Raw genomic sequence first — 116,226 nt, 5'->3', positions numbered from 1 at the left:
TTTCCTTTCCTTTCCTTTTTCCTTTCCTTTCCTTCTTTCCTTTCCTTTTTCCTTTCCTTTTTCCTTTCCTTTCCTTTCCTCTTTCTTTCCTCTTTCCTTTCGTCTCCCTCTCCCTCTATCTCCCTCTCCCTCCACTTCTCCCCTACCCTTCCCCTCTCCCTCACCCCTCTCCCTCCCCTCTCCCTCCCCCCTCCCCCTTTCCCCCTTTTTCTCCCCCTTCCCTCCCCCTCCCTCTCCCTCTCCTTCTCCTTCTCTCCCACTCTGCTTCCCTCCCTCTTTCTGCCTCTTTCTTGGTTTCTTTTCCTTTTTAGCTTTCTGCGACAGTTTCACTGTGCAGCCAGGCTGGTCTCAAACCTCCCATCCTTCCACCTCAGCCTCCAGAGTGCCAAGATTACAGGTACCACCACAGCAGCCTATGATGGATATTTTCCGTTCCACACATTTCATATAAATAGACAATACGATATATAGTCTTTAAAATCACTTAGCACAATGACTCCTCTCCCTGTCATAGTGTGTCTCTGCCCTTCCTGCTTTTTGGGTGTTGCGTAATACTCCATTCTAAGTCTGTGTCACAGTTTTCTGTCCTTTGTCAGTGGGAAGGCACATGAGTCAGGGCCCAGCAGCTCTCCATCTGTGACTGACTTTTAAACCCCAACCAGTTTTTTGTTTTGTTTTTGGTTTTTTGTTTTGTTTTTGTTTGTTTGTTTTTTTGAGGAGAGACTTAAAAGTGCTTTTCGAAGATTTTTTATTTATGTCTGCATGCCTGTGTGAATATGTTCCCTATGTGTGGGTGTCCAAGCAAGTCAGAAGAGGGCATTGGATCTTCTGGAATTGGAGTTACAGGCAGTTGTGAGTCACCCAACATGGATGCTAGCAACCTAACTCAGGTTTTTCCAAAGTGCAATCTATGCCCTTAACCACAGAGCAATCTTGTTAGACCCTAAAACTGTCATTTTTATAACAGTCCCTAATTACTTGTTGGCTAACTTACAAATATAGTCATCATCTCTCTGATCCAGTCATTAAAAAAAAAAAAAAGTTTGTGGGACTGGTCAGGTGAAGCAACAGTTTATCTGTTCCTTCTGTGTAATTACTTAGGCTTAACAAATTCACTCAATTTAGATGAGTCTTCAAAGTGGTTGCAAAGGGAAAAAAACCTTTTCAGCCAAACAGTATTACAAGCTATAAGTAAGATAGCATGTAATATATAGGATATAAACATAAGGACCCAGCAGTTTTAGCAGAGGAAGCTCCATAGTACACACTCCTTTATGACAGGAATGGCTTCGGGTCATGCAGGCTCTGGTCTCCCTTATTTAATCTTTTCCTGTGAGGAGTTGGTTTTCCTGGCACCATCTCTACCCAGACCTGGTGCTCTTTTCAGTAGAGACACTGCTCCCCAAAAGCAAGTGGAACCTTTTTGCTTCTTCCATTCCTCTGAAGATTTGCCAGCATGAGGGTGAGGTCAGCTAGAGTCACCATGGGACCAGAGTCATGGGATTTGGTGGGGTGAGTTGCAGCCCAGAACCCTAGCACACCTGGAGCCATGGGAGTGTTCAACCAGGTTCAGTCTGACTTGTTCCTTGGCACAGGCATCCCTGTGTGCTTTGCTGGACACGGTCTCTCGCTGGGGCTCATGTGGTGGGATTTTCCTACATGCCTCTTGTAAAATCCCACCCCAAGGAATGTCTTCTTGAAAATCTCAGTAACATGGCAACTAGGTTCTCACCTGCTGTAGTAATGGATAGAAAAAAAAAAATGTAGTACGGTAGCAGGCAAAAAACCTAACATGGTCATACTTAGAGCAAGCCATAAGCACCCAAGGAGGGTCAGAATTTACAGAGATCTCCCTATCAGGGGGCACTGTGCTTTCTTCCAGCCTGTGGGGAAGTGTGGAAAGGCTCTGGCTTTAGTTCCAGTAGATCTTGGCAGTCTGCGGCTATGGCTCCTGCTCTGTGCTTGTGTTGGCAGTGGAAGGATGCTACCCTCCTCCCTCCATGGGGGCTGCTGTGGGATTTATACACCAGATGGCTGGACTTGGAGGGCACTCAGTCCATAAAGTGCTTCTCCCTCAAAGGATTGATTTTACAAGGTTTAGGAGGAAGAGTTTGTAAGGAAACCTATAGGGTTCTTTCTCACAGAATAATGCTGGCTTTTTGAGCCAGAGGGAAGCCATCTTTTTCTCCCCAGAGTACTTAGGACTTTGAGTCAACCACAGGGCGAGACCTGCAGCAAGCATTTGCCAGACAGACATGGAACTGGGTAGGTTCTACAGGGACTACTCTTCCAGCTCAATTAGCCTTCCGCATAAAACCCACTCCCTCGTGGGCTGAGAAAACTTTTGCCTTCATAGTGATTTTCATTTTCCATTTATACCCTGATGCTGCTGGAGGGCCGAGCCCTTAACTGAAGAGCCAGGAGTAGACACCGGCAACTAAGAATATAAACCAAATGCCATAAATAGCCTAGCAGGCAATTTCTTTTTCTCCAGTGGCTTTCTTGCCAGAAATGGCTGCCTGACTGAAGAAGAAAACCTTGCGTTCCTGGGTAGCAGATGCTTCCCAGAAGAGGCTTTCCTGTTAGTATTTCATTGTATTCTCTCGGTTCCCAGAAGTGGGTAAGACAGTACCGTGTTAGGGTGAAGTAAATCCTACCTTGCCACTTCTTGCTTAACCCTGGCCATGTGAGACACTGCAGTACTGAAAGTTTATCTCCTAATTCTTAGACTTTTTGTTCTTTTCGCTTGTGTTCTGTGGCATGCACCCATGTGTGGGTGTACGTGGTGTATGGTTGCACACGTGTGCATGTGTATGTATAGCCACAAGACTGGCATCAGGTGTCTTCCTCAATCACTTTCCACTTTACTTCCTCAGACAGGAACCCTTGCTGAACCCAGAGCTCATGGATTCAGGATGATCTAGCTAGACATCCTAGACATCCTAGACTTGCCATCATCTAACTTGTCCTAGAGATACCCTTTCCCCCTTTCACATGAGTGCTCTTGATCCGAAGTTCGGGCCTCAAGCTTGCAATCGATTCACTAGGCCGTCTCCCCAGCTCTCTCTCCTAATTGCAAAACAAAAATGATAAAACCTGCTTGTAGGATTACTGTGCAAATTACATGCGCTAAGATCTGAATCATTCCAGCCATGCAGTAAGTGCTAGCTCAGTGGCAGTTTTTGCTATTACGAAATTATCACAGATAATAGATGAGAAAGTTGCCATAGGCTAGGGACCTCACTACTCCTCCTGGTCAAAACAGGACCAGAGTGTGAATGTGAGCCTTCAGTCTCTGACTTCATTCCTCCTAGGCACCCTGTGGGCGTCAGGAATATGGCGGTGCTTTGGTTGCCAACATTTGTCGCTCCAGTGCACCCTCCTTCCATGTCTCTGGCTCACCCGTTTGAAATGTCTGTTTTTGCATTCACAGAACATCATCAAGAAAGTGATTGGGCAGAAGTTTGTGTACAAGTTCGTCTCTTTCCCGGATATCCTAAAAATGGATCCTCATGCCGTAGAGATCAGCCGGGAAAGCCTCCTGCTGCAGGACAGTGACTGTAAGATGTCCCCAGAAGGCCGGGAGGTCCACAAGCATGGCTTGTCCTCCCTCAAAAGCGCGAGCCGCAACGAATACATCCACTCAGGCCTATACTCGTCCTTCACCATCAACTCCCTGCAGAACACTCCAGAGGCCTTCAAGGCCATCAAGACAGAGAAGCTGGAGGAGCCCTGTGATGACAGCCCCCCTGTGGAAGAAGTCAGGACTGTGATCAGGTTTGTGGCCAATAAAACCGACAAGCACATCACCAGGCCTGTGGTGTCCCTGCCTTCCACATCCGAGGCTGCGGCGGCATCCGCTTTCCTGGCCTCGTCTGTCTCAGCCAAGATCTCCTCTTTAATGTTGCCAAATGCTGCCAGCGTTTCATCTGCGTCACCCTCTTCATCTCGGTCCCCATCCCTGTCCCCCAATTCTCCCCTCCCTTCCGAACATAGAAGCCTCTTCCTGGAGGCAGCCTGCCATGACTCGGATTCTCTGGAGCCCCTAAATCTGTCATCGGGCTCCAAAACCAAGTCTCCATCTCTTCCCCCAAAAGGCAAAAAACCCAAAGGCTTGGAAATCTCTGCACCCCAACTGCTGCTCTCCGGCACCGACATCGGCTCCATCGCCCTCAACAGTCCAGCCCTCCCCTCAGGATCCCTCACGCCAGCCTTCTTCACAGCACAGGTAAACACTATTCCCGTGATCCTAGTCGGAAGTAGGAAGAACCACCCATTCCCCTTGAGAGGTATCCCTTGGCCAGTGTCCCAACATCACTATGTACACTGAGAGGCACCCACGAGAAAAGGCTTGGTATCCTGGTAACAAGAGGGACAGTTGTGTTTTGTGACCAGAACAACCAGGCTCTGAGGGTGGGGAGACCTCCAGGGGCATGGCACTTAAGGGGCATTTAGGCCTTAGGAGATTTTTAAGGCATTTATATATATATTGGAGGCACTCATAAGCCATGTGCTTCCTGATAAGAAAATTTATGTTCACGGATTGTCAGTGTGGAGCTGCGTGGGTCATGTTGACCTTTAATAAGAAACACAAGGGTGACATGCAGAAGGAAAGTCCCCACCAAAAGCAGGGTTGCTATGGGGAAGCTCAGGTCCCATGGGGGAAGAAGGGAAAACTCATGGTGCATTTAAGTCTTAGCTGCTATGAGCCCCTGGAAAAGGTGGCCTTTTCCCCTTCACAAGTGTCATAGTGGTGTCTGGTTCAGCCTCAGGGCAGACACGTTAGGTCCCAAATCAAAGCAGATGCAAGCTAGTGGTAGAAGTTAGCAGCGTTAGACTAGATTCTGCTCCTGCCTCCCTAGCCTCCTAGGTATGGGACAGTGAGCAGCTGCTTTCTGAGTGATGCTGTACAGTAACAATGCATTAGGATGGTGGACATCTACCCAGCCAGCTCCAACCAACTGGCAGGCATCATCATCCTGGGACAACTGTCACACATCACCCACCTTGCCACCGTTTCATAGCCCACCCTGGTGTGGATACTGTTGCCATTACAACTGCCTGGCTGAGGTGACTGGGGTTCAGAGGTGAAGTATCTTGACCCGGATCCAAAGCTGTAAAGTAGGAAAATGAGTTTGCATCCAGCATCCACTCTGAGGTAAAAAGGCTCTGCTATCCCTCAGGGAGAAGACCCGGCTGCTCTTATCCTAACAGTCCATGTGGGGCTGCAGACCAGCAACCAGCAACTCTTTGCTACTTTGCTTTGCAAGGCTTCCCAGGGGTCACATGACAGCTTATTTTTGTGAAGTGGCTGTAGGAACAGTGCTCATTACTGAGGAGAGAGGCCCAGGATTCCTGTGATAGGTTGGAATGGGCACAGGCGCTCCCAAATTAGCATTCCCTAACAAAGCAAGGCTGCCTGGCAACAGGCAAGAAATCTGCCTCTCAAGTAGCTCCTGCTGCAGCTCAGGCAAGTGAGAAGAGTTAAAGCCGCCAGGCTGAGAGTCTGGGCCTTAGTGTTTATGACTGTTAGGTTGAGAGTGGTCTAAAGTCAGGCCAAGGTCATCCCCAGTTTCAGCATCCCTGTTCTCTATTAGCCTGCATCTGCATCCTCTTCTCTGAGCAGAGTGGGGCTGACACCAACCCTGTCTAGCTCAAGGAAAATTGCTAGATACTGTGAACTCAGTGGGGGCTGGGGGTGGCAGGGCAGGGGATAGGAGGAGAGGGACCTTGACCTGAGGAGTAGAGGGATCCTAACATGTGGACAAAGAGTTAATTCCCAGAGATAGAACCTACCAGAAAGGCCTAAAACCTGGAGAGAATGCTTAGGAAGCCTAGCTTCTGGAACCGAGGCTTAAGCACACGGGGATCGAGCTGAGAGGATGCAACTTGCATTGAGTGATTATCAGGAAATACAAAAATGGGGCCCAGGCTTCCTGAGAGTGAGTGAGCGAGAAAAAAACAAGAAGGTGGGGGAGGGAGAGAGGGAGGAACAGAGAGACAAAGAGAGGCCAGAGACAGAAAGAGAGAACAAGAGAGTTTGGAAAGAGGTGTCTTACAGATAGTAAAAGAGGTTGCTTGGGGACATAGTGTAACTTCAGAGCCTAAATGCTACCAGAGACTGCATGCTCCTGAAATGTGCACCCTGCTCCTCCTGTGGCTGTCGATGGCCGACAGAGAGGGAGAGAAGGGCAGAGATCTGGTAAAATTCAGTCATACATGCCTCCTTTCAGTCATCAGTGGGTTAACTCGGACCAGACAGGCCACTTAGAGGTTAATCGTGACAAGCTTGGCTATGCTTGAAGTCAGTATAAGACTTAGCTCACTAGTAAAGTTCCCCCCAACAGGTTGATCCAGGGGTCCCCCAGAAGCTTACCCATCCACCCTAAGCTCTCCCACTCATCCTCAGTGCTCCCTCCTGAGAGGGTGAGGTTCAGAAACAGAATAAGCATCCCTGGTGAACGTGTCATAAGGCAGTGGTCACTTCCTGGCGCATGGAAAGAATCCTATCTCCTGTGGGGTATGCTTTGTGAAGTGGCACATAGCATTTGGTCTTCTGTGAGAACCCCTCTAAACCTTTCCGCCGAGCCGAGGGTGAGCGTCCTTTACAAGAGAGGAAGGATAAGCTCTACCAACCCAGGCCCCTCCCTATATATGAGGAGCCTTGATGTGTCACATGATCACTGTCCTTTCCCACATGTGTCATGGGGTCCACATTCAGATTTGAAAATTTCATCTTCAACTTGATGTGCAGAATAAAAAAACAAAAAACAACAACGACCAAAAACCTAGCATGAATGTGCTGCTCCTGCCTCCCATCAGGAACACCTGCGAAGCCGCTGGCAGGAGCTGTAAAGAGCCGAGGACATCACTTTTGGTGTTAAGTTTATAATAAATAGTGTCCAGGCAGGGACTTCTCCAACAAGGGGCTGGAAAACTCGAACAAAAGTCAACTAGGTGTATACAGAGAAATGATGTCAGAGCTTAGCCACAGAGGTCCCATCTGAATGTTGCTGAAAAGCAAGGCGCTTGCTGTCCCCGTTGGCACAAGCTACCGATGTAAGGCAGAGGGGGAAGGAGCTGGGGTGTGAAGCCCTCCTGGCCTCGAGCCAGGCACCTTGGCAGCCGAGGTGCTCGCTGAAACTTCTGACTCCTCTGCATGCTGGTTTCATCTGTCCCTCTTCCTGCCACGTTCCATCTGTGTTCTGTCGCTCCTGTCCCCCCAAGGTGAAGTTAATTCAGAATCCAAGGCATTGTGTTTCTCATTTCTGCCAAGACTCGTGTTCGTCTCACCTGTGCTGTGCAAGATGCTGAAATCTGAGATGTTTTAGCACCGGGCACCATCAGAGTCTGAGTATGCATGCCTCAGGGTGTTTGCTCAGCAGCAGCCTGGGATTAGTGGCTGAGTGGAGACAGCCTGCTCAGTTTGAAAGGCTGAAATGCTGAAGCCTACTTCCTTTATTATGGAGTGGTGAGACAGCTTTGAGGCCAAGGCAGAAAAGTGGGAGTCTGGAGCAGTGTAGGAGAACCAGAGTGTGGGTACCTTGTTCCGCACACCCCACTTCTGGGGTGGTTTCCATCTGTCTCTTGCCATTATCATCAGAAGAAAAACATTTTTCCCCCTTCTCCCTTCCCTCCAGGGTTGTTCAACTTCCTTCTTATTCTGTTGACATTTCCCCAGCCAAGCCTCCTGCTCTGTTCATAATGACCTTTCCTGTAGGCAGACAACTTCCTTGTAGGTCTTTGCAGTAGATGATATGATGGTTCTTGGCTCCCAAGTTGTGGGTTGCCCCAGATAAACAATTTAGGGAGTGCCTTCTCTCTTTGTGCCCTGGGGTCCCCTGCTGCCCCTCTCCTAGCTTCATTTAACTTCATCTGACTGCCCATGGTTCGTCCATCTCTTCTGGTCTGCATCCATCACTCTCAGTAGTTCTTCAGATGCATGAGATTCTCCTTACCTCAGTCTTTCAGACTGGAGCTAGACAAAACTCTTGGAGGATTCACTAAACTCTTCCTTTAGTGAAGTCTTTGAAATTGTGTTTGTATCGAATTAAGACAACTCTGTGGCTTTCTAGAGATTCTGTCATTTCTGAGATATGTATATATCTCATAGTATATATACACACATATATATTACACTCAATAATTTTGTGCATGATGGTGGCACATGTGGGCCATGGCACATCTGTGGAGGTTAGAGGACAACTTATAGGAGCTGGTTCTCTCCTTCTGCCATGAGAGTCCCAGAGATCAAACTCTGACTTGGTGGCAAATGCCTTTACCCCTGGCCCGCTGTTGAAAATAATGTTTAACTCTGGGGTGCCACTATTATGGAGTCTGTTGGCCTCTATGCCACTTTTAAGGTGTATGTGTTAGGGTTTCTCTTTTACTTTTCCTAAGTCTGAATGATTTCCTAGTGTCTCCAGCACCCACTCAAGACATCAGCAAAGACATTTACTCTTTGCCGGTGAGCAGGCCACCCCCATTGTCTTCTCTGCCTCCTTTCTAATCCAGTTCGCTTGGAGCTAGTCACTGAACACCCAGGCACTTCCTTGCTGCCCCAGGGATACCAAGATTAGTATATAGACATGTTTCTTGTTCTCATGAGCTTACAGCTGCTGCCCAGAAGGTAAAGAATAGGAGCCAACTATAATTTCTGGTCATGAAAACTGCCCGAGAAGTTGAGACATGGTTTGATAGGAAATTAACAACTTCTAGAGGCATAAGCCAAGTGGAACACGGACTCCTCGTAAGAGTTAATAAATGACCACTGTACACAGATTTTTATAAGACATAAAAAAGGACATGAGAAGTGACCTGTTTTATAACCTTAGGACCTGTCCCCGATGAAGTGCACACATGCATGCACACAAGACAGTTATGTCCTGTAGAGGAGACCGGAGCAGCACAAGCAAGTACAGTTGGCTCAGTTCCTGAAACTTGACAGGAGCACCCCTCCCCCCTCCCCTGTGTAAGCTGTTGTGGTTGGCGCTAGGGGTCCAAGCCTGGGTGGTAGAGTCCCTGGGAGCTAGGAGGCACAGATGGGATGTTAAGAAGAAGGGATGAACTTGTCCAGAGGAGTGAAATGTTGAGGGTAGCTATGGAAGGGGCAATCACAGTTGAGTGAGGAGCTGAGGAGCAGCAGAGATCTTTCTGGCAGACAGGATTGTAGTACCATGGCAAGGATGAGAAACAGCTCTAGAGGAAGAGATGGAGTTTAGTCAGATGGGAGGGGATCAAGGCAGGAGGAAACAGTGGAAGGGCATGTGGGACAGTATGAACTGTGTGGTAGAAAGTCACCCTGATAGGATGGATATAGAAGGGACCACTATCCAGTTAGGATACCTTGTAACACTTCAGCTAATCCGACAGGGAAGATGCCGGGCTGTAACAGACACAGCCAGAGGAGCTAGATCTGAGAGAAATTTAGAGACCATCAGCCATAGGGCATGGTGACTAACTTGAGGGTTGAGTGAGAACCAGGAGATGAACACGAGGATGATGGGAAGGTGCAGGAGAAAAAGGTATATGCTTGGAGAGTGGTAGATCAGGGAAGCCATGATACACTCAGCCACCAACATGGGGCATGAGGGAGGCTGAGTGTGGAAAGATTGAGGAGTTGTAAATCTATGAATCTCTATGTGATTAGCTCAGGTCACATAACGCCAAGCAGGAGGGTTGACAAGGAAGTGACAAGATGTGTAACAAGTTATAGGGGATTTAGCATTGTGGCTGAGGAGACCTCTCCCCCAACCCCCTGAAAATGAACGGATTTTTGAATGGAGTGTTTTAGAGTGACTATATACTGGATAGGGGATGTGAGGCAGGTGGATTTGTCCAGTGACTTGTAGAATGTCACTAGTGCCAAGCTGATTGGATCTAAATGCAGCCCAGAAGGAAGTGGAGAGATACATTGAAAATGAGTCCAAGGAAGGTACTATTTCTGTCTTGGTGCCTGGGATACTGTGTAGGTAGGGCCATGTGTGCAGAAATCGTGTCTTATTTTGTTCTTGTTTCTGCAAATATTTTCGGTCTCCATCAGTACATATGTTGAGATACACAGCTGACGGTACTTGCCGACAAAATTGGGAAGTCGTTGGAAGAGGTGGATATGAAAAACGAGTTCAGTTTTGGACATGGAGACATTTTCAGGAGAAGATGAATGAAAAAATAAAATAAGAGGAGGAGGACATGGTTACTCCTGATGGATGGAGAAGATTTTTATTGTAGCGGTAGAGAAAGCAGGCAGAAGGAAGAGTCTAGGCTGAACCGGCGGCAGACAGGACCATGAGAGGAGAGACGGGGAGGGGGAGCAACAAGCAGGATCAAGAAACCAGTGTAGCCAAACGACTGAGTTAGACTAAGAATCAGGGGCAGGGGGTAAAGGGGAGGGAAGAAGGGGAGTGAAGCCCAGCCCCTGGGAGGGAGGGGCTTAGGGTAGGGGGCGGAGCGAGAAGTGCTGGGAGGAGCCACAGGTACTGAGTGAGACTTGTCCTGGGTTTGAGTCCTAACAGAAGTCAGACCCCTGAGAGGGGAGATCATAGGGCTGAAACATTCTTCAGCTCATCAAGTACTGGGGGGCCGAGAACGACGAACAAATTCTCCAATGGCCATGAAAGAGGAATCAGAAGGATGTGCACAGTATGAGGCAGAGCATGTTTAATGTTAAGGGGAGAAAGGAGTTCCATAGTATTTTAAAGATTCAGCAAAATAAAAGAAATCTCATCAGCGTGATGGGAGGCCAGGCGTCTGCTTCCAGGAGGTGGCATTTCTGATGGGCAGAGAGAGACAGGAGTAGAAAAGGTTGCTGCAGACAAAGGGCCATGGGCCACAACACACAGCTGCCACACATCTGGATGAGGTCAGCTGTTCTTGTTAAAGGTCCCGTGTATAGGCTCTCTAGGAGACCCAGAATTAAGTGGAGTTGAATGGGGAGGAAGATAAAGGAAGTCCTAGTGGGAAAACCCTTCTCCTTGCAAACGGGGGCATGTCTTTCACTGACATCAGGAACAACTATGGCCATTTGTTAATTCCCAGGCTCCCCAACAGCCCCACAAAGTCTGCCCTTTGCAGGTGGTCCTCCCTCCAGGAGGTCAGGCAGAGGCACCTCGGAGGCTCTGCAGTGTCCTGAGATAACCCAGGCAAGGCTCTTTAGGAAGTTCCATTCGAAGTTCCCCAACAGTCCTTCCTTTAAGGCCTCAGGATCTCCGAGGAGCACAGCAATTGGAGGAAGAGTTAATGAAGTCATTTCACAATGTTTATTTGCATATATTCTAAAAGACATGTCAAATGCATTAACCATGAGAAACAGAAGGCCACTGCATTCTATGTACATCCGGTATTCCTCAGAAACAAATGCGCGTGCACCTCAAATCCAGAGGGGATGCAAATTGTAGAGTATGGAAACTGAAATCCTATGCTTTACGTATTGCCAGACATGTGAGTTTGTGGCCTTGGATGAGAAAAAGGTAGCTGTCCTTTATGGTTTAGAAGACCGTGCAGACTTTGAGAAGAACCTGAAAGCCCTGACACTGGTTATTAAATATTAATAACACTGTGGTTTGAACCTGGCTCTGCCGTATCTCAAATCACCCGAGTCTGTGGACTGGGGCCCAACCCACCAGACCTTTTTAGTACCTAGTTGAGAATTCTCCCCTGAATGGATAAAGTCCATTTAATGAGTATGTCAGGTACATTTTATATTTACTACTGATTTACAAATGACCAGAGTCGCTTAGACTTGACGTTTCTATGTATTGGTCATATATGTGTATGTGTGTATGTGTATATATATGTGTGTATATACATATATATTATAAAAAATACATATATAAAAATACATATATATTATAAAATATACATATATATTATAAAATATATAACATATATTAGTATTTATATACTACATATAGTATGTTATAATATATAAAAGATAAAAATATATAAAATAATGTGTATTATTATATTACTGTAATTAATATATAGTAATATATTAAGAATGTCACGTGAATTAGCTGTCTTCCCAGCAACCCTGCAATAATAGCATGCATTTTCATTCCCCCCATTTAACAGATTAAGATTGAGGCCCGAAAAGTTTGCTCATCCGAGGTTGTCTTAGCTAGTGAGTAGAGGTTCTGAACATGGGAACCCTGGCAGAACGCAAGCTTAGCCATTCATTTTTAACAGTGAGGCCAGCTGGCCTACCACACTTGTGAAATTGCCTCCAACTTTAACAACAACAACAACAAAAAAAAATGGAGCACTGACTCAAAACACGTATTTATCCTAGTAACCTTGTAGACCATTTTAATATGTAGAAGGAAATGCCGGGGAACCAAAGACTCAAAGAACTGGGTTTAAATTTGTTTACCATTCAGCACTTAGGTTGGAAGACCACTGGATGTTTGTCTCTCTCCCGCTGAACAGAGCAAACCTTTTAATTTAGGTTTAAGCTCAAATGCTCTTGATAATTACGGAGGCTGCCGGGGCCAGTTCTAGGAAAGAATAACACGGCAGCATCCAGCATGATGCAATCTTTAATGCTGGCGCCTTTGCTGTGTTCTTACACAAAGAGTCTTATTGAGGGGCTCCTTCTGGTCACCAGAGGTGCAGACACCCTGGGCCAGGGAGCTTGCCTCTGCTGAGCATAAAAGCTGTGCAGATTTACTGACTTGGGTGGGTTGTTTCTCCTGCCCTTTAGCTGGCTTGTGGGCCAGGCCTCCTGCCGAGTGTGGGCAAGCAAATGCCAGTCTCGTCACTTCTAAGAAACACTGAGTTCTGGCTCTACAACCCTGCTTTCCACTGCCAGGGTGATGAGTTCTTCCCAGCCCCATGTCCAGAGTGGAGTCCGCAAAATCAGCTCAGGGCTCCTGAACAAGCGGCTATAATCCATGCTAAAATAGAATTTCAGTTATTACCGGGCTGTTGGTAATATAGAGAGATGATCTTTTTACCAGTGTGTGCCCGTGGGGGGCTGTCCAATTTGGGTGTGATCGGTGTCCACCGTGGCCAAACAGTTTGATAAGAAATGAAGCCCCTTCCAGGGGTCCTGTTCAGTCTGCACATTTGTCTACTGGGAGCAAGGGGAAGGAACTGTTTGACAAGTTGCTGCAGACCTGACTTCTCCAACCAGAATGTTTAGGCAGGGTAGTTTGCCTAAGAATTGCACATTAAATTAGTACTGAGGAGAACTGAATGATTCCTACTCATGTACACAGACCTGAGGCTGCCCAGTTTTCCGGAGAAGACAAGGCTAGGGTCACTGTCTGTGGCCCACACACCTAACCACTCTGCTGCTTTTGGTCACGGCTGGTGTTAGGTGAACCCCTATCAAGACCTGCCTGTTGCCTTGTCTTCTAGACACCAAGTGGACTGCTTCTGACCCCGAGTCCCCTGCTCCCCAGCATACATTTCTGGAGCAGCCTTAGTCCGGTCGCCCCTCTGAGTCCTGCCAGGCTGCAAGGGCCAAACACACTTTTCCAGGTAAGTGTTTGCAGATGGGCTTTTAAACAAGAGTCAGCCAAAGGATGTCTTTTCTCTAAAATTCCACAACGGCTCTGACGGTACCTTCTGCCCCTGAGCTACTAAGTTAAAGTTTCGAAGGGGAATTGGGTTTGCACCGCCTTTTAGAGGCAGACATTTTCACTGAGGCAGAAAAGAGAGTACTTATATTAGGAATCCAAACATGAATTCTTTTAAGTGTTCCGGAGACTTCCACGTGACTAGGAAAACTGGAAATTGACTGCAGAGATGATTTAAAATTAAAATATGATTTTTTTTTATAAAAACCCAAGACTTTAAAATAGGAACCCAACTAGTCAATATATTCACATGAAAAACACTGAGAAATAAAAACAGTGGACAGTTTTTCCAATCTGGAGTAGAAATGTTACCTGCCTCAATCTATAGGTTATAATCAAGCTCGAATTCTGTGACAAAATACTGTGCAGCATACAGTTAAAGAATAATGAAGAACTCCGAGTTGGGTGAGCACACTCATTATGTATCCTTCTGGAGTCTTCCAGGAGCCTTACTCACTATCCCATGGAGATCAGTATTTCCTGAGTCTCAATGGTACTCACCAACTCAAGGTGTTACTGTCTTGAGGATGTGAACACAGGGAGGGCAGGAATGAAGCAAAGGTGGATACCTTGCCAGCTCCATGCTCCTCTCTGTCTAGCTTGGTCTTACCCAGCCTGCTTCCTCTGACCTAGGATAGCTCACCCCAAACTGGCTGTCGCTCCTTATTCCCTTAACATTTTATATTACAACTGCCCATTGATCTGGCCAACTCCACTAGAGAGTAGAACCCCAAAAGACAAGAATCATATCCTGTTCACTGTGCTATCTCCCACCTTCTAACACATCGATGGTCGCACAAATGTCAGTCGTTACTGATGGCTTAGTGACAAGACGCCAAAGCACACGTGTCAATAAAAGATGTTGTGAGCTTCAGTCTGTCCTCTAAGGTGGTCACTCTGCTTAGCAAGGTTAGTTATTGGCTGAGCACCTCTCTGCAGGAACACAATGTATACACAATAGGATTTAGGGTCTCATTGGAAGGATGGAGGAGCTTCAGAGGTTTAGATTGCTATCATGTGCTTCTGGTTTCCTGGGCAGGCTTGGAGTAGGGTGTCATGCTGTGACTACTCCCTGGAGTAATCAAGTTTCCTTTTCTCCCTGGCCCTAAGTCCCATCTCAGCTCAGTTCTGGTCAGGCACAGCGGACATGTTGGTTGTTACCATTTTAACCTGAAGTGGCACTGTCTAATAGAAGCACATCAGGAGGGGGTTGGTTGTATGAATGTATCAGCCCCTTGAGGGTAGGACCACACTACTATAGAGTCTAACGTGGAACTTCTGCAGAGCTCAGTGAATATCAGCTTCTTGTTTCTATGGTTTTTGGGAGAGTTCTGCTATCTGATTGGTACAAGATCTTCTAGGAAAGCCATAAGGAACCAATGGAAGTTTGTTTCTATTCCAGTATTCCCAACAGTAAAGATAGTTCATTCCAGAGTGAGTTGACTGCCAGGATCTCTGGGAGCTGGGAGATGTCTTTACCACATAGCCAGTGGTTCTGCAAAGTCAGCGTGCATCAGAGTCACATGGATAGTGTGTCAAGTAAAGATGCTAGGCCCACCCCAGGGCTTCTCATTCATCGGGTCTTGAGCATGGTCTGATAAAACGTTCACATTTCTTATAATTTCTGGTGTAGGAACTACATTCTGAGAAGGGCTGCAGACAAGGGGTTCCTAATACATTTAGAATTCTGCAGATTACTACATACAAAGGCCATCTGCAAAGAGATTCTATTTTAATTTCAATAAAATATCTGTTTTCAATCCAAGAGCCATTTAAAAAGCAGCCGGGGAGATTAGAAGGGGGCTACAACTTAGCCTGGATGGCTGACAGGTTGCATGGCCTAGAGTTCTCAAGTTATGGCTGGATCCATGTGCAAAGGGAAACAACTCCGCACCTTTTGAAATATGAAAACTCTTTTCATAAAAAAGAACAATGGGGCATGTAAAAGTGGGAGGGGGCAGTTTTAAAAATGGAAATCAACAAACATCCTAAGAGGAACGAGGCTAATGATGAAAAATATTAAGACATCGAAATGGATTTCTCAGAATGCAGATTACCATCGAGCCCTTTCACAATGAATAGAAACAATAAGCCGCGTTCACATACACTGGGTGTTGGTGAATGAAAGAGAACACATGACCTACATAGAATTTTGAGCAGTATGGGCACATTTCCTGTGTGAGTTTTGGCTCCTGGCACAAACTGAAATCCTTAGGGAGAGAATTGGTGGAGCTAAGGTGTTGCTGCACAGATTTCCTGAGACGTCTGTCTGTCTGTCTTAGAGGGAGAGTGATTGCCACAGAGTCATACACTGTAGATCTGGCTAGCTTGGAACTCACTTTGTAGCCCTGGCTGACCTTGAACTCACAGTAGTCCTCCTGCCTCAGCCTCCTGAATATTGGGATGACTGACGGGTGTGTACCAGCCTACTTAAGACCATGTTTATAGCAGATTAGAACAGATATGGCAGAATTTCAGCAAAGGAGAAAGAAGACAAGGCACTAACCCTTCTGGAAGAGGTATGCTTTCTATTTGCAAAATGTTTCAGTAAAGAGAGAGAGGTGCCAAAGATACTGGCCGAGCGTGAGCCTAGAGCCTTATCTACAGATACACTGGGATGTACCTCACAGGCAGGTACGTGTGCAAACAGGGTCGAGGAGACTCAGCTTCCAACTGAGAATGTGCTCTACAGAACTTTTTAGCTTGGCACACTTTTATAGCTGTGCTGAGAGAAAAGCCAATAAACATTCCGTGTATGGGGGGGGACCCAAGCTAATCAAGTATGGCAAATAAGTGCACTCGGACTGGGCAGCCATCTTAACACGTGGAAAAAGCTGATACTAAAGAAGAGTCTTTCATATCATAGGCACCAATAAAATGGAGGGGGGGGGAGAGAGAGAGAGAGAGAATGAATGAATGAGAATGAATGAATGCACAACCATTCTCAAACGAAAGCTCAAGCCCGGTTTTTCTGCAGTTCACCTGAAGTCACCTTAAGAGTGGGGACAAGGACAAGGGCCTTGGCTTAGAAAGGTTTCAGTGCATGCAGATAGATCTGGGAACTCAACAGAAACAAAGTCCCACAAAATGTGAAGATTCCAAAGAACCAGGAAAGACAAGAAACCCTTACATACACCAGTTACCACTAAACACATTAAAATAGGAGCTGGGCAGTTTAGTACAGCTGGAGCTAAAACGTGCTTTTGCTTAGGAGCTATGACCTTGAGCTCATCAGAACCTCTCCTGAGTTGCTTTTCTCACTTACAAAATGGTGATAACAAAGCCGACTTTATACTCCTAGTGACTCAACCAAACAGCGGCCCCTGAGAAGCCAAGGCGTTGAGTGTGTTACCGAAATAGTTTTAGGGGGAAAAAGTATTTGCTCATTCTACAAATATTTATTGTACTTCTAGCATGTGCCAGGCTCTGTCCGCAGTTTGATATTTAGTGCTCAGGTTTAATATTTAACTTTCCTGGACTAAACAGGGATTAAGCTACAAGAGTACCTGGGGGATCAACTGGCCACGTTGTGTCTTTGGCAGTGCAGAACAGGAGCTCTGAGTGGGCAGTCACATATTACAAGGATGCTTTTGCTCGCCGTTCTTCGTAGGGGATCACAGCTGAAGTATTTGTTCCAGTTATGAAGTCCAGGGCTTTCGTTCTGCTAGCTACCATCTTATTACCAACACAGAAATCTCACTGTTTGTACAAGGGTGACCTAATGCATTGATATGAGATCAGAGGAAAGTACTTTTCTCACCTCCAGGAAAGGTTAAGATCATCTTTCTTTTAGAAAAACGCACAGAGGCCAGGACAACAGATTTCCAGGAGCTGGGATAGTTTTGAGCCATGCGACATGGGTGCTGGAATTGGGCTCAGGTCCTCTGTCAACAGAGCAGTCAGCACTGCGAACTGCTGAGCGGTGTGTCTGGCTCCCTGGTCCTCGTTTTGAACGGGAACTGACAGACATCTCTGTTGTGCTATAGGAACCTGGCAGCAAATTTCAAAATTTGAGACTACTGACCCATATGTAAAGAATCTTGGTTTCCAGTTTCACCCCTCGATAGTTAAAGCAAATCAGCAAACTAGCTTAGAACCTTTAAAAAAAAAAATAGCAGTAGAATAAACTTTACCACCCCATGTGAAGGACAGGTTAGAGTCTTAGGCACACAGGACAGCGGCATTTTCTGGGCTTCTCTCTGTTGCTCTAGGTAACCTTTGTAAAGCAGCTCAGCAGCCAACTCCCATCACTGGGCTCAGAGAACAACTTGTATTGGTCTGTGTATACATTAGAGGGATGCATTCTCCTCAATGGCTTTGTCACAGTTACTAAATGCTTCTTGTTCCTTCCAGTTCCCCACACTGCTCAACGGTCACATGCCCGTGCCGCTCCCCAGTCTGGACAGAGCTCCATCCCCAGTACTGTTGTCCTCCGGCTCCCAGAAATCATGATGACGGCCGCCACCACTGTCAGCCACTAAGGACTCAGAACTGATTGACGCCAGTTTGTCCCCATGGACTAGTTTACCTGTGTCATGAGAAGGACATTGTGAAACCGGGTTAATGTGGTTTGCACTTTTCGTAACACGGATAATCTAGATGTATTTTAGCATTTAAAAAAAAGTTTTGGTTTTTTTATATATATATATTCAGCTCTCTATGAAAGTCTGTTTTGCATTAAGTGGATTTTAATGTTTGTGTTTTATCCTGTTAGCTCTGGAGTGTTGAACACTGACAGTGAAGAGCCTTTCTTAATGTTTTCAATGTAACTAATAAGGATGTGAAGCTTTTTATCGCTTTAATTCTACACATGCTGAACCCTGCTTGTATACATGATGTAACCAGCTGTGCCTTCCTTTGCATTTAGGTTTATGTACATGAATTTATGTATTTCTATTATTGAGAGGAAATGTTTGAAGGACACATTAGCATTGAACAGCTCTCTGTAGAGTGTTATTTTCTCATGTAGACACCATCAAAGTGTGCTTCCATCACAGGAAGAACTGCCTTAGGACCTCCTTTGAACTGAAATCCGGTAAATGTAATGTCCAAGTAATGTTTTTTTTTTTTTATAAGAATGAACGAAGCCATATTTAGACAATAAACATTCTTTAAAGAACATGTTCCAAAGTGCATTTTTTTAAAAAGAACTTTGAGAAGCCAGCTGCTTAGCCATTTACAGAAGCCTTTCTAATCCCGGCAGAAGTCTGGGATGCTAAGACTGTGTTCAGTTCACACCAGCCAAACTCTCAAGGGGACTTCCCAGGTTTGTGTTTAATTTTAAGAGACTAGCCCTGCTCTCCTCATTCCCCACAACCACAACCATCTAATATCTTCATCACTACTGGGAGTTAAGGTTTCTTTAGATTTCTGACAATTAACATTTAAAACCTAATGTTTTTAGGGCTGAGGACATAGCTCAGTAGAATGTGTGCCCTACATGGGTTAAGGCTGTGGATTCACTCCCCAGTAATCTGTCTCCCTGTCTCTCCCAAAAGGGGTGGTTGGGAAACAAACGAAGAATGTTTTGGAAGATACTTGCAGATGGTGAATTCGAACAGAGAAATGTTTATATAATACAGCTATGTATAGATATACTTCCTGTGTATAGATACAATTTTTGATGGATTAAACCAAATGCATTACTGAGAACTGGAGGAACTGAAGGCCTCGCTTCTAAAGATGAGCACCCAAGAGACACTGCTTTCTGTATTAAATAAAGAATAAAGGGAATCTGATAAAGGAGAACTCTTCAGGAATCTCACTCTGAAACGGATGCAGCAGCTCCTCGGATGCTCTGCAGGAAAGGCTTCAAGTGATGTGGGTTAGGGCTGTGAAGGCAGCATGTCTGTGATAAAGGGCAAGTCCTAAGACTATGGGGTCAAAGTACTTTCAACTCAAGATGGGGGAGCTGAAACACTACTCATCTACAAGTATTAAAAAAACAACTGTGCCTCAACAGACTAGATACTAAATAAAGGATTATAAGGGGGTCAAAAAAAATAAAGCTTGTGCAAAAAATTTTGAATTTTACACAATCTAAAATTATGTTTAGATACTTACTACCGAAATTGGCTGTCTTTCTAAGAGGCGTGTGTCTTTACTAAGGGGAGATACAGCCTTTGACTGTAAAGCCATGAAGATAGTTCCAAGCCCATAAATAAACACCCTGCCACTCCCTCACGGCAAAGAATAAATATGTGCTAAAATAAAAAAGGAGCTGGTTCAGGGGACTGTAATTACTGAACACAGTGTCAGAGCCAGGAGGGAGGGGCTTTGAGAGTGCTGGCTTCCAGCTGTTCTCTGGTCAAGATGGGCACCCAGGACCAGGTGGGAGAAGCTGGGAGCTGCCTGGGGCCACAGCCTTCACTGAGGGTAGAGCAGGAGTGTTTCAGAATTTAAGGAAACACAAGGCTGAGTGTTTAAAACTGCTGGATGAGGATGCTTTTGATATGCAAGATTCTTACAAAGAAACAAGCAATTAATGTGCAGGGATTTCAACAAAATGACCTCCTGCAGACTTTTAAACTATAAACGCTGGTTGGAAATGTTCACATGACTGTAAGTCTGCCTGTTGGTTCCTTTTCTTCCAGCTACTGTGAATTATCCTGTATTCTAGGTTAGAAATGGAAAAACACTGTATGTCATTCTTGGTGTGTCCAAATGCTGAAGTGAGAACTGAAGAATGGAGAACGACAGCTTCACCGTCTTCTGTGTTAACAGGATTAATTCATCCAGAAAATGGGCACCAAAGAGCATGCCGGCTCTTTCCTATGCTTGTTTCATCAGTGCCTAACCCCTGTGGCTGAGGCTGGAGCTCTAGAACCTCGCTGTGAGAGCTGAACTCCGTCTCTGCATAGCTTTCCTTCGGCTGCAGAGCCTCCTTCCCTGCCACACGAAAGTCATTTTTACTGTAATATTGTTTCGCTGAATAAATACTTTGTAATAAAAAAGTGTTTAAGAGGCAAGTGGGTTTGTTCACTTCCATTTACTTACAAGGACTCAAATATCGCTTTTTCTGTGTCAACACGTTGGATAAATACAGTTTCCTATCTCTATATATGGCACATCGAATGCTTTACATATACATAAGGATTACAGTGCAGAAGTGTACTTGCCTAGCATATGTGAAACTCGAAAGCCCAGTACAGCGGAAGCACATGCACACACACACACTGCCACACAAGTTCTGTCAGTTGCTTTGTACAGAGGTGGGAACATGAGGAGAAGGAAACTAATTTTCCTTTTAATCATTTTGCTGTAATATTTGTCTTACATCAACAAATATTACTATTTCTTTATTTAGTTCACAGGGACATATGAACTAAAGACTTGTTGGCAAAGGTTATTCTTCTTTGTTTTACTTCCAATGAGCTCAGTGCAGTCACCAGGTGGGTTGGTTCACAAGATTGGGGTGCGTGTGTGCGTGTGTGCATGCGTGTGTGTGCATGCGTGTGTGTGCATGCGTGTGTGTGCATGCGTGTGCGTGTGTGTGTGAAGGAAGAGATAGGAGATAAGCAGAGACCCAGACTGATGTTCAGTGTCACTACAGTTTCAAAAGAGACACAAATTGACAGCTATATAGGATATAAAATATTTGTAGGTATGGTGTGATATTATTCACTTAGTAAAGAAACATCTGAAAGCCAACTGTGCTCCAGGAAGCACTGCAGAAACACTGTTTCTACCCAAGAAGATGTGATGGCCGTGCCCTTTGTTTTAATATTCAGGCATGGCATCTCTGCATCCAGACTCCTTTGTTTGGCCCCATTGCAATATAGGGCTGACACTTAGTTCTGGTACCCTCTCCCAGATGACTCTGAAACCTAGCTCCATTTTCATTTCATTGTGTCACATGACAGGTTTAGTTACTGATGGGAAGCATTTCTAAACCACGTCACATATGCTCAGCACCGCTCAAAGTTCCAAGTCCAGAGCACTCACACCGCCCTACGAGGGAAGCACTCTTCATAATTTTACAAGTAAGGAAACTGAGACCTACTGTAGTTAAATAACTGACTCAAAGAAACAGCTGGAGTCCAGAGCTCCAAGTCCAAGCACACAGCCCTCTGAGGGAAGTACTATTATATATAATTTTACAAGGGAACTGAGACCAACTCTAGTTAAATAACTGACTCCAAGAAACCGCTAATCAGCTTTCAAAATTATACTTTGATTTCAGAGGCCATGATGCTGATCAATATGCTTAAAATATAAGTCTTTTAAGTCTAAGAACTAGTAATCTATGTCCTTACACTGTACCGGGCACACATCATTGTTGTCCAGGCGAGTCCCAGTAATTAGAGTGTGTCCTGCCTGGGCTTCTCCCATACTGACGTTATTCCTAGTCCTGTATAAGATCTCTCGATGTCTCCTCCTGTGTGTGGGGTGGGGGGTGGGGTAGAGGTAGAACAACTTGATTATGAGTTAGTTCTTAGGTTTCTAACATAATTCACTGCTGCGCTTAGCTTCAGTTCAAAGAGAAGAGACAAGGCCAGGTTAATTAAGTGGTGAGTTTTCCTTACAAACAAGGATTTCCTCACTCTGTGTCTTAATCAACAAATACTACTATTTCTTTATCTAGTCCAAGACATAGTAATCCTTTCCTTCACAGGGCTTATTGAGTGACGGTTAAAAAATGATTAAGTATTATTATATTCTGAAGTACAGAGACAATAGCTAGGAGGGCAGTAAAACCAGAGGACTCAAAAGCCAGTCTGTAGTGGGGTGGGGTACAGAGAAGGACTTCTAGAAGAAAGCGCTGAGACTCAAACGTAGGCAAGAGAAAAGAAAACATTTCGGTAACTCGGGATCAAAGACTAAATCGTGGTATAAGACAGCAATGTGGAATAATTAGTAGCAATAAAGCATAAGTTTAAAAAGAAGTGTGTGTGTGGGGGGGGTGCGGTTCCAGGTAGCTAAGAAGTCGGGAAAGAATGGCTGGCGGGGTCTGGATGAGCCAAATGGCTGGAATGCTCCCAAGGCAATCTTTCTAATGAGTTCCAGTGTTTCCAGAAAAAAAACAAAACAAAAACAAAAGACACATGAACAGCACTCCACAATGACAGACAATGTCCCACGTATCCCAGGCAACCCTGCATCTACACCGCGCTAGGGACAGCACCACAGTTGCTAAGAAAGACTTGTCTGTCTGTACAATGTCTCCTGTAGCCGACACCGGCACCATTTCACTGAGTCATTACGTAATAGCCCAGGGGAAACTGAAAGATACTGCAGTAAGTAAGACCTGTCACTACAGCTGTGGAAGGGGCTGGAGAATTTCTAACTCATCACGAGCACTGTTCTAGGGATTCAGTCTTGCGGGAGTCAAGTCTGTGCTAAGATTCCATGTCCCTCTCACAGCCCAGCAGAGCGTCTTTCAGCTGCTGAGCTTTCTTCAGAGGTACGAGGAGCAGGCGCTCAGCAGCTCTGTCTTCCCACAGGCTCCCACGTATCCCAGGCAACCCTGGATCTACACCGTGTTAGGGACAGCACCACAGTTGCTAAGAAAGACTTGTCTGTCTGTCTTTGTCACAAATGTACATACATTTTAGTCTGTCAAGTGGTAGCTTTGAAAGAATGTTAGTTTACCAATAAATTTCTCTTAGGGAGGAGCCAGGAATGAAAAAGACCTTCCAATCATCACAGGTCAAGATCTTACATTCTATTCACATCCAAGTTATTATAATCGGTAATTTACTCTTCCCGTTTTGGATGGACAGATGTCATCAGTTGTTTCCTTTTTTTTTTTTTTTTTTTGGTTTTTCGAGACAGGGTTTCTCTGTGTAGCCCTGGCTGTCCTGGAACTCACTCTGTAGACCAGGCTGGCCTCGAACTCAGAAATCCGCCTGCCTCTGCCTCCCAAGTGCTGGGATTAAAGGCGTGCGCCACCACTGCCCAGCCAGTTGTTTCCTTAGGTTAGAAGTGGAAATTCTTGATGAGGAATGATGGTAACAAACTTCCTGAGATGCAAGTCCAGGGCCTGAACTTAGCTTTAGAAAACATTCCAGAAGGAAAACATGCATAAAAAAAGATGCTTAAATTTTAATTCATCTTTCCAGAAACGCAGCGCTGATGTAACATACAAAAAACAATCAAGGTAATGAACAAAGAAAACAGCATGATCATCACAAATGACAGCAAAAAAGTTTTAGAAAATAAAGCCAACAAACCAGTAACACCCCACCCCCCCAAAAACACACACTAAACTATGAATGGAGCAAGCTAGCTCCTTAAACGTAAGGGTTGTACACACGCCCACTGCTAGTTACACAGGGTGGAGTAGGGTGTGTGTGAACGGCTGAAAGCTTCCCCCCCCCCAAGACCAGCAACACAAGTTACTGGTCTTCATTCACTACTCAGTAATACTGGAGGTCTAAAGACCAATTATGAAAGGAAAAAAAAAAGTCAAGGACAGAGAAAGAGAAGAAAGAAAAGGTATCCAAATTATAAATGAAAAAGCCAAACTATTTCTTCCTGCAGATGATGTAATTTTGTACGTAGAAGATCCTACAGAATGGACAAAAAGAACTTTAAAAAGGCAACAGATTCAACAAAGTTGGAGGTTACAAAATCAAAACAAAAAAAAAATCACCCGCACTTCCAAGCACAGCAATGAATAAATAAAAATCAAACAGAAATTAAGAAAGCTATCCCACTTGCACCAACAGCAATAAATCCTTAGGAGTAAATTCAAGCCATGGAGGAGGACTACTTCGATGTTAAAAGCTATTAAATAAACAGAACACCTCGAACTCATGGGCCAGGAAGAATGTTAAAGAGAGCAGTACCCACCTGTGGGGGACAGGACTTAAGCTCAGTGCAGTCCTCTTCGTGACCCATGTGGGCTTACTGTTTGTCTTTTGTGAAACTAGGAAATCTTATGCTAAAACTCACAGGGAGAAGTTAAAAATGCTGGATACCCTCAAGGTCTAGACACACCCAACTTTCAGCCCACAAGCTGCATGGGACCAGGCATGGGACCAGGAATAGCTATGAATATAGCCCAATACAGAATCATGAGCAACTTAAAACCTTGTAAGAATGTTTGTGATTCATTTTATGTAACTTGGTAACAAAACACAAGAAAACAAAACCCAACCCAACAAAAGACACTGGGCATAGGTAATCATTAGTAAATGTCAACACAGCCTACAATGATGAACTACTTCTTCATGCCTATGAGAAAAAACATGAAAATGGTACTGACAATACCAGGTACTGAAGGATGAAGAATTCTTATGCATCACTAGGAATTTAATGGTGCAGCTGCTGTGGAAAATAGTTCAGAAAGTGAAATACAGAATGAGGTCTGACCAGCATGTTTACTTCTAGGGTATCCACTCCAAAGAGATAGAGATGGGAACTCAAGCAAGTGTGTATACATGTGTAATGTTCACTGAAGCAGTATTTACAAACTGGTCAGTCACAATGGAACATCAGTCAGCCATGAAGAGAAAAGTTGAAAATATTATGTTGGAAGAAATAATCAAAACATAAAATATAAATCTGGTAATGATTACAAGGACGGAAAGTATCTAGAATAGGAAAATTCATAGATACAGAGAGTAAATTAATAGTTCTGAGAAGGTTGGCAGGAGAAATGGAGTATTTTAACTAATGAGTTCAATTTCTGAAATAGGAAGACAATTCTGGAAAGAAATCAAGATAATTGTTATGTTATGAATGGAGTTCATATCATAAAGAGGTAAAAAAAAATATGAATGGTCCCGAGTCTGAAAGATAGATTATAACATGGTATTACATATTATTTCAAATTAAGCTGATAAAATGCCCTAGTGAAGGACCTGGATGTGCTGAGTGATACAGCACCTCTTACCTTCAGAATTCTTGTTAGTTTAAGGGGCTTGTGAGAGTTCCAGGTTCAAGTCTTTCCAAGTATTAAGTCTCTTCTCTGCAGTTTCCAAGATCAGGATGAGGCTGAAATGTCAACAAACAAAAGCAACCTACACACGCCTATTTGTTTGCTAAATATTTTAACAGAAAGTCCCTAGACCCCCTAGAAAGAATTTTAAATAATGCCTGCATGTTTCTCTTTACTTTTTTTTTTTTTTTTGGTTTTTCAAGACAAGGTCTCTCTGTGTAGCCCTGGCTGCCCTGGAACTCACTCTGTAGACCAGGCAGGCCTCGAACTCAGAAATCCTCCTGTCTCTGCCTCCCAAGTGCTGGGATTAAAGGCGTGCGCCACCACCGCCCAGCTCTCTTTACTTTTTATATGCAAGAATCAAACTTACTGTTAACTAAGGCCAATTTGCAAATCAAATTTACAAATCTGATACTTCATAAGAAAAATATCTCAGGAGATCACATAAGACACTAACCAAACGGTCGCACAGACATAAAGCTGTGGTCACTTTCAGCACAGTGACATCTTGTTACTTGATGATACCACAAAAGGAAGACGACCCCAAGTGTGCACAGCTTTTTTTCCCCCAATAAAGAACAGTGACTCCACAAAAATCACATTTTATATAACACAGAGATTTAGTTATTATAAATTTCAAAACAAATGAAGGAATTTTCACATAATATTTATAACCTTCAAAGTACAATATTAATACATGTCTGTCAGTTAGAAATAACAGCAGTTAGGCTACAGGGCTTAACATAAAACCAGCTGACAATTGTGAAAAGCAGCAGTGGTCCGATATTCACCGTTACACATGAATCTGTTTCTTCCAGAACTTTCTTTTTTTAAAAAAAAATTAAAATTTCAGTATTGTGAAATATTAAAATAACATCCCCAAACATGCCACAATCACTATTCACAAATAAAGTTAAAATGAAATATACAAAAATTCACTTAATACTGTTAAATAACAAACAATAAACTACAGGATTTCCTGAACAGAAATGAGAGGACCCTGAATGTTTACAGTGAATGACAGGACAAAAAATTAAGTTATAACTATTTTCATGATATAAGGCAAAAACTTACATGACCATTTCCGAATATACCAATTAGGATTTATAGTTGTAAGATGCATTAGCCGATAGTCCTTAACAATGAACGCAAGTGCCTACAACACTGTTACCAACACCAAGTGCCTGTGATGTTCAAGGAGATGCATAATTCAAGTTACACTGTTAGTGTCTCTGATGAGCAGATAATACCCACAGATGCTAAAGCAGTCCTCTGGGTTCTTCTTTCTCATTTCTAATTCATCACGGCTCCATTTAAGGAGAGAGTACAGCTTTCAGCTGATTCCAAGTGAATGCTACTGAAACACACACAGCCCCCAAATCAAAGAAATGGCTCCTCAAGATGACGTATCATCTAATAAAACAAATGTGCTTAAGACAAAAAGCAGCAAGGCTTTTCCTGTTTGAATGACTTATGTGGTTAAATTTTAACTAAAAGCACAGTGTAAAAGAGTTAATCACGTGTAGGAGCATACAGATATGCAGTAGACATTTCTAAGAGGAGGAATAGGTAAAAATAAATAACTCGGTGTTTTAGTTTATTGGTGTCTGATATGGGAACCCAAAATGTCTGCTATCCATTTGTCCGAATCAACCCCCGCATTACATGCTTCCAAAACACACTGTGCAGTCCGCCTCTCAGCTACGCTATTGGCCAATGCTCCTAAGAAATTATATGTAGCACGAACTTCGAGTGTTCACGATGGCTCACTTATTTTACTGCTAAGCAAAGCTAAATATACATTCCAGGAAACACTGCAGTTTAATTTTTTAAAAAAACAAACAAACAAACAAACAACAAAAAAAATGCAGCAGTCAAACAATTTGTGAGGAGAACCAGATGCGTTCACATATAATAAAGCCACTGCAGCTTCTTTAGGCGTTCAACTGTTGTGTTAAATAAACAGACAGTAGTTATTTAGCAGCACTGATTCCGTAATAAATAATGCACTGTGTTTCTCAGTCCTGCACAAATCTGCAGCTACAGTTACATTGAGAGCTGTAACCTACTGGCTCTACTGGCAGAGAAGACCTTAAAACCAACTGTACAAAAAAAAAAAAAAAAAGATTGTCACACTGTGACAACAAATATAAAAACAATCTGTAGGTCTGAAATAAAAAGACTCCACTGGGAAGAGGACAGTGCAGACACACGGAGATCCCAAGTCCAGCACAAGAAATGACCGCCTTCAGCTCTGAGTCCATGGCTGATAAGAAAGGCTGGGGCTGGGCTTGAGACCAAGTTACCAGACTTAAAAGAGCATGCTCTGTCTTCTGTTCTTCCCATGTCCTAAAATATAAAGTCATCTTATGAGGCAGTTCAAGGTTCAGTTTTTTATCCCACATACAGTATTTGGTGACTCTAGGAAACTAACGTTCCCACCAGCACACGCTAACATTCCACGGTAAGAGTGACCAGCACTGTCTTAAGTGACCTTTGTGTTGATGGGGTCAGTCTACAGCTTCTAGGCTTCCAAGTGATGAAGCTGACGACTAGGCAAGCACAAGAGGTGTCTTCTGCCTCGGGCACCAGGGGTGGCGTGTGCAGAGGTCAAGCCAGGTCACTTGTCAAAGGTCTCTGTGCCATCTGCAGCTTTCAGGATCCCTGACTTGACTGAATCACATTTCTCTGTGAAGATTTACTGAGCTGCCCACATCATACAGAACAGCAAGTATGTGCAATTCTAAACACACAGAGTTGTGGGGTGCACTGTACAGTTTTGTTTTTACATCAATAATTTTACTGATCAACTTATAAACCCAAACCTTGGTTCCACGCAAAAAATTCATGATCGACATGTGAAATGGTTTATGACAAACACACCTGTCTCTGGATAGGAAGAATTTCGAAAACCCGGGTCCTTTTGCAACTGAATCTCTTTCAAACTGAATATTGATATGCCTAAAATGAACAGACGGAAATCATCAGATATTAATGACATATCTAAATCAACTGTAATTATCCAAAAAGTGCATAATAAATCAATGGCAAACATCCATACGGTGCCCCCAAAGTTATAGCCCTATAGAAAGATTTCCCATCAGTCCCGACGTTCTAAACAGAAAACCAAATTTTATGTGAGAAGTCTTGTGGATTTTCTGATGCGTTTTGCTACTGACTGTTCCGTGAGCCACAGTTAATAAGTCTTAGCTAGTTAAAGGGAATGGGGAGACAGTAATAGCCTGCATAGCTGAGATCCCAAACACTGCCCCCCCAGTCCACTTTAAACTACCTAGTTAAAGGGAATGGGGAGACAGTAATAGCCTTCATAGCTGAGATCCCAAACACTGCCTCCCCAGTCCACTTTAAACACTGGACTAATTTAAGACAGCAGGGACAAAATTAAAGAGTTACCTCAGGCCTGGGAAATTTTCTACTCTGGTGATTTTGATAATAGACTCACTAATTTCTTAGGGCTAGGACAGCTACAGCAACCACAAGGAAGGGAAACCTTCTTTGTATCTTCTCAGGAAGGATATCACTTTCACAAGGAAACCATCTTGTTACTCTGTTCACTAATCTTTACAGAAAGCTGTGTGTGTGTGTGTGTGTACTCACTATTCTGACTAGGCTGGCCAGTGAGCTCTCGGGATCCCCACCCTGCCAAGTCCTGTGATTACAGTTGTGCAGGTCAGTGCTTTTACAGGAAGCCTGGGGACCTGAACTCAGGTCAGCAGGCTGCGCGGCAGACACTTGGCTCATGGCGCCACCTATCCAATCTAGAGAACCTCTTTTACCAGGGGAATTGAGCCACATTAGGGCTGAGGATGCTGCTGCCAGCATATTCTAATTTAAATTAAGGACGATTAATGATTCACACTCAAATATGACTGATTTCTTAGTGAGTAGAGACAATGTACTCAATGCTACAAGACATGAACAAGAAAAACAAGCGAGAAAAACAAGCGAGAAAAACTTCTTGGAAAAATTACAATCCGATTACAAAAAAGGACTAAAATCTTAGGTTCAATAACCAACTCTTTTTAAACTCATAACCCTCCTGATACTCAATCCTAGACAAATGAATAGAAGGAACAAACACAAGGGCTTCTTACTTTCTGGTAAAGCATGTATTCTTGGTCCTAGACTGCGGAAGTACACATGTTTCATGGCCTCTTCTGCTGGAACCCTTTTCTTAGATTCATACTGTGAAAAAGCAAAAAGCACCTCATTAACCTTCTGTCTAATTACTGCAAAAAGGTGGAGAAGGATAAACTAGTATTTAGAACTATTTTAAAAAAATTCCTGATAACTTAATTTGACAATTTTCTAACATTACTTTAGAGGACTCCCAATATGCAAAGTATGAGAATAATCCTACCTCAATTCCGAATTTCCTAACTCAGCCTCCTAGTAAAAAACTAGATCCCTTGTATTTTTCTGAAGTGATGAAAAATTAAAATATTCAATCTTTAATGCTTCTTTTCTTTGTGAACTGCAATGTATTGACAGAAGCATGGCCAGTGTCTTTAAACCCATCACTCTCAACAGATTAACCCCACTGCTCATCTCCTAAATGATACAACACAGATTTGCTCAAGATGGCCATGCTTCCAACTCCAACAGACAAATTACGAATCATGGCTCTTCTAGGTTGAGGCTAATTCCCCAATTCCCAGACTCTCTTTGTGTTGTTCTGTTTCTACAATGAATGCTGTGTCCAGTGGGACTTGGGAAAAGCCTATGCTTTCGAGACGTAAGAGAGTTAATACAGCCACCGTCACCCCGCCATTTCTTCATCCTGCTCTGGAGAAAACCGAAGAGTGCTATTTGAAAATGCAGCAGCACTGGACTGCAAAAAACACTCTGAGCTGGCTGAAGCACTCTAGAAAGATCATAATCATCTCATTGTTGCTAACAGGATTTGAGGGGTTACTATTGACTCGATTTTTCCTATGAGGAAAGAGACACTTAATGATCTATTTAGCTTTATAAAATAAGATGTGACTTACCTGAAGAAATTTTGTTATCAATTCAATTCCTTCAGAATCTAACCTAGAAACAAAAACAATAAACCAAACCAAAACAAGTGTCCATTTATTCTTTTATGATAGAAACTTTTCAGATAAAATTATTTTCCAAATGCTTCCATTTGCCAAATTTGAGTGCCCTAAAATAACTATCTTTACTGCTTTTAAAGACCCAAATCTGTTTATCCCTAAAAAGCGCATCTTGTCATTTGCTTGAGAACAAATCACGAGTGGGCTGCCATTCACAATTTCAATATTCAAGAAAAATTCTTAACACTATAGACATTTTGAAGTTAGTACTCTATCCCCAAAGTGACCTCTATTATAAGGAAAGTTTAAATAGGGTACAAATATTCACTGTGCCAACGAAGGCAGGCACACCAAAATATCACTGATGTAGCATATAGGCAAAAACATTGAGACAGTGACCCCAAAATATATCAATGGGGTTCAAAAATAGAGACAAGCCATCAAGAAAATTATATAAGACAATCTGCTAAGCAATGGGTACTATAAAGTATTAAGTTCAAAAAAACTTCAGTAATAGTGCTATAAGACCAATGACATAGCCAATGTAATTCCCAGGCAGGAGTGCTGTCTTGCTTGACCTTTGTGGATCTAGCTACATATGCTCTGGAATTCTAATATATGCATTCTATATTAACTTTACAGTTCAATTCTGTTTACATGCTTTGGTAACTCTTGGCTATTGATTTACAAAATTATGATGTCAAAGAAAGGGATACATTGAATAAACTCGGACATCAAAGGAGGTCACTGAATCACAAGAGTCTGGCCCGCCCTTCCCACATACGAAACAAATACCTGGGTGCATGATTAATTAGGGGCTGTGGCTTGTATTTTGGGAAGTTGTAGTTCTTGAATTCATCGTTTGAAGAAACACCTGGCCAAGTTTCCTGAGACGGAGTTCCTGAATTAAAAGAATAAATCCATGATAAGCATTTAAATTATATGTGTGCAACTTATCAACAGGCATAGTAAGAACTAGTCTTAAGAACATTATGCTTTTATTAAATGATTTAACATTTTCAATTGAAATTAAAATAATATTGTTTGTGTATGTGTGTGTGTGTGTGTATGTGTGTACATTTAAGGATACTACATACATATATGCGGATTGGGGCCCATGCAAGTGTGCCCTAACTATGATAAAATCCCCTTTCTATCTGTATGACATCACCTACATTAGGAATAGTTCTTAATAACATGTGTAAGGTCAGCTCTCCTCTCATGAAAGCTTGGTGAAATGAAGCTGAATGAGTTAGCTTGGAGACCCCCCCTGTAACAACCAACCCAGCTGCAGTTCTTAGCAGAAGAGCTATGGAGACGTACATACGTGCGCTATACAGATGCAGTCCTAATTTAACTAGTCAACTGCAGGTGTGAATCATGGGAAAAAGACTTCTTACCTAGTAGTCGGAATATTAAGTGCAGTTCATCTTCCACAGTCGACCCTGGAAACAGTGGTCTTCCAGAAGCCATTTCAAAGAAAATACAGCCAACTCCCCTTTAAAATGCATTATTTAAAAAAAGAGAAAAAAATCAATCCATTTACACATTGGTTAGCACAAAATATTTTTTCTCAAGATTGCCTTTCTGGAGAATTTTAGATCAGGCTCCCAGAAAACTTTCTGTGCAGATACTCTTGAATTCAACGCATCCAAATTTATTAAATTTACAATCTCGACTTACATGCCTCTAATCCTTTTCCCCACTTAAAACCTCTAGCTTTCTTTTATGTAAGACTCTCAAGGAATAAAAACAACACTTAGTAGTGATGGAGTGCTGACTATCGCTATGGTAATCTGGGAGTTCAGAGATAAGTGAATGAATGATTCGCATAGAGATGTGAATGAGTGATTCACTCAGAAGTGAATGAGTGATTCTCTCAGAGAGAAGTGAGTGATTCATGACTGATGCAGGAAGCAGTGACTATGGCAGAGTGCTAAGGGCGGGAAGAGGAAGACAAGGCTCAGAGATCAGGCATTATCATTTAGGAACAATATGGTACATGCAAGGTTATGATGCAGTACTTCCACAAGAGCTCACAGTCAGGAAAACTGCACAGAACTGAAAACAGTACCCAGGAAATAAAATGGCACGTTGTTATAAGAAGCAATACGGCGGGCGGTCCCTCAAACATGTTAAAATACAATTGCTATGACCAGCAATCTCACTTTTGGGTAAATGAGCAAGAAAGCCCAACACAGCGTCTTGAAATACTTATGTACGTCCTTGTCAAAGTAGCATCACTTACAGCGGTGAGAGACGAAGAGACTCAAGCGCCTACCACTGAACAAGTAAACAGAGTGTGGTGTGCACACACAAGGACCTAAGGAGACAAACTACAGCCAGTGTTGATGGGTGGTGAAGACACCATGGTAACCGAGAAGAGCTGAGTCAGTCAGTAACAGACGGACGACTACGGCAGGATCTCAGTTGCATGAGGTACTTGTGACAGGTAAATTCAGAAACAAGAAGTAGTGTGCTGGTTACTAGGGACCAAATAAAAATGGTAGAATGGTTTGTCTAACAAGTAAAATTCCAGACTTTTAAAAAAAATTTAAAAGAGTCTATGGATGCCCTCAGAGGTTCTGGGAATACCCAAGTTTGATTCCCAGTACCCACGTTAGGTGGCTCAAAAAAAAAATTTTTTTTTTGTTTTAAAGAGTTAAAAAGTTTCAAAGTTCTAAAGATGGATGGTGGAGATAGTTGTACAACAATGTAAGGAAGTTAGTATCTCACAACTATACAATTAGGCTAGTTAAAAGTATAAATTTTATCTTATACATATCAGAACTTAAAACAGTCCTACCAATGAGATTCTATGCAACTGCTCAAGACAGTGACAGAAACAAGCATTAACATAAGGAGTACATAATAAACACAGCCATGATTCAGAAAGGAGCTGCCTCTGCCGGCCAGGGCCCGCTCAGGAAAGGACTGATGACAAATCCTTGGGAATTACTAAGCGAGAGCCTACTGGGTGAAAAGAGCGTGCCAACGGGCAGACTGTGATGAACCCTCAACAGAGAGATGGAAGAGTCAGGCTTGCTTGAAGAACAGCAAGTAGAGCAATTTTGCTAAAGGTAAGATCTGTATTAAGAAATAGGCCGGGTTAAGTTGGAAAGGGACGTTTACAGACATCTATGAAACTCTGTAACTGCTGGATCAAGGAAATGAAATTTATCCTATAGGCAGAGATGACGTTAGCCAAGCACAAGGGCATCTCGGTATCTGTTGGCTGGGAGTTGGCTCAGTGCCTACAGTGCTCATGAGAAGCTAAGTCAAGATCCTCTCCACCTATGCACACAAGTGCTACAGGCCCGAGACAGGTAGAGCCCAGGTCTTGCTGGCCAGTTAGCCTATCCCGGGTCAGTGAAAGACTGCCTCAAATAAACAAATAGATATATAAAAGGTTTTTTTTTTTTTAAGTAAAAAGTGGTATCTGAGCATACTTCTCGTTGACCTCTGGCCTCCATTTGTGTATGCATGTACAGGTGAGTGCACCTGAACACACATACACACAGGCACACACATGTATATACATCTATAACACATATACACATACATAATAATCATGCATAAGATTTGAAACTCTATTATTTTTAGAGCAACTTAAGGTACGTATATTTTCCATATTAAAGCAACTCTTGTTGGAACTGCTATGTGTCACATACTGTTTTAGAAAGTGTTTTTCGCACATTAGCTCATTTCGTCTTAGCATCATCTACAGGAATTTATCATTACCATCTCCTCCTTAAATGAGGAGATGAAGGCACAGGCTACAGCGGTAGACTTGAGATTTAAATTTAAATAGTTTTATTTCCACGCCTCAATTCTGAATCACTGCTCAAAGGCATATTAACTCTTTGAAACAACTCTTTAAAAATAAATATTTGTCTGTATGTCCTGTTAACAGTTATACTCTCTCGAAAACTACAAATGGCAACGGCGTCTGTATTTACCACATGTCGATCTGGGTTGAGTACTCTGAGGAACCAAGAAGCACGTCAGGTGGTCGATACCACAGCGTGACAACTTCATTTGAGTAGGTCTTTGTGGGGACTGACTTGGCTCTGGCTAGTCCTTTGCGGAGAAAAGAAAACAAAAGAATTAAATTCACTGAGCTCCATTAATATGCTGAAGGTCTTAGCCCCTATTGTCACCCTGACCCATTCAAAGAGATGCCAACTCTATAGCATCCTGCAACTTTGAAAAAGTAGTTTTACACTTTTTGTTGAGTGTATGTAGTCCTGGGCCAAGTCAATATTATATAACTAAACTGAACACAGTAATCATACGAGAGAGTAAGCTGGTGCAGGGTCTGTCTGAGTTCATCTAAACTTAAGATATTTTCTGTTGATGAGTCATGAGGCCAGAATTATTTCCGAATGGAATTAACCCAAAATAGTTCAATGACACTGAGGCACAGTTTCCTTGCTACAGTTATGAGCTATCTATCACCTTTTAACTCAAATCACACATTTATTTGCTATACTGTTTTTTAAAAATTAAAACCTCAAAATCATTGGTATAGGACCATTTGGATTTTACTAGTAATTTCCTTGAACCTATTTGGAGACTTCCCTGGAATAAAATTCAGCAGTCTTTGTCCTTTTTTAATGATGTAAGCAAAATGAATAACTTCAGAATAAGAGGCCTTGATACTTTGGGATAATACCAACTGCTGTAAACAAAAGCATGCCTGGACAACCTTGTGTGGACTCCACTGTGTCCAGACAGACAGATCGACTCACAGACTCATAGCCTTCTTGCTTTGCCACTGGTGGAGAGTTAGCTCCCCGTAGCCTCTAGATTGTGGTCACTGAGTTTACATCTGATGAAACATATCCTTATTTTTACCACGCATTTTGTTTCAAGTAACGAGGGTACTTAGGCTAAGATTTCTGTTATATATAAGACTTTATGTATCTTATTAAAAATACTGAAGAAAAATGTCATAATCAGTATTTCAACACTTCATTAAATTGGTGTAATGCAGACATTGTATTAATTACAAATTGCTACCCTAGCATTCCAGCTTGATATAGTCATGGCCAACAAATTATTTTTCCACACATTGTAGTAATTAGCAAAATGTAGGGCAGCTCTCTGATTCTTCTTCCCTGGTTTTTTGAGTCACTATACCATGGTGACCTTGGTTTTTTTTTTGTGAATTCCACTGACTATAATACTAGAAGTTTCAAAGGAATCAAGAGTAAGTCGAAAAGGCAGAGATGTAGTTTGGAGACAGTGCTTGCCCATCTTACTCAAGGCTCGGACTTTGATCCCCAGCACCAACAAGGGGGAACGGGAAGAATCAACCAACAGTGGAAATACTCAAAATTAAACAACACTCATTACTGGAAGCCATATATGTATTTGCTGTGCAACAACAACAACAACAACATGCCAAGGACCAGAAATATGATGACTGTGTTGTGTGATTTGCTTTGTGAAGGCTAAAAGTGAAATTTTAAAGTATTAGATTCAAAGTATTCTCAGATAAAATTTTTTTGTGGTCTTTGACACACTCTTTGCATGATTCCATAAGAGCTGCATGAAAAGCAGCTTGGCAAAGAGAGGGATGGAGACCAGGGGCCATAATCAGGGAAATAACATACACGATGCTCAAGAAGTAGTTAAGTAATGTATATAACCATACAAAGCTAACCTGTAGCGTCTGCTTCGATCTCGGGTAGCCAACAGCAAATCCCTTTCAAACAAACGACAAAGTACTAACAACAAACAAATGTCCATGAATAGCCAGGGCAAATCCAATATTCAGTAAGAATGAGTTTTTAACTTGTTACTAACAGAACACTTGAAAAAAATCTCATATTTGTGAAATGTATCAGACAATCCTAATGCAAAGCTAACATAACTTATTAAAATAATTCAAATTCTAAGTATACAACCCAAAACTCAAAGCTACTCTAAAAATGCTCTTTCAATATAAAAAAGTTTACTTCCTAAAAGCGAAAAGCATGTTACTGTTCTTTATTTTCAAGTCCCATAAAGTCAAGATTAGCCAAAGGGAAATACAGTTGCTAGTTAAGTCTCCAAGCAGATAATAAAGCAGTCAAATGGTGGCTGGCATATGGGGTGTGGGGGAGGTCACCTTTCAGAGGCAGCTTCTAGGTCTCAGGATCTGGCATAAGCATTTCAAAATTAAGAACCCCAAGTGCTTTTATTTACATGGATCACTGATATTTACCATATCTGTACGCTAAAACTGAGAAAACTTAAAGGTATTTATTTACAGATTAAAAACAAGACACAATCAGGTGCAGCAACCCTGTCCTATAATCGTGTAATTCAAGAGACTGCGGCAGGACACTCATGGGTTTGAGGACAACGTAGGTACACAGTGAGACCCTGACTCAAAAACAGAAACAATCCTGACCTCCAGTGCTCACCAATCACAATAGGCTGTCTGCAATAGTATTTTATAAAAAGTTATTTTCCAAAGCAAAAAAAAATCTTATATTCCTATTAGTTATTTTAAGTTTCATGTTAATAAAGGACAACCGGATACCATTTTCTTTGATATACATGGTATATACAGGACATCACATCAAATTTGTAATCGCTCACATACATATGACAAGAATAAATCCCACAGAGACAGAGAAAGGAGGACTCTGCACGTGCCCCCCCCCACGCCACCTGATCCATCTACAACACAACTCCTGCACCTAAAGTTCAGGGAACATCTCCACAGAGGAGTCAGAAAGACTGAAAGAGCTGGAAGGACAGGAAATCTGCTGAAAGGACACCTCCCAGAAATGTCAGGGAAGCTACACCCATGAAATATCAACAAACAGCTGCCTAACTCAGGCCCAAAGGACAACAATTCATTTTTAAGAAAACCAAATGTCAAATACTTAGTCTATTGGTGGCTAAAAAAACCGGTGATTTTTTTTTTAAGGACCCTCTAATAATCTTTCTCTTTAGATTACGTTGTTTCTGTGTGAGGTCAATGTGTTTTATGTATGTTCTTCATTTTATCCCAAGAAATAGTGTAATGACTTATACTCTAGGCTGAAGACTTAGGAAAGTAAACTTTACTGCAGTATCAAGTATCTCAAGAATAACTGACGCTTTTCCCCTAAAGATGCTAGCAGTGAAGGCTACACTGCTAGCCCTGCCCTGAATACCGAGAACACACCAAGCAACCAGCGATGCTCCTTCTTGCTGGTATTGAGTCCGCGGTGCAAAGAGTGACCCAGGAAACAGCAAGGAGCAACAGTGTGGTTCTGAGTGTGAATTCATCTTTAGAGACCCTGCAAAGTCTTGGAATCTCTAGTAGTCTAAGCATGCTAGGAACACATGCATGATAAGAGTTCACCACTAATAAACCATTCACCTACATTCTACCTCGCATCTCTGAGCTACAGAGCACGTCAGAGCCCACAGAAAATTGACGACACTCTGTGACAACAGTGGTTTTCTCGCTTAGCCACCTGGACGTATTTATGAATATCTTATCTCTCCATACCAAAGTCAGCCAGCTTCAGCTCTCCTCTCTCATTAATGAGGAGGTTCTGGGGTTTCAGGTCCCGGTGCAATACTTTTCTTCTATGGCAATATGCCAAACCACGGAGAATTTGGTACAGGAACAGCTACAGAAACAAATGAAAAGCAGTCTTAAAGATGATGTAATGGGTCTTGCTGTAAAGAAAAATCAAGTAATTAAAGCCAGTGAAAGTGACATCTTTTCCTTGTACAGCTATTTTCTGAATTTGAATGCTCATTGTTCAATTTAAAACATCAACTAGTTTTTAACCTAGTGAGAATCAGGAAAATAAATACTACAAATAAAACTTTGAATAACAGCAGTTCATTGGTTGGAAACCTATAGTTTGATTATAGAACTCTGTTGTAACAACCAACCAAACCCTGGCACTGATTTTCTCTTTCCAACATGCACGCACGCATACGCATATGCAATCGCGTGCACACACACACGCACACTTCCCTGATCTGGGGCAGCATCAACTTAAAAGGGCAACATATTTGATGGTTTTTCTGAAGAGACAAGCTATCAGAAGAGAAAGGTGCTGTGTAGCTCTGGCAAGCCATTTGCTATAGAAATAAGCAGCTCCTCACCCACCTCCTGGGTACTTGACTTTGAGCGCCTCCTACTCACCCTTCAAACTCCACTGTGACTCAGAAAGGGGCCCTGGCACTACTGTACACTGAATGATGAGAAAAGGGACTCCTGCAAGGTTAATGACCAAGAGCTTTTGTGTATTTTAGAAGGAAAGCGTTTTCAGTTTTTGTGGTTAGAAAAAAAAAAAAAAGAGGCTGCATACAGAAGATGCAGAGTGTCTTTAGGTCACTGCAAAGGATGTGGAGAGGCCTGAATGAATTCTCAGAAGCGGTTTCCAGAGCTGGTATTGCTATGTTCTGAAACCTCCAGAATCATTATCTCAGTATCTGTCACACTCTATCCTTGGGAAACGGTAACTCTAATTTTAGCAGACAGACAAGAGAATGCTTTCCACCTCACAGCCACCATACGGACCTAACTTAAAAAGCACAGACTTTGCAAACCTTTACCAAATTATGACAGCTAAACTCTATTCTCTTGCTATAAGTAGAGAAAACAAAATTAGCAGAACAAAAATATACAAATGTTATTCATAACATATTATAAAATATGATGACATATTTAAAAAAAAAACCCTCACAGAACGCATGGAAATCCATTCAAAGCCCTGATGTTAGCGTTGTATTAGCCTGTTTGCAGAGCACTCTGTTAGTAACAAACTGGCTTTCCTCTATTTCCACCAAATTACTATTTAAAGAAAAAAAGTTAAATTTACTATCTACAGAATTAGAAATGTCTCAACCACACATGACACACTGCCTTCTTCCAAAATAGGTTTTCAGGAACTGTTAATTTTGCATAAACATTCTCTTTGATAAATTTAGGGTATGCTAGTCAGGTCAGAGACATCTACTGTGAAAATTCAGCCATGTTAAACGCTTTTATTTAAGTCACGTTTGAGTTTCATCCGATACTGTCTTTCTTAGGAAACTTCTCCAGCATTACTTGAATTCTTAGACAGCTAATGCTAAGAAAATGTACTGGTATTCTTTGGATTCTTGGTCCTGGGGTTTATTTCTAGCACAGCTATGAAGAGACCTGTAACTGTCTGACCTTGTCCAACTGATTATCTTAAACACTACTTTAAATATACTAGTGAAGTTTATCCTCACCAGGGTCTTTCACAGCATGTACCCATCATTTGTATTTATTTTAAGGGCTTTTTATCCAGAATAGACTTGGATATCCATCCTACATATAAAGGAATGAGCTGTTGTCAAAGAAAATGCCAAAAATGTAAAAGACCTTTAAAGCAAAGCAGCACTCCAAATGGTCTGGTTTTTAACAGTTCTGGTACAGTCAACAGGCACTGACTAAATATGCTTGGGCAACAGTAGCCTAAAAGCGACAATGGGAAATTACATATGGGGCCAGTCTGCTTGCTTGGGCAATACAGTCTGGCTGTGCTTTACATGAGGCTTAGAAGTACACGGAAAACAAACCTTGACATTGTGCATGCTCATGATGTTCCCACAGTCATCCATGTACTGCTTCAGGTCTTTGTCCTGAAAAGATACGGCATTTTACCACATGACACGATTCTGAAAAGGCATGGCTGGTTAACTGCAGAGATTTTTTTTTTTTTTTTTTAGTATTTGTTATATGTTGGAGGTGCACACATATGTGCCATGGACAACTTCATGGAGTTGACTCTATTCTATGTAAGTTCCAGGTATGGAACACAAGTCATCAGTCATGGTGGTCAACACCTTTATCCATGGGGCCATCTGCCCAGCCCAGTGGTGTTTAATTTTTAAAACTAAGTTGCTTTTCAAGGAAACATACAGAATTCATTACACCACATTTAAACACCAATAGTTAAACAATAATGTCCTTGAGGCTGTTAGAAGGTCCAACTTTCTATTATATTAAAGCAAAACAGAATGATAATTTGTATTAAATGCTTACCAAGTACTCAAAGACCAAAGTCAAAGATTTGTCTGTGTGAACAATGTCATGCAACGTTACTATATTTGCATGTTTTAAATCCTTTAACAGTGAAACTGAAAAACAAAAAAGAAAGAGAATTTTTAGTCTATGGTAGCCAGTCTGTAAGAACCCAAAGTTTTAAACCAAAGTTGACTGTGTTTAAGATAAAGCCCAAAGTTTAAAGCAGGCCTGATAGTGGAGGCAGCAAGGTTCTGATTCCTTCTTTGGTTGTGTGGTGTGGGTCTGAGACTGTACTTCCTGAAACCATCCCCGAAAGTACAACCCAGCATCTCCTAACTTCATGCCCACTTTTGAAGCGCTGACACTTACTGTGATACAGAGCACATGGTGCCTTTTATTCCATGATTTTTGTGCTTTTTTGTTTTGCTCTTTTTTCCTTTCCTGTTTGTTTTTAATTTATTTTATTATTTTTTATATGTCTACTGGTATTTTAATTACAGAAAACCACAGTGTAGAAGAAGTGGGGAGGGGCTTGGGAACGATGGGGAGTAGGGGCCATAATCAGAATATATTTTATGTGCTGTGTATATTTTCAATTAAAAATCTGATTGTTAAAAACAAAATGGTCATGTTTATATGCTATTTGTTTCTTATATTTAGTAAAATTTATTGATGTAGCTAATTCATAGTCGCCATGGTCTGTTCATAACAATACAGAAATTTTTCCAAGGTCAATATTTATCTGCCAGAGATTTTTAACAGCTTTGTAAGTTTTTCACTATAAGTTACACAATAATACAATAGACTAATTTCTGTTAAGTATTTTGGTTTTAAAAACTAACATTTGCAAGATCCAAAAAAAAAATGACTTCCAGTCACTGATTGCGTCTATGCCCAAACACATCTCACAAACAGTGCTCTGGAGATGATCTGGAGCTAAGCTCTATGTAAGCACTGTACCTTCTCTTATAGCTGTACAGGGTGCACCTTCCTCGTGTTCCAAGCGGATCTCCTTTAATGCCACCAAATTCTCTGTCAATTTACTTCTTCCTTTATACACTGTTGCGTATGTGCCCTATAAAATATATGTTGAAGAACATTTTTAAGATAGCTGCCATCATGGTACTACATGCCTTTCTTCAAGCACTTTGGGGACAGAGAGACTCGGAAGCCAACCTAGACAACATAGTGAGTTACAGGGCAGCTGGGGATACATGGTGAGGGTCTGCTCAAAAAAGTATAAAGAGCCTTAACCTCAATTTCTAACTTCCAAGCATATTAAAGTCTGTCTTATTAAAAAAAAAATCATTGTATTTGGTTTTTCTTACAGCAGTGACATAGTCCCATGCACACAATATCCATACCCTACCATACTATGATGGTTGCAAAATAGAAAAATACATTTCCTATATATAGTCTTCTGTTATTTAAGATTAACAACTGGATCAATGGATTTACTATCAAAGGCACTTAGGTAAAGACATAAAAACCACAGGGCACTGAGCACTTTCAATGAAAATGTAATGATAATGTTCTATCACAAAAACCCGACCCACACCTTCACGCTCCTCAAAATCTGTGCACCTTAGCTCTCCTTTAGAAATCTCCCTGAAGGCTTGGCTGTTTTTTCCTGCCCTTGCTTACTGTGGATCACAGGCCATTTCTAAATTAACAGCAGTACAGGCCAAAGATGAAAGAAAGCTCAGGGAAGCCAGAGCCTTGAGAATTTTCACACCTTTGGTGAAGCACCTCCATCTCTATAGCTAGCGCTCTGAACTCATACAGTCCAAGCTGCCAGAGACTCCGTGAGTAGACGGAGACGCCTATCCCATTACTCACAGAGCACACAGCATTTGTGCTTCCTTAAAAGATTACACGTCGCCGGGCAGTGGTGGCGCACGCCTTTAATCCCAGCACTTGGGAGGCAGAGGCAGGTGGATTTCTGAGTTCGAGGCCAGCCTGGTCTACAGAGTGAGCTCCAGGACAGCCCGGGCTATAAAGAGAAACCCTGTCTCAAAAAACCAAAAAAACAAAAAACAAAAAAAAAAAAAAAAAAAAAAAAAAAGATTACACGTCTACTAAAAATATTAATTCCATCTTACCTGATGGAAGGTTTCACGGACCAAGACAATTTATTCCATCTCATTGTGTGGTCATTTCAGAGTCAGGTACATAGTCTTTTAGGTAATAGCGGTCATTTCAGAATTTGGTATATAATCTTTTAGGTAATAGCGGTCATTTCAGAATCAGGTATATAATATTTTAGGTAATAGTGGTCATTTCAAAATCTGGTATGTTATCTTTTAAGTAACAGTGGTCATTTAGAATCAAGTATATATTCTTTTAGGTAATAGTGGTCACTTCAGAATTTGGTATATAATATTTTAGGAAATAGCGGTCATTTCAGAATTTGGTATATAATATTTTAGGTAATAGCAGTCATTTCAGAGTTCAGTACATAATCATTAGGTAATAGTGGTCATTTCAGAATTTGGTATATAATCATTTAGGTAACAGCGGACATTCAGAATCAGGTATACAATATTTTAGGTAATAGCGGCCATTTCAAGATTTGGTATATACTCTGCTAGGTAATAGCAATCATTTCAGAATCAGGTATATAATCTTTTAGGTAATAGCGGTCATTTCAGGATTTCGTATGTAATCTTTTAGGTAATAGCGGTCATTTCAGAGTTCAGTATATAATATTTTAGGTAAAAGCGGACATTTCCGAGTTTTGTAATATAATCTTTTAGGTAATAGCGGTCATTTCAGAATCAGGTATGTAATATTTTAGGTAATAGCGGTCATTTCCGAGTTAGGTATATAGTCTTTTAAGTAATAGTGGTCATTTCACAATCAGTTATATACTCTGCTAGGTAATAGCGGTCATTTTAGAATTTGGTATATAATCATTTAGGTAATAGTGGTCATTTCAGAATCAGGTATATAATAGTTTAGGTAATAGTGGTCATTTCAGAATTTGGTATATAATCTTTTAGGTAATGTCTACAGCCTTAATTTTCTAAGTTGGCAAGAATTATGGCCTAATTTAGTTCAGATAATAAGAAAATGTCTTACTTTTTAAATAAGAGTATACTTACCTCTCCAAGCTTTTCCAATTTGATGTAGGTTTCCATTTTCCCAAACCCAATTTCTGACTGAAAGCAAACAATTAGGAATTTAGCATCTCTTCTTAAAACTTTACTTCTTCTTTATCTTCTAAGTCTATCTAACAAGTATGAAATTGTTGAACAGTTGTCAAGTTTAAAATACAAAACATTTGATGTTAAAACATCAAAGTTTACAATTAAAATAGTCTATACACGAACCGGCTGATTTTCTGTTAATGAACATTTAAACCTCTAAGACTTTTAAGTATCACAGGCATTTAAACCCTGATGAGTCTACAGAAGTCTCTACAAGAACTATTCTCAATTTCGTTATAACTATGATACACAGATGTCACGCTATAAAACAGATTACAACACTAATTTAGGTTTAGCAAACCAAAATTTTTAGTCACAGGTGGTATTACTGATGATTTAGTGGGGTTTTATTTCACTCTTAATGTTTTTTGTATGTATATGGTATTTTTACGGAAAAAAAATTTAGAAAACTCAAGTTTTAGAATCACTCTATCTACCTTATGTATGACTCAGTGTTAATGATGATGGAAAAGTTGGGTAAAATTACACCAGAAATACGTTCCAAATACAAGGGAAGCTTTAAATTTCAATTTAGAAAATGCAATAAACATCTAAGGATTATATAAGGTACTATAACTATAGAAGGTATCTGACCTGTGACAGCTAGATTTTGGACTTTTTTTACGTAAAAAGTTTAAGTAAAAAGCTAATTACCAAGGTCACAGAAACGATATGAAAGTGTTTTATACATGGTATCTTAGAACTCAGATATTTTCATTTAAATGGCAGTGAATTTTTCTTGTTCCTTTTTACAGAGAGAACAACACTATATTGAGAATAAATTCAAAGTAGAATGAACATAACAGTATAAACATCACTGAAATATTTTAAAATACCATCACCAACAATGGAAGGCACGTGGGAAAATGTAAGTGTAAGCTAAACTTTTTCCTCTCAGGAATAGTGACTTCTTTTTTCACTCATCTTGTTATAGTGAATGAAATGCTACCATACCATCTGGAAACATTCCATACATTTGGTCCAGTAGTGATTATGACAAAAATATTCAAGTCTGCTGGAAGGATTGTATAAGGTACTGTCAACAAAATGAGGGCTAAAGAAAATGTTTTGGGGATTACTATAATACCAAGTACATATGGAATAAAATGTAACAGATGTATCAAAAGTTTGATATTAGAGTTGCTCTTTTGGGAATGAAATATAGGGACATTATTAGTATATACCACACACATGAATACATGTTAATGTACACAAGCTCATAACTACACGTGCACATTTAAATACATTTATACACACAAAATAACTATAGTCAACAATAATTGTATATGTCAAGACAGCTAATATAATTATTCCTCACAAAGAAATAGAGTTGGTGATAAATACACTGCTTACTTTAATCAAAGCACACTGTACCCAAGCATTGAAATGACACACTGTACCCTATAAATATGCAGATTCTGCTAATTAAAAATAAACATATATCTAGAAGAGAAAGTGAATAGTAAATTGTAATTACTAAAGTTACATTTGAATAAGAAGTTAGTCTATAAAAATAAACAGCATTACTGAGTTCTATTCACGAGGCTAGCGAGGAAACTCAGACAGAAGGACTTACACCAGCCAAGTGGCTGTCAGATCCTGATTCAGAGAATCAGACACACAAGTCTAAGCCCCTCACAGGATTTTCAACTTAGTGGACTCAATTTTAAATGTAATTTTTAGAAAAATGTGCTTGCATTTGCATCTGTTGAACATGACAGATTAACCACAGTCAGGAGCTTGTTGACACTCTCCTACAGAAGTCATTCAGAGGACAGAAGACAAACCTCATTTATTCCGCATTTGGCAAGGACAATGCCAGGTGCTGAGCACACAGAGAAGACAGACTCCATTCCTGCTTTCCTGAGTTAACAATGTGCACCCAGTCTACCCTGGATTATTTTAGGAAATAAAAAACTAACAGGCACCATAGAGACTATTAGAAATGGCTCTAAAGCCTTACATTTTAAAACAGTATCAAGACTCCATAATTTGGTCATTACACAAATATTTTTATGGTAATTCAATCCAAGAGAATAATTTAGTTTGTGACTTCATTACTTCAAGAAATAACTTTTCAGCTAATCAAATCTCTATTTAGATGACCCTTACAACAAAGGCATACAAATATTAAAATATTATACATAAAATAAATAAATTAAAACTTATAATAAGCCAACCTCTAATAGCGTAACTTATAAGTTAGTAGCAAGCACTATGGGAGATTTGTAGCTTACTTTGGCTCTAGTAACATGATCAAAACCCATACAGGAATGGTGACAGAAGCCAACATGACAGAGCCTAAGACCAAGCTTAGAAACCATGGACACGAGGATGATAAAGTGCACCACTCAGGAAGGACAGTCAGGCATTCAACTGCGCACCATACAATGAGAAGAGACAGACAATGACTACATATGACGAAACGGATGGGCTCAGACTTAACACTGAACAACACGAGACAACTACAGAAGCACACTTACATACGTACATACATGCTGTGATTTTATAACACTGGGACAGCAGCTTTACATGACATACAAACTTCTTGCATATTGGTATAAGCGCATTTTATATCATATATTCACAACTACATGAAGTTCAAAGATTAAGGGACAGTATGTAAAACTACCTTTGTCATCAGAGAGGAGGAACTAGAGGTGAGCTGAGGAATGAGGAGTAGTAAGTAAAGAGAAAAGGGGAAGGGAAGTGTGTAAAGCTTTCATTTATTCATCTGGGGACTGTCCACACAGTACGACAACACCACAAACACACCGAGCTGCAAAACTAGAGTCTGGGTACTCTGCTGAGCACCTAGCATTATCACCCAGCTGAGCATTTAGCACACACGCTGTACGCATACCCAGCAGGTACATTCAAAAGTAAGACGTAACTCAAGTTCTGTTCCAGCACACCCTTTAAGTATGAACAATGATGGAATGTAGACAATAATGTGGTAAAACTGAGTGACTTAAAATTCACATATAAAAATAAATCTCAGGGCTGGGGTACAACCAAATGGCAGGGTACTTGCCTGCCGCATGCAAACCCCTGGGTTTAAAAAGTTATGAAAGGGCAAAAAGGAGCGGGAGAAAGAAAGGAAAGGGAGGGAAGGAGGGAGAGATGAAAGGAAGAGACTAAAGAACAAGGAGGAGAAAGGAGTTACAGTCCAGAACAGCCAGGGTCAGAAACTTACTAAGGACGCTCTGCGGGACCGGCGGCTCATGGGCTGGTCGAAGGGGGGGCTGCTGATCTGCAGCTTCTCCAGGTAGCCATCGGGTATCCTGATGTCTGCAGGCAGCGACAGCCGCTTATTCAAGTCCTATGCAGACAAGGGAGCGGGGCATTAGACTGGGGAAGACCTGGGCCCAGCCACATTATTCTTTAGTGACAAACCACTGACGCTGGCTTGCAGTTACACAGTTACTTAAGGCAAAAGTACTTATTATAATCAAAGGCAGATAATATGGCTTGATATAAATAGGTTTAAAAAGACTCAGTTTCTTTAGCAAATTTAAGTGGAACTTTACTTTGAAACTATTCTACATGCAGCAATAAGCAGTCTGCCACAGAATGTGATCTCTTACATAACTGGAAACAATCTGCAGGAGTCGGTTCTCTCCTTCCACCTCCTGGGCTCCAGAGACTGAACCCAGGCTGCCAGGCTTGCTGGCAAGTGCTGTTACCTGCTGAACATCGCTTTAGTTCCCGAAAATTTTAAAGCATGTTCAGAATCTTTGCAGAAAGCTTTTAACATAGAAGATACACTGAAATAATAACAATCGTAACAAAACTTCTGCCCAGAAAACTATAACATACATCTTTAAAGAAATGAATTATTTGGGTTGTTTTTCGTATTTCTTTATGTGCATGATTTTTTTGTCAGCATGTATATGTATGAACCATCTCTGTCCAGCACCCTCAGAGGCCAGAAGGGAGTATTGGGTCCCCTGGAATCACTGAGAACTGAACCTGGGTTCTTCTGCGAGAGCAGCAATGCTCTGAACTGCTGCGCCATCTCTCCAGTCCCCAGCTCTTCCTTTACATTTATGATGAATGTATCCTAAGGGTATGTAGATATAATGTACCAGAAAGGAGCAACTTAACCAAGTAAGAAAACAAGCTGGTTCTACTTTATTTATAACTCTTATAGCATACACATAGGATGCTGGAGAGATGGCTCAGCGGTTAAGAGTACTGGCTGCTTGCTCTTCCAGAGGTCCTGAGTTCAATTCCCAGCAACCACATGGTGGCTCACAACCATCTATAATGAGATCTGAGGCCCTCTTGTGTCTGAAGACAGCTACAGTATACTCATATAAATGAAATAAATAAACCTAGGAGGGGAAAAGCATGCATACATACATACACACACACATATATATATGTACTAAAAAAGTATGATTAAGAAAATGTTTTCTGCAGAATGTGAACTTCAATTAATGTATAGTTGCCTTGGGATAGTAATTTAGAAAAAATAAACATTCAGACCACAGCTTACTAAGGCAAAGAAACAGCTCTTGTGTGAGTTCCATCTGTCTTCATGAATTTTCAAACACGCATTCCATGTTCCTTTACCAACACAAATATGCATACAATGGTTGTGTTTCCATTTTCTTAAATGGTTACCTCCATTGAGATCCGTCTATGTATACGATTTCTGAGGCAAACACCTGTAGGTGACTGGACTTCATCAGATGATGTCCCAGAAGCTTGGTCACTCTCACCATCTGATCCCATTTTCAGATTTTCATGAACGATATCTATATCAGAAAAGGAGGCATTGTTTACCTTTAAAGGATAAATCTTATTCTACAGTACATTTCACTATCATTACAAGTAAAATATAGACGGTCAACAAACAGAAATCACAATATTGAAAGTCATCTATGTTCTGGATACATAGGCATACAAGCAGTTAACAGATTAAAAAAACATAAATGTCTTACAAGAGAAATAAGAAATCTCAGGCCAGGTGTGCTGGTTGGTTTTTAATCAACTTGATACAAGCTAGAGCCAACTGGGAAGAAGGAAATGTCAACTAAGAGAACATTACCATCAGACTGCCCTACAGGCAAGCTTGTGAGAATTTTCTTGATTAATGATTGCTGTGAGAGAACCCAGTCACTATGGGTCCTTTTGTGTATAAGAAAGAAGGTAGAACGAGCCAGTAAGTAAGGTTCCTCTCCATGGTCTCTGCCTCAGTTCCTGGCTCCAGGTTCCTGCCCTGCTTGAGTTCCTGTTCAGGCTTCCCTCAGAGATGTACTGTGACACAGATGTGTAAGCTAAATAACCCCTTTGTCCCCAAGGTGATTATGGTGTTTCTTACAGCAGTACATGTTTTGGGGAAAGGTTGAAGCAATGCTTGAAACTTCTGAGCTGGAAACACCACTGGTGCTGGAAGCTTACTGATGCTCAGTGGAGGCTGGAAGGTAAGATGTTGGGAGCAACACAAGATGGTGGAGGCCTGGCTTGTGCAGTTTCAGAGGGAAGCAGACACTCTACCAGGCTTTTCTTATATCCTGAACTGAGTCTGTGGCTTCCGTCAGCTGAGAGTGAAAAGCAGCTGTGATCATGAAGAGACCTGAGCATCATGGAGGTGAAATCTTCTCGCAAGTATTTCCTCAGGGTCACCACAATAAGCTGTGGTCCAGAGGGAGCTGAAGTTTCATCTCCAGCGGGCACCCAGTCTTGCTGACGTGTAATAGTCTCCCACGTGGTACTGGTTTTGGCAGCATGAGAGCTGCAGGATTGAAGGTGTAGCTGAGGCTTAGCATTCTGAGAGGCCATGAGAGGCTATTGGTGGATGTGTAGTCTCAGCTGTTGTGTAAACGCTAGGATTGAGGGACTCCTGGAGAGAGGCCAAGGCTCAGCACCATGTGGAGAGTCCCTGAAGAGTGGCTAGCTGACGCCATGCTGAATGTATAGCCTAGTTACAATGGAGACTTGAAAATACCGGAGAATCCAGGACTGTGGGAAAACCACCAACAATACCAGGTGTAGAGCAACTTCAACCTGAGCCTGTGAGATTAGCTGCTTGTGCTGTGGACAGCACAACAGGAAAGGTGGGGGAGGTACCTAAGTGCACAGGAGCCCAAGGATTGAGGGTGAATGAGTCCCAGAGGCTGAGGACTTAGCTACGAGCTTTGATGTACACTGTTAGAGGTTGGATTTCCTCTGATCTTACTGGAACTGTGTTGTGCCTTTTCCCTCTTGGAACAAGAAGTATGTAACTTTTTTATTTTACAGAAGCTCAAATTGAGAGACCTTGGACTTTTAAGATACTTTAAAGACTGAGCTTTTTAAAAAGTGAATAGTTTTTTTTAAAAAAAAACAATGGAACTTTTAAAGATATATTATGTTTTAGAGTTATATAGTAGTTATATTAGTATGATATCTTGGGGGAAAACATGAAAGGAAAGATTAGGGTTTAATAGTGATGTGTCTGTCAAGGTGACAAGAGGTTAACTGAACTGATTAGTTTTTTGCCAACTTGACTCAAGTTAGAGTCACTTGTGAAAGTCAGTTAAGAAAATGCCTCTATCAGACTGCTCTGAAGGCAAAACATGTGGCGATTTTTTTTTCTTTTTGGTTAATAATTGATATATGAGGACCCAGTTGACTATGGATTCTAGGAGGCCCTCGGTTGTCTGAAGAAGCAAGCTGAACAAGCCATGTGTAGCAAGGAAGTAAGCAGTACCCCTCCACGGCCTCAGCTTCAATTGCTGTCTCCAGGTTCCTGCCCTGCTTGAGTTCCTCCCTTGGTTTCCCCCCTCAGTGATAAACTGTAACAGGAATGTTTAAGTCAAAAAAGAAATAGAAAAAGTCCTCTCTCTCCATATTGCTTTTATTCATAGTGTTTCTCACAGCACTACAGAGCAAACTATGGTATCAAGCATGGTGGCACAAACATTTAACCCCGGCACTAGGGAGACAGAGGTAAGAGAGGGAAATCTCAACATTTTCAAATTATGAAAATTTTTACAAGAAAACTAATTCAAGTTATTATCAAGAATTGAATAAAATTATACACTTGACACAGTTCTTGAGAATTACTGTAACTCTGCTCTTTTTCCAGATTCTAGGAGACTTAAAAAATAACCTACTTTTAGACCAGGTAGATTAGGCACACAGCTGGACTAGAAACCTGGTCTTTTGCTTCTTATGACTATTCTCTCATTAGATGTATCATTAGGTCAACAAGAAAATGGAGCTAACTCATAGAATAGTCTTTAAAATATTTAAAAAGCTGCTATCCACCAGTAGCAAGACGGATATGGTGGCACATGCCTGTAACTCTGGAACTAAGGCAGCAGGACAGAGCAGAAGCTGTCAGCTGAGGCTACAGCGAGATGCTGTCTTGAGCTGAATATCTACGACAAAACTAAGTTTGTGCTCTCTGAAGTATCAAAACTCTGCTGAGAGCGAGTGCACAAGTTCAAGACCTGCCTGGGCAAACTGTTGAGGCCAGAGCTCAGTGACTCAGCATTTCTGAAGCATGCCTTAATGAGGCAGCAGGTTCAGTTCCCCAGAACTAACAAGTAACCAACAAGCAAACAAAACCAACCAGCCTGTCCTACAAGGACTGCCAAGCAAAGTATCAATCTCAGATAGGAATAAGCACTAAGTACCATTTGACTCAGCCAGGAGACTAGTCAGTGTTTCTGTCTCCTTCAGGATACAAGTGAGGTGAGTGAGTGGAGAGCCATGTCAGAGCTTCACTAACTGTTAGTGGGTCAAGGACTTTGATGAAACACGAAGCATATCAAGAACTAGAGAATACTTCTCATTCAAGTTTTGTGCCACTTGCCACTTGTATAATACACTAATAAATTTGATCAACATTACTAACATTTTCAATGTTACTTTCTTAACTCAAGACCAAGAGTCTCAAGAACACATGCTTTTACATTGCTCCTGAACTAAAAATGTTTCTTACATTTTTAACAGCTTACTACACACAGAAAAAGAATATGCAACAGACTCCAGTCCATAAAACCTAAAACATAAACTAACTCCTGACTACACAGCCAACAAAATTACAAGCCAAGACCTGATTTCTTGAAGATAAATACTCCCTCATGACTGACTTCAAATTATTGGCACAGTATTACTGGACAGGTGACACGGTCCAGAAATATGCAATGGCACACCATTACACAGTGTTACCACTGTTGACACATGATGCAAAGAACATTATCTCAGAGAGTAGATGACCGTGACAGGAAACCAATTGGGGGTAAGGCCTCTGGAGTACTCATTACCTTTGGTTTTTAATTTAGCTTAACTCTGTACATGTACAATATAAACTATAACAGCAGCTATGTTTAACACCGGTAACACTCATCTCTCCTGAATCAGCTTAAGATGATTCTGGTGCATCATTCTCTGTGCTATGGTGGCAGGGATAAAGGCACGTTTCTCACAGATGAAGCCACACTGTAGAGAGGCTCATGGTCTTTTTTTTTTTTTTGATATTTGTAAATGGATTTACTTATTCCAGAATATGAACATATATCAAACATACCCCCATAAGCATATAAAATTACTGTCAAATACATAGGAAAAATAAAACAGCTTCTTATACTTTGCAATCAAAGATATGTTTTCCTTGAAATGCTTGGTGCATAAAGTTTCCATTCCAATACTCCAGTGCTTTTACATCGAGTCTTGGCTGTCAGTGGGCAACTCCTCACTGCTGCCAGCTTGTCTCTTGCTCATTCTTCTAGAACATGTTTTAGACTCATCTGTGTGAGCAACACCTACAGTTCTGTATGCAGGACAGCTGTTTATTCGATTGTTTGTGTGTGTGTGTGTGTGTGTGCGCGCGTGCGCACGCGCTCGTGCGTGCACACACACACAAGTCTGTACAGTATATGGAGGCAAGAGGTCAGTGCCAAGTGTGTTCCTCAGTCACTCTCACTGAGAAAAGGGTTCTCACTACCTGGAGCTTCACCTGCTCCTGTCTCCCCAGTGCTGGATTACTCGTATGCACGGGCACACCTGGGTATGTGAGGAGGATCTGAACGCAATCAAGGCTCATGGTCTTAAAATTAGGGAAAGGAACCAGGAAGTAAGCTACTGTGGCAAGAAATAAAGCAAAGAGTGGAGTAAGACATTCAGGAGCTGTAGTAAATTATCTAATGGGACAACAAAATTGCTATATTTAAAATGATTTCTAAAATCAAAACATAAAACAACACTATCAAAAAAAGACAAGAGATATAAGATACACAAATACTCGCAGTTATCCTTCCTGGATATTTCAAAAGCACATAAAGGCAAAAGAATGATCAGTCAGGTGAAAATCTACTTCTTGTACTGTCAATATGCATTAAGACCTGAAGAGCTGTTCAAGCAGTGTCCACTCTGCATGAACAGACATGCAAGCATCTTTCTCTGCGGTGTTCGCACCCCTCATCTTTCTGCTACCCTTCAGGTCCTCACCTGGTCTCTACATGACTAGAGGGAATCTGACAATGACAGTGGCTGGCTTTCTTCACACAATAACACTCAGTGTGCATGTCCTATGAGCAGATTGTTAAACACAACAGACAAATAAGCACGTTACCTAATCTGCTTCCATTCCTGGGCATTGCCATAAAGGAACCGAGGCTTCCGCCAATAACACTGTGGGGTCTCCGCAATGGGGGCTTCTTGAAGGAGCCTGTGTACTGATGAAGGAAGGAATGCATGCTGTGAGACGTTGGCGGCCTGCCATTCTTCACAATGGGCTCTGTGGTTCATGGCATCCAAGAATCATTCCACAGCCGTCCCAAGAGTCAGGATCACAAGAGAAGGGTTAAGAAAACAGAACAAAACACAAGGCTGTAACAGAGATCGTTTACATGTAAGCTCACTTCTTTGGCGATTCATTCAGAGTGCAATAGACAGAAGGAACTTCTATGAAAACACATTTACAGAAAATAACATTTCAGGTTGGTCCAATGACCCAAACTGGCTAATAGTTACTAATATGCCCCACCAGGTTTCCTATTATCAAATTACTCATATCTTAAAATTATTTGCAAACCAGCCCTCCATGTGCTGACTTATCATGACTACCATGTGTCGCACACAGGGTTAAATATGCTGTAGAATATAACACACGAAATTCTTACCAAAAGGCATCTAATCTATACCGCTATCAGTAGACATTCAGAAAGGTTATGTCAATTAGTGAATAAAACAGGAAAACTTAAGTGTACATCAGTATGGAAGCTTAGATTATTGCTTCAAATATGTTATTCTGTTATATAAAGAATCTTTAAACAAGCAAAGACCCATTACCAAGCAGAAACATCTTACAGTAGAATACTTCATAATCGGTTAGCTATTGATGAGGAAGAACCTTAGCAGTGTTCTGTTTGAACACCTACTTCAATCTTATTGAGTATAACCCTAAAAGTGAAGCCGCTGGTCCATATGGCAATTCTATGCTCGACTTTTAGAAACAAATAAATAGACTAAAGACTCGGGGCTGGGACTATGGCTCAGTGATACAGTGCTGGCCTAGCACATGTAAGCCCCCATGTCAAATTCTCATGCTACAAAACTAAATAAATAAATACAGAGAAAATAAAAACCTATAATTTTTTGAGTTATCTTTCATAGATGGTATTTTAGGAATACTTTCTTATTCTTCCATTTATAAATTTTCAATTTATATTTAAATAAGGCAGTTCTAAGGGGCCAGTGTGTATGTAAGGTGGCCAAGATTAACAATTTTAAGCTTATGTTTACATTCTGACTACCAATTCAGTTAGTAAAATTCAAGATTCTTCCTTTCTAGATTGGACCCACCAGTCAACATGCACATATCACAACTGCACGGTGTACTGTGAATTACAATCATGGCACAGTGCCTTCAAAGTGGGACACGGTTATTGAAATTACAAAGCTCTCTCAAATTCTAGTTGGGAGGAGTACTATAGATAACCAAAAGTATCATGTGCATTTAATTTTTCTAAGATATTTACAACTCCGCAAGTGTGTACTTCTCCATTTTGTTATAGTATACAATATACATGTCTATATATTACACATGCATAAGAGATCTCTTGACCATGCATGCAATCAAACTAGAGATAGGAGATCAAAAATTGGTCTGAGGCAGCTTACTCAGAGAAATAACTATTTCACTTATTTCTTAAGCTAGAATGTTCACTGTTTCAAACTAGACAAATCACCAATTGCGTTTGCTTTGTAAGCAGATTACGTTACATGTAAGACTTTTAAATAGTACACTCTCCATACATTCTTGCAGAGTACTTTGACACAGGCTCTATCTCTGTGTGCAACCTAGCTTGCGTAGTTCTTATGCTAAAAACAAAAGACTTAAAATTGCTGCAAAAATTACTGATGAAATCCACGTTACACAGTGAGACTAGGCAGCAACTGACTATGGTAGTTCAGGGTGGAAAGAGAGATCTGTCTATGTATGACTTCGGGTTGCTCTGATGACAGAGCTCTTAGTCTTTCTTTTTAAAGTCTGTCACAAAGCAACAACTCACACAATTTTCAAAATATTGGATATTTTTAACATCTTATCACTTGTTACAAACTAATCAGGTTTTAAGATAATTACCAAAATATTTCAAAAAACATTCAATTAGTCTAAATTATTAATTAGCTCTAAAATGTTAGTGTATCGTCCATGACTCAGTTTTAATAAAAACGTTTGTCTGGTAATCAAACACTCAGAGGAATGCACTCCAAAAGCCACCTACCATGATGTACACTGTGCCTCTTTTATCTCTGAACATCACTGGCAAACACACTGGCCAGAATTTCTAGCACAAGAAATAAGCAAGCTGGATTCAACCATTATTACCACCAAGGATTCAATGGGAATCTATGTGAATAGCAGGGTTCTGTTCCATGTATCTAGCAGATTCTCTTAGAAGAGGAATAAATATTACAAAATCATCTTCAAGATGTGAGACAAATGTAACTTTTGCCCCCTATATAGAATGATAACCAAATCATTGTCTTGAATTTCTTACTGAGCTCATTTTTCTCTGCTCTGGTCAAAAACCACCAAAGCAAACATTAGAAAACCAAGAGAGACCATGAGAACAGATGCAAGGTCGCCTCGGCTCTGCCAACAAGATGGACAGTGTTCAGCAAACAATGATTTGTCTGAGGAAGAAAGGCAAGGTCTGTGAAACCTGCGCAGGATAAACGGACTTCTCCACGTGGGTGAGGCAGTACTTCAGTGCGTACGTAGTGTATCCGCAGTCCCAGATCACGATGGCTAAGCTGCACAACATGCTGCACCTCTCACCCCACAAGCCGTGCCCTGCACTGAGGCAGGCAAGCAGGCTCTGACTGCAGACTGCCAGAGATCTCGGACCAGATTTGGAAGCTCAGGCAAGGGAGCTTCTCAGAAACCGAAAACCATGGCTCATTATTGGCTGTTTTTATCTCCTTCCTGATCACTAGGACATTCCTAGGTTTATTTTGGCTTTGAGTATATAACGGTGTTCTAAAACTTTCACCAAGTTTACATTTTAGTTTAATGTAATAAACTCTTTAAATTGTTACACTAAAATTTGTGCATTACTACTTTGTATTGTAAAAAGCACTGTCAGATGACATAATGATTTTGTTCTGTTATAGGAGTTCAATACTATGGACACACTGTGGTATGTAAAATAAGAAAATAGCAAATTTCCTCATCTGATGATCCTTGTAATCTATAAAGATAGTCAATATATATCTAGAAAGCTTTAAGATTATACAATAAAGCTATAAACAGGAATTTTACCACCTTACTATCTTGTATTTATAGTATATTTAATACAAATATTTAAATGATAATTTACCAATAGTTATTTAACAATTAGTATAATTTTATAGCATATGTAAGAACTTGAGAAGTACTAAAAACATAAAGGCCCTCCTAGGAGTAGGGGACCAGGTACGCTGCAGACTGGGAGGAGAGCCGGACGTGACTCTAGCCAAGCACATTCAGGTCAGTCTTCTGTTTCCAAGAAACCAAAGACTTAGATCAACAAAAATCCCATCTTCAATGTATCTGAAGATTTGAGTGTATTTATAACATGATTAAGTCTCTCCCCGCAGATGCTTACCGTTGTCTTTGCTACTGCTCTCCTCTATGGTCATCTGTTCAGCCAGTTCCGACAGCGATTCATCAATAGTCTGACTTCCCCTGAGCGTAAGGGACAGTCTCCTCTTAAACTTTTTCATCCTATCAGTTGGATGTGGCTTGAAAAATTCTGAAGGTAAAGAACAAATGAAAAAAATAGTTTTAAGTATTTTATTGCTGAAGAAAATGTCACCCTGGGCTTAGAATTTATCTTCAAAATAAGAATCTATTAAGGGATTCTCATTTCTAGCAAACATCATAGAATCTAAACTTTTTGTTTAAAAATAGAGTCTGATTTGTGCTCTGTTTAGTTGGTATCAACAGGGGGAAAACTTTTTATGAAACAGTGAGACCTTAAGAATGACGAGGTCAGAAGGGATAAAGTCCCTAGACCATGCCCTCTGCAAACTCCGAGGGTGACTGTTACTTTGATGCTTAGGTCCTGGCACAAGTCTCAGCTACCATCCAGAACCAATCAGATCCGTGGCCTATCCCATTTTCATGGTAGCGAAATGCTCAAAGACCTTCCCTGAGGAAACCATCAAATACCAAACAACAGAACTAAAGACTTAGAAGTGAGATTAATATTTACTTTTTCTTTCAGTTCAAACATTTCTGAAGTTAGGATGCATGTTACAATTTACAAGACATCAAATGTAACCAGCAGTATTTTTTCCTGTCTTATTAGTCAGTGGAGCCTTACTAAGTGGAGCCCCGCTAAGCAACTCAATCATTTACCTTAATGTCTTTTCTAATTGCTCTTTATAACCTACATGTAATAAGGATGCTTACCAGAGCACCTTGCAAGCTATCCTAAATATAAAACAATTTACATTCAGCCTTTACAATATCCTGATGTTAAAATAAATCCAGCTGTTTATGTTTTTCATCTGTGTTTTGCTCAATTTCTCATTCTAACGGTATACTCTAGGTTTGCTGAACGAGTGACTCACAGAAAGATTTTGTTGCTCAAAGTCTGGAGAACACAAATACAAATTTATAACTGATAACTTCATATTTGATCACTTCCCAATATGTATTTACTATAATTTAAAAAGAAATCACCATAATAAAACATGAAACAACACACATTAAAAGGCAAGTATTGCAACTATAATCTAATACAGTTTTTCTTCATCTCCAAGCTCCAATGTTAAAACATACTGTTTACGGAGTCTAAAACGCAACCCCAGCACAGCTTGGGTTAGTCCTGATACTGAAACGGACAAGCCTGTGCCGAGTGTCTAGTAACTTATCGTCCAGTTTACCGTTCATCCTTCTTCTCAGCTGTGTCTAGCCTGCAACTAAACCCATCTACTTGCTGTGCTGCTCATTTTTTCAGTTATAGAACCCCCATTTGATTCTTTTCTATAGATTCCAGTTCTCTGGTGAAATTCTCAGCTTCAGCATCTATTTTCATGAACATACTAATCACCGTATTTTAAAGTTCCCATCTATAACCCCATAGTCTCTGTAAGACGTTGATCTGTTTCTCCTGCTGACTTTTTTCTCTTTTTGCTCTGTGGGTAGCAGTATTTTACAGACTGTCAAGATACCACGTGAATGATGAGGTGAAAACTGGAGGAATGCAGAGGTTCCAGATGTGGCTATCTTCCTCCACAGAGGCTTTATTTATTTTCCCTAGCTGGATATCCAAGCAGAGGCAGGTCAGCAGTTGAACACAATCCAATGGAGGACAGAAACTGCTGGAGACTGAAGCTCAGACACTGAGACTTTGACCCACTTCCGCATTACTGGCCCTTCTATGGTAAGGTCCTTCAAGGGACTCCAACTATAAATCTAGGGCAGAATAACAGCAGCGGAGGCTGTTAAGTTAAAATATATAATAACTACATATATAAATATATAAAATATTACAAATAAAATATGCAAAAATAAATAAAGACAGAGTAGTGGAGGCTCTGTACTGTCCCTACTTGCTTTTTGCTCTTTTCTTATGCCCTGTTCAGCCTTTATCTTTCTACTGTGGACAGCTTAAAGGTTGTTAATTAACTCACAGACACCAGAAATATGGTGTCTCCCTCCCTGGCCTCCTGAATCGCTACTCAAGTTTGGACAGGCTTATATACTTTCAAATTGGTCTCATTCCCCTGCATTTCTAGTATTTTCGGCAGGACTTCAGTTCACTTAAAAGTTATTCCATCAAAGGCAAAATGAAGACTTTGGTGTGAATAAGTCAAGGTAATATAGAGATATCAATGGGAAGCAGCCCAGCATGCTAAACTTGATTCCAAAGAAACACGCTAACTGTAAGACATGGCCTAAATGTGCCAACTGTAGACATGCCCTAAACATGCCAACTGTAGGCACATCCTAAATGTCATCTCTCTGCTTCACTTCTGTAGCTGCACCTTTAGAACAGCTCTACCATGACAGAAACTAATTCAGGACATCTGTTTCTACATCTTAGATATTTAAGGTAAAGTACATTACTTTCAACTACCATTTTGTTTCTCTAAAACTGTATGCTAGGCTATGGCTCACACTATAGTCCTAGCACCTGGGAGGCTGGCTGATGTTAGCTCCAGCTCAGTACAGGCCTCACAGTGAATTCCCAGATAGACTGGAGCTACACAGTGTGACCTTCTCAGAAGTCAAATGACAGAAATAAGAACAACAAAAGAGCCAGCACTGCAGAAGCCTTTCTTTCTAAGCTTAAAGCAGTGCCAGGACCAGCAGAGGAGTAACTACACAGGCTTGGGAACTCAACCCTACATCATCTGAGGAAAACCTCATCTGTGAGAGAAAATCCATAAGCCCTTGGAATATTGCATTTGTGATGAGTGTCTCTATATACTGAGACTAAGTCACACCCAATAATTATTTTCAGTGCTGAGGATCAAACCCAGGACCTCGTGCATGCTAGGCACCATTCAAAGTCAGCCCTCAAACCAGACCAAAAGTCTATCAACATTTCAGCCACCACTGTCTCTAGCGTAGTCATAGGGTCCCTCGTGTCTATCCAACCATATAGTATCATTGCAGAACCCTGGCATGACATTTTTTCAAGTTTGCTGGCCACAGATCTTGCCTATTATTCTTGAATGACAAAGGCTAAAATGATAGTGCATAGCATAGATCAATTATATATAAGTGTTCTATTATAGTGTTGAGTTTGGCTATCCAAAATCTAGGCCGATGCGGCTAACGAGCACCTTCCTAATGAGAGTGCTTAGTCCAAATGGAATTATGCTGCAAATGCAAAATATAAGTTCGGCATGAAAATAAGGTTGTAAAAGTATCTTCCTAATGGTAGACAAAAATCATCAAACAAACAAACAAACAAACAAAAATCCCCAAAACAACAACAACTGGAATAAAAGTCCCAGGGGAAAGGATAGAAAGTGGGAAATATTAATAGATATAGAATTCCTGTTTTCCAAGAAAAAGAACTCTAGAGATAGAAAACAGGCTAGCACAGAACATTAAATAGATCTTGGTGGGTTTAAGTAGATCCAAGAGTGGATGCAAATAACTTCTTATTGTAGTGCATTTGAGTAACAGTACACAACAGGGAATGAGTCACTTATCCATAATCTACAGTAGTACAGTTTAATATTTATCTTGTCGAACAATGAAGAAAATTCTAGTAAATAAAATAAAAAGCTGAGCACAAGGGACATTTGAGACACTGTCACACAAGTACACACACGAATACCAGGATCCTGAAAGCTCTACAAGGACAGCAAAAATGGAGACAAATACATTTTTAAAAATAAATGTTGACCTCAAACTTCCCAACTCTGATGACAAAGACATGAATATACAAAGCCTAATAAAAATACAAAGAGATCCACACCGAGATACTTTATTAAAAATACAGAGGGGGCTGGAGAGATGGCTCAGCGGTTAAGAGCACTGACTGCTCTTCCAGAGGTCCTGAGTTCAAATCCCAGCAACCACATGGTGGCTCACAACCATCCATAATGAGATTGGATGCCCTCTTCTGGTGTGTCTGAAGACAGCTACAGTGTACTCATAAATAAAATAAATGAATAAATCTTTAAAAAAAAATACAGAAATCCCAAGGAAAGAAATCTTGAAGCAGCCAGAGTGAAGCTATTTAATCTAACACAAGGACTCCTCAACATGATTAAAGGCTGACGATATATTAGAAATTAAAAGGCCAGGAACAGTATACTTAAATAGTAGAAGGAAAAATAAAAAATTAACCAAAGATATTCTATTCCGCAAAATTATACTTTGGAAATGAAAGAGAAATTAAGGCATTTGTTCCCAATAGATCTGCCTAAAAAAAAAAAAAAAAAAAAAAGGAAAAGGAAAAGGAAGGCTTCTAGGGCAAAGTAAAAGGAAGATTATAATAAACTGAAAACGTCAACAGCTAACTTACAACAACAGAAAAGCACACAAAAAGAGACAGAACTTGAAAACACTGCACATTTAGTGGATAAGACCTGACAGACATATGCAAGATTCTTCACTTAACAATAGTGCACACTAACTCTTCAAGTGTGCACAGAACACACTGCAGACCAGACCACAAAACAAACTAAAAGCATGGTTTTCCTGTTTTAGTATTAGACCCAGGGACATGTGTATATATATGCTAGGCAGGGGCTCTTCTCCTGAGATATAGTCCTGGCACAAGTGTGTATATGTGTGCCTTTTTTCTTAATCTAATAAAATGAAACTAAGTATCAAACAAGAAAACTTTATAAATATGTGAAAACACAATAAAACAATCCTAATTAATACGCTACTGAAAAACTCACAACCACAGAATACATCTTGAGACACTAATTCAATACACCAAAACTTACAGTGTACAGCTAAGTGTCAAGAAAACTTCTAGCTGTACTGTCTACATCAAAAAGAAAGCCTCAAATTAGTATTCAAATGGTACATTTTATAGAATTAGAAAGCAAAGATCCAATTAAACCCAAAACTAACTAAAAGGAGGATACAATAAGAACCGACTGGAGACACACAAAACAGAATTCGGTTCTTTGAAAATGTTACACTGATTTAGAAAACACAGCCATGAGAGAGAAAGATGGCTCATGTCCGTAGGGGACCTGCTGCTGAACCAAGTGACTGATTCTACCCTCCAGACACACAGTGAAGGAAAGAAGAGACCCTCGGGGCTGTCCTTACCTCCACACACAAGCCATGGTATTTAAGTGCCACACACAAATAAATAAAATCCATTTTTAAAAAATGAGAATATTAGTACCAATGTAAGTAAATAAGAAGATAAGAAAATTCTATGAATTGTGGACCAGAAAGTGAGTAACCTAATAAAGTAAACAAATATTCCAGAAATATGCAAAATGCCCACTTACTCTTGAAAAAGTACAATTTAAGTAGATCTCTAACATTCAAGGAGAAAAAATTAATACAACAAAGAAAAAAGTTCAGACAAGATATATTTACTGGCGAGAGAAAATCTTTCTCAGCAAACAGGCTAGATGGCTCTTGAGGAACAAAGCCCAAGGTTGAACTCTGACCTCCACAACCATGCCCACACATGTGCACATACAGCATGTACATACACTCACACACACAAAGGAAACAGTTATAATAGTAATTTAAAAAGTATTAAAAAGATAAATCCTTAGGAGTTATCCAATGAGATAATAGACATATGCTAAAAGCTAAAAAATACTGTTGAATAAAGCTCAAACAGATGTATGTAAATGAAAATATAACCCCTTCTCATGAACTAGAAGATAAATCTATTAAAACTATTATTCAAGGGGGATCTACATATTCAATATGGCCCAATCAAAAGTCCAATTGTTTTATTTTTCAAAAAAAAAATAGAGAACATACCCTAAAATGTATATGGCATTCTGAATATAAGAAAATTAGAGGGCTCCTATTTTCCTTACTACAGTTTATTGAAACACTACAGTAATCAAACACTGTAATATTTGCATCAGAAGGAACACATACACCAAAGCAGTAGAACTAAGACCCTAAACCAACCATCAGGACAGTCTTTCCAACAACTGTGCTGGGAAATCAGTCACTCTAATGGAATTCAGTGAAGTTGAATTCTTATGCCATATGCAAGAGTTACCTCAAAATAGACAGAATAAAGTAGGTATAACTAAACATCAGCATTAAAACCATGTAACAAAAACCAAAAACTTCTTGGGGCTGGTGAGATGGTTCAGCTTGTAAGGGCACTTGACACCAAGCCAAGCCTGGTGACCTGAGTCAGCAGAGCTCATGTGATAGAAGGAAAGAACTACGTCCAGTGAGTTGTCCTTTGACCGTCACACAGGCACCAGGCCATGTGTCCCACCCCACCCCACCCCCAGGGCCCAAAGGTCTTCAAACATGACAAACTATTGCCAGTGGTTTTGGTTATCCTCCAAAAACGTGAGATAAGACCTTATTGCTGAAGACACCAACCATGTGGAGAACGCAAGCTGGTGCTGTCTGGGGAGCTTCATCTCTTCTGGCTAGCTTTCACAGTGCTGAAAGATGGTATGCATGCTCTCAGAGCTGAAAATTAATCATCAGTATTGCCCAGTGGACTCAACCGTGTGAATTACAATAACCAGTCTGGCAGGACATGTGCACTGATCCAATACTGGCATGAATATCATGGGAGTAACCAACCACTCTGTTTGGATTTAAGACCTGCTCTACAAGATGAAACTCATACCTGGCCAAGAATCTGCGACTAGACAGATCATAGACCCTGGGAGACAATCTCCTGCTACTCTTCTGCGAAGTGGACACAGTAGTAAACCAACTCCTAATGACCTGTCATTATACACATTGACTGAAACATCTCAACGTATCAGAGAAGCCTGTTTTCAGTAGATGTCCACAACCAGCCGGGTAAGTAGAGCAAGTTATAAGGAATAAGAGACTGCAGAATGTCCAGTCCTGAAGACTATGCATACTACCCTCCTGCCCTCACAGGCCAAGGGATCATTGTGGGAGAGGGCAGAAAGAGTGTAAGAGCCAGAAGAGGTAGATGACTAGAAGGAAAGTATCTTCTGGACACAGCAGAGTAGCTGCGCATCTGGTGCCGATGGTGGAGAACCACACATAAAACCTGTTCGAGCCTAAAGCAGACCAAGAGCCAGTGGGGAGAGGGAAGGCACGCAGGGCTAGCCCTAGTCAAGGCTAAGTCTTAGCTGGCAGGAAAAGGGTCGGTTTTCTCTAAAAGCATAGAGAAGTTAAGTTAAATAAATCACAACCCCAAATCCTTGGGATTTTAAAAGATAATGTTTTTAGTTCTACAAGAAGTTTATTATTTTCTTTAAGCAAATTTTCAAATATATTGTTTACTAGTCAATAGGTTTCTTGTTTGTTTGTTTGTTTTTGTTTTTTTTTTTGTTTTTTGAGACAGGGTTTCTCTGTATAGCCCTGGGTGTCCTGGAACTCACTCTGTAGACCAGGCTGGCCTCGAACTCAGAAATCCACCTGCCTCTGCCTCCCAAGTGCTGGGATTAAAGTCGTGCACCACCACTGTCCGGCAATAGGTTAAAATTTTAAATGTAATTAAAATCTGACTTTAAAATCTTCACAATGTAGATACTTTCTCATGATTAATTCATCATGATTAATCAGCTGACTGGCGGTGATGAGTCCCCACAAAGGGGATTCTGTTTTAAACACTGCTTCGTTTCAGTGATTTCAGAAAATAATCTACTAGAAAAGTCATCTGACGCTTTTGATAATCATAGTCTCATGTGCCAGAACCAAAAGAGTGACTGGAGCTATTTAAGGTGGTGTCCCACCCTGACACACAGCTAGAAACAAATGAAAAAAGCCCATTAAAGAGGAAGCACATGGACAGAAAACATCAGAACATCTTTATAAATGAGACAAATTTTCCAGTTAATTACGTACTCCAGCTACACCTATTTTGCCAAATCCTCTTTGACTTTAAAAAAAAAAAATGACTTTAGGAGCTAGAGAGGGGGCTCAATGGTTAGGAGCTCAGGCTACTCTTCCAGAGGACCTGGGTTCAATTCCCACCCAGTACCCACATGGCTGCCGAGCACAACCATCCAAGGGTACTAGGCACACCTATAGTACATAGATACACGTGCAGAAAGAACACCAATGCACATAAAAAAAAATAAGATTAATTTTTAAAAAGTAATTTTAAAATCATAAAACCAGGAGTTTACTGAAAGATAAAAAATCATCTTGAGAATACTTGCTGTCATGACTATGTCCTATAGTTTAAAATCAATCACCACTTACGGTGCATGGTGAAACACTGCTGTCTGATAAAGACGTAAATCCCTCTGCCACTGCGACATAATGCCCTCCACTGCTGATTAATTACTATAACTTCAAGACCTGGAAACCATGTGTGTGTGTGTGTGTGTGTGTGTGTGTGTGTGTGTGTGCGTGTGTGTGTGTGTATGTATGTGTGTGGGGGGGAAGCAGGGTTCCAAATCAAAAAGTAGCAGTGATAAAGGCACAAAGAACACAGGGCTAACCTGTGGGACCCATGCAGAGCAAGGGCAGGGGCAAGCCTGAGGAAAAGCTTGCTGGAAAAACCTAAAACACTCTGTCCCTGCCCAAGATTGGTATTTTTTTTTATCAAAACAGAGCTTTAGATTGATAATACTTTCATAAGATTAAAAATAAAGACATTGCCTGGATCACAAGTTCTCAACCTGTGGATTATAATTTATAATAGTAGCAAAATCACAGTTAGCAGTAAAGTAGCAATGAAAATAATTTTATGGCTGGGGCTCACCACAACATGAGGAACTGTATTAAAGGGTCACAGCATGAGGAAGGGTGAGAACTGCTGACTTAGTAGATAAATGTATATATACAATGTTTATATCGACTGAAAAAGACTAAAAGATATTTTTGTAACATGTAACCCTATGTCAGAGCCATGAATTGTGATGACCATAATTCTGTGCAAATTATCAAAAACAGTGGTAATAAGTTTGTAAACTATTGGGAATAGACGGGCATAATTAAAAATTAACAGGAGATTAAAAATCTGAAGGGAATAAGCAACATACTTTAACAATCAGGTCAAAAGGACAGGCTTATGTTCTTCGATCCTGCTGCTAAGTAACTAAGATCTCAGGCTACTGACTTAATAGTGGGTTTGTTTTTTCCTGTAAGATTTGATTTTGTTATTATTTTTAATTATGTGCATTCCCTCATGTCTGCTGAGCGGCCATGTATACATGCTGGCAGAGGTCAGAGACATCAGGCCCCCTGTTGGTAGAGTCACACAGATAGCCGGGAGCCACTTGGGATAGAGAAGGCGTTAGTCTGTTACTCAGCACTGGGGATCGCAAAAGGATATTTATTGTTCAGACATATAAAACTTTCAAAGAAGTTCTCCTTTTAATCCTAAAATCCCAAAATATGTGATTCAAGTTATCTAGTTAGATGAACAGATCAACAAGAGAAATAAGAGCAGGGACTGAGAAGTAATTTCTCTAGTTTGGTTGTTAAATGTTCCCCAAAGGCCCAGCAACTAGAGAGCCACTGGTAGGGGGAAGAACTGAAGATGTGGGGCCTGGTAAGAGAAACCTAAGTCTCTGAGGATGTGCTAGCAAAGGGATGGCACCAGCCATTCTTCTGCTCAATCTGTTTTCACACTTGGCCATGAGGTAGTCTTCCTCCAAGTGTTCCGGCCAGGATGGACGGCCTCACCATAAGCACTAAAAGAAGGGGGCAGCCAGTAACAGACTGAGACCACAAACTGTGAGCCAACATAAACCTGGGATAGCTAAAATATTCTGCAACAGTACCAGGAAGCTAGCAGAGTAATTGTAAATTTGTTTTATTTATAGTTAGATGGAGGTACTCACCTTAGTGGAGACTCCAACAGAAAAGGCCTTAAAAGCAATATAGATCATTATGGAGAAACCAGCAAGGGTGTGTGTGCCAAGATGTAATTACTAAGACTTCAAGACCTGGAGACCACTTTGGGAGGGAGGTGATCCAAATCAGAAAGTTCCAAATATATCAAAGAGCACAAGGTTAACGTGTGGGCCCAATGCTGAGGAACGAAACGGGTAAGCTTGAAGACTTACTTGAAAGTAAAGCATAACCGGTAAAAACCTACGAAAGTATACTGCATCCCGACAGACTGATTTGATTCTTCTCTGGAATACCTTACATGAACTGGTGAGGAACTGCTAGGAAGAAAGAGCAGCTTTGATCTCAGGAGCCCTGAGGTGGAAAGGCTCAGTCAAGCCTCGGGGATGTGGATTCTGGAGGGCTTTTATATAATTTATGACCTCAGGATTTGGTTTCAACCTCTAAGGAAGTTTAGATGCCAGCTGCTAAAGTAAGATCCATCCCTTTAGCAGATACCTTCTACCCTTCACAGTGATCTACAAGCATGCTCATTAGCTAATATTCATTGTGCACTTTGTGTATATAGATCTTATAGTAAGAACTAGGTAAAGAAACAAAAACAAACAAACCCAGCATCACTGCCCATGCAATAAGAAGTCCAGAAGAGCAAACAACAGAAGTAGGAAAATGAGATGCTCAGACACCCCTGGGCCCACAGGGAAGGCTACCTGGCAGAATAACAGAAGACAAAGAAGCCTCCATACTGCAGAGCCTCAGTAACTACAATATGAAGACAGCCTCCTATCTATCGTTCCTGGCACTTGGGTTGGTAACGGCCTATTGTTTTGATAAGTATATGAGTTAGGCTTTGATAAAAAAGACAAGCATCACACCTATAATTTAAGGGTTTTTTCTATATTTTGACTCCATTTATATATTTGTATATGTATGTGTGAGTGTGTGAACAGGCACATGTGTGGAGGTCAGAGGACAACTTGCAGAAGTTCTCTCCTTCCACCACTAGATTTCTAGGACTGAACTCAGGGCATCAGACTGGGTGGCAAGCACCTTTACCTACTGAGCCATCTCATCAGCCCCAAGAATTTAATGTAAATTGCTAACCAGGAACTGGAGAATTGAAAAGGAAAAGGGGAAGAGACAGATTATTATCGAAGCAGGAATCGCACAGAGCTGAAAGAAATAAAGGGGCTGGAATTATTACAACTCAGAGCTTTGAAAACAGAAACCCTATGAACTGAACCTCTGAAAGGAGTAAGGTGTTAGCAGGACACTAGAGGCCAAGAGCCCAAGCCAAGGGGCTCAGCAATGGCCACATGCAGCTCTCTGAGGAGCACGTAACTAGGGGATGCTCGTTTTAACTAAGTTTTGATGAGGATGGGTCTGTGGACATGCAGAAGCTGCACACTGGAACCAGCTGCCACTCAGTTCCTGCCAGGGTAGCTCTGTGGCTGCCAGACAGAGAACCGGCTAAGTAGACACGGCTCTCTTGAGTCTCTAACTCCCTACTTCTCACAGGTACACTTTCTCTTGGCACAGTGTAAGAAGGGATGGAGCAAAGGAGAAAGTCTCCAGTCTTTAGGACTCCTGCTCTATGCCGCACAGGTTCAGCATGTATCAGAGGCTACTAAGAAATGGATTAATAGCCAGAACCACTTGCATGACTTTATTTCTTCACTTTTTATGTACTTGCAGTAATGGTTTGCAAATATTTAGTTATAAAGGTCTAGTTAAGAACATTTGGTATTGTTCCTATGAATTCTGAAGTAATTATGTAGATACTAAATACTAAAGTAAGAGCAAACACTTTTTAAAAAAAACAAAGTTGGAAAAAACCAACCTTTTATAGATCTTATAAACCAAAATCAGAAATTCAAAATCAGAACTGGAAAAACGGAGTAGGCTCTAATTTGACACCTACATAGAAACCTTAAATTCCCTCACCAAAGAAAAAGATTAATGAGGATTAGTGGAAGGTATTGCATTACTTTCATACTTCAGTCATTTTCCCCTTTAATCTAAGCCTTATTCATCTTTTTATTCTCACTGGCTGAAAGTTCGTCATTCTTTGTTAATATTTAATTTTATCATTTTAAACGCAGCTCTACACGTATTTTTTAATCTTACTTCCTTTCCTTCGTATTTTTAATGTTTTCTGCTCTTCTTCTTTTTCCCTAAATACGTCCTTCAGGAGTCAGGCACAGATCTTTGGCATAGCAGTATTTTCTTTGGTACCAGGAAAACTTGACGAAGTAAAACAGCAGTTTGAATGCTATGATTAATTGTTCAATCCAGGGATCACATTATGAGATCCTGAATTTATTACTAACCACTAAAGAAATGTGAGTTATGCCTAATGAATTAGGGCAGATTTAGGGTTAGTTGTTCTATAATTAAATAGCTAATGGGGAATAGTGATGTGTAACTTCTCACTCGGAAACTCATCATCATATTTACTTCCGCATCGATACAGCGATTCGGAACATTCTGTAAGTGAACTATCTATCCCTCTCAGCCAAGTCAGAGAAGGAACGAAGTTGAAGTGTCTACAAAATAAAGCTCAGAGTTGAACATAGTGACTCGTGCCTATAACGCCACAGTCTGGAGGCTGAGGCAAGAAGACTTGTGTGACTTCAGGGCTAGTCTGGGTTAAACGGCAAGGTCTAGGCTATCCTGGACTACAGAATGCTTTTCTGTCTCAAAAAAAGAAGCAAACAAAGAAAAACTAGATTAAACCTTTGTAGTGAGTAGAGGCATAGTCTGAGAACACGAACAAGAGACCTAAGCTTATCAACGAGAAGCATGAGCATAAGAATATGTATGTCACGGCTGGGGTCAAGTGCTCAGTGGCTAACTTTGCTGAGCAAATGTGAAGATCTTAGTTTGGATCCCCAGCAGGCACATGAAAGCCAGCTGCACAGCAGGCATCTGTAATGTAACCCAGGGATGAGGATCCAGACAGGCGGGCCAAAACTGTAAGCTTCAGGTTTCATGAGAGATCCCCTCTCCAGAAGTGTGAGAGCAACTGAGGAAGTAACCAAATGCCAGCTTCTGGTCTACACACACAGACACACACACACAGACACACACAGACACACAGACGAAACAATGGTTTGTTATCAGAAAAGGGTTGTTGCTCCTTTGCATAATATTTTATGGAAAGGGTAGGTTTAGAACAGCCCTAGGTCTATTTTACCTTTTTGCCTGCTGCATCTACAGGAGCTCCAGGAAGACGTGCGTGTGTGTGTGTGTGTGTGTGTGTGTGTGTGTGTGTAAAGAATAGGTAAGAACAGAACTCTCTCTACTCAACATGTAACAGCAGGCTTAGAATCATGTTCCCTTTACACTAAAGGAAAACTAGAAGATCCAGTGTGAGATCTGCCTATGTAAGAAATCGATGAAATGTCACGCTCTTTTTATGTGGCTATCTATTCCCAAGCATCTTGTGGCTAGAACTGGGAAGTGACAAGAACACTCCTTCTTTCAAAGGTAAGAAAAGAGGTTACCCTGAGGTCAGGAGCTTCTCATGTGGCTCTGCATTTAAACTCTGTTAACTCGCTCTGCTCTAAGATGAAAGCAATCACTACCAGATCAGGGTGCCCAGCAGCTGGTTAGTCAGCTGCTCAGAGTGGGCAGCCAGCAAGACAGCTTTGGAGCCCTCTCTGGGCACGGTGCCTCAGAGGCTGAGTGCAAGCCAACCCCAGAACCACTTAGTCCTAAAGGGTGTTTTCCACTCCTCAACTTATTAAGAAAAATAAACAAATATAAAATAGCCTCCTTTTATATTCCAGTTACGGAAATATTTTATGCTTTAATATGAACTCAGAAATGAAATATTTTGATATTTCTATAGGAAGCCATTATACTCGGTTAAGAGTCCAAGGGTCTACCCTAGAAAAATCAGCTGAAGGAAACGTAAGAGGAAGCTTAGCTCCCCTTCACCCCTAAAATCATTCAGAAGGCTGATGGAAAGGAATATAAAAGTCCCTAACTCCTAGGTAACTAACTACAAAGTCCTTAAAAAACAAAAGGACAACAAAATCAGCAGGAATAGTTGCTAGAAACTGTAATGTGTATTAACTATAAAAATCAATGTAGTATTCCAATTCTGCTATAAAATCTATGTTAAAGTTCTCAAAAAAAGTACTTCAGTCTTACTATTAATTTCTTTTAAGTTATAATTTTTTAAAATACAAGATAGAATGTATAGTCAATAAAAATAAGAATTTAGTGAGCAACTAACTTAGGACCAGACTACTAATTTAGTTGGTGGCTCAGGAAAACTGTGTGTGTGTGTGTGTGTGTGTGTGTGTGTCTGCATGCGAATGCATACGCACATCCTAAACCTTTTAAGACAAATAATAAAGTATTCAAATGTGCTTAGCCATCCTTTCCTAGTGCTTAGCCATCCTTTCCTAGGTCTCCAATAAGAATTCCTTATATAAATAAACCACACACTGACAAATACACACCATTTCTAGCTGATTTAAAGGTGGAGGGAAGGCTGGGCAGTGGTGGTTGAAGCCTTTAATCCCAGCACTTGGGAGGCAGAGGCAGGTGGATTTCTGAGTTTGAAGACAGCCTGGTCTACAGAGTGAGTTCCAGGACAACCAGTGCTATACAGAGGAAACCCTATCTCGAAAAATAAACAAACAAACAAACAAAAAAGAGTGAAGGGAAAACTTGAAAACAGACATAAAGCAACCAATTCCAAGCTCTCTTGGGTGTTTAGACCCTTTGCAGACTTCCAGATGTTGTCTTCCTTACATCCATCCGATTCCAGGACTTTTTCACAGGAATTACTCTGTATGCACTAACACTTCATTGGTTTAGGTAGTACTTGATTCAGCCATAGAAATATCATCATAAATAAAGCTGACTAATAATTAACAGGAAAAAATGAAGGTCAAACTGTACAGAAGTCTCTTCCAGGGTTAGGATTAACTACATCAGAGCCAGCAGTCTTACAGAGGAACAGTCACATACTGACTAGGAGACTGTTGAAGGAGCTTCTGCTACACCTCACTCACTCAAGTATTTTCATTGCCCTTATTTATTTATACGTGAATGATGGAGGTACAAGAACAACTGTGTGTGTCCTCACCTTCCACCATGTGTCTCAGAGACTGAGCTCAGGCCGGCAGGCTTGACAGTAAGCATCTCATCCCTGAGCCATCCCACCAGCACTTACTCAATTTGAAAACAACACCCCCAGTGATCACTGTACTTTGTCACTAATGTTATCTAAAATACTTAATTTTAAAAGTTAAGCATGTAACGAATCTCTTAATTGAAGAATAAGCACATTTTAAACTTTCTACTACAATGCTAATGAACAAGTCATAAAAGATCTCTGCAATTTTAAATGATATAGTGGAAAATGGGGTAAAGAGGAAAAAAGGAGCCAAATTCAATATTCCCTGAAGTTGTAATATGCCTATGTGTCCATCATCTTTAATATAATAAAGATATTTCACACAAGGAATTCCTTTCCAAAAAAATTAACTTATGAATCTCAAGAAGTTTATGATTGCAACAGATATCTTTGAAATATGGTATTTATTAGGATTTACTGTTCATCTTATATAGTAATAAATATACTGTAAGTCTGACCTGATGTTACAAAATCAATTTGTCTTTATCATGTTGTTTGATATAATTGCTTTTGAAACAACGTGATTCAAATGTGATCAGAATATAAGTCGACCGGTACCCAAGCACATGGAAAATGAAAACCCAAGCACGACCCCAAAGTTTTCCAGAACTCATGAATAGTACGACCAGAATTATTAAATTTACCCAAATAATCAGAAGAGAAACCTTCATTTAGTTAGGCGCAGTAACAATGCTCAGATAGAAGACTTCAGACGTGTGCGCATCATGAAAATCCCTCCCCAAGAGTCAATCTCTTTTTTTGTGGTTTTAATTGCTTTCAAAAACATGTTTTTGTTGTATTAAGCAAAAGGAAAACAGGATCTTTTCCCCACACAGACTTGATCTTTTTTTTTTTTTAATGGCATCTCTTGCTGTCGGCATCTCCTTCCAGCTAAGCTTACCTAGAGCCCTGCTGTGTATTACATATGATGCGATTTTACACCTTCTGTGCAAGCATTGCTTTACTTCCTCATATCCTCAATGACACAAAATACAGAGAAAGGTTTCTACTCTTTTTCCTTCTTTTCTGTAAGCAGAAGAATTAAACTCAAAGATGCTCTGGACCTGGAATGGAATACCATTAATGGCGTACTATCCTGACACTTGACCCAGAACAGTATACCAAAGACAACCAAAAGCAGTCTCAGAACTGAACTAGACGCAATGCCCTGCAAGGTAATCAGACAGCCTGCAGCCTATACTACAACTTTTAAGCAGATATATTATGAGAGAAATAAGCAGAACAATTTGAAAGCATTTTTGTTAAACTATGTCTATTTGTTCCTGAATCCAATACAGAAAAAAAAATACAATTTAAAATTTGCATTCACTCTAAAAATTTCATTTACAAGTTTATGGGGAATTATTTGTATCTAGAGCCATTAACAGACAGTTTTTCTCTCAGAAAGTGAGACTGAAGTTGTGGTACTCTAAATACTGTTTTAGACTTCACAAGTACAATGGAAGACAAAGTCTCCCCAGTACCACTGTATAAATGAGAAAGGCTGTATTCTGAGGAAAGAGAAGACCATTGAGGATCAGGAGGAGTTGACCAGACACTGAAATGGCACAGAGAAAGCGGTAGTACACCAAAATGTTGTCAACGGTGCCAGCTCCAACCTGGGCTCCCAGTGGGTAGAAGCCTATGCTATAACCACAAGGTCTAGTGTTTGAGACTAGCTACCGCAGACACTTGAACACAAGGTGACAATCATACGTCAGGAAGGCAGCCACAGCATCTGGGTGGGAGCAGTAGCAAAAGTAGAAGTGTGGATGGGGAAGGGTGGGACTTGAAGCAGCTCTAATATTTAAGCAGCAGAGATCTCAGGCTGTGGAGGATGAGGTGTTGGTGAGCCTGCTCTCTGTGGTAAGGAGCAAAACCCATAACCAGGCCAGTACAGTGGAGGTGGAGGAGGCTCTGGGCTTGGCCTCCAGAACTGCCTTACTGACAGTTTGCTGCTGGGTAGGATGGGCAATGTAGAGGCCATATCTGATGGACTTCTCCCTTTCCTCAGCTTCCTTCCTCCTGCACAGTGGTTTGCTGCTGGGCAGTGTCTGAAAGCAATGGGCGGGCAGGCAGAGCCCAGACCCTCCAGTACAGAACCTGTGCTCCTCATGTCACCAGTTCTGTAACAGGCCCGCCCCCTCACAGGCTGGATGTGTGAGCCTCCATTATACAAACTGGAGGGCCTCTGGAGTGAGCGAGAATCTGCCTGCCAACAGGCCAAACAGCTCCTTTGGGCCGGCAGTGAGGCAACTATACACAAAGAAAGGGACTATCTACAGTGGATGCAGCCCCCTGATGGCCTGGCCCTCAGACCATACAGCACCAACCTCTATGTACAGTGAGAACAATGTGGGAAAACAACAGACTCCAGGGACAACCCAATCTGTCCCCAGCCCCCAGCCATGGCTTATTCCAATATTAGAGGATTTTAAAGAAAAAGTCTCTTAATTACTTGTTTTCTTTTTTTCCGCTATATTTTTAGTATTTAAATTTTGTTTATACAGTGTTTTTATTTATCTTTGAGAATTTCATGATATATTTTTATCATCCTTTTCCATCTCCACTTCTCCACCATCCAATTTCATGTTCTTGCTCTCTTAAAACAAAACAATAAAACATGGAGAAGGGTTTGTGTTGGTCAACTATGGCTGAAGAAGAGGCCTGCCTGGGGTGTGTGTAGCTGCTAAACTCAGAGTTAAATCCTCTGAAGAACATAGATTTCTCTCTCTCAGCTACATTCTACTTAGCTTTACAGTATCTGAGCTCCGTTATCATTGTCTTCTGCTTCCCCAAGTGTGTTCCCGTTCTTTGCCTTCTTTTACCTAAATGCATGGCTGCACCCTTCCCTGCCCCTCCTCAGATCAGTTTTATAATAAATTTTTAACATCAGAGCTTACTTTGCATTATTTTTCCCATTTTTTTCCTGACAGTTATAGGTTGAATGATAGTCCCCTTTAATGTATTTTTATCGTATTTCTGTATCAGGTTTCTTTTTGTTGTTACTATAATAGTGGTTTGTTTTCTCCTTTCTGAAGAGTACTGAGGTTTGGGGCCCTTCTGAAGGATGCTATCTAAGATCTGTCTTAGTTACTGTTCTACTGCTGTGAAGAGACACCATGACCAAGGCAACTTATAAAGGAAAGCATTTAGTTAGGGGTTTGCTTATAGTTTCAAAGGATGAGTTCGGGACTATCGTGGCAGAAAACATGGCAGCAGGCAGGCATGGCACTAGAGCAGTACCTCATCACAAGCAGGAGACACAGAGAGACAAGAGAGACAGAGACAGAGTGAGACAGAGAGAGGAGAGAGAGAGAGAGAGAGAGAGAGAGAGAGAGAGAGAGAGAGACAGACAGACACTGTGACTGGGTTTAGCAGGAACTTTTGAAACTTCAAAGTCCACCCTCAGTGACACACCTCCTTCAGTAAGGCCACACCTCCTAATTCTTCCCCAAACAGTCTAACTAACTAGGGACCAAGCATTCAAATGTGAGCCTAGGAGGGCCATTCTCATTCAAAAACCATGACAAGGTTGCAATAAAATGGAAAAGATCTTAATTTCAACATATGGATAAATCACAACAAACTTTTTTTATTTTTTTTATAAAAATAAAAAAAGCAAGGCAAGTTTACTCCTACAAAGATTCATGACTCTTTAATAACTGAGTCTATGAGTAGTGAGACATAAACTATTAAGAATTCTAAAGTTCAGTTTAAAGAAGACTCATAAAGCACTATATGAAATAGAGATGTGAATAGAGAAGATTCAAGTGATAAATGAGAAATTCCACAGAGAGGAGGATTCTGGAGGGACAATATGAAATCCTTAAAACTAAAGTTCAATGAATCAATCCAAAACTCAAATCAACCACCAAGAGACTAGACCTCTTAGAAGAAAGAGTTCCAAGGATGGACAAAAGGCCAAGGAATTTTAACACTGAAGTATAAAAAGGAGGAGAGAGAAGGTGGGATAGGGAGGAGACAGAAGGAGATGAGGAAGGAGAAAGAGAGAGAGAGAACACAAGAGAGAGAGAGAGAGAGAGAGAGAACACAAGAGAGAGAGAAAACACGAGAGAGAGAGAGAGAGAGAGAGAGAGAGAGAGAGAGAACACAAGAGAGAAAGAGAGAGAGAGAGAGAGAGAGAGAGAGAGACAGAGAGACAGAGAGAGAGCGCGCAAGCGCGCATAAGAGAGAACAAGAAAGCAAGTGGTCGGAAACGGCCACAGCACTAAAGACGAAAACTCTTAGGACAGCACTGAGAGGCCGCACCTATGGATCCGTAGAAAGGAAGAGTGAGCTAGGAGCAGACCAGTGATGCAGTAACTCTAGTCAATACAATTACAGCAGAGAATGTCGGAAATCTCGGGAATGAAACAGACAGCCAATACAAAAGCATCTAAACCCCCATGTCCTACTGCAGTTAAAACACCAAGACTACAGAACAAAGGAAGAGCGAGAACACTGAAAGCCGCAAGGAAGGAGTGTCAGATGACTTACAAAGGCAAACAATCAGAAGAACAGACTCAGCAGAAATCCCAAAGGCCAGGAGAGCATGGACCATGTCATGAAGCCGACCTTCTATGAGAGTAAAGCAATTCACAATCACTAAGCCAGCACTGGGGCGAGCTCAGAAAATAATAAATTGTACTGGCAGAGTACATGAAATGGGGTGGGGGAAATCATGCACTATTAATAAAGTTAGCCAAGTTTTAAGGTGAAGAACAAAGAAATTAGTACAAACTTTGTCTAACAACTCTAACTATATATGGCCTTAAATAGTCTAACTCTTCAATTAAAAGATAAAAAAAAAACCCAGCTAACTGAATTACAAACAACAGCCTTTGATATCTACTAAAAAAACCCTCAGCCCATTGGCAAAGATTGAAAGTAAACGGAGAGGAAATGTTTGCGGTAAATGAAAACTTAAAAGTAAGTCCAAGTAACTATACTATTAGCCCACTAGGCCAAGTTCAAAGCCCAGCTAAGTCAGAAGATACTCTGACTAAATATTCCACTAAAAAGATACAATAACTGCAAATATATATGCACTGGATTAATATTAGCATACCCAAGTCCATAAAATGAAATTACTGGACAGAGGAACATACAGGTCCAGGTAGTGTAGGGGACCTCAATATTGTACTCTCCTCAAAAGACACATCGAGCCAGAATGGGAAAAAAAAATACAAAAACAAAATTTTCAGTTAAACTATATCACATACCAAAAATTTAACAGAGCACCTATGGGACACTCCACTCAAAAGCTGAAGCGTACACATCCTTCCCAGGAGCCCACGGAACTTTCTCCAAAAATACATCCTATTTTAGGCTATAATACAAGTCTTTTTTTGTTTTGTTTTGTTTTTTGTTTTTTGTTTTTCAAGGCAGGGTTTCTCCGTGTATCTCTGGCTGTCCTGGAACTCATTCTGTAAACCAGGCTGGCCTCAAACTCAGAAATCCGCCTGCCTCTGCCTCCCAAGTGCTGGGATTAAATAAAGGCATGCGCCACCACCTCCCGGCTAATACAAGTCTGACTATAAAGGAACTGCAATGCTTTCTTGCCTTCAGACCTTAAGGGAAGGAGAACAGAGATCAGTAACAAAGGAACGCTCCAATCATCTGGAGACATGAACAGTAAGTGTCTGAATGATCCCGAAGGGCTATGACAAAATCAAGAGGGAAATTAAAATGTCCCAACAATCTAGGCCAGGCATGGTGGTGCACACCTTTAATCCCAGACTCAAAAGGCAGAGGCAGGCGGATCTCTGTGACTTCAAGGCCAGCCTGTTTTACATAGTGAGTTCCAGGACAGCTAGGCCTATGCAGAGAAACCTTTTCTGAAAACAAAACAAAATATATTCATAAATGAAGACTGGGAGGAGAGAGCTAGGGACAGGATGACCAAGGAACACTGTACTCGTATATGAAGACGTCATCATGAAACTCCTTATAGGGTGTGTGGAAATGGCTCAGAAGGTTTAAAAACAAACAAAGAAGCAAACAAACAAACTCACTCTCAAGCCTGACAGCCTGAATTAGAGACTCCGATCAGAGCAGAAAGTAACAACGGGTATCCCAAACTGTCCTCACAGACATGGCACTCGCCACTCCAGCAAACTCTCCCAAACTCACAAAATAGACAGAAAATTTTTCAAAAGAAATCTGTTATTTCATACAATACATGTTAATACTTTTAAGCTTAAATTTAGAAGCTTTCTCCATCATCAATTTCTCCTTCAAGTATCTATAAATTTTTTTTAAAAAAAGACATTTCAAATATATTTTTACATCCCAAAGACTGTCAGGTCTGGTCTTTTATCAGTTTTCTCTGGTGTAAGTCAAGGTGATAAAATATGATTTAATCAGCAAAGAGGTGAACGAATGAGCTTTCCTCTGACAATTTTTCAGTAGTCACTGTAAAAACATGATCTCCAGGGGAATGCTGGAAGTTAGTACTATCAACGAAATGACGTCTACTCCCTTCTCAGTGTATTCTGTACCAGGAAAGCAGCAAGTGGTATTATATGCCAGAATGTTTGAGACAGACAGACAGACAGACAGACATATATTCATTCAACCATTAATGGTTAACAACATTTCTGAAATTATCCTCATTTTATACATAAGACACTTACCAAGTAAAGAGTTGGCGTTAGAAGCCTAGAGCAAGTTACAACAAGAAGCCACCTGAAGGCCAGGAGATTTTAAAACACTTGTCCATCTTCTCAACCATCCCATGGTCTGATCCAGAACAGGATAGTAGAGAAGAGAATAAGCACATACCTTAGCTCAATGAACAAGCATGCACTGGCTGGGCCCTTCATGACCTTTTCTTTCTGTTAGAAGTTATAAAATTCACCACAGTTCAGGCATGGTGGTGGCACATGGGAGACAGAAACAAGTAGCTCTCTGTGAGTTCAAGAACAGCCTGGTCTCATAGTGACTTCCAGGCGAGACAGGGGTATATATCAAGAGACTCTGTCTCAAAAGCTGGGCTGAAGAGATGGCTCAGTGGTTAAGAGCAGACTGCTCTTCCAGAGGTCCTGAGTTCAATTCCCAGCAACCACATGGTGGCTCACAACCATCTGTAATGGGATCCAATGCCCTCTGAAGATAGCTACAGTGTACTCATATAAATAAAGTAAGTAAATTTTTTTAAAAAGTAAATAATAAAATAAATTTAAAAGTCAATAAGTATAGAAATTAGAAAAGAATGCATCAGGTGGCTTCTTTGCTTTTTCAAGTTTATTTACTTAGGACTAGTGTCCCTTACATTATGAACTCTGCCTCACTTCCTGTTTCTAATTAGTAACCATATATTCTGAGCACCTTGGAGATAAAAGTTATTTTTCTGGTAGAATATATAAGTACTAGACAAAAACACAAAAAAGGGAGATAACTTTAAACAAAACAAATCACCTTCCTGGAGTAACTTGTAAACAAGATCCACAGTACAATCACTGCTTAGTATAGAGTATAGATTTGCCTGAGGCTCTGAATGAAGTTGGCCAGCGCATGAGACTTTAGTCTGCCTCACTTACTGGCCTCACTCTCCCTGGTCCCGCCAGCTAGTGGTGACACTTGTACACTCTCGGTCAGCGCTAGGCTCTCCATCTCCAGCTCTCTTTTTACCTGTCATCTTAAGACATAGCCTTACTAAGTTGTCCAGGCTGGCCTTGCTCTCCTTCTATAAACCTATAAACTTTGAACTTGTGATCCTCCTGGCTCAGCCTCCTAAATAGCTGGTAATATCGGCCTGTTAGATACCAGGCCCCGTTCACTGCACAATGTCTAAATTCACGATATATTCTATTTTCTAATTAGTATAAATTTTCTTAGAGTATGTATTACATTAAGACAAGCGAAAGTATGTCAGTCTACAAAGCTGATAAGACTGCTTATGATTATAATGTTGTAAGCACATCCTATGAAATCTAGCCAATCGCCTATCCTTTTAATTACCTCTTAAGAGACTGGAGAAATGGCTCAGTGGTTAAGAGCACATACTGTTCTTCCAGAACCCCGAGTTCATTCCTAGTGCCTATGCCTATGTATAATTCTGGTTCTAGGGGATCTGCCACCTCAAGCCTCTGCAGGCACCTAGACTCATGTACACATACCTACACACCAATGCACACAGGTAAACATAATTTAAAATACATAGTGAGGTCTAGACCAGCCAAAGCTACAAAGTGAGACATTGTCTCAAAGAAAAATGAATAATGTATCTTTTAAGGATAGATTTAATCGCTTCTAAACTCTAACAGTAAGAAATTAAAGAGTGCCTAATTTTAATAAGGACAATTAAGCAATACTACATACTTACATATTTTAAAGGCCATATTGCAGCTACTGTGAGAAAAAGGCGTTAATTCCAAGCCAGACCAAATCCCAGCCAGAGAAGGGAGAACGACAAGAAGCCCTCCACCAGCCAAGGCACCTTTTGACAAGGTGGCTGGGAGAGGAGACTCAGTTTTCTCTAAGGGTCACCCTGAGGCCACCTCGCTCTAGTGGAGTACCTCACATCTTATATATGGGCAGTACAAACTGGACTTGATCAGTCAAGAAAAGAGAAAAGGAAGAGGAGCAAAGGTCAGGTGGGTAGAGAAGGGGGAGGAATCTAGAAGGAGTCAGGGGAGGGGTTTAAGTTTGATCAAAACATGCTCTATGAAACTCTTAACTAAAAAAATTAAATAAAACACAAATCCACATTTTCAATGAACAATACTATATATTTTCTTTTATATGTTTTTAAGGTACATCTCACAAAAACTATTTTCGAGATACTTATGTTGGCTTCAGTGGGAGGGAACAAACAAAGCCGTGTAGGCAACTTTCTGCCTGTTGTCTCTAAGACACATCTGAACTGAACAACTGTGCATGGTATTTGGTCACTCTATAATTTATGACACAATAGTGATTTGTTATTTTCTAGACTAACCCTTTATTAAAGCCTAAGTAAGATAAACTGCTGAAGAGTGGCCAACCCTCCTCAGCAACAGGAAGGCTTGGCAACACACTGCAACTGCTGACTCTCTCCAGTCTTCTGGGAATGCTTTTGGATCAGAAAAGATCACTCGGAATATTCTAAAGAAACTGGACTGCTCTTCCAAAGACTGTGTCAGTTGCCCTCAAAACCACACACTGGGATTCACTTGGGGATATCTGTGTGTGATTTGGGGTAGGGCGAGCTAAAATCTTCCCCATTACTTGCTGAGCAGAAAATTAGAAATTGTTCACATACCAATCTTAAATCAGAGAGGGAGAGAGCGTAACAAGAGAGCAGTTAAGGGGCACACTCCTCACAAGGGCTAGAGCAAAGGTCAAGACAGTAAGAAGAAAATTTGTACCTGGCTAAACTCAACAGTCACAACTCTTTGTTCCTCTGTTTCCAGTTTTAATTTATTTGTACCCTGTGGCACTAATTCTACTTTCTTAGGAAACTTCTGAAGGTGGTTCTGAAGTAGTGGGTCAGATTAGTATAAAATAAAGCAAAAAGATGCCCAAATTTTCAATTTTCAATATACAAATTTCAATATACAAAGTTTCCTATGAGGATACAAGAAAACATTTGATGATAATGTATGTAATTCCAGAACTCAGGAAGCACAGCAGGAACACCAAACTTTCCAGGCCAGCCTGGAAACAAGATAATGAGAGGGTTACCTGGACTACACAGGAAGACTCTTTCCCAGACAGATGGATGGATGGGTGGGTGGGTGGGTGGCTGGGTGGGTGATGGATGAATGAATGGGTGGGTAGAGTAATACTTAAATCAATCAGAACTCTGATCAAGATACTTCTGGCTGGCTGAACTTTCTATTAATTAGAATTAAATTAATTCAGCTTAGTAACTGTCTCCATGAGCCTAGAATTGTTTCTCACTACCTGTTCAGTGTTGACCTTCAAAATCTGAGAAATTAACATATCCCTCCCATGGAGAAATGCTAGTTACAAACAACTCTGGCATTAATGGTGAAAAGTTTTACAGCATACAAGAAATTTGTAGCAGCAGAACTTGAGAGTAGGTTTTAGAGTAAGTCTAACCTAACAACTGATTCTTGACTCATTCACTGGGACACTGAGGAGAGCAAAGAACGATTCTGAGAAAACTGTGCTCTCTTCCCCCTTTAAAAAAAGAATTAACAACAACCTCAGAAGAATGTGGAATCGAATAAGAATTATGTTTTATGGCAGGGTATACATTTGATGCTCCTACTTTGAGAATATATAGTAGAAGAAGGTGTTGAATGTTATATATATATATATATATATATATATATATATGTATGTGTATGTGAGTGAGTGTGTATGTCAGCCATGAAACATGTACGTTACAGACATGAACACACAAGCACATAAAAAGGAAAAGGAAGTCATACTGAATAACTGCCCTATACTATCTAGTCTATCTAAGCACACCAGACAATAACCTGGACAATAACCAAACTTCCTACCTACTACCAACGTATTTCTCAGAGTGACCCCATCATGCTAACTGAGGCATGGCTATGTTAGAATGTCTTATTTGGGTTTCTATTGCTACAACAAAAACACCATGGTCAAGAAGCAAGCTGGAAAGGAAAGGGTTTATTTGGCTCACACTTCCAGATCATAGTCCATCACTGGAGGAAGTCAGGACAGGAACTCAAACAGAGCAGGAACCCGAAGGCAGGAGCTGATGGAGAAGCCATGGAGGGGTGTTGTTTACTGGCTTGCTTCCCTTGGCTTGCTCAGCCTACTTTCTAATAGAAATGAAGACCACCTGTCCAGGGATGGCACCACCCACAATGGGCTGGGCCCTCCCGTCTTGATCACTAATTCAGAAACTGCCTTACAGCTGTATCTTGTGGAAGCATTTCCTCAAGGGAGGCTCCTTCCTCTCTGATGACTCTAATGTGTGTCAGGCTGACACATAAAACCAGTCAGTACACATACTTATCTGACTTCTGCCCTCCTTAAGCTCTCTCTCAGTCTGCACACTTCACATCAGCTTTGCTGGATGATCAAAACAGCAGTTTTAGTCAACAAACTGAAATGTGCCTTAACATTGATCAACAATACTACGTTATCTCTCAACTGTGCTTGAGCAACCCCAAATCAATGGCAAATCATAACCTCTACTTTCAATTACAGATGACCTAATCAACCCCAAATCAATGGCAAACCATAACCCCCTACCTCCAACTACACATGACCTTTCACCTGAACCACAACTGAGTACATGTGTGCAAGCACACTCACACTCACAAGCACACCAAGACACCCTCACATACTTAACCTTAAAAATGATGCCCTAGAGAAGGAATTCCCTCAGCAAACCTAAACTAGCACCTTCACCTCAGCTTCCCTGTTTGAGTGCTGTGTATATATGTATACACGGACACACATATGGGTTGGATGTGAAGGCCACAGGACAACTTCAGGCATCAGTCCTTCAGGTGCTGTCCACCTTGGTTTTGAACACAGGGTCTCTCATTGGACTGGTTCTTACCAAGCAGACAAGGCTGGGTGGCCAGTGAATCCCAGAGGTCTCGTTGTCTCCACCTACCTAGGTTAGGATTACAAAGGTGCACTATCACACCATGCCTGGCCTTTTTTTTTTTTAAACATAGGTTCTGGGTATCGAACTCAGGCACTCAAGTTTGCAAGGCAGGCAAGCACTACTGAGCTATGCCCCCAACCCTTCATCATTCTTAAAAACACTTTTTTGGAAGACGAGATGTTTCAGCAGTTATGAACACTGGCAGCTCTTCCAGGGGACCATGATTTAACCCCAGCATCCACATGGTAGCTCACAACCATCGCTAACTTTAGTTCCAGGAGATCCTGCCCTCTTCTGTCCACCTTGAGCACTGCACACAGTGCACAGACATGCTTGCAAGGAAAACATCAATACATATAAAATAAGAGGCTTTAAAAGCACTTTTCCTAACATCCTACCAAATCTATCAGTTTTGTGCTCTCATTCTCTCTGCATTATTAGCTGGACACACACACACACACACACACACACACCAGGATAACCATTAAATACTAGAACTTTTAAAGCTCACAAATTTTTCTTACTGTTTCCTTCTTAGACAAATACATTCAGGCACATGGTTTCAAAAGCATCTATGTAACAATTCAGTATTTTTTTTCCTCTGATTCTGAACTCTTTCCTGGCTACAAACTCATATTCAACTGCCTACTTGGGAGTCAAAAGTACCAGCTGGTTAAGGTTGGACCTCCTTGCTGAGGGGGAAAAGTTCAGTATCAAAGCACCATCAAAAGGGTGAGTTGTCTTTACAGATGGGACCAAAAATTTGACTTTTTATAAAAACATTTTCAAGTTTGTACTGGTTCCGAATGGGTGCTAACAATCCAAACTATCTACACTAAAGTTGCAGGCTACAGGAACCACCGCCGGCAGTCATCTGTCTGCAGTAAAATGACTTCACTATTCCAGGAAATTTCTAGCGGGAAGATAAGAGATTCAAATAACTTCATTGTTCATTTCAGGAACTCCCCCCCCCCAAAAAAAAAAACTCACATAAACGACATCAGACTATTCAAAGTTTCAGTAGATAGCAGTAAATGATTGTTCGAGTTCCAGCTGTTTGGCTACCTCACCCCAAAGTACTTGCCTTGCTGCCTGTGTCAATCAAAACTTAAACTTTATCATGTGATCCTTATGCTAATTCCAATCAGGCCTAGTACTGAAATTGTAAACCAGCCTCCCAACAGTCAACACTCCAGTTTTGCTGCCCCTGCCAATCATTTCACCGTGTTGCCTCCCATTCCATCTCCCACTCCACCCCACCCACAGACACGCCCAGCTCTGTAAAGAGGGTACTCCTTTACTGGTATAAGTAATAAACTCGACAGCCTATTTTTGGTACCATTCTCCAGGCGCAAACATTCCTACAGCACTAGTGGACAACTTCCCAAACGTCTATTAAGAATTCAGTTCAGCAGTACTAGATTCACTACAAGCCCTGTTGGAAAATATGAATACCTTTGTAGAAGGTTATGCTAGATCATCACCCTTCCTTAGACAGCATTCAACCACACAACTGGCTTCAATGTCCTAATAAATGAGTTAATTGGTCCACTGATTAAATCCCTAATTATCAAATATACTAACAATATCACAATGGATATAGTGAGTGAGGACTTATAAGAAAGATAGGAAAAAGAATCTGAGAAACACAATACGGAAAAATTGAATACATAATCACCAAAAGTAGTAATCAACAGAAGAAAAATACTAGGAAATACGGTACAATTTAACAGTGAAAAAAGCTGTAAAACCATTTATAAAACGCTGTTCACAACTGAGAGAGCTTCTCCCTTAAGTCTTCTACAGAATATTAACAACTCCTATTCAACAAGGATAAAAGGAACCAGATGTGGTGAGCTGGGCCTGTATTAGCACTTGGGATGCTGAGGCAGGAGGACTGCCATGATTAGACCTTATCTCAAACACAAAACACAGGGTAGAGAGACTGACTCAGTGGTCATCCTGCTTTTGCAGATGATTCAAGTTCAATCACCAGCACCCATGTAGAGTGGCTCACAACCTGTAACAGCTTCAGGGGTACCCAAGCCTCTGGCCTCCTGGGGCACCTGCATTCATGTGTGTATATTCTCTCTACCTGCCCACACACACTCACATAATTTAAAATTTAATCTAAAAAAATAAAGAGGAAATACATGAACATTTAAGATGCTTCAAGGGGTTTGGAAAGATGACTTTTCAGTAAAAGCGCTTGGTACCAAGCCTGATAACCTGAGCTAGTTCCCGGGGATTCTCATGATGGATAGAGAGAACAGTCTCTCAGGTGTCTTCTGACCTCCATACATGCCCCTCTTTCCCCTACCACCACAAGTACACAGATGTAATAGTAATAATAAAAAAAGGAAATACCAAGGACAATAAAGTACTAAATGAAGTATTTAGAACTTAAAATCTAAATTTGTAACCAGAAGCTGTCCCACTGTTGGCTGAGAGGCTACGGACAGCTGAAGCCTGCTGGCAGAGGGACAGTCATTTACTTTAAGGGTGTGGCCCTGATAGGTCCACCTTGCTCCAGGAGATGGACCACACCCGGTGTTTAAATGGGCAGCAGGAACTGGACTCAGTGGGCTAGTTAAGAGACATAGAGAGACACACACATAGAGAAACAGGAAACTGACAGGGGAAGAGGCAGGTGGGTGAGTATGATCAAACTATATTCTGTGTTCTTTTCAAACTCCCAAATAATAAAAAGTAACGAACTTAAAGAAAACAAAAACGTCACTACAGAGGGCAAAAATGGAGAATTCACTTAAAAACTGGTTGTGATGAAAGATTTCCCAACTGTATTTATATATCAAATATAAAAGGAAAAACCTACCATATAAAAGTACATGAAAACAGAAGTGTCAATTTTTAAAAAGTCTATAAACAATCTTTAAAAAAGCAAACAAACCAGCTAAAGCGCAGATCACACATATAGGGCTCACCTTCTAGAGAACAAAACCAAAAGGGAAAGGCCAGAGACCCAGAAGAGAACTAAAGATCATAAAGGTTCCTGGGTTGGGGAGGGGACAGTGCCCCATAAGTCTATGAAAGAAACTATTCCACATCACTGATAACATGAAACACACGGCAGTTGGAACTCCACCAGCTCCCATCTACCAGCCAGTAAATTCTGAGAGCCCAGCTACAGACAGATCCGGACTCCAGCACTCACAAAATGGCAACAGGACAATCTCTATCGGAAAGACGCAAGTATGTACCATTTTTAAATAAGCTTTGTAAAGTCACTGCGGATCTACAGAAAAATTACATACATAGGACACAGAGTTCTCCTGCACACCTAATGAACCAATGTTAATACATTATCAGTAACTGAAGTCCACCACTTAACTCCATTTCTTAGTTGTGATCCCATGCACTCTTTTTGTTCTAGGATCCTATCCAGTTTATACAGTACTGCAGCAAACACACGTCCTCAGGTTACTCCTGGGTATGGTGGTGTCTGACTTCCCTGTTTATGATGACACAAACACTGGGCCAGCACCAGTCAAGCACTGTGAGGAATGTTCCTCAATTGGAATCTGACTCATGTTTTCTTATAATTAAACTACGGTTATAATTTGCAGGACAGAAAAAAAATCACAAAAACCAAGTATATTCTCACCACAAAATATTATCAACACATTTAAAATGTTGAAGCTAACTCTGACCACCTGACTAAGGTAGTGTTTCTCAGATTTGTCCTACGCAAGTTATTCTTCCCGCAAATTTTTATAATGCACTCTTTAGAAAGAAATTGCTGTGTGTAGTTTACACTTAAGAAGTAAGGAATCAGGCGGGATGTGGTGGCACATGCCATTGGTCCCAGCCCTTGGGAGACAGAGGCAGGTGAACCTCCCAGTTAGAGAACAGCCTTGGTCTACAGAGTGAATTCCAGGACCTTCTCTTGAAAAACAAAACAAACCCAGAAGAAAGAATCTATAACACAGACATGGCTTCATTTATGAACTGGAATTCTGTACAAGAGATTTATATCAGTATAAACTCACAATATTACTTTATGTTCTGGTTAACTGCATACTAATTTATTTTGGTTCCCCATTACTCTGGTACTTGGCTACTGTGCACTCTTCAGCAGGAAGCTGACAAAGAAATCAGGGTGCTTAAGTATTTCTTACACGCCGGCACTATAAGATCCCATGGGGTCGCCTGGAATTTTCACTTCTTCCCCAAGTCCAAGGATTCAGCCATTTCTTCAGGAAGGCCTGGCTCCTTTAACTAGATGGTATTAACAATTGAGAGCTACTGTGAGCCGAGTGTGCTCATTCCTACCAAGGCTGGTGCCATGGCTTCTTATACCATTCAACTGACAGGGCAAGAAACTCATGGGATTCTTTCTCAGACACTTTCACTGATGAGTGTGTGTGTGTGTGTGTGTGAGAGAGAGAGAGAGAGAGAGACAGAGACAGAGACAGAGAGAGACAGAGAGAACAGACAGAGATAGAGACAGACAGACAGACAGGGTAAAAACAGCATTCTCTATATGGAATATAACCCTTTGAAGCTACATTTGAACATCAACACATACACAGTTGCTTACCTTAGGGAACAGCTAAGAATCATGCAGTACAAAGGATGAAATCACAGTACAGCTACAGAATGGAATACTACAGGGATATTAATTTTAAAAAATTACCTAACTATGGAAAGATCTCTAGCATAAATTATTCATTTGTTTATATCATGTGTCATAAACATTCCTCATAAACTTGAATGCAGCAGAGGTATTTCAAGTCAAACTCAAGTTGAATTCAAAATCCTGACATGCACACAAATGGTATATAGCTTATTCTGAGACCCTGGATACAATTTAACTAAGTCACTATTGAATGAATGGTATTGCTGGAGCATCTGCATTAGCAGGGAGGGAATCATACAGAGCCGAAGTACTTGTATTCTTTATCATAAAGTAGGCCATTTATAGTTGAGTAAAAGGACCCATCACGTCTATAGTTTTGTAAATCTATTGTTTGTATATTTTCCCCCCCACCCCTCACCCCAAAATGGTAACAGCAATTTCTAACAGGGAAACATGATTTTAATGGAAGATAAAAGGTGGCAGTGTTTGCAAGTTAAATACTCTTTTCCAAGTGTTCCTGAGACAGTAAGATAATCTTCACATCTCTGAGGTGGAGTAAACTAAAGCAGATGTGGCATTGTCAGTATGAACTGCAGCCACTGTAGCTGCTTCTGAATAGCAATACATCACAATACAGTATGTATTCAGCCACCAAGTGGACTGTCAGCTGTTCATAAAACCTTCCCAAAAAATGTCACTGGAGAAAATGTCCTGATGCATGTGGTGGCACCCAGCTTTAATCCCAGCACTTGGGAGGCAGCGGCAAGAGGATTTCTGTGAGTTCAAGGCCAGCCTGATCTTCAGAGCTAGTTCCAGGACAAGCCAGGGCTACACAAAGAAACCCTGTGTCCAACAAAAACACAACACAACACAACAAAACAAAATGTTTAACTTGTAGTTTACTTCAATAATTGAATAAAATCTATGCGCCTTACTGGGTGTGGTGGTTTAAACTGGAACTGTCTCCCACAGGCTCAGGTATTTGAACACTTGGTCTAGTGCTGGTGGCACTGCTCAGGGAGGTTATATGGAGCCTTTATGAAGTGCAGCCTTGCTAGATTAAGTGTGTCACTGGAGATGGGCTTTCACAGTTGATCATTTTGCCCCCACTTCTAGTTTGCCCTCTGCTTTCCATATGTGACTGATGGTGTGATCTCTCAGCTTCCTCATCTGGCCTCCTCCACCATTCGTCCCCCACCATTATGGACTCTCCTTCTGGAACCGTAAGCCCAAATAAAGCCTTCCATATACTGTCTTGGTCTTGGTATTTTATCACAGCAACAAAAAATAACGACTATACTGCGGTATGTCTTTCTTGTCTCTGACTTCATCTATACAATACCCTCACAAGCTACTTTTCCTTCTTCCTACTCACCGTAGCCAAGAGTCACATAGAAGAGCAACACTATTTTATGCGTGGGCTGATACACATGCGTAAGAGTGAACACGTACTTGAGTGATGTTCCCATGGAGGCCAGAGGACAATCTTGGTATAGTTCATCAGGTGCTATCACCTATTTGTCTTTTGTTTGTTTATTGTTGAGGCCAAGTGTCTTGATGGCCTGCAGCTTGCCAACAGGCCTAGACATCCATCCATCCATCCATCCATCCACCTACCTATCTATCTGCCTAACTATCTACCTACCTATGGAGACAGAGTCTCTCCCTGGTCTGGAGTTTCCCAGAAGTCTTGTCTGGCCAATTACAGAGGCCCAGGAATCCACCTGTCACTCTAGTGTATGCTATCATGCCAACTTTCTTATATGGGCTCTGGGGACTGAACTTGTATAAGTGCTTTAGCAGCCAAACCATCTTCGCTTGCATGCTCCTTTGCCCCAGGAAGTACTTCTTTTCCCTAAGTAAACCACCATTTTACTGAGGTACTCTTTAAATAGTAATATCTAGAAGAAAAGTAAAAGGAAGTATACTCCAATCCTGAAGCAGCTCTTACTGATGGAAGACATATTTAGAGTACAAATTTTATAATAAAAAGACTGTTTTGAAAATAAAATTACAATCAACATTCTAGGGAGTTAAGGAGAAAACTGAAGTTTCTCTTGCGTAAACGTTCATACCACCCTTCAGTCTACATTTCTTTTTGGCTGCCATTTATAAATGGAGAATAAAAAACCTATATAAGAACATCAAAAGATTATGTGGAATGAGTGTCTTAAAATACCAGATTGGAAGATATAAAGTGCCAATAATTTTAAAAGGTGAAATAAATAAAAAGTAGATGGATTACCAAAATTAATTGTCTCCAGTCAAAAATATAATTATATGACACAGTTTGAAACAAAATAAAAGTAGTTTTCAAAAAAAAAAAAAAAAGAATTCCAGGATTGAAGAAGAAAAAAATTCAACATCCCTGCACTAAATACAGAAGATACCTTACTATAAGCCAACTTATGAAAAGCAAATGTTTGTGATGTGTTTGTATGGGTTCCTGGATGTGTGGTGGGGTGCCATGGTACATGTGTGGAGGTCAGAGGACCTCAGGAATCACCTTTCACCTGTGTGACACAGGGAAGAAGCAGACATGCAGGCTTCCTGTTTGCAGTTCTTACTTCCCCCCAGTAATACTGAGATCCCAGAAGCACGCTGCCGTGCCAGGCTTCACATGGAGTCTGAGGACTCAGACTCAGGTTCTCACACTTACAGGGCATGTGCTCTACTCAATAAGCCAAAACAAAAAGCACTTTATATACTAATAGGTTAGATTTTTGCATCACTGTCACAGAATACTTGACATACACAACTTAGGAGAGTAAGGAGTTAAATTCATGGTTTCAGAAGTGTATTTAGATCACAACAGGAAGGGTGTGATGGGGCAGCTCACACCAAGGCAGATCAGAAGCTTAGTACACACGTAACAGGAAGTGGTCAGGGCAAATCATAGCACCCAAAATTATGCCCCCAGTGGCCTACTTCTTCCAACTAGGCACGACTTACCATAGTTCCACTCCGGCCCATCACCTAAATCTATCAATGGAGTAAATCCATTCATTAGGTCAAAGCCTTCATTACATAACCACCTCTGGAGACACTCAGACAGACACACCGCTGGGTGTGTCTTTACTAATGTCCTAATATTTCTCAATCTAATCAAGATCGACTGTAACAATCAATATCACTAATATGGCTTATCACTGGTGATATTGGTACAGTAGGTAATACCAGAAAAAGACTAAAAGCTTTCATTTGAGAATGTCACTTCTGGATATTTAGAAGCCCTAAGAAATGGGGGAGGGGAGAATGAATGAAATATAAAATGTAAGCATTAGTCAAACACTATGAAATAGCTAAACCTTTTTGATAGATCAAGGTATAAACTAAAAATCACAGCCTTAGAATTCTCTGCTACCTTAAAAAAATGTTAAATTACAAAAATTACCTTAAAAATACAAAACTGTTTGTGAAAAGAAGACAACTGGGAATATCTGAAGTTGATGAGCACTGGGGGAATTCAGACTATCTAGTTTCTACAGTATTGTGCATTTTATAATTAATTTTCAGAAGTATAGTAATTAAGACCATACAGAGAGCCACAGAAAGACCTGGTAAGAAACAAACTTAAAAGAGCAGGAGTGTCCACTAGGTGAAGTCAAAAAAAAGACAAGCAGAACAAACAGTTTCATACATAAACAAGAGTCCTAACTCTTTCTCCCAAAGCTGGCAAAACTGGAAAGTTTTGAGTCATTAAATGACTGAAAGATGTAGCTTAAATCATTTTATCATTATTCTAAATTTAATTTGTATATTAACAGTAGTTCTCTCCCTTAGCGTGATGCTAAAATTCAAGAGTCACTAAGAATTACATAGAACACTAGAAATCCAAGCCAGGTATTTTGATTCAGTTGTCCAGAAGAGAGTTGGAGACTGCCCTCAAGATATAGGCAGATATAGCCAGGCAGGGAGGGAGGTAGGCAGGCAGGCTGGCAGACAGACAGACACAAATACACACACACAAACACATACACACACTGGACTTTCTGTTTCTAATCAAGAATATTTTTGAGGTTCAAGTTAAATCCACTGGCCTAGAACCAAAGATAATTAATAGGAATACAATAACAGCGTGCATCCAAGCAGATTTCACGACAAAGAATAGAAGAAAAGGTCAATTTGTCTTTAAATTAGTTTCATAAGTAGTTATTCTATTTTGCTTTTCAAAAGCCTTGAGAATAGCACACAAAGGTCGTTAACAAGAATAAATACTATCTCAAATGTTTAGATGCCAAACAAGGGGAAACCCACAAGGCTAAGGAAGGGGAAATGATTTGCCAGGCCATAAAAAAAAGACGTATTCCAAAATGTGCTTACATGAGGTTAATGCCCTCTTTATTCCGAGACTGCTAGATATGAAGCAGCAATGAGCCTGTCTGTTTGTTTGTCTGTCTGCCAGCCTGCCTGCCTACCTCGCTGCCTGGCTATATCTGCCTATATATTACACGGCATTAATCCCAGCACTTGGGAGGCAGAGGCAGGCGGATCTCTGTGAATTTGAGAATAGCCTGGTCTGCAGAGTTCTAGGAGAGCCAGGGCTACACAAAGAATCCTTGTCTTGAAGAAAGAAAAAGAGAAAGAAAGAAAGAAAGAAAGAAAGAAAGAAAGAAAGAAAGAAAGAAGGAAGGAAGGAAGGAAGGAAGGAAAGAAAGAAAGAAAGAAAGAGAGAGAGAAAGGGAGGGGGGAGGGAGGAAGGGAGGGAGGGAGGGAAGAGAAGGAAGGGAAAGAAGGGTAGGAAGAAAGAAAGGGAGAGAGAAAGAGAGGGGGGAGGGAGAGGGGAAGGAAGGAAGAGAAACAATATGAATATCCTAGATGATTTACTCCTACATTCCTTACACTTACACACACACACACACACACACACACACAAAACCAGAGTGATTTTTACACTGGGCAAGAACAGTGAGGCAGTTTAGAAAAATCCAAGAGGTATGAACAGTTTAAAAAAATCCCATACTATTTTGATTCTTTTGTCCTTATAAATCACTAATCAACCTGAACCAATCCAATCTCTATTATATTACCAAACACAGTGCTCACTCCAGTATTTCTGAAGTAATACATGTAATAATTTTGACCTAAAAACATGACAGAAAAATTAATGAATCAAGGCTATATAATAAGTTGAGATATTTGAAAAGCTCTAAATCTCATAAACTGAAAGTTCACTTGTAAATGTTACATTTTTAACATGATGTTACCAGACCATAACCACTGGTTTGTAAAACAAATATATGAATTATAACAGACCTACCCCAACACAGGGATAATTTAAGATTGAGCTTCAATCGTCCTTAATTTAAAGGTGAAACATTTTTAAATTTAATTATACTGGAAAACAAATATATCTGTTGCAGGAACAATACTAAAGCCCCATTCAATCCTGCGATACAACTCAGAACATCATAGATACATTCAAGTCCCGCACTCTATACACAGCTAAAGAACTAGATCTCATCAGAAATCAAAGTTTATCAGTTAAACAAAATTACTAGTACTGACCACTGTTTTTAGACCTTTAAAAGTAAGTATTTTATGGGAAAATATGCTAGTTTTGTTTAGTTTGTCTAAAAGACTACCAGTTTTGAGGGCCACAAGCCTTTTCTCTTCATTTTCTCTAACAAGTCAGTACAGCTCACATGTAATTAAAGTCTCAAAATGCCAAATTACTACCCCTCTAAGATGGCCTTTAACCGATTTCTAGATTACTCTCACACAAACACTGCCAACATGGTATTCTCCAATATTCAGAACCTGAAATTACTCTATTGTTTCCAGGCCAACAACTCTGATGGTATTTTACCATCAGGTACCTGTTCCCTAATCCCCCCCAGTCCACTGAACTGAACAATGTATCAGAGAGGTGTTCCCTAATCCCCCCAGTCCACTGAACTGAACAATGTATCAGAGAGGTGTTCCCTAATCCCCCCAGTCCACTAAACTGAACAATATTTCAGTATAATGTTCCCTAGTTCCCCCGCCCCCCAGTCCACTGAACTAAACAATGTAGCAGTGTGGTGTTGCCTAGTCCGCCCCACCCCCAATCACTGAATTGAACAATGTATCAGTGTGGTGTTCCCTAGTCCCCCAGTCCATTGAACTGAACAATGTATAAACGGGGTGTGCAGATGAGATCACGGAAAAGGAAAACAGAGCTGGAAGTCAAAAGGAGAGAGACTTAAACATTCCGTACAGCGGAACGAAGTCAGCACTACAGTAGACATAAATGTTCCAAATAACGTAATCGCCACAACCCTGTCAGACCAGAATAAGGAAGATGTCAGAGGAAATGGCATTTTGGCCTCAAAACTGAGAAGTTCTCTCCAAGTCTCCCAGCATTATAATATCAACACTCATGTTTCCTCATTGTTGAGCGACAGCTCTAATATACACTGCCATTTTCCTTTACTTTGTTTAGTGAACATTAACATGTGCTAAAAACAACTATCAGCCATCAATGAAAAATACTGCATTATATATATGCTTTGAGAAAAACAAAATGACCACATAATCTAGGATATAGTGAAAAGATACCTTTGAATATTTTCATTATTATTCACATACATAGAAAACTGAAAATTCTTGAACATATAGCAACAAGTAGATAAAATGGGAGGAAAAACACACTATGAAAGACAGAGGGCTGGAGAGAAAGACCTGTCACAAAAGGCTTCCCTAAGCATGTGGCCCTGAGTTCAGGTTTCTAAAACCCATGTGAAGAGCTCTGCATGGTGGCCTTGTCTACAGACCAGTGCTGGAGAGGCGGAGACAGAACAGGATGCTCTGCCTGTCCAGACTTGGTGAAAAACCTAACTCAAGTTCAACTGAGAGAATCTTTGAAACATGAAAAGAAAGAAAGAAGGAAAGACAGAATGAAAAATAAATAATAAAGGTAGTGAACAGCACACTCCATATTGACCTCTGACCTCTGTACATGTATTTGAGCATATACATACACACACACACACACACCACATACACACACAGACACAATTCAAAACACAAAGCCTTGTCTTTTTTGTTTAATTTTTTTGAGACAGAGTCTCACTGTAGAACTCAGAATGGCTTTCAAGTTGTTTGTAATCCTCCTGCCTCATCCTCCTCAGCACTGAGACTGCAGGTATGTGCCAATGCAACCAGCTAAATAATTCTTATTATTAGCCTTTGGGGGGGGGGGGGGAAGAGGGTTCTTTTCACCTTAATGAAACACCTTTCAGGAAATATTTTCTGTTCTTTAAATTGAGTAAGAAATGTATGTTAACAATACTAATTTATAGTTTTTCTATCCCAAAGATCAATTTTCAACATAAAAAAAATTATAGTTCTATTCTCAGTGGCTATCTGATTAAAAGGATGCAAAGTTTCTACCTTGCTTACAGTAAGCTATATCAAGATTTAAAAAAAAAAATAGGTGGGGTGTGTGTTTGTTGAAGTTTTCACTTTAATGGTATCATGGATTGGCTCCCAAATATTCCCAGGAGCTCAAGGGTTAAAAGGAGTTCTCAATCCAACAGTGTTCAGACAGTAGACCGTCTGGAAGATGACTGGATCATGAAGGTGTTGATCTCACAGATAGATTAAGGTATTTATAAATTAATAACCTAGAGAGTGGCTGGGAGGCAGTGGAAACTTCAGGAGGAAGGCCTAGGTAAGGAAGCAGGTTCTGGAAGACAGGAGCATGAAGGATACAAACTATCCCAGGCTCCTCCTCCTGCCTCCCTTCGCTCCCCTGACAACGGGAGATTATCTGCTTTGCTCTACAGCATGTATGCTCCTCACCATGATGTTCTGCCTGACCAGAAACCATGGAGCCAAATAACCACAAACTGAAACTCTGAAACAAGTGTTAGAATAACTGACTCCTCCTGTAGGGTGAGTTTTTTCTCAGGTATTCTGTTGCAGGAGTATAAAGCTGGCCAGCACAGATGGCATATGCTCAAATAATGAAAGCATTATAATTTAAATGACATAAATTCAATAATTCTAATACAAGTAAAATCAACATAAATGAACATAGACAAGAAAGCAAATGTACGTTAAACATTCATAAAAGAAACCAGGGTGGGGAGGACTGGGGAACAATCTGCATACACGCTGCTTGTGCCTTCCTCTGACTTACCACTGCTTCTGTTAGCTAGCGAGCTGTTCAGCATTTCATCCTGGTAGAGACACTATGAGCACAGCATTTTTGAATGCTTAAACTGGATCTTGGGTCACTATAGTGGTAGGACCCTGGGGAAAATTACTTAACCTAAGGTCTTTGCTTCCTTATTAGGAAAAAAAGGTTTATAGAATACAATAGGTTTCCTGTGAGGATTTAGCAAAAATAATAGTGTCTAGCACAGCATCAAGCACAACTGAGGATCTTTCTCACAGTTTACGTTATATACTTAACACTTGAGTAGCTTCAGATTCATGTGTTCAGAGTCTCACCTAGCAGTACAATGGTTTTTGGAGGAGATCTGGGTGATCTAATTAGATTTAACCAAGGTCCAGGGGGCAGGTCTTTATAATACTAGTTATACCCTTATAAGTAGAAAAACCTCTCTCCCATGTTTTCTTCTTCTATTCCCTCTCCGCTCCCCCACCCTCTTTTTTCTCTCATCCTTCCTCTCCACCTACAGGCACCAAACAAAAGGCCAGAAAACCACAGTTAAGACAGGCATCTACAAACAAAGAGAGCCTTCACCAAAATTTAACCAAGTTGGCACTGTGACCTCAGACTTCAGGAATCCGGCACAGTGAGGAAAAAGGTGTTTTAAAAAGTCACTCAATGTGTGATGCTTGGTTATCGAAGATGAAGTAGACTAAGATAAGGTTTATCAAAAAATGTTTTTAAAGATTCTTTGGAAAATAAGGTCATTTTCACTAAATTAGATCCCCCAAGCCTAGCTCCAAACCAGTTAACTAGGTCTCAACACATGAATTTGGGGGCCATGCAATCATTCAGTATACAATATAAACTACGAGAAAAAAAAGGAATTAAATATTAATTGTGGCCTCTGCTAGGCAAGCTATCCTGATACACTGTGGATCTGATCTGTAAATCAACCTCCTAAAAACAAGTGTTTAGGATGGCATGTTAATGTAGACCATAAAACAGTAGATTTACTGGTAGATGTTTATTGATTTTCAAGTTGGCAGCAGAGAGAGCAAAACATGTCAGAATGAGAAAGTTATGCCCAAAACATTTTTTTTTCAGGCTCTTCACAATTCCTTTTTCCAGGTCAATATTTTTCAGACATCAAAAGTAAACACACACACATGCAGGCGCATGCGTTTGCGCGCACACGCGCGCACACACACACACACACACACACACACACCCTGATTATCCTGTGAGCAAAAGGACAACAAATCCACTAAAAGCAAGAAGAATCCTTAAAAACCAGTCAAATCAGTCCTCTCTCCAAATAGTTCAAAGAAACTGGCAACATTACAGGTTGAATTCGTTAGTGAGCTATGGAATGAGTCTTCTAGCATTTACAAGTGCTATGGAAAGCACATTTTAAATACCATTACATCAGCACTAAAAATCAAAAATGTCATAATCATTTTATAAAAATACTTCACATATATTATTAAAAAGCTTGAGCAAAAATACTCTTTAAATTCAAAGTAATCCAAAATGGTTCTTCCTTTGCGTGCACAAAAGGAGAGATCCTTTCTAAAACAACCTACAGACTACTTCTATAAGTAAAGTTTAACATATAATGGCCTTTTCCCACCAATAGAGAAGTACATTTATTCAGTAATTAGCCACTCTGGAAGTAGAAAACACATGTAGAAGAATGTCAGAACATGAAGTCATAATTATACAAAGACTAAAGAACAACAATAAAGATTCTAAATGTAACATCTTGTAAATATCGAAGACTATAAGACAATAACAAAGGAAACAAACAAAGAAATGCTGTGTTCAGACAGCTTTTTAATAACAGAAAGCATCACGGTCTTCCCTTTTTGAATAGCATCCTCAGTTGCCACAATCCTTTTCTGTACTGCTCACAATAAGGTACCCCACTGCCTTTCAGTTCCTAGCTCCATTTCATCAAGGAAGGAAAAGCAGTTTTGTTGGAAGTTGAGGGTTGAAAACAAGCCTTGCCAGAGCCAAGCAAATTATCTTATACCCCACACCTTCCCATCACAATTGCAGGACTACATAGTATCTGAAAACTAAATGTATCAAAACAAGACATTAAAATCCCTGCAGTCAACAATGGCTTACAGCTCTATAAGCTATAAGCTGTGGAAGAGGACAACAAGATTTTCTGTCTTCTAGTTTTTGTAGAACTAATGACATATAAACCATTAGCATCATTCTAGCTAACACACACTGAATTAAGGCCTCTGATTTCACCTTTCCTTGCTGTGCACTTATCTCTTTTATTCTTTTGATAACCAACTTGTATAGGACAGGTTACACTATGTCACTTAATGCCGAAAGTTACTTCCTTAGGCCTGTACTTCCTTAGGCCTGATCCAAAGATGGGAATAAACTACATATCCGACAAAACCCTATTTTTGGAACACAAAAACAACGATATTAACAAGACTTTAATTCCACATTTTTCCTGGCTGTAAAAGTATGTGAAAATTTAGAAAAATAGAGGTAAAAAAAAATAAATGACCCACAATTCATGAACACTTACTGGGCATACATTTTCTTGAAGTGACACAAAATTTTATTATCTAAGTAGGTACTAATAAGGGTGGAGAAAAAATAGTTTGGGGTAAGTATATTAAGCATCAATTAATAATGAGACCCTGTTAATTTCACAAAAGTCTCTAAAACATTGACAGGGAGAGAGGAAGTTGAAAAATGCAGACAAATCCCTAGTTGAAATATCTAAAATTTTAGTGACAATACTTTAAAGACAGCATGTCACAAGATATGAATGTCCTTACAGCGGCACTAACATTACTGCACCTACAATAAATGGATTTTGCTTTGACTTTCTTCTTTTTCATATTTTCATTAATATTCTTATTCCCATTGTAAAAATAATTGAAACCCCTATGTTTGCATTAAGAATTAAAAAATATGTATGATTGTTGTTATTTATTATTAATCAATTGTTACATTATGATGATGATGATGTTATGATTATTACTATGCCCATGATGTGTGTGGTGTATGTGGAAACCAGAGGACAATTTTGTGGTGTTCTCGCTCTCCATCTTTGCTTTCCATCTTCGGAATTGAATTCAAGCAATGAGACAAACACCCTTACCAACTGAGCCATCTTGCTGGCACTTGCATTGGAATTTTAAAGCAGCTTCAATTCAAAGGCTCAGCAATAGTTCTTTGATGCGCAGCATTCAAACAGTTAATGCTTCTGGCCTATGAGATGGCTTGCCAGATAAAAGAACAGCACTCTTCACATTCCTGTATTCACTTCATAACATTAAAAATCAAAATTAAAGACGTCCTAAGTCATATTGTTTTCTTTTGTTTGAACCCACTGTTTATGGAATTATGCAGATGTTAGAACAACCAAAAACTGAAATGACTTCATTAACCAGGTGACACTGCGTTTTAAATACATAAGCCAACTCCTTGAGATCACAAAAGAACAAAAAAACCCAATTACATTACCACTAGCAATTTTTTTCTCATAAAATTTAGTTTAGGCATATTTCTTGATTCAAAGGTTTAGGTCAATTCAACTGATTAGAGTTCTTCTATTCCGTGGTTAACAAAATCAATCTCAAACAGTCACTCAAATCTATTACTTGATATTCTTGCACAAATGCTGTTAAAAAGAAACCCAACAAAGGATCAGGAAAAAAGAAACAGTAAAGTTGGGAGGCAAGAACTGTCTCCCTTTAAGTCAAGCATTTCCTGTGAAGTGACAGAAGGTCTGCTACCAGAAATATACTTTGCTGGCCAAAGGAATGGCCAAGACCCAAAACAAAATTTGCAACTTGTGTCTTGAGAACCAATTTGGTTTAGGAGGCGATAAAGCAGGGCCACTGATTCGTCTTCGATGGCCACATTAACATAAGGGAAAGGCGCCACGGATTTCAGCTAAATGCTTTTGCCATTTTTGAAAAAGAAAAGCTAATTGTTAATGGCCATGTGACACAGAAGATCCCAGAAAGGAAAGGGTGGGAGGAAAAAAGAGAAGAGTTCAAGGCAGTTCAGGGTCAGAACAAGTCAGGCATCCTGTCATTAGCAAACGTTCCCCTAGCTGAAGGCAAAATACCGCTTACCCCAGAAGGAGTGGGTGAAAAGTAGGGGAGAGAATGAGTGGGGAACCACAGGGGAAGGCGATGTGGCAGTGCGGGGGTGGTGTGGGGGAGAAAACTGGGGCCACCCAGCTGAGAAGGGGAGCAAAAGCACCGGACATAAACACCGAGAAATGCAACTGAGGCTGAGACAACGGTGGAACCCCCACCACCCCCTCTTCCCGGCTTCTCTGGGTTTCCCACAGTCCCTCCGCCTCCGGTTGGAGCGACACTCAGGGGTGTGACCCGCCAGCAAGAGGGCTGCCCGGAGCTTTGTGTCGACCCGCTCCCCCACGCGAGGGCTCCTCCCCCGCGGAGCTGCCCACCCACCCGCGCGCAGCCTCCCGCGTCTCCAAGGAGCCCGCAGCGCCGCGTCCTCGCCCACTCCAGCCGCCCGGCGCCCGCGTCTCCACCCCGGCCCCGGGGACCTTTGTGTCTCGGGGGGGACTTTCCGCCTCTTCCCCTCCCGCCGCCCCGCGGGGCCACCAGCCTCCCAGGGAGCCCCGATCGGCTGCGAACTCCGGCGGCAGCGACGGGAGCCCCTCCCCCCCGGGGCCCCCCAACCAGCTCGGCACTCCCGGAGCCCACGGCGCGCGCGGACATGCGACCGACACGATCCCCACCCGAGCCGCCCGCTGACAGGCGTCACGATCCCTGCCCGGCCCCGCCACCAACTCACCAGCAAGTGCGGAGACCCCGGGCTCCGGGCAGGCGCGCAGAGCGAGCGGATGCAGGTCCGGTGGCGGCGGACGCGCCAAGGCGCCTCAGGCTCGGGCCTCCCCCCTCGCGCCTTCCGCTCCGCGAGGGCCGCCGGCCGCCTCACGCGTGGCCGAGCCCCCTGCTCAACATGGCTCCCGGGCCGCGGAGCCTCGCGGACAGCCCAGTACTCCCGGCCGCGGAGCCGGGGCGGAGCGAGGCGGCGGGGCGCGGGCTGCTGGACCGCGGGGCGCTGGGGAGACCGCAGCCGCCGCTCTCGTTCGTCTGAGTGCGCGTTGCTTTCTCTCGCTCGGAGGCTGCGGCTTGACGCCTCCGCCTGTTCCCCGGAGCGAGCGAGAGCGGGGGTTAAAAATAAAAAAAAGAAAAAAAAGAAAAGGAAAAAAAAAAGACTTTTTATTGAACGATCCAACCAGCGGCGGCGGAGAAAAGCGACCGGCTGCGGGAGCTTCCCCACCCCCGCCTGCACGGCTCGCCTGGGGCAGCGCGACCCCTGCCGGCGGCGGCGGTGGCGGCGGCAGGGAGGGGCGGGGCCTTGCTTGGGGTGGGGCTTATGGCCGGGGCGTGGTCTGGGCGGGGCGGGGGTATTCCCAGGAAACTCGCGCCCCAAGCCTCGCTTCAAACACAGCGAGAGAGCAGGGAGACCCTGTCGGTGGACAGAACGCTGCACTGTGCCTGTCCACCGCGATTGGTGAGGAACCAATCACCATAAATCAGTCCCTCACTGTCCCCTCGCAACAACAAAATTCTGCTTGACGTATTCCAGGTGCTACTGTACACAGGATGCTTGCCACAGTACACAGTGCTTTCGAGAGTTGATGTCAAATGACCCACAGAGAAATAGCTCGGTGGATTGCTGCAACTTTTCTTCTGTTCTGTGACTGGATGTGCGTTGCTAGTGCAGTAATCACCCACGCACGAAGCTTTGATTTCAACCACAGTGTTTTTAAATGTTATTACACTGTTGGCTCTAGGTTCAGTGGTCAAAACAAAAACAAAAACCTAAAATGGTTACAATAAAACTGTGTGTTGAGAGAGGGCCAATACTATGTTATAGGACACAGAAAGAGATATCGTTGCAGTGAGTTAGATTCTGTTGTTTGAAGGAGGCGGGCCAAATAGGTTGGCCCAGTTTCTGTAAGTCATTTTACTTTCTTCTTTAACGGTTAGGAACAGCAGAATATGTAGACAAACTAAAATGATGCTGGCCCATTTCTTTCCACAAGTAGGGATGGAAGCATAAAGCAAAAGCAGACTTAAGTCCCAGAGGGGAGATACTGAGAGAACTGAAAGAAGACAATGGGGCCCGGATGTGGACACCCTAACCAAAAAAAAAGTTAACCATATAAAAAGGCCCATAGGGTGAACGTTGGGGTTTTTTTGTTGTTGTTATGTTTTGTTTTTCCGCTTTCAACACCAGGAAGTGTACGTTTTAAATCCAATTTCAAATCTCATTATTTCCTAAGGACTTCTGAATAGTATCTTCAGATATCTGCTTTCTATTACTTTGTTGGACAAAAAGTAGAAATTTGATTCTTAGACTCTAGATGATTATATGGTTGATCTATTTGTTCTTTCAATTAAAAAGAAAAATTACAAACTGCATTGTTTGGACCAGGTACTATGCTAGACCTTAAAGACTCAGAGGTGAAGATAGTTCTGCTCTTGAACTCTGTCAGTGGAAATGAGCAATATACGGGCAGACCACTTAAGGAACCAACCGGCTAAACAAGAGAGACAAAGTCAAACAGCGGTGGTAGTAAGATTGAGAAGGGGGTGGCAGGATGCTTCAGGTGTCTACGATGAGGAAAACAGGAAGACCAGCAGAGGCTAGCAATCGCTGATTGACTTAGTGTGAAATTTTTAAGGATTATTTATATTTGGGAGTTTTTTTGTTGGTTGGTTTTATTTTTGTATCTTTTTCTTTTCTCTTTCTTCCCCTCCCTCCCTCCCTCCCGTCCTCCCTCCCTCCCTCCCCCCCCCTCTCTAAATTTGAGATCTCTCTATTCCCTCTGCCTCTCTGCCTGCCTCTCTGCTCCTTTGCCTCTGCCTTTGCCTCTGCCTCCTCCCAAGTGCTGGAATTAAAGGCCAGCACCACTATACCCGGTTTTGTAAAATCATTTTAAACTTAGAATATTTTTTTAAACTCTGAATGTTTTCCAAACTGCAGTTTAATGTGTTATGGGGGGCAGGGGGACCTCCCTACTACTTGGTGAAGGAGAGAGAGATGTGGGAAGAATTCCAAGTTCAGATCCACTTGGAAAATGCCACATTTGCCTCTCCTGGAATGTCACAGTGCACATTTATATATGGAAAGCAGGGAGAGGTTCTGAGATCAAAAATAATTTTCTTTCCAGTAAGGCTAATGTACGCCAAGCTGCTCTGACCACAGAGAAGTAGTATCCGTGGGGCATACAGGAAAATACTGGGGAGAGAGTCAAAAGCCACTGAACATGGAATAAAATGAGGCAGAAATGACATTGTTCTTTAGTTACTGACAAAATGCTTTAGAGATGTTTGGCTCCGGGCTTTTAGGAGGGCTCCCTGCGAGGCTGTACTGAGTCTAAGGGGGGATCAAATAGCGTGTCCTCCCTACATCCTTTTTTCTCCCCTTGCCTAGATTGAGACTCAATTTAAGAAAAATCGGAAGTGGACTCTTAATGAAATAAAATAAGATTTAAAATAGATTTAAAGTTTGGGGCATGGTGGAACATGCCAGGGAAGTAGAGGCAGGAAAAAAAAGTGGGGGCGGAACTGAAGCTCAACCTCAAATTTGAGCTGGAGGTCAGTGCGAGCTACTGGAGATCTCACCTCAAGTAAACATACGAACAAGAGCTTATCTAAGAGTCCCCTCACAAGTGATGCCAGTTTTAAACAAACTCTTTCCGTTTTATTTTATTGGTGTTTATACGTTTGTGTAGGAGCGTGCTTGCCCCTGTGGAGGCCAGAGACTTAAAACAAGGCTCTTCCTCTATCATTCTCTACCCCTACCCGCCACCCCTCAACCTTCCCCCATACCCTCCACCCGCCCCACACCCCCTCTCTCACCCGTGAGGTAAGGTTTCTCTGTGTAGCCCTGGCTGTCCTGGCACTGGCCTTGAACCCAGAGATCTGTCTGTCCCTGCCCCTACCCCTGCCGTTGCCCCTGCCTCCGCCCCCCGCGGGGCGCGCGGCGGGGGGGGCGCGCCCCGCGGCCGCGCGGCCCCCCCCTCCCCACCCCCGCCTCTACTTCGTGGTTAAAGGCTTACACCACTACAGCCCAGCTCCTTAACCTTAATTTTTTTTTAAGACAGAGGCTCAGTGATTGGGTAGACTGGCTGGCCAGCAAGCCTCCGAGATCCTCAGGTCTCCGACCCGGAAGTGCTGGAATTAGAGGCCCCTGCCTCAGGGTCTGAGGATCTGAATTAAGGTCCTTAAGCTTTTCGGTGCAAGCTCTTTGGCCACTGAACCATCTCTCTCTTTTATTAAATATGGTTGAAAAGTATGAGCTGGAGAAGCACTGGTTTTTCCCTGTTAGGTACATGAAGGATGGTGCGGTGATTGGCAATCTTCCCAGGAGAAAATAATCAATGAACATTATTATTATTTTTTTTTTAAAGAATGAGACAGAGCACGGAGCAGCAGTGTCCTGTGATCTGTCATCTTGCAATTTGTCTCAGAGTGTTCTCACGACAGTTGATCAGACTTATTTAAAATCTTCTAATCTTTGACCATTCATCAAAAAGTCATGTTTTCAGTAAACTAACTTCCATGCCCAAGCTAACAATGATCCGGGACCATTTAAAATTGATGAGAACTGTGAAGAGGAGGCTAGAGAAGAGATCTGGTATTTAGTGAGATCACAGGAAAAGAAATTTAAGGAGTAGGTGAAAAAGAGAAAAAGAATTAAACCTGACAAATATACTTTTTCAGCAATTAAGCTACAAACGTCAGGAGCGTTAAATTTCATGGAAAAGAAAAGACTGGAGAATGAGAAGCTAAGCGGGTCAGAGGTCTAGCCTGAAGCACTATGGTAGCAATTATGCTTTGCAGCTGATTGCAGCAGATCTGAGTTCTTCCAACCTTGCCAGTAGGACAAGTCGATAGATTACTTAAGAGCTTTCCCACACGTAAACTTGGACTAATAAAGTGCCTGCCAGGTTAAAAGGACGAAATAAGACAGTGTTGTAACACCATGTGGATTGTTCCATCGCATGCCACATGAACACTGTTTCTAGAAGGAGATGTGGGCCAAGGGTATTCTGAGCTTCAGAGACATCTTCACCAACAGCTTGAATGATGTCATGGGGGCCCTTGGCTCATTCCCCACTAGGCCAGCCAACCAATACCAATGGCTGCAGTATGTGTCGTTCTTTACATCTGGGTTCATATCTCAGAGAAAAGAAACCACGGTATCCAGGAGGATAAACAAATCAGCCAGCTTCAATCAATAGCTACCACTACAACCTCTAAAATCAAGGGGAAAAAAAGTCTGTATTACCTGAAGGATGAGCATGGAGATAACAGGGAGTGAGTTCCTCCCTAAGAAAGAAAAAGATTGGCCTTTCTGGTAAGTAGGCAAGTGGATGCAGCGTCCTCACCTAATTAAAGTTCCAACAGCCAGGGATGAGCATCCTGTTGTCAGCCAGTTCCACGAAGTCAGCCTTGAAACACGTTTGCTCCGGTTCTCCTGTGCTTCTCCTCTTGTTGGTTTACTTAGATAGTACTAGGCACTAAACATCAGGTGTCATATCCACTAGGCAGGTCCTTTACCACTGAACTCTGCTTCCAGCCTCACTTCTCAACTTCTGTTTTGAGATGGAGTCTTCCTAAGCTGCCCAGGCTGTCTTTGAACTTGCTATCCTCCTATATCAGCCTCCAAAGCAGTTGAGACCACAGGCCTGTGCCATCGAGCGAACGCCTTCTTTACAACTTCACAGCTAATAACCACAGGTACTTTATCACAATATTATAAAAGTGACTAATGCAATTTCCAACCTACAGGGAGGAAGTTCCATTCAGAAAACTCTAAGAGTGGCTCTGATACCCAACTTGACTCTTGTGTCCACCATTTTATCAGAAGCGTCCCATCAAACTAGGCATAATGTAGAAGATGCAAATAGCCAACGGATAGGGAAGAAAAAAATATGCTGTTAACCAAAGAGGAAAAAAAGTGCAGGGTAGTCAGAGACCACCAGTCTCTGCCATCCCTGATTTTATGCCAGTATCATGATCAGAAACTGAAAACTGGAGAAAGTAATTTTGATAAAGAAAGCAGAGTGAGTTGCAAAGATAGACAAAAGAAAGATATGTGAAAACAACCAGGAGAAGAACAATGAACTTATCAGTAAGATTATGCTGGGAGAAGAAAGGCAAAGTATAAGGTAGATAATAGATAGATAGATAGATAGATAGATAGATAGATGATTGACAGATGATAGATAGATGAATAGATGATCAATAGAGAAAAGAATATTATATGATTACATTTAGTCTGTACATGTATGTTCATGTGTGTGCAGGTAAGTGTGTGAGAGGCTGCATGTGCACATATGAAGGCCAAAAACAACCATGGGTGTCATTTCTTAGGCTCTGTCTACCTGGGTTTTTTGTTTGTTTGTTTCTGTTTTGGTTTTGGTTTTGGTTTGTGTTTTGAGACAGGGACTCTTACTGGCGTAGAAGCCACTAAGGCGGCTAGGCTGGCTGAACAGCAAGCTCCCTAGATCCACCGTCCCTGGCGCCTCAGTGTTGGGACCATAGCTGGTCACCACCACACTCAGTCTTTGCTGGCTTGCTTGCTTGATTGCTTGTATTCTAGGGACTGAACTCAGGTCCTCGTGCTTCCAAGTCAAGCACTTTGCTGACTGCGATATCTTTCAAGCTCCCATATGATTATGGTCTTTTTTTATATATACAATTATGGGAGACGCAAAATAATCAGTAGTTCCTTGGGTCTAGAGGAAGGAAAGATTGCAAAAGAGCATGAAGACATTCACAGTCATTATAAATTGTGTTGTCCTTTATCTTTTTTTTTTTTAAAAAAAAATGACTGTGCTGATATTTTCATCAGTGTGCACCTAATGTGAAAATTTATCAAATACGACACTTGAAATGTGTGTGGAGTTTATGGTATGTGATCATGCCTGGATAGAACTGTTTTTAAAAAATGAGAAAATGATTATCGAAGACACTATTGTCTGACCTGCCAGTCTGTGCAAGCCTCAGTGTTCTGGCAGTATTGAAAAGGGAAGGTTTAGGGGCTGGTTAGATGGCTCAGTGGGTTAAGAGCACCTCCTACTCTTCAGGAGGTCGTGAGTTCAAATCCCAGCAACTGCATGGTGACTCACAACCATCCGTAATGAGATCTGATGCCCTCATATGAGTGTCTGAAGACAGCTACATGGGCCACAGTGAACAGTTCCGGAGCAGGGGAAAAGGAAAGGGAGATTGGGAAAGTCTTTTAAAGAAAAGGGAAGTTCGCCCCACAGTACGAAAGAGTGTAGCAATGAATAGTTGTGAGTTTTAGCCCATCTGAAAGCTACTTAACCTTATATAAAATACTGACCTGAGATGTCCAGCAGGTTAGTTAAAACAGATTAGTGTTAGTAAATGTTAGCTTCTTCTCCTGAAATCTCCTCAGTGTGGCAATCATCCAAGCAGTATGAAATAACACTCACTCCATGTATTTATGCAATATAAATACTTCCACTGCTTGTAGCTCTGACCTGAAGTGTATATGATCTGTGCAATTCATGGGGTATCCCCTGGGATCCAAGAGAGAATAGTCATGAGGTAAAATACCCTGTTCTAGGAGCACTCTGATATCCAAGGCTATTAGGCCAATTACAATTAAAATGATTTTCTAGAGCTCATAAAATTACCCATCTTCCAATTCTAGTTTGATTCCATGTCTGATGCTGAATATTCCACTATTACTTCTCATATACCTGGATGTATAAAGACATTTTATAAAGTCTCTTTTTGTTGTTGTTTGAAAGATAATGTCTTCATGGTAATCAAAAAGTAAAATAATGTAGTCTTTCAAAAACTACTTTGTCGGTGTTTGAATAATTCACATTGTTATTAAGTAGAGCTATTGTTATATTGTTTCCGTCCTTGGGTGTCTCTCTATGCTTCCTGCTTTGTTTCTTTTTAATGTTCTATTTACTTCCAGGAAGGATGCAGAAAATAATCCAGCCCCCCCCACCTCCTTTTTTTTTTCCATTTGCACAAGTGTTCTCAAAGGTTTTAGTATGATGCAATAGAAATTCTACAGGATTTGAAACAAGCCTTGGTGTTAGATCTGGGCTCCACTCTCTGCTGTGAGACACGGAGGAAGGTGGTTATCTTCAGCCTCAGCCTCTTACTACACAACACAGGCATGTGTTCTATAAGGCTTCTCGACAAGATGCTAAATATAAAAGTGCCTAACACAGTATTTGGCACTTAGCAAGCAATGAATAAATGTTAGTGTTCTTCCTTCCACCCCAGCACATCATGACTATAAAAGTCGTGGAAAAATACTTTGAGGAAAATGCATCGAGGAAGGCAGAGACCTAAGTTTACAATACTCCAGAGAAATAATCTGTCTTCTGTGGAGAAGTACTACAATATTTAGCAAGAAAGAAACGGAGGAAAATAAACATTTTCTTGGATGATTAGCAGTTCCATTCAGACAAAATATACAGATGTTTAGATTTTCATTATAATGTTACCATTCAATTTCAGAACTCGAATGATCTGTGATAGCTAGTATGACTGAAGGAAAAAACATGTAATCTGTACAGATTTTGTCATCAGAGAATAAATCATATTAGCACCTCTTACTTGCTTTCTATATACACTACATTTTCAAAAAAAAAAAACACACCTTTATTTTTACCAGAAACACTCATGCGATTTTTGATTTGAGAACTTTCTGGTTTCCCAATGTTTATATTTAGTTTCCAACTGCCTGGTTTTTGCTTTTTCGGTTTCTTTTTTTCTGGGTAAAAGCCTTGGCTGTTCTGGAACTTACTTTGTAGACCAGGCTGTCCTCGAATTCAAAGAGATGTACCTGCGTCTGCTTTCAAATGCTAGGATTAGAGGCACACACCACCATTGCCTAGCTACAGTCTAGTCTTCCTTGAACCAACTTGTGTTCAATACTGGGCATGGTAAGCAAAAAATGGGAATTGAGAGTATCTGTTGTCCTCAATGATTTAGAGTATATCAAGGAAGAAGGGCCAGCCATAGTTTAGAGAAAGCCAAGATCTTTTTTTCCTTTTTCTTTTTTCCCACTTCCCTTCTCCTTATTGCCACTCACTCTGGCCCAAAGGTTTTTATTTATTTATTATATGTAATTATACTGTAGCTGTCTTCAGACACCCATAAGAGGGCATCAGATCTCATTACGGATGGTTGTGAGCCACCATGTGGATGCTGGGGTTTGAACTCATGACCTCTGGAAGAACAGTCCATGCTCTTAACCACTGAGCCATCTCACCCATCTAGAAAGCCAAGAGCTTAAGATGAAAGTTTGACTGTGCCCTTGGAGCCAGAGAGGGCATTAAAGCCTTAAAGCCGGCAGAGATGAAGGAAGGAGAAAGATCAAAGCCAACTACGTTGACAAGTCACTTGGTGACTCTAAAAAGGTAGCATCTCATGGCGGAGAATGCAGAAGTATCCTAAGTGGTCATCTGTGGCTTCACAGCATGCGCTATGAAAACTCTGAGCAAATATCCTAACAACAGACAGAACGTGCGAGAGGCAGGAAGCCGGTGTGTATTCCTTCTATCTCTCTTGAGGCATTTGTTTCAGATGCCCATTTTCTCTAATAGTAACTCAGTTATTAAATATAATTCAAAAATTAAAAAAAATAGCAAGTGAATCACATGTGAAGTGAAAGGCAGCCCCATCTCGTTATGTAAGTGGTTTGTTAAACAGAAAATGAAAACAGAGGTGAGATAGACCAGGGCCTTTCCACAGCACCTCTAAATCTTTTGCCAAATTATGCGTGGGGTGTGCCGTTCTTTATGAGTCTTGGCTACTTAGCAGCATTTTGAAAACTAAAATTTAAAAGAGCTATTTGGTTTATTGCCTACACCCTTTTGTAAATAAGCACAGTAATGACTACAGGATCATATAGAATTTGGGTCAAGTGTTCTATATTTAATAAGATTAAGTTGGGTATTAAATTTTTTATTATAAAGGCTAGACACTTTATTTCACAATAGCGAAGTCTCCATAAATCCTTAACAACTTACCTTAAAATCATCTTAAGGAATAAATACACTTAGTTTTGTTTATAAGTCTGTTAATGTGAAATACTCTTTTCCATCTCCAGTTTCCGGCATTCATCTTAAAAAGCCTCACTCTCATCGCTTGATATCCCCGGTTTTTTTGAACTGTTAACCTGGGTAATACTGGCTTTCCTTGTTGTTTACCCAGGTAGTTCTAGCTTTCCTTGTGCATCTGACTCATGCCTTCTGCTGTTTTAAAACTAGACATCTCTTTCTGAGGGTCAGATACTTCTAACTCTTCTAGTGGAGGCAAGTCTGAAGGGCTCACGCAAGAGACACAGAGCCAGCAAAATACAAAAGTCTCAAACCGTACTATCACTTAGCCTGAGGGGGAGTGACCTGTTTTGCTCAAAAAAGGCAATGAATCAGAGGAATTAGAAGAAGGTTGAAAGTCAACTTTGGAAGAATAGTAAAGGAGGAACAACAGATCAAAGAGCCAGAGCCAGAGAAACAGAGAGAGAGAGAGAGAGAGAGAGAGAGAGAGAAAGAGAGGTTCTAATAAACATATTTACTTTTCTTATAGACTATGAAGTACTATTGATTAAATCTTTTCTTTACCCTTTGCCTCCTTTCTGATAAAAGTCTTTTAAAAATTATTCAATAATAAAAATTCCTAAAAAGACATTAAGTAAAATCACCCATCACCTCCAACAGAGTAGCTTATTCTTTTTGATTATTCCTTTTTAGCTATTGTACAGTATTTACTTATTTTGTCTTTACTTTATTGAATTTTATGGATAGAGTCTTGTGTAGCCCAGGGTGGCCTCTAACTAGAGATGTTAACAAGTATGACCTTGGTGCTTCTGATCCTCTTGCTTCTACCTGCAGCCTGCTGGGGTTACAGGTTCGTGTCACCATGTCCAGCACTCGCATGTTTACATGTTTCAGGAGCACACAAGTAGACTTACATTACCATCTTCTCTGATCATAAACATTTATTCACTTTCTGAGAGTCTTGATGATTTGACTCATTGACTCCCTACAACTCTGCAACCTGCTTCAAGGGCCTCTTCCACACCTCTCTGAAGTTTCTCCCAAAGCATGCTGGGTGGTTGCTAGGGAAAGCTTATCACATGCTTGAGTTCCTGCCCAGTCAACTACCACAGAGTTCATTCAATTCCTTTTCTCTGTTGCTAGATGCCGCCATGTTTATAGGCAAGTAATGCTTGAGGAAATGAACTTGTGAAGGGAAGGTTTACGATGGCTTACAGTATTAAGGTTCAGTCCATGAAAGATTGTTTCTGTTGCTTTGGAACTATGTTGGTAGCAGTACACCCATGTTCTGAGCCTGTGGAAAAGGAAACCATTTACCTCATAGCTGTGACTGAAAGAAAGAAGGGAAAGAGAAGAATCTCACCAATACCTTTGAGGGCCTGGCTCCAGTGACCACTATGCCTCAGCTTCTAATAGCAGGGTGTGTATGGGGAGGTGAGTGGGTGGAAGATGAGTATTGGGAGGGTATGGGGTGAGGGGCTGCTTTACTACATGACATAGCCTTTTGAAAGACATTGGAGGTCTGAACTATAGCATTGTGACTGCCATTTTCCCTAGAAACCACTGACTTCCTGTGGGACTTCTGTCTTCCTCTCTTCTCCCAACCCACTGTTGCCCTAAGCTCACATTGCTCAGAGGGAGTCTAGCTGTTCTTATTCCAATAGCATACTTCTTAGTTCAAAGTTTACTCTGTCTTCAAGATGGTGGATTTTGTTAACCCTCAAAATCTCAACTCAACTCTGTTGTTCTATCAGTTCGAGAAAAATAAGTATGTAAAAATTTCTAATATTCTCATAATGAAAAGGCTTTAGGTCGTTCCCACCCCTATGTTTAAGACAAAGAGTCTGCCTTAGCATTATACCTACAAGAATTTATTAAACTCTAGTATAAGGAGTTATGCACAGAGTTCAGACAATGGCAAAATGACACAGTAGGAAAAGCCTGGGCTTTGGTTTCAGAGAATAATGACACCCCCAGTTGAAGACAACTCTTAGTTATTTAAGATTCTTAAATCTGCTTATGGATTTGAAGCTGGGACATCTGTCACCAAAGAAGAAAAACAAGCAGGACCAAAATGCCATAGGTGGCAGGTGGGTATTATAAGCAGCTGGCAATCGGCACAGGTGCCGGCAGGTGGGGAGTCAAACTGGGGAGAATTTGATAGCCATGCATTTGGAACAGAAGACATTGTTTTCACAGAAAGCTGATGGTTGGTTGTTATTTTCTTAAATTGTTTTGCTTTGCTTTAGTTTGATTCCAAATAACTTTCTTATATGCACATGGGATGGGCCACCAATGAAATATAATGGCTATAATATAATAAATTCTCACAAGAATAGTCCTCAACAACTCTTCAATTTTGGCATACATTTTAATTTGATCTCACTGAAAATAGATTTGCTTCGAATAGAAGAACATTATGCTTCTGATTCTGACTTCTTCATACAAATGAAGCAATAGCAAGACTGTTCTTGTTTGACATGAGGAGAAATCATATGTCTTCTTAGATGGTAATATGTTAGTCCTTTGCTTTAGAATGTCACTTTTTGAAAGATATTGCATTACCCTTTTTGGCCTGTAACTCCCTATGTAGACCAAGTGGGCCTTGAACTTATAGAGCTCTGCTTTCTTTTCTCTCCAGAGTTCTGGGATCAAAGGTAAATGCCGCCAACCCTGGAATCTTCTGATTTTAATAACACCAAAAAGAAAAGGCTGGGTCCAGACACGATGAAATTCTCTAAAACCATTTTATTTTTAAAAAGAAGTTCTTTCAGCTAGTGTGGTTGCATCTTCTCCTCTATCTTCATGTCTGCAAACTCAGCCATCTTTGCATAGTCTGAAGCATCTATGGCTGTTTCAGGGCTAGGCTAAGATGCAGACGGAGTCGAATGTTGAGGTCAAACCTGTCTAAACCTTCAGAGGCACGCTACATGTTTCTAATGTCTGTTGACTTTAGTCTCATGAACGGTAGACTTATTCTGCCAGTCTTCAATGGAACCAGTAACTCTCGAGGGTGAGAATAGTTTTTTGGTAATTGTCTTATCCATCTCTTGGTGACAACTTTGCCAAAAGCACTCCTGGCTTATTACCATGTTTTGTCTGTCTGCCTGTTTAATCTGTCTCTCCACCATCCCTCTCTCCCTGTCTCCCTGTCTGTCTGTCTCTGTCTTCCCAGACTCCCAACACTCCCTTTTTCCTGATCAGTTCCCCAAATAGCAACTCAGAAGCTTCTCTATGAAACAAAAGCAGGAACCTTAAAATACATGACTCAAGAAACCAACAAACCACCTTTTCCCCGAAGAATTATTTGAGGTATGAATTTTACATTTTGAAGCGAGTCTCTTTCCCTGCCAGTGAGCCCAAGTGTAGGCTCTGGAGCAGTCGGTGACTTCTGCGGCTATAGGCGGACTCATGCAGGGACTGTTGGCAGGGACTGGTATGCCGTGTACGGTGATGTGTAAGCCGTGACTCAGAGTGAAGCAATGAGCTGCTTTCTTCATCAAAGCAGAAAAACCGGGTGCATTGCCAACTGCTGCGCAAGCGCTATCGGCTCAAAGCTGTGTTTGCAACTGGGGTTTCATCGTGAAGAAGTAACTCTTTTCCATTTCAGGTAACTGGGGCCTTTAAGAGTGCCCAACACACACACACACACACACACACACACAAATACATTTTAAAATAGTGTATCTCTATGTAGTTCAGGCCTTGAATTAACTATGTTTCCAAGTCAAGTATAGAACTGCAATGTCCTGTCTCAACCTTTAAGTTGAAGGTATACACTCTACGTGTATACCTTCAGACCCAAACATAAAATATTTTTTTAAAAAAATTCTTTTAGTATCTTAGGTATAAAAGTGAGTCACATATTAAAATGAAACAGAATATTGGAAAGGATAAACAAGCGGAACTCGGAAAGATTATGGGCCAATTTGATGTGAAAATAGACTTATAGCCTCAAAGTAGTTATGTTGGCTCTTGATATAACTAACGGGACTGACACGGAGAGTATCCCAATTAATCTTTTGATGTTGCTGGTTTTTCTTTTTGGTTTTGGCATTTTGAAACCTAGGTCTCACACCAGAGCTGGCTGCCCTACTGCTCACTCTTCAGGCTGATCCCCCTGCCTCAACCTCCTGAATGCTGAGATTACAGGCATGAGCCACCACACCTAGCTTTCACTTAATCTTCCCAACAGCCCTGTGAGACAGGCGCTGTTAGTTAGCATTTTGTCTGGGCTCCGCCCCACAGTTACCTGGCAACAGCCAGGTGTGCCTGACTCACGATAAAAGGGGCTGCTTGCCCCTCCTCTCTCTTTTCTCCTCTTGCTCTTGCTCCCTTACCCTCTTCCCCCTCTCTCTCCATCCCCTTCCCCCCTCTCCATGTGCTCATGGCCTACCTCTACTCTTCTTCTCTCTTCCTCTCTCTCTCTCTCTCTCTCTCTCCTCCCTCAACTCACCTCCCCATGACCTAAATAAACTCTATTTTATACTATACCATCATGTAGCTGGTACCTCAGGGGGAAGGGGTGCCTCAGCATGGGTTGGCAGAGGCACCCCCTTCTCCCATACCATATTGCACCTCCACCAAACCCCTTCATTTCTTATCTTTTTATGAAACACAACAGGTGCCATTACTTTCTTCCTCTTAAAGTTGCTAAACTTAAGGTTCAGAAAGATTCAGCCTCTGGCCCAGAGCTACACAAACGGTAGCGGTTCTGAAGTGTCTAAGCCCACAAGTCTTTGGCCGCATGAATAGGCTCTGTAATACCACAATATGTGGTAGAATCATAGGTATGGGTGAAAAGCTAAGAATAAGAAGAGGAAGCATGATGTTCAGCCAAACGGTAAATATAGAATATTGGGAGGAATGGAATTAATTGAAAGAGAAGTGAACCAGGGGCTCAGTGGTTGAGGGTACTGACTGCTTTTCTAGAGGATACTGGTTCAAATCCCAGCACCGTCATGGCAGCCCGCAATTGTCTGTAACTCCAAGATCTGACACCTTCACACAGACATGAATGTAGGCAAAACACCGAGGCATGTGATATTTTTAAAAATTTTCGAATTATAAATAGATGCAGTTTTTTCTTTTTTAAATGATCAACAGGTCCTTAGAGGGACTTGAGGGGTGTACGACAGATTTTTTTCTAAGACTCTATCACACTTCCTTTTCTGAATTCCTTGTTTTGTTCATCTCCGAATCCTTCCAGCCCAGCACAAGGCCTGGCAGATCGTTGGAACCCGGTAAGGAGTCTGTTGTATGGTAAAATAAGGCATGAAATTCTGCAGCACTCACCAAACGAAGTGCAAGCATCCAGGAGACTTGAACCATCCAGCCATTTGTGGCAAGAGAAACGTTTAGATCAATCCAATCCCATCAAGGATTGTTCTCTGTCCCATCAACAGCACAGTGGTACTGAGGGCAGGGACCGTCGGCACTTCCTACTTAACAAACCTTTGTTTGGAAAGGCGCATGTCTGAATGAAGCATGAGGCCTGCGACGGGGCTGACTCACCCACCTTTCTGTTCCCTAAGCTGCTTCAGTCTTCTTGCAACGGTCCCGGACCATCATCTCCTTATCTTCAGAGAGCATATTTTTCCTGCTGCTCTCGATCTTACTAAATGTTACTTACACATCTGACTCTTGACTGCTCTGATAACACACCGCAGCCCGTTTCTACGGTTTTCTATTACTCCTTGAAATGAAAGAGAGGAGAGCGACATTTTCTTATCAGTTGCAAACAACTCCTTCCCCTCCCCAACCCCCCTCTCCACCACCACCAGTAACACCACCAGGTAATCTCCATGACAGATTAAAAAGTACACCCCATCGCGCTGCACTCGAGCCGCGCCTGAAGTGCGCTGTGGTAATCGTTTTTTGTTGTTGTTGTTGTTTTTGTTTTTGTCGTTTTTACCATTGTTAAGTTGGTTTGGTAAGGCGACTCGGTCGGTTTTCTTGGAGGAGGCCGGGGGGAGGCACCTGTTCTTTCAGCAAATGAAAAGCTAGTTCGTTCTCTCTCTCTCTCTCTCTCTCTCTCTCTCTCTCTCTCTCTCTCTCT

General features: G+C 41.2%; 2 protein-coding genes across 2 annotated transcripts in view; one reads left to right on the top strand and one right to left on the bottom strand.

The window, feature by feature from the left end:
* Positions 1–20,538, top strand: part of Elk3 (ETS transcription factor ELK3) — a 63,790-nt gene extending 43,252 nt beyond the window's left edge. Inside the window, exons 3-5 of the mRNA XM_028783065.1 lie at positions 3,434–4,228; positions 13,360–13,482; positions 17,934–20,538. Of these exons, the coding sequence (XP_028638898.1) occupies positions 3,434–4,228; positions 13,360–13,482; positions 17,934–18,032 (1,017 nt within the window). The 3' untranslated portion in view covers positions 18,033–20,538. The remainder of the gene's footprint in view (positions 1–3,433; positions 4,229–13,359; positions 13,483–17,933) is intronic.
* A 5,512-nt stretch (positions 20,539–26,050) lies between these two features.
* On the bottom strand, positions 26,051–101,371 carry Cdk17 (cyclin dependent kinase 17). The gene is made up of 17 exons (XM_028783018.1): positions 100,880–101,371; positions 56,828–56,974; positions 53,305–53,469; positions 48,363–48,496; positions 46,930–47,055; positions 43,629–43,685; positions 41,485–41,599; positions 40,543–40,637; positions 40,077–40,139; positions 38,020–38,143; positions 34,484–34,604; positions 31,925–32,022; positions 31,320–31,425; positions 30,477–30,519; positions 29,580–29,670; positions 28,348–28,425; positions 26,051–27,813 (listed from the first exon to the last, which is right to left on the bottom strand). The coding sequence occupies exons 2-17, from the start codon at positions 56,943–56,945 to the stop codon at positions 27,776–27,778; spliced, it is 1,572 nt and encodes a 523-aa protein (XP_028638851.1). The 5' UTR covers positions 56,946–56,974; positions 100,880–101,371; the 3' UTR covers positions 26,051–27,775.
* Between the last annotated feature and the right edge of the window lie 14,855 nt (positions 101,372–116,226).

Source organism: Grammomys surdaster, unplaced genomic scaffold (assembly GCF_004785775.1).
Source record: "Grammomys surdaster isolate TR1022 unplaced genomic scaffold, NIH_TR_1.0 958, whole genome shotgun sequence".
Classification (NCBI taxonomy): domain Eukaryota; kingdom Metazoa; phylum Chordata; class Mammalia; order Rodentia; family Muridae; genus Grammomys; species Grammomys surdaster.
The sequence above is the reverse complement of the archived record's forward strand: the minus strand, read 5'-3'. Positions and strand labels throughout refer to the sequence as shown.

What these genes read in the sequence shown, in the direction of transcription:
- Cdk17 (XM_028783018.1), bottom strand. Translation starts at nt 56,945, where the DNA reads ATGAAAAAGTTTAAGAGGAGACTGTCCCTTACGCTCAGGGGAAGTCAG. An exon ending in GAGCAGTAGCAAAGACAACG is followed by an intron (nt 53,470 to 56,827) that starts GTAAGCATCTGC and finishes CATGAACCACAG; the next exon opens with AGCCCATTGTGAAGAATGGC. An exon ending in CTGTACAGCTATAAGAGAAG is followed by an intron (nt 40,638 to 41,484) that starts GTACAGTGCTTA and finishes TTTGTTTTTCAG; the next exon opens with TTTCACTGTTAAAGGATTTA.